At 36.9% G+C, this 110,483-nt stretch overlaps 12 protein-coding genes across 19 annotated transcripts in view; 2 read left to right on the forward strand and 10 right to left on the reverse strand.

Annotated features, from left to right (window-relative positions):
• Nucleotides 1-15,324: 15,324 nt before the first annotated feature.
• LOC140769577 (NAC domain-containing protein 21/22-like) lies at nt 15,325-19,105 on the reverse strand. Its single transcript, XM_073110320.1, has 3 exons — nt 18,517-19,105; nt 17,406-17,671; nt 15,325-15,868 (listed from the first exon to the last, which is right to left on the reverse strand). Exons 1-3 carry the CDS (start codon nt 18,683-18,685, stop codon nt 15,434-15,436), a joined length of 870 nt encoding a protein of 289 aa, XP_072966421.1. The 5' UTR covers nt 18,686-19,105; the 3' UTR covers nt 15,325-15,433.
• Nucleotides 19,106-26,494: 7,389 nt separating this feature from the next.
• Nucleotides 26,495-28,795, reverse strand: LOC140769690 (uncharacterized). The gene has a single exon (XM_073110510.1). The coding sequence runs from the start codon at nt 28,536-28,538 to the stop codon at nt 26,667-26,669; it is 1,872 nt and encodes a 623-aa protein (XP_072966611.1). The 5' UTR covers nt 28,539-28,795; the 3' UTR covers nt 26,495-26,666.
• On the reverse strand, nt 28,514-39,825 carry LOC140769691 (uncharacterized). Its single transcript, XM_073110511.1, has 11 exons — nt 39,621-39,825; nt 39,167-39,538; nt 38,718-38,828; nt 31,032-31,122; nt 30,823-30,891; nt 30,343-30,420; nt 30,026-30,097; nt 29,552-29,602; nt 29,198-29,434; nt 28,962-29,099; nt 28,514-28,875 (listed from the first exon to the last, which is right to left on the reverse strand). Exons 1-10 carry the CDS (start codon nt 39,695-39,697, stop codon nt 28,977-28,979), a joined length of 1,281 nt encoding a protein of 426 aa, XP_072966612.1. The 5' UTR covers nt 39,698-39,825; the 3' UTR covers nt 28,514-28,875; nt 28,962-28,976.
• A 1,000-nt stretch (nt 39,826-40,825) lies between these two features.
• Nucleotides 40,826-54,019, reverse strand: LOC140769700 (glutathione gamma-glutamylcysteinyltransferase 1-like). 4 transcript variants are annotated; one of them, XM_073110526.1, is made up of 8 exons: nt 53,890-54,017; nt 49,487-49,643; nt 48,674-48,912; nt 47,778-47,941; nt 43,137-43,188; nt 42,582-42,809; nt 41,977-42,486; nt 40,826-41,536 (listed from the first exon to the last, which is right to left on the reverse strand). In XM_073110526.1, exons 1-8 carry the CDS (start codon nt 53,962-53,964, stop codon nt 41,450-41,452), a joined length of 1,512 nt encoding a protein of 503 aa, XP_072966627.1. In that variant the 5' UTR covers nt 53,965-54,017; the 3' UTR covers nt 40,826-41,449. The 4 variants fall into 4 exon arrangements, with proteins under 4 accessions (XP_072966627.1, XP_072966628.1, XP_072966629.1 ...); XM_073110527.1 differs by lacking the exon at nt 53,890-54,017 and adding an exon at nt 49,778-50,313; XM_073110528.1 differs by lacking the exon at nt 49,487-49,643 and having other exon boundaries at nt 53,890-54,011.
• Nucleotides 54,020-55,704: 1,685 nt separating this feature from the next.
• LOC140771247 (uncharacterized) lies at nt 55,705-58,230 on the reverse strand. Of its 4 annotated transcripts, none has more exons than XM_073112702.1 (6): nt 57,868-58,230; nt 57,591-57,705; nt 57,165-57,245; nt 56,930-57,027; nt 56,317-56,392; nt 55,705-56,230 (listed from the first exon to the last, which is right to left on the reverse strand). In XM_073112702.1, exons 2-6 carry the CDS (start codon nt 57,679-57,681, stop codon nt 55,845-55,847), a joined length of 732 nt encoding a protein of 243 aa, XP_072968803.1. In that variant the 5' UTR covers nt 57,682-57,705; nt 57,868-58,230; the 3' UTR covers nt 55,705-55,844. The 4 variants fall into 4 exon arrangements, with proteins under 4 accessions (XP_072968803.1, XP_072968804.1, XP_072968807.1 ...); XM_073112703.1 differs by having other exon boundaries at nt 57,165-57,250; nt 57,604-57,705; nt 57,868-58,227; XM_073112706.1 differs by having other exon boundaries at nt 57,165-57,242; nt 57,604-58,228.
• Nucleotides 58,231-58,459: 229 nt separating this feature from the next.
• LOC140771246 (rab GTPase-activating protein 22-like) lies at nt 58,460-64,640 on the reverse strand. Its single transcript, XM_073112701.1, has 11 exons — nt 64,271-64,640; nt 63,607-63,702; nt 62,784-62,887; nt 62,305-62,552; nt 61,471-61,593; nt 61,292-61,380; nt 60,484-60,589; nt 59,542-59,639; nt 58,999-59,253; nt 58,835-58,918; nt 58,460-58,742 (listed from the first exon to the last, which is right to left on the reverse strand). Exons 1-11 carry the CDS (start codon nt 64,376-64,378, stop codon nt 58,728-58,730), a joined length of 1,326 nt encoding a protein of 441 aa, XP_072968802.1. The 5' UTR covers nt 64,379-64,640; the 3' UTR covers nt 58,460-58,727.
• A 3,463-nt stretch (nt 64,641-68,103) lies between these two features.
• Nucleotides 68,104-69,518, reverse strand: LOC140770621 (protein SCARECROW-like). Its single transcript, XM_073111875.1, has one exon. It carries the CDS (start codon nt 69,487-69,489, stop codon nt 68,104-68,106), a length of 1,386 nt encoding a protein of 461 aa, XP_072967976.1. The 5' UTR covers nt 69,490-69,518.
• A 2,409-nt stretch (nt 69,519-71,927) lies between these two features.
• Nucleotides 71,928-75,295, reverse strand: LOC140770308 (ABC transporter I family member 19-like). The gene is made up of 6 exons (XM_073111440.1): nt 75,084-75,295; nt 74,026-74,186; nt 73,820-73,871; nt 73,282-73,418; nt 72,469-72,555; nt 71,928-72,388 (listed from the first exon to the last, which is right to left on the reverse strand). The coding sequence occupies exons 1-6, from the start codon at nt 75,223-75,225 to the stop codon at nt 72,101-72,103; spliced, it is 867 nt and encodes a 288-aa protein (XP_072967541.1). The 5' UTR covers nt 75,226-75,295; the 3' UTR covers nt 71,928-72,100.
• Nucleotides 75,296-80,231: 4,936 nt separating this feature from the next.
• LOC140770417 (uncharacterized) lies at nt 80,232-84,116 on the forward strand. The gene is made up of 2 exons (XM_073111607.1): nt 80,232-82,014; nt 83,443-84,116. Exons 1-2 carry the CDS (start codon nt 80,446-80,448, stop codon nt 83,827-83,829), a joined length of 1,956 nt encoding a protein of 651 aa, XP_072967708.1. The 5' UTR covers nt 80,232-80,445; the 3' UTR covers nt 83,830-84,116.
• A 655-nt stretch (nt 84,117-84,771) lies between these two features.
• LOC140770337 (uncharacterized) lies at nt 84,772-88,022 on the forward strand. Its single transcript, XM_073111487.1, has 3 exons — nt 84,772-86,123; nt 86,261-86,530; nt 87,444-88,022. The coding sequence occupies exons 1-3, from the start codon at nt 84,906-84,908 to the stop codon at nt 87,750-87,752; spliced, it is 1,797 nt and encodes a 598-aa protein (XP_072967588.1). The 5' UTR covers nt 84,772-84,905; the 3' UTR covers nt 87,753-88,022.
• Nucleotides 88,023-93,777: 5,755 nt separating this feature from the next.
• LOC140771322 (phosphate transporter PHO1-2-like) lies at nt 93,778-101,211 on the reverse strand. Its single transcript, XM_073112808.1, has 15 exons — nt 100,892-101,211; nt 100,731-100,784; nt 100,419-100,662; nt 99,954-100,317; nt 99,765-99,813; nt 99,176-99,250; nt 97,973-98,102; nt 96,561-96,681; nt 95,602-95,851; nt 95,350-95,454; nt 95,193-95,237; nt 94,927-95,079; nt 94,566-94,847; nt 94,346-94,482; nt 93,778-94,269 (listed from the first exon to the last, which is right to left on the reverse strand). Exons 1-15 carry the CDS (start codon nt 101,153-101,155, stop codon nt 94,179-94,181), a joined length of 2,364 nt encoding a protein of 787 aa, XP_072968909.1. The 5' UTR covers nt 101,156-101,211; the 3' UTR covers nt 93,778-94,178.
• Nucleotides 101,212-107,821: 6,610 nt separating this feature from the next.
• Nucleotides 107,822-110,483, reverse strand: part of LOC140770873 (uncharacterized) — a 4,588-nt gene continuing 1,926 nt past the window's right edge. Inside the window, exons 4-9 of one of the 2 annotated variants that reach the window (XM_073112191.1) lie at nt 109,875-110,124; nt 109,592-109,757; nt 109,404-109,506; nt 109,021-109,149; nt 108,834-108,956; nt 107,822-108,658 (exon numbers count right to left, since the gene is read on the reverse strand). In XM_073112191.1, the coding sequence (XP_072968292.1) occupies nt 108,380-108,658; nt 108,834-108,956; nt 109,021-109,149; nt 109,404-109,506; nt 109,592-109,757; nt 109,875-110,124 (1,050 nt within the window). In that variant the 3' untranslated portion in view covers nt 107,822-108,379. Of the gene's footprint in view, nt 108,659-108,740; nt 108,957-109,020; nt 109,150-109,403; nt 109,507-109,591; nt 109,758-109,874; nt 110,125-110,483 lie in introns of both variants that reach the window. The other variant, XM_073112190.1, reaches the window with a different exon arrangement.

Genomic DNA, 110,483 nt, shown 5'->3' on the forward strand with positions numbered 1-110,483 from the left:
TGGGTGACTAATTTGTTGCTGTCTTCCATTTTGGTGTTTGTCTAGGTGCGAGAAGATATATTTCCTCGTTGCTTTAGTTGCGTTTAGTTGATACTTGGTTAGTTCTACTATATATGTTGTAACCGGTTGACTATCTATCTCAACAGGCTCTGACGAAGAAAGTTGGAGCAACATTGGATTGTATGAGAACATATTACCCATCTATCTTTCGTTTCTCCTTAGATGACAAGAGACAGAGATAGGCTTGACAAATGCTGGAGGATTGAGAGGAAAGGAACCTGTACTAGTTTACGATGTATTAATCGAATCCCCTCTTCCTCTTCATACACCATTTAGAGTGGGGTAGCTTCTTCTTTGGTGAAATTTACACCATCCCATTCAACCTGTACTAATAAATAGTAAATGGATGACCCACTAAGTAAATTATATTATCTCAAAATGCCATGCTACTATTATTTACTATTATATCTGTAATCAAAATGGCTATGTTCTTGCTGCAAATCCGGCATTCCAGGTGGAGACAACAGTGGAGGCGTTTCTCCTAACATCTCATAAAAAATTACGAGGATAATTAAGCATGCGCATAATTAGTTAATAATTTGGTTTGAGGTGACCCCACCCCATCCCCCCTCCGACCTCGAAAACGCCGTGGAGGGCGGCCCCCACGAGGCCCACCCGTCACGAGGCCTCACGTCCTCCGTGTCGGCGTGGAGGCGGGCAGGAAATCAAAACCCTCCACGTGGCCCAATCAGAGAGGCCTTGTACGACGACACGCGGGTTAATTTGCAGATATAGGCTTACGTCCCCTACACGGCGCTGCATCGGACGACGTGCTTAATGTGAGCACTAATAAGTAGTAATGCATTATCGGCTAAAATTACGATTTGAACCCTGATTTAAAACTATATCGTTGGTACATACTATCTAATTTATAAGAGGCACAGGCACAGGCACAGGCACAGGCACTGGCACTGCAAAAGGGAAATACGAGCATCTTACTTGGCATGCATTTTCCTGTAAGAAGTTGATATACTCATCATACCACGTCTGAAATCAATTGCAATGTATGTATTGATGATGGGACTGCATCATGTACATCTACATTTGAAACTATTTATTGGGCATATTGTCCGGTGAAGAGAACTAGATAGATTGGTCAAAAACTTACGCAGATCTTCTATAGCTCTGATTCCAGAGAGAGAGAGAGAGAGAGAGAGAGAGAGAGAGAGAGAGAGAGGGAGAGAGATAGTACGTCCCACTCCACCCCCAAAAAGATTTCGTCGTAATTGCAATCACCTAGCCTTTCTCTGTGCGTTCCTTTGACCTGACCTAATAGAGTCTCAGGCCTGCCCCTTCCTACGGCTAGTTACCTTTCCATTTATGTGCATGTGCTATCCTACCATGGCGATGATGACGATGATGGCTTCCCACAGTCTTATCACTGCAACGAGAGCATCACGTACACAGATCACGGCCCTCCGTTTCCCATCCGAGGGCCACCAGTCTGGAAGAAGTCAGGGCCCACAAGGCCGGTAAAACTGAAAAGGGGGGCCTAAGGGGGGGCTGAGTTGGGCCGTGGAGTGCGGAGAAAAAGGGGGGGCCCCGGGCCCAGCCACGTTGAGTTCGGAGCAGTTGGTCCACTTGCTATGCCTTCTGGGACAGAGACAGCGATGTGCCTTTGTTTTGTTTGCTCAGCTTTAGCCCTTTAAAGGCTACGAGTAGTAGGAGGGGCCAAGTGGCCCATTTAAAGAAGTTGACCAACTTCTTTAATAATTAATCTGGCATGAAATAGTTAGCAGTAGAGTATCAGATTTTACTCCCAGAATGTGACAATTTTCATCAAGTTTATCATTAAGACACAAGACAGACCCATAATCATAAGATAAATCCTATGTTTTGCTGCCTCATATCTATTTCTTCATATTATTCGACCAGCAAATCGTAGATACCATATTTAACGAGTATTAGAAACTTGGGATATCACTGCGTCTGGTGCATTACATTGCCTTAAAACAAATAAAACCCTGCTACTAGGCTGTTGGTGAAAACAACTCCTCCAGAAAACATACCTGGCTGGGCCCTGGGAGTATGCTTGGCTTCTAAATCACAGTTTGTCCAAACGTCAAAATGCGACATTCCAAAGGCTTGATATCTCACTGTCGCAATCAGAAATAGATTCAATTCTCCTTTATATGCATCTATCATTTTGTTTTCCGACTCCAATTTCAAGATGTAGACGATGACTGTGATACAGTATTAATGCCACATGCTGACAGACATGTATCTCTTACTGGCAATAAGAGAAATTCTGATATTGGTTTTTGCAACGAAGACTCTTGTTCATTTTGTACAGTGAGGTCAAATGCATTTTGAGTAAAGGATCTAGCCAACTATTTATTCGGCAGTTGGCATAGATAGACCATTAATACCTGAACCTTTGTTTTCTGAGTCCTTTTTCCCTTTTTCTCTGAGGAAAGGATACAAATAACTTCCTTTCATTATGGATGCATGTTTCTGTCAGTCGGTTGTTACAAGAACTTGATCGGTAAAAGAATCACATAACGTCATGTTGCACTGTAACTGGTGCTTGAATTCCTTCCTTGCACTTGGCTCCTTCAAATCCAACAAAGTTTGGAGATATGATTTGTTTTAAAGAAGAATAATCAACAACTGTCTATGATCATTTGCCTTCTCTTTCTTTCTAAAAGTCCAATGAGTATGAATGCCACGCAGATGCCTTCCATTACTGCAACTGTAGCTCTTGCATAACAGGTTGAGACCAATCAAACTTTGCTTCCTCTCCTGTATTCTTTTCATTCTTCAGTTGGTCACGACCAAGAAGCTTGAGTTCTTATGCTATTCAAACCGAAATATGAAATCCACCATCTGTAAATGGCACTAGACTGCAGCATCCTAAAGCATCAGCTAGACGATTCAGTTCATTGATATTACAGCTGAATATAATTAGCAATGCTATATATGCTGATGAAGATAACTGCTCAGGATGAATAAGGCAAGCAAACAGATCTAGATAAGGACGCTAATCAGCAAAATGATTCAAAATGTAGCACTTATGATGTGAGAATGTATGAGTGTTGAAATGCACAAGCGAGCAAAATTTTGAATTAAAAATCATAGTTCGTTCAATCCTTTCCTCTTAATCAAATGCATTTCTAAACGATTCTCACAACACAATGGACTCCCTGCTTGGATCAGTGAGAATAGCCCATCAGGACAGCGATGAGATTCCAAAACAAAGTGTGTATGAGCGATGGAACTATCTAATCAGCAGCAAAAATAAAATTGAATCCAGCACAAGCCTACAACTTTTTACAGTAGGAGAAATTAATTGCTCGAACAAAAACTAAACTATGGAGAGGCACATTTACATCAAAGAGTTACTATTACTATAGGACATTTTATTTAAGTCCTACCATATAGATCCTGATCCAGTGGTATTAGTTATCAAAGAATTGAATTTTCCAAGTTTGTCAAAATCATATGCAAATTTCAATGCAAAATTCTATCTGCAGACATGTAAAAGAATTCTTCCCATACAAATGAAGGGTACAGATAAATTTAGGACAGGTTAGATCAAGATAAGTTGCCAGAAATCATTTGTATGGAACCTAGCTGATCAGACATGCATGTTCAATTCCATAAATTCTGGCAACTTATCTTGATCTAACCTGTCCTAAATTTATCTGTACCCTTCATTTGTATGGGAAGAATTCTTTTACATGTCTGCAGATAGAATTTTGCATTGAAATTTGCATATGATTTTGATAAACTTGGAAAATTCAATTCTTTGATAACTAATACCACTGGATCAGGATCTATATGGTAGGACAGGTTAGATCAAGATAAGTTCCCATGCTAATCATGCTGTATCTGATCAGGATTTATGGAATTGAACATGCATGTCTGCCAGAACTAAATTCTTCCTTACAGAATTCCATAAATTTAGGACAGGTTAGATCAAGATAAGTTGCCAGACATGCATGTTCAATTCCATAAATCCTGATCAGATACAGCATGATTAGCATCTTGGATGGAACCTAGCTTCCAATCTGCTAAAGTCAAGGAACAAAATTGTCTATGCGCAACTCACAATAAAAGACATTACAAGTTAAAACATTCAGATAGATGGTTAGCCTACTGTATTACTTCTAGGCCAAATTACAACAACCATCCAATATGACTAGCATAAAAAGGAAACCTAAAAGCAGATTTTAAGATAACGAATAAAGAGAAGCTAAGAAAAGAAAAATTTACAGGAAAAGGGCACCCAAGTGCATGAGGCTCCTGTCTACATGTGCAGTCCAGGGAAGTCATCTTGAGTAGGAAAATCATGAAGTAATTCAACTTTAGAATCACATCTGTCATTTGATAAGACTTGGGCTCCTGTAACTTCATTATCAAATGCACATGCACAGAGATGAATTGGACTTGCAAACCATGTAATCCAAAACATTTAGTAGCAAAATCTTTTTGTTATAATTTTTCAAGCGACTTGGAACCATTATCAAACGCACTTGCAGAGCGATGAACTTGACTTCCAAATCATGGTCTTGTTTGTTTTGAATTTACGAATGCCCGTGAATTGGTTTAGAAATTTCTAAACTGGTTCAGTAACCAAACATCTTTTTATCTTTTTTTTATATATAATCAAGTTTACTCTTCAAAAAATCAAAACTAAAATATGAGACTAACTAATCAAATTCGAAGCTTAACCTCAAACCTATTACAAATCAGAACTAATCCGAACATAAGAAAATTATAAAAATTTAGATGGTGATAGCTCTTTAGTTATGGTTCTAAATGGCCTTTGTTTCACTTAAATCGGAGGATTAGTTGAAAAGATATAAATAAAATAGTGGAGAAAGATAAAAATAGGGCAAAACGATAAATATTAGACGTTGTGACGGTCGTCGGAGGGTTGCGGACAGCCAAGAGTGGCGGTAGACGGCTATATAGTAGGGCGGTTGTTGGAGAAATATAGTGGTTAAGGTTTGGATACTTAGAAGGTTTCTACAGTTATGATCTACTCCTATAAAGATAAAGACGATTTAACAGGTACGATAAAAACAGTAAATACGATAATAAAAAAATAACTAAACTCAATTAACTCTCAATGCTTAGATGAATAAACTAAAAAAACCTAACCCCTCTATATATAAAGGTAGGATATAATAAGTTCTACTTAGACTTAGTTTTAAAAGTTTATATGACAACAAGTTTACATAACTTAATTGAACTTGTCTTAAGGACTAGTATGACTTAATTTAACTTATCTTAAGGACTTACATAAGTATGAATCAATTAAAAGATAAATATACACAATCCATTGAACTCAATGTTCTCATGATGCGATCTGATCTTACACAATTCACATCAAAACCAAACAATTAAATAGTTCTATAGTCACATCGTAGTTCCAAAAAATTCCTGACAAAGTCGTTTGGTCATACTTTCTCATGCTAGAATTCCAGATCAAGCTACCAAATGCAATTATATGGACCACATAGTTTGATGTCTAAAGTTACTGCAACGTCCATGATTGCCAACACAATCTTGACAATATCCTGCATCGCACAGCTAAAAAGAAACAGAAAACAGAGTATCTCTTTGCAAGTTTAGTTTCATCATATGCAATCAACAACTGGATATGAGGTAAACAATCTATCTGTGGTTGCATGGAATATCAGTATGAGCCTATAAAGACAGATATTACAGACAAAAAAGTTATCACCTTCAAACCAATTAATCATTTGGATGACTCAAAAATCAAAGTTAGAACCATTGCATCAGTAAGTTAATCCTTCAAACATATACAGTGCATTACCAATTATACCAATTCCAAAAAAAATCTCCTTTGATTTACCCTACGATCTTATCCTAAACAAGGCCCCCTCGGCGATGGAAATCATACAATATATGAGAGGTCCTCAGTTTAATTTCCTGAATTACTTCTAGATCATTGCATCACAAAATCGAAAGAAGCCCAAGTCTTCTGTGGACCAAATAAATAGAAAATGTAAAACAAAACCGAAAGGCAAATATAGGGGTAAAAAACACTAAAGACATATAAACCAAGAAGTCTAGATCATGTAAGTACAGCCCAACAAAGTAAATTACCAATTGTGAAAAGATTGCTGATCCAACCAATCCCCAAGGGCCCAAACCCTAACAATATCCAGCCCAAGAAGAAGATGGCTTGGCTATTGGCCACCAACAAAAGAAAATGATATGAGAAACAGTGAAGGGGAAACAGCAAAATCCAAGCTCCCATTCCTAAAACATGAAATATGTGTACTCATGCAGAGCAGGAGGGTAGGCTATAGTTGGGTGACAGATCATGAGAGTTTTAATCTTTTATGTTAACATATTTTAGTCTATTTCTCTTCTATTTTTATAAAAGATTGAGTTGTTGTTATTGAAGGTTAATAAATAATTGAATATTTTGAGGTTATTTATATTTCTCGTTGATAGATTCCACCAGTGTTAATTTTTTTTTGCATCATTTTCAGCAGTAGCGGGATACTGATACTCTGATCCTTTCATCAATTTAGTTGTATGATCATCAATTTATATGCAGTATACCATTCATTGATTAAAACATAGCTCTGACAATACTAAAAGTGCGATATCGAACCAATCTTTATATATTTATTTCTAACTCAAATATACGATTATACATAGATTAGTACGATAAAATTCCTGTTATTTTGATCTTCTAATCTCTTTTCTCTACAAGATCTTTACAATAATGATTACTTCTGTTAAAATATATACTGAATTTCTCTTAATCCTCTACATTAAACCATTTATGGGATTAGAGATATGATGAAATCTATCACTTTATATCTAAGATGTTTTCCCTAGAGATTTTCTAGATCATTTACCACCTATGTTGAACATCCAATATGTTACTGATCTAGTTCTCGGAGCTTTTTTTTACTTTCCATAACTTGTCATATCACTTAATGAACCTACTGAACATGTTGAGCTACAACACCAAATAAATGAGCATTTAAAGAAAGGTTTATTCTTGAGAGCTTGAGCCCTTGCCATGCATTTGTATGGATAGTCGAGCTATCAATAAGATAATGGTTAAGTATTATATTTGATATTCTTAACTTAATCACATGCTCGATATAATGCTTGGAGCCATAATTTTTTCAAAATCAACTTAAAAGTGGCTATTATTAGATCAGAATTCACGCTAAGTGACGAATGAGAGATTACTTTTAAAACTAAGGATGACTTGTATAAATAGTTGGTAATGCTTTTTCCACTTTCTAAAACACCAAGGATATTTATATGAGTCATATCATAAATTCTTTGGCCATTACCAGACAAATTTTTAGTGATGTACCTTGATGACATACTAATTTATAGCCAATCAAAAGAAAAACACTTACCATTTCAAATAAATCTGTTTCAATCGTCGCACTTGCACTCTATTGGAATTTATCCCGATCAATAAAATATCAAATCAATCGTAGATTGACTTAAGTTTGTAGTTTTTGTAGACTCCCTATATTCTATCAATATTTAATCTATAGATTAAGCATAATGTTTTGATTATAGGTTGTCTCAAGAAAGGTGATTTTTAGTCGACACAAGCTACAAATAAAGCTATTGAAAAGATCAAGTGAAAAATGACAAAGGCTCTTGTAGTAGTCTTCCAAACTTTTCTAAATCCTTTGAGGTAGAATGCGATGCTTATAGAATTAGAATATGTGGCATCCTTACCCGACAACATCATCATATTGCCTATTTTAGCGAGAAGATAAATGAGACTAAATAAAAGTATTTCATTTATGACAAAGAATTCTATGTTAACTTCTGCATAAGTTCATATTATACTCTATTCGTAAAGCCTTTAAATACCTCAACTCTGAGAAAAGACCTAATGCTAGGCATGGTCACTAGATTAAAATTTTATAACAATAAAGTTTTATGCCCAAACATATAGTTAGAGTCCAGAACAAATCAGCTAATACACTTAATCAAAAGGCATTTTTTTTCATCATAAGTGTCAGTGTCATTGAACTTGACAAACTAAAGAAAATTACACTTCACGCTTTAACTTTAGAGAAACCTATCTCACTCTATTGAATAACTCGAACTTATCTATAGACAGCTATTCCATCCTGAAGTGATATTTATTTAAGGCCAACAAACTTTGTATATCTTGTAAATTTGTATATGATATTTTAATTTAAAAAATTTACATTGGCAAACTTTCATGTTATTTTGGACGAGATAAGACTATCGATGAGGTTAAACACATAATTTTATTGCCCGACCATCAAATGTGATGTAGCCAACTTAATAGGTCATTGTTGAATCTTCAATTAGACAAGCATCACAAACAAACCCAATTATATACCCTCCACTATCTATACTAAATCGTGTGTGGCAAGATATGATTATGAATTTTATATTAAGTATACCACATACCTTTCAAAAGTACGACTATATTTTTGATCATAGACTATTTTTTTTTAAATGACTCATTTTATATTATGAACTAGATATGGACCGATAAGGACGTAAAAAAAAAAAAAATAGAAACTTAGGTGATGGTAACCTAGGAAGTTAGGCTTATAATTGTTTTGGTTTTACATAAATCAAAGTCGAGATGAAAAGATATAAATAAAATAGTAAAGGAAGGTTAGAACAACAGATTGATAAATATGTGATATTACGACGATCGTTGGAGGGTGGTGGTTGACTATATAGTAGGGCAGCTATTGGAGAAAAGTGGTGGCTAGGATTTGAAAGCAATGAAAGTTATACAGTTATGATCTATTCCTAAAAAGGTAAAGATAATCTAATAGCTATGATAAAATAGTAAATAGGATAATAAAAAAAAACTAATCTCAACTAAACTTTCAATGTTTGGATGATTGTATTCCTTCAACAAAAAAGTCCAACCTCTCTCTATATAAATGTCAGGTATAATAAATCCTACTTAGACTAGTCTTAAAAGCTTATACAACTCGAACTAGGACTTATCTTATAGACTTACATAACTTAATTAAACTTGTATTATATACTTACATGACTTAATTTGATTTAATTTTTTAGGCTTACATGATTTAACTAGACTTACCTTAATAACTTACATAAACATGAATCAGTTAAAATATAAATAGACTCGACTCAACCGACTTGACTAACTTAACCCACGTAGTTGAATCGTAATATTTTATTCCTTATATTAAGACTTGCCTAAGACTATTATGTTGGATCTAGATATTCCATATATGAATTACTTTTTGAAAATTTTATGGCATATGGGGGTACAAAATTAATTTTTTTTGACAGCATACCACCGTCAAACTAATGGTTAGATAGAAGTTGTTAATCTTGGTCTTGAGAATTTTAAAGGCATCTTATGGGTGATCATATATAATAGTTGGTGGAATCATTTTACTATAGCTTAATTTACATATAATAACTCTATCAATTAAGCCTATAAGCATGAGTCTATTTGAGGTTGTCACTGATTTTAAAGTTTGTAAACTTTTAGATCTTCTCTCTATTTCATCTCATTTTAGAGTCTACAAGTTTGTAGAAAAATTTACGTATCATATGATACGATTTGGACTTCATCGATGTCGTCTCGAGCATGGATTCACTTTAGGGGTGTCTTTGTTTCTTGTTTTAATGTTTAATTCTTAAAAAAATAAGTTTTCTATATGTCGCGTTTGAATATGGGTGGAGTGCGTTCGAATGCGGTTGTGAACTCTTGCATCACGTTCGCACATCCAGGGAGTGCGAATTGTGCGTTCAAACGCGCTGTGAATACCTGCATCGTGTTCGCAAATCTAGAGAAGTGGGAAACAAGTGCGTTTGGACGCGTGTTTGAACGTTTGCACACGTTCGGACGCCTGCATCGCGTTCGCGCAAATTCAGAAAAGAGGGAAATAGGTCCGTTCGAATGCGATCGGGCGCATTCGAACACGGTCAGCAAAAATATACTATTTAAGGTTATTTTTTGAATTGTTTGGTTAGCCTCTAAAGGATGTGGATGACAACCATGGAGTCATTATTGATAAATTGAGTATTTTGCCTTGTCTCCTTCATCTTCCTTTTTCTCGTTCTTTCGATCCTCGGTAACGTCGCTTCTAACCTCCCTCGACCGGCCAATCACCCTAGTCCCTTAGGGGCGGCCCACTCCTCCCCCATATTTCAATCTATTCCATACTTGCCCTAACCCTTCCATCACCTATAACCCTTCCACCGCCACTTATTCACTGGTGCCATCCCATTAACGCCAGTCCACCACCAACCACCATCATCAAGGATCTCGTGCTTCCATCCACGGATCCTAAGACAGTTTTTCCGATGTTTATCCACTAATCAGATGATATCTCGAGATCTCAACATCCGATTCGCCTAAAACTTAATTTGTTGGAAAGCTCTTTTCCGATGCTACAATATATCAAAATCTCAAGTCAATCTGACGGCGGCATCTTTTGAAATCTATTTCTAAAGTTCCATGGCAAATTTTTTCCAGATCTGAAAATTAGGAGTAAATCGAACCTTAGCCTAAATGGGAGATCGTATCATCATATTCATTCTTCACATCAAGAGATTGGCAAGTAAATCGAAACTAATAAACTTCAATATAAAATACAAACCAATTTGCATATAAGTGCTAAGAAATTTCATGTTAGAGGCTGCATACCTCATAATCATAATTTAAATATTATTTAGTGACTAATCTTCGTACTCAACGTTCACGCCCACTCAAAACAACATATGCGATGCCCAGTAGTCCCCTCAAACCTAAAAACCTTAAATATTGGCTAATATAAATAAAGGTACCAAATATAGACTAGGGCAGAAAGAACCCACAAAGAGCATCAATCGGAAGGGCTTCACAAGAAGAAGCTCCCTAGACTAGTATAACATCGACACGAGATCACTAGCCAACCAACCCTCCGACGAGACCAAAATACAAGAACAGTGAATATGAAAAACTACCTAAACTACAAAACTGAATTAATTCAAGAAGAAAAGAAAAGACTCACCATCGATTTGAAAAAAATGTGTCAACTAGCTTTGACGGCGTTCCAACGACGACTTCGGTGAGCTGAGGAGAAAGAGGGAACAAGGCATATACGAGGAAATAAGAGGAAAGAAAAAAAAATGAGAGAATAATTTGATATGTTCTTATAAAAGGTTAATAAATTATTTGATATTCTGTGGTTGTTTATTTTTCTTGTTGGCGGATTTGGACAGTTTGTTGGTAGATTGCGCGAGTTATGTTACTTTGTTCTTCGCTAAATATTATTTCCTACATCAAGCAATGTATCAATATTTTCTTGATAGTGGATACCAATTACATAACTTTATTACTGCATATGTTAGAATACAAAATAAATATGAATTATCATTCTCAAACACTATGAGTTGTTAACCAAACAACGAATCATATTAATCAGAATTTAAATGCAGCTAACACAAATTAGATATCTGTGGAAAATAAAAGCAGATTTTTATAAGCAACATATCCTTAGTAAGTGTCACCATTGGATATCCCATTACATTAGGCATATTAGAGTTCAACTCCTGTCGTTTGGTCTAAACCATAGACATCAAACTTTATATTTATCACTTTAAATAAGTTTGCTAAATGATCAAACTACTTCTAGCTGCCATCAATTTTCAGTATATATATAGCAAATATATAATTATGTCTCTTTATATTTCTATTATTATATTTTACATAATTACCACTAAAAAATTGCCACTATTTTTTAAAATATCATAATTGCCTTCAAATTTTTTACTCTTTTATACTTCATTCTTGTTACATTCTGTGCAATATTCATAAAGTATTTCAAACAAATAGTTATTTAAAATTAACAAATGTGTACAAATAACTAAAATAGTCTCTCTCTTTTTAAGTTTAGAGTGCGAAATATTTATCATTGATTGTTTTTTCTTATGAAAAATATGTTTTTATTTTAAGTTAACTTCATTTTACCGCCCTTTGATTTGGTTTAATTGTACAAAATTCCTTATGTATTTTTAACTTAAGTACTTAACACCCATATAGTGTGGATCAAAGTGTAACATTTTTTTTTTCATCATATTTTACCAGTTTAACAATAAATTTGAAGATCCCTATTAGAAATAAATTTATGAATGATTAGATAATTTGCCCAATATATTAAAAATAATGTTAATTAAATTTATGATAATAAAAATATAATAATAATAATAATAATAATAATAATTTTTTATTATTTAAACTCTAATTAGTATTATTTTAAATATATTAAAAAGCTTATTCAATCACCTTCAATTTCTCTTTTTATTTTTTATGTTACAACATCTCTGGAAGCACTAGATAGATTTAGAATATTTTGAGCAATTTAGATAAAAGTAAAATGGCTTCGTATAATTTAAATTTTGTTTTAATAAAAATTAGATACATTTAATTGACAGTATAGTAATCTTAAAATAGTTAAATAATTTTAATGGTAATCATAGTGACAATTACATTATGTTTAAAAGTTTTGAGTGAAAATTATGTTAAAATCTCTTCAAATTATTAGTAAAAAAAATCATATCCTACGTTTACCAAAAAAAAAAACTAATATCCTTATAGTGACTGGTAGATGTATGTCTAAATATTTCCCTGCGAGTAAGATAATATTCAAATGGTTAATATGACTCAAATTATATAAGTATTTTTTAGTTCGAATCTTAGAGGCACTGATGTAATTGAGATGTCGTTAAGTTAATTCTCACTTCTCTTAAGAAAAGACATCCATATATTTCGCTATGACAATTGAGCCCAAGAACGATTCTGGGTGTGGCCCATTTCAACAATCCCAATTTTGTTTGGTTGCACGTAAACACTAATTAGTTTTTCCTCCCAATCTTGGTCTCAGTCCTAACAGACTAACACACACCACCTACTTGAGAAGACTATTCTACCTTTCTCCCGCAACCTTTTCTCATTGGCCTAAAAAGCTTGTTTGTAGATCGAGATGAAAGGAATCTGGGCCAAAGAGACGTGCTGTTCTAATCTATTTTGTCGCCCACTTTTACCATCTTTCCGCGTGGTCCAATACATTGGACTTATAACACCGGTAGTATTGTTCAACAACATTAAGCCCTTTTCACTTGTGGAATAAGAATAAATTTATTCTAATATAAGTCTTCTTATTCTAGCATAACAAGTTAACAATCACTTAGCTCTATATTAGTACAGTAATACATACTTCTGTCTTCTCTCCTCTTCGATCACTTGCTCTCTTAATTTCTCTTAATTTTATATCACATTGAGTATAATTATTATATGTTATACTAGTACACAACTAAACACTTAAATAGCTTCTACTAATATAAGTTTTGTCATGTTAGTATAAAAAATTAGAATAATTATACTAGTATTGACCTTGTTTCATAACTAAAATTAGAATAACAATGAATAGGCTAACAAAGAAAGTATAACTTGATCACCTAATTTAGATGGCTCTCGTATGGACGACCCACACCTAATTATTACTGGTATCCTAGGAGACTCCTCATAGGTTAGAATATTCTTTTCCAAAGATGAAAATTCAGAAAGATATTATTAAATTATTATAACTCTAAAATGAAGGGCTGTTGGAAAGAAGACCAAAACATCTTCAATTTTAATCTTTTGGATCAAAGTTATATATATTGTATATATTGTAGAGGTCATGAATTCATATTTTTCTAGTCCTATTTCCCATGAACTATTCTGACATTGTGTGACCACCTATGTCGTTAAATATGAAGTACACTTTGGTATTGATTTCCTAATTATTATGCAATAATATGATAAATGTAAAAGGTTATGAACTTTATGCCCTTTTGCTCTTGTTGGAGCAATGTCTCCTAAAGGTAGCATAGGATACTTACATGCAGAGGTTGCGTGTTACACATAACTTGTGTCGTTCAATCATAATGGGACCATATATATAATATATTCATACAGTAGTCCCACAAGGCCTACAGCGCATTACTGATTCAGTTTCAAACTTGACCACATTCCAAGCCACTCATCTTTATCCAGATGTAGGATAGATTTCATCTTATCACCCTCCTTTCACCACCTTTGATGTGGTAGTAATCTAAGATGTTAACGTTCGAATACCGTCATGTTAGCATTTATTTTGCAAGTTAAGTGGATTTGGTGGATCCAAAAGACAATGAGTATAAGATGATTAATTTAGACATGTCATCTTTTTAAGCATGCTCACGGATTAAAATCCAAAGTCCAAGAGATTGCATATCTAATCTTCATAACAAACAAAAAGATTAACAAAAAGATAATGTTCTTTAAGAAAGGAATCCATCAACTACTGTAGTGGCCCTGGAAAGACTGTTGCATCTTGGCATTTATCTGCCAGATGACAAGTATATACTTTAATTCTTGGAAAATAACAGAAACAATCTACTTATTGAACTTTATTCTGAAAAGTTGACGACCTTAGGTTGGAAGGATAAGTATGGTGACAAGTTTCTGATATTCTATTTTTATATCAATTATTCTCAGTTATTTTCCCTGGAAACAAGATCTTATAGTATCTTTGTCGGATCTCATAGGATGAAAAACCAACTAAAAGAATCAAAAACAATGCAGAAGATGGGTGAAAGGAATATGTCCTAAGATCGCAGTGTCCTACACCTCCACTGGATCTGCATGCATGTGTTTAAGATACTGAAGCCAGGGTAACAATGGAGTGGCCCCTTTAAAAGGACTACTGGACTAGTATTAATTAACAAAGAGTGGTCCTATAGAAGGTTAATATTGATATGCACACATTTATTTATATATTTATAGGAAGAATGCAACATTACTTGACTTAAATTATTGTATTTGTTATGATGATCAGATACGGAACGAACAAGTAACATGTGGAGAAGGGTACTAGAGCACATGCAATAAGTTCCATTGTAGCCTCAAAGGTGGCAAAGATGAATCCTGCCTCATGTATACAATTGATGCACATACTTTTCGAGAAAGTACACCACAATATGCAAATATATATATATATATATATATATATAAACATATATTACTATTCTTCTGAAATATTAATATGATGAAAGTACTAAACTCTCCAATTGATCCCAAACCCTAATGAAGTATCAGGTTGATGGTTGTAGATGTGTAGAATATATATATATATATATATATATATATATATATATATATATATATATATATCCAGAAAAAGAAGAATTAGTATATGAATTTCAACCCTCTTTACTGCTACTACTCTTGTGAAACTTTTCCAAAATAAAGTGTAATAGGTATAAATAATAACAAAACAACCTTTACCAACTAAGAATTTACATAACATGACAATTGCAATCACACCTTCTAAACACAAATTAATAGATAGGTCAGGATGAAATGCATGTATTAGAACAATAGCTGGTCTCTTTCAGCTTGCAACCTCACATCTACCAAATCTGGCATTCCTCCTCCAACCAAGTCATTGCCTTCCAAACCCAGGTCTAACAGCAAGCTAAAATCATCTACTCCACTTCTTGATCCCATTGCAGACAGGGCTGCGTTGCTCACATCCTCTGGGAAATCTTGGAAGTTATAGTGCAATGCTGCGAAATTAAGGAAGGTGTTGGAGCTGTTGCAATCCTGACGAGGGCTACCAGGGAACGATGAACCCATTAGATCAAGGAACCCATCTTGCACGGGCAGGTCAGTTAGAGGAGGTGAGGACTCCAAACGCGAAGATGAGGAATAGCCGTTGGTGTTGTTGTCCTGCTCATCTTCCAGGTTGTAACCCGTCGAATCGCATTTCTTCTTGTGAAAAACCCTACATAGCACCCAGTCCTCCTGCCAGAGCAATGAAGTCATGCAATTAGGAGGAAGTTCAGCTACTATAATGTAACTTGATAGTGATGAATAGGCTTAGGCCACTCTCTCTCTCTCTCTCTCTCTCTCTCTCTCTCTCTCTCTCTCTAAGAAGAAGAAGACAAGAAAAACTTGATAGTGATAAGATATCAATTGCTACATATATATATTAGTATGTATATATCTTAATATATCTTAGAACACTTGAATTTCACAACTATGGTTCTGAATAGGAACAGCAGTTGAATTACTAAGACTGTTAGCAATAATATATAATGATAATAACAAAAACAACAGCAGCGATAATATGTATTGATAATAATAATTGTTGTTATTATTTAGGAAAAAAAAAATATTTTGCACCTCACTTTTCATTTGTTATCATTTACAAAACTTAAATTATTTGTATGCTCCATTCGACTCTTTGTTTTCTTTTATTGCTTTTTTTAGTAGAGATTTTCTATTATTGCTCAAATTCACCATCTGTAACACAATAGAATAAAAGTCAAAATATTACATTTTCTTTTTAAATATAAAAAGGTTAAATACTAAATATACTCACTTCATGGTCTTTTAAGACTATCCTAAACTCGAAAGCACAGGTCTAAATGGTAGTATTAATTTTATAAATAATATTGATGATGATAATAATAAGTGTTAATGACACCGAATGTTGCCATCATCATCCAAGCCTTTTGCCGACAACATTAGGGGAATCGAAGCCTGATTCAGATGAGAAGGCTCCAAAAGGATTGACAAATTTTATGGCTGATTGTCAACCTAAGGACGTCCTCTAAATGCTGGTGGCAATCTTTTGCTGAAAGCAAATTCAAACAGAAGAGGACTTAACAAAAGAAAGTATAAAGAAACAAAGAAAGGTACAAAGCCATTGGTGAGTAGAATAGTCTCCTGGAATCTAGCTTGGAAGAACCCCTCTAGAATGTTACATATTGATGAGTATAATCTTGGCAACAGTGATCCGTTTTCATCAAGAAGGTAGGTTGATAATAATAATCATGTTTAATAATAATTGTCATGATATTCGTAACATCATCTTCGATTATACATGTCAAGAGAATATTACTTCAATTCAACGAGTTCCTTTTCCCTTTTCATGAAAGCAAAGCCTCTAGGCTTCTATTGAACATTTTGTGGTAGGAGTACCTACTAGAGTAATGAGTAAAAAGTGAAGCGATGAAAAAAAGTGACAGTGATGACGAAGATAATGATAAGTTCATCATGAATAACACAGGAAATAACAAGAGCACTGATGTGTGGAAACAATGTTTTTCTTTTTCTTTTTCTTTTGTGCTGTTGGATGATCGAAAAGGAAATTTCTGTTTACAAATAGTTCACCCCATAAAAGTTTTAAGCCTTGAACTAGATAGTTCCAGTACTTAATTATTACAATCATGATATAGTATGTGCCGAACTTAAAAATGTTTTCTAACACATAATTTTGATGAATTTTTTAGATCAAGATCGAAAATAAAAATAAAAGTTGGTGTAGTAGAAGTACCTTAGGGGGGGTGTGTGGATTTTCCAGTCGGAACTCATGCATCACCCAACTGGTCTTTATACCATTTGGAGCTCTTCCCCGGTAGAAGACGAGTGTCTTCCTCATTCCAACAATCATATGGCTCTTAGGGTTGTATATTGTACGGTCTTTCCCTGTAGCCTTCCAATACCCAGACTTCGTTGCCCTATTGGTGCGTAAACCTGTGGCGTATTTGCGATCTCGGAAGCTGAAGAAGTACCATTCATTTGTGCTGAGCTTGGCTACCTCTGCGACCATTCAAAGAATTCAATCAGATTTTATGGATAAAATTTTGATGAAGTATTGTAGCTGCATTAGTATATATTAATGCAACAGTAATAGTAGAAACCAACATGAAATAGGTTAGTTATAGGAAAGGATGATGTGATGTGCACCTATGACAGTGTCACTAACTGATAAGTAGAGCAAGTTGTTCTATTAAGTAGATTAAATTGCTACGCAAATTGACAAGAGATGACATATTGTAGAGCTTCAGTAGTGCACAAAGAAATATTATAGTACTGCTTCATGCTTCTGATTTCAGCAAAGCTATATGATAAGTTAACGCGGTTACGGTACTTAAATTATTCCATAGGAAAAGTAAAACAATTGCAAGAGAGAGAGAATTAATTTTCTACTATCTTCTAAAAGGCAACAAAAGATCATGATGAGTAGTACTCTAAGAAAATGTTTAGCGCAGTAAGTACTGATGACACATCCCAATCAATTAAACAAGTTAATTCCTCATGCTAATTTGCATCATTTACTTAGATACCTCTATATAAACATATAATTGTGTTAATATATTCCATGGAATATTAATATCAATAATTAGAGTAATGCTTTATTCTATAGTTGCTTATGCCTACCTACCAAAATATTAGATACACCATAAATGGACGTTGTTTCAAGTGATGATATCTGCACAAGTTTCATTCGATGGATAAAGTTATATATTACATTATTGTGTTATACTCTATCAGAACCTGCAATTAAAGTTAATAATGAAATGAAATATGAAGAAGAGGAACAAGAAAGAGTCGAACTAAGATCAGAATAACTGCAAGAAGACATGAGAAGAATATTCTTGAACCTGGCAGCTCCCATGGCTCGCGAGTGTGCAAATCCACCTCCACCATAGTACAAACTGAGACTCTTTCATTAGCCACCTTCTTGAGGAGATAGTGGCATACCAGCTCTTCGTCACTCGGATAGAATCTAAACCCTGGTGGAAGAGTAGATTCAATATCCCTCAACCCCATGTCTTCCAGATAAACAGATAAAAATCTATCTATATATATAGAGAGAGAGAGAGAGAGAGAGAGAGAGAGAGAGAGATGTATATAGAGGAGAATTAAGCTTTATTCTTTTGGTGGTGTAAGGATAGACAAGTGTATATATAGAGAGAGAGAGAGAGAGAGAGAAAAGGGAAGGAACAAGCTTGATATCCTAAAGAATTGGAGCTAGTGATGTAGGTATCTCTTGATAGCTTCCCTCGCCATTAAAAATCATAATAGATCCCTGTCATCCCGGCGAAGATGGCGTATACATCCGTCGTGATCTTGGAGAAGATGCTAGGGTAGCTCTAGCTAATCCTTGTGCAACAAGAACTTTAGAGGGAAGATCCATGCTCACAAGAAATCTCTCAGAAAGGGTAGATAGGGAGTCCCCACTTTGATGTGTATCTAAAGAAATAATTATGTCTATTTAAGGCTAATTAGATCTACGAAAAGAACAAGGGGTATAAGTGTCGCTAGGTAGATATGACGTTCTGAGATCCCTAACACACGAGTCGCGTTTAATTAAATGTGGAACGAGGTGTAATTTATCCACGAAGACACCACCATGTAATGAGCTTTATTCTGTTTCACTTTAATCGGGGGCTGCTAGATTTATAGTACCTCAGAAGAGAAAGTAAAGCAGCTAATTTGATTCTGATGCTCAATCTATGTATCAAAAAGGGTTTATCAATTTCTTTTTTATCTATAGCTTATGATTAACCTATGAATTTATAATTGATCCACAAATTGCTTTTATTTTTCATTTTTAATAATTTGGTCGCCAACCGTCGACCGGTTATAATACTGTTTCCTTCAATCTACCCTAAGATAGGAGAAATGAGATGTGGAAAACATTGGAGGGCAAATAATTTGGTAACATGTGCATGAATACTCTCTCTTGATGAGTTGGCATAGTAGAGAACAAGTGGATAATGATACGAGGAGTGTTGTCCCAGAACGAGACAATTATGCTTCAAATAATGGAGGACAAGTCTTTGGTGAATTGTCAAAAATGACACTGTTCTTGAACAAAGCTCACCTAATTTTATTTCATGGTCTTTTGGCATATGCTGTACTCGATCTATGAGAGTGAAAACCAAATCATGTATGCATATATATGAAAAGAATTTCGACGAAATGCAAAAATATGTTGTAATTCCTGCGAACCTCAACTGACGGCTCCAATCAGGCCCATAATTGAATGGATACAATTATAGTTATTATAATCTTTATACTTGCACGCATTCAACTATCCGCTCAAATTAACTGTAAATATATCAGTTTACACCACATCTCAATCTCAGTCTCAGTCCCAAACCCAATTTAACTAAGCTGCTTAGCTTTGGTGGGAATACAAATATTATTTCTCTGCTCGTAATCAGAAAACGCATGCTAATCATTACTAACGGTAGCGTATTTTAGTTATTTCCAGTAATTGTGATTAAGTTCTTTATGTGACACGGCAACCTCGGAAGGTGTCCAATCTCAATAATGGGGCTAATCAAAAGACGACAATGCCCATTTCGAAATGGATAGCAAAGTGGGCAATTACAAGGGTAATTTGGCGATCGACGACGTGAATCATTAATTAATGGCTGTCGTGTCTTAATATGTGCCCTTCCAAGACGAAGCTATACAGAAACCACACAGATTTTATCACATGAAGCTCATGAAAGCATCATCGCTAATGCTTGAAAACAGTGGGTTACCATCACCATTATTAAGTGATCGAGCTTGTAATTATCTTTCTTCTCTGCAGAGATTTTGGTTGGCTTCTTGTAGAAAGAGTGACGGCTCCATACTCTTCTTCCTTCTTTCTTTCCAGCAATCAGCATGATTCATTATTTGAGAAAGTGAAATGTGGTACCTCACAGGAATTCCAGGTCGTCAGTTTAGGCATCATTATTGTAATCATTTTGATCATTTTCTACATATTTTGAGCAACTGTTTGGTAGATAGGAAGTTTCTTGATGTTACTCCAATGATACAGACGCCATTGTGTTGTTATGCCTAAAATCAAATCCCTCTTTCATTCGTATTAAACTTTGTACCCTTCTTTTCTTTCGTTTTTAGTATATTGTTCACTATTAATTCCTCGTATTTCTCTAAAGTTATTGTTAAAAGTTATCTTTTGGGATAGGCGAACGAGTCAAATTCATGAGATGCTCTCTCTATATATACATTTATAAATAAATTATAAATAATTCTCATGTAGTTATGACTAAAATTAAACTATTCTTCTGATAAAATTAAAATATTCTTCTGAATTTTAATTTTTATTACTTTGCCCTAATATGGTTTAGACAAATGTAAACCGTTAACCTTTTCATCTAAACTAAAAAAAGAAACTAGGAATTACCATAATACTTTTATAATGTCAGTAATCTCATTGTTTGAGTAAATATAAATTTTCTACCCGAATTTTTAAGATGATTGAACTTTTTATGTTCCATGATTATATATTTAAGGGAGGTACATTATGATAATTAGATATTAACTAAGAGTTTATGTTTGTAGTCTTAGATTGGGGATGATAGAACATGTTGAAAGGTGTTTTTCATTATAAATTTGAAGAATAGGATAGGGTGAATAAATTTAATAAAAGGAGAAAGAAAATTATGATATTTTAATATATATTTTGGTGGGAACATTCTCTTCAAATTTTTAATTTTTTTTTTTGTTGTACTTTCTTGATTATCTTATATGAACAAACTAACCGTTCACATTAATCTAAACCCTGTGAGCTAGAGCAAAATGATACAATGAAAATTTAGGAGGACAGTTTGATTTAAACATATGGGCCAATTTGTAATTTACCTTTTCTATATATATTATGTACTTGGGGAGTCCTGGGGAAGGAGGGGTTATGCTTCAAGAGAGTTGAACTTAGAGCATGAAATTTATGGCACCCAATACTTTACCATTGGTAGCAATTTTAAATGAAATATTTTCCATTATGTTTCCTACAACTATAAGGATAAGTGAATAAAAGAAGTTTGCTCTTCATGGGCAAATAACTTCAAATTTTTCTAAGCAAAGAATCATAGTACCACAACAAAATAAAATAAAATAAAAATGCTGCTGATCATATGTCTTCTAGGTCTATCTCTGATTATGAACCTCATGTGACATAATACGATCCTACTTTGTGAAACGTTGATTTAAGAGACATGAAGGGACTTGTATCTGTGCTACGTGGAAATGTAGATATTTAAATAGATATATACAAGAAACATATGCTACTACTGCTACATGAAACATTACAAGGTTGTCTTGGTTTATCTCCACAAGTGAAAAACTCCTAATATAGCCTATTGTATGTCTCTCTAGTGGTATAAATCATTTCTTTTTCTAAGTCTAATAAAATTTTAGTTGGGCAGTCGAGAACACTCATGAATAGTATGCGTCGACTTTTACGTATGAGTTGCTGTCTGTGCCATATACAGACACATTATGATGGTCCAAATGGAGTTAGAATATCGTACATTAACCCCCACTGGCTTTCTTTTTTTCTTTTAGGGAAAAGTTGGTAAACATTATATTACGATTCAAAGACAGAGGTTACATCTAAAGGCAGATCAGTCGAGACAATAGTACATATTTAATAGTAGGCTAGACTGGCGAATAGATTCTCTGATGACCACTCCAAATTGAAGCTTTGTTGTATTTGGGAAAATTAAGAATCAATGTTGCTGTAATTCCATATATATTACTATGTGGTACACTCTTGCTTTCATCGCCATAACATTACAAAGTAATGGTACCACTAATAATTCCTAGCTAGATAATAATGTGATACTTACCTGATATTTTGGAATTAAAAAAAAAAAATTATAAATAACTAATAGAATGGGTCTTTTCAAATATTTTTATAGATAAAGAGTTAATATGTCATAAAAAATAAACGAGAAGATCCATGTAGTCCTAATTATCCCCAAAATCAATTGGGGGCCATTCTTTATGACAACATTCTTAAAGGGTGGTTTTGCCAGTCCAAAAATTAAAAATAAAAAAGAAATGAGTTGCCCAGACAATATAGCAAATAGCTATTTGATTGCGAAATGAGAGAATATAAAAAGAATCAGTATAAATCAAGGACTTATTATGGGATAAGGGATGGTGTTATCTTAATTTTTTATTTTGGTGTTTGGTTAAAAAATAATAATAAATATAATGATGCATTAGATAAAAACAAGGGAGAAGAATGGTGTTTGATTATAATAGCTAGTTGGAATAACAAATAAACATAATTAAATTAACATTAATTCTTACCCTTTCCTTAGTTTAATGTAGATAGATATTTATAAAGAACCTATTATATTATCTATTCATAGTTAGTTTTGAAATTCTACCTAAAAAATAATATGATTGGATTCATAATAATTTAAACAATTTATAGATACCATCACAAATAGCATCACAGATGAACATCTTATTAGCATCTCATATTAAAATATTTTCATTATAAATATGTTATAAAATACTATTAAATATATTATAGTCTTATAATATTACAATATTCAACATAGATATGATGTTCAAAATATGGCACAATACATCATGCCTCATAAATAGTACATAAATGAAAGAAATTTGAGAGGGATAAATTTGTCATTTACCAAAGCAGGTAGCTCACATCTCTCTCTCTTTCCTTATGACAATTAAAAGATGTCGTAAAAAAAAATCTAATAAAAGAATTTATCACAGTTTTTTTATGTCAGCAGTTGACACCCGTTTAGCTTCATTTTTAGGGAAGATTTTTAAAAAAATTAACCTACATTCTAGACTTTTTATGATTCAAACTTTACCTTATAATTTTTCTGTATAAAAACACCTATATTTTACCAAATATATTTTAAAATTTTAAATTATTATTTAAGATTCTTTCTATAGAATAATATGACCATTTGAAATTTTAAAAATATTAATTTTAATACAAAGGAATATACTGTTCTGTTAAGTTAATGTGTGTCAAAGTTAACTTAGAGGCTTTTTAAAATATTTTTAGTAAAAGCCAATAATATAGGGTTATTTCTTGCAAACTTCCCACTTGTTAGAATAATAAAATAAAAATAAAAGGGGTTTTATTCCAACAACACCCCATGTATGATTATATCCCATGTTGCCATACAAGAATGGAAGAAGAATAATAATAAGAGAAGTTGGCAGGAACTGTAGTGAAGTAGTGGTAGTAGTAGTATCACAGAGAAGTAGGAGAGAGAGAGTCCCCACTCCCCTCTCCTTTCTCCTTTCTCCCCTCTCCCCTCTCCCCACTGCGTAGCTTATCCCAGAAGCAGATGCGGATCGATGCATGTTCAAAGTAATATTCCAATTGAATGGTTGTCATCCATCTTCATCTCATTCGATCTCCAAAGACAAGGATGTGTCACACTGCTCCCCCTACCAACTTAGGGCCTTGGATGTTAGCACTTAGGGCCTGCTTGATGGCTTGGGAAGGTGGGAAATGGTTGTCTACAAGTATCGTTAAGGCCAGATGCTGACCAGATTCTTGAAAGTGAAGCATGGCCACGATGACACCAATAATTAGAGAAAGACAAACTAAACAGTTGGATTAACTTCTTGGGATCGATGAGGATATCTATCTATCTATCTATCTATCTATCTATCTATCTATCTATCTATCTATCTATCTATCTATCTATCTATCCCCTATTCCCCATGCATATGTGGGAGGTCACAGGGTGAGCCCACCAATGGCTGAGCTAGCTACCTGCTGCATGCCTAGGATCGATCAACGCACAGAAAACTTCAATTTTATTTTATTTTTCTTTTGCTTTGGTTCAGTAATTAATACGCTAGCAAAGAGACCACAAAGCTAGAGATGGGCAGGAGGAGGACGACAAATGACAACGAAAGGTAAATAAATAAATAAAAAGCCCGAAAGTACTTCACATCGATCGGTTTTGGGAACATTTCAAACTCGACAATGATCGATGAGGTCTCCATGTTAAATCTAATGCGTGCTTATTGTTAATGGTGAAGTATATATAGAAAGGGTTTAAATAATTTAGGCAAGGGATATATATATATATCGAATGAACCCAACATTGAGGAATCTAGAATTTGGATAAGGATTTGGTATCATTCCAGTTTCCAGTCTCAACTCTTGCACACTTCCTTGTCACGAGAAGGAGGATCGATACAGACAGGTAGTGTGCTCATCTCGCTCATGCGTCATTAATGAGTAGGATTAGGCATACACATCATAAGAAGTAAAGATAAATCGAACAGTTAAACTATCTTTGGAGCTAATTAAGACGCAAAACAAAACAATTCATTCTGAGGTCAATAAGGATATATCAACAGTTTGCAAGTATCAAAATCATCAACAGTTTCATTATAATTTTCTTACTTTCACCTAGAAAGAAAATTAATTATCTCCAAGCTAAGATAAAAGTACATAAGCCATGCATAAGCTTTTTGCATCTAGATTGTTCTTCCTATCGTTAACTATACTGTTAAGGAGGTCATGTGATCTAACAAGGACAAGCGTAATCAATTATTATTCCCCTCCACATGCATATCTTGACGATCTCAAGAAATTACAATGACTGGCCTGAAAACCCAAAACCTCAATCATTGGGAGGCAATCAATCATATACGTACGACAGAGATCAGAAGAGGGTACTAAATCTTTGGCTGAGAGAGAAAGAGAAGGATTATGTTAGGCCATGAGCACTAGCTATTGCTTGATGCAATCTTCATTATATTCTTTTCGCCATAGCATTCTCATAGTGAAAATACTTGCACTCTGCACTCAGTTACACTGGCCAACACAGTGGCAACTAATAAATGCACAAAAAGAAAGTTACCTGCAACCTGCTATTCAAGAGATTCAGATGCACGCAGCAAATACAAAGTCATCATAGTGATTAAGTCTTATTCCATTTCCCTCCTAATCCCATTGGATGGGGACCAATATTGTAATAAATGCACAAAGCATCCCTTGTCACGCCTGAACCAATAAATCACTTTATAAAGATTCTCCTTTCAAATCATTCTTAATTCCAGAGCTCACAAACTGTAATTAAGCCATTAAATAGAACAGGGAATGGTGGAGGAAAATGACCAAGTTTAGTTCCTAGTTGGTATCCTCCTAAAAGGCTGTGAGAAGGAGATGACGTCGAAAAGAGATGCAGAATGCATGGGTGGGCCTTGCAGTTGGAGAGGGCTGGCCCAATGTTTTTCCAGCCCATTTAACCAAACAATAATAATAATAATAATCTAGCTATTAGGAAGTGAGATTGGTTGTTCTTTCTCATCAAAAACCCAAATTTGGTTGATGTCAGGACGTGTCACAAAGTAAACTAAGTGCTCATGGATCAGCCAATGAATGCTGACTTGCTATCAAATACTATGTAGGTTTTGAGTAATTTTTTATTTTTTATTTTTCCACTACCCACCCGAATTTTCTTCTAATTATCTGATTTTCTTACTACTGTTCTGACATAGGATCTTTAAGTTTTTGATATAATTAAAAAATGTTAAAAGAAAAAAATGGTATAATGTTTGCTTTTCTCCATAAACTAAAACTAAAACATAATTTCTGAACCTAATATAAAGCGATAGGATAACTCCCTAGTAAGGTCAAACGGATAAAGAACAGTAGTTCACTATTATGTCCATGTCTAAGAAAAGGATTTTTGAATCTCTTATATATGGAAAAGGGTACAAAATTCCAAAACATCAGAAAGTTGCATGATATTGATATCATCCTCAAGTTTTCAGGATATATTGCCGCCAAAAAACAACTGCTAGATTGAATCTCAGTTAGACTTGATATGGTGCTTAATTAACATACTTGTATACACTGAGTGACCAAGTTCATATCAACTCTGATAAATTAGCATGGTGTTCTGTTTCATTTCATGCTATGGTGCTTCAATGAATCAACTTCTGAAACAAATAAAAAAAGAACTCAATTAATTAGACACCACGATGATCATCCGTCGTCTTCTCGGGGGATTTCTCTGTACAAGTTGAGCATGGGGAATGTTCTGTTCAAGCGTTTAATAGAATCCTCTGAGAGAACATCTCGGAAAGCAAGATCCTTAGCCAGCTCCATTGCCTCTGCTCTATGCCCAGCATAAGCAATGCCTTCAACTAGAAGAATATAAGTGGTTTCATTGGGATGACATCCTTTCTCCACCATGTCCGCAAATATATTTATCGCATTGTCCATCCTATGAGCCTTACAGAATCCAAGGAGAACCGTGTTATAGGTGATCACCGTCGGCTGGAATCCACTGCTCTCCATATCCCTCATCAACCCTAAAGCCTCATCAACCATTCCATCCCTGCACAAACATGATGTTAGCACGTTGTATGTCACCTCATCAGGGTCGATCCCCTTCTCCATCATCTGCAACACCATCTTCAGAGCCCTCGCTCGGTTCCCACTGTTCCACAACCCTCCAATGACAGCATTGTATGTGCTCACATTCGGAGTGCACCCAGTCCCGCCAAGCTTGTCGAAAACTTCCAATGCATGGTCGGCATTACCACTCTTACATAGAGCTGATAGGATTGTATTATAATTCACTATATCCGGAAGACATCCACTTGAGATCATGTAGTCCATGAACTCTATAGCCAAATCCAACCTCCCAGACTTGCAGTAAGCAGAGATCAGTGGATCATAGCAATAAGTATCAGGCTTCAAACCTCTCTTCATCATATCCTTGATCAATTCTCTACCTCTGTCTACCATCCCTTCCTGACAAAGTGAGCTGATCAGAACACTGTAAGTGACGCTGTTCGGCTTGAGCCCTCGCTGGATCATCTCGCCAACCAGCCTCTCTGCGTCCTCCCATAGCTTGCGGCCCAAGAACCCGCGAAGCAGGATGTTGTACGAGATCACGTCCGGCTCGCAGCCTCTAGAAGGCAAGCTGTTCAAGAACTCGTGGGCGGCCTCAGGCATCCCTTCTCTGCACATCCCTCTTATAATGGCATTATAAGTGTAGTTATCAGGACGAAGGCCCTTCGCCGCCATCTCATCCAAGAGCTCCATAGCCTTGCTTATCCCTCCCTCCACGATTGTAGCCTCTATGAGAATAGTGTAGGTAACCACCGAAGGCTGGCAATCGTCATCGAGCAGCCGGTCCAGCGTCTCCAAGGCCAAGTCCAATTTCCCCTTGCTGCAAAGACTACCGATGAGTATGTTGTAAGTCACGATATCCGGGCGGCAGCCGCGGCTCCTCATGCGGGCCAACACCTCCACCGCGGAGTCCATCTGGCCGAGCTTGCAGAAGCCGCCGACGAGGGCGTTGTACGCGAAGACATCGGGCTCGCCATTGACCTCAAGGATGTCCATGACCCGGGCCGCCTTCTCGGGGTTTCTGGAGGAGAAGAACCCCTTGATGAGCTTGGTGCAGAGGATGACGTCCGGCTTGTATCCTTTGCTGGCCATGTACTCCAAGAAGTAGAGGGACTCGCCGTAGTTCCCGGCCTTGCAGGAGCGGTTGAGGAGCTTCATGAAGTGGGCTTCCTTGAAGTCAAGGGACGAAGGTAGGACTGCTCCTCTGGCTACCGGAGAAGCTCGTAGAGCAAGGGGCTTCCGGGGGGCGCTTCTTGATGTTCTGGGAACTGGGTTTGGAGTTGGGCATCTGGGGATGGGGATGAAGTGGTGAGAGGTGGATGAGGAGAAGCACTGAGGGAAGAACTCGGAGAGGGAGATGGACATCTTCCTGTTACTTGGTGCCAGTGACCATTGGGCATGAGCATATGTCGAACTGGTTGGAGGAATTGAGGGCTTTGGAAAAAAATGAGAGCGAGTGGACAATAGCAAGATAAGGTAAAAGGATATGATAAGCATCTCTAGGTATTTTGACCAATAAGATGAGACAGCGTCAACCGACACACGTGGAACGACAGACAATAGTTCCACCTCTATACATTTCCAACTAGTCGTATAAACCAAAAAGAAATTTACAACTGAAATCTAATATTTCCTAGTTAAATAGAGAACATAAGTTCTTTTCAGACTAAATAATCTTAAGAAATTAGAAGCCCCAAAGCTTAAAAATGCTTCAACAAACTCTCCTTGCAGTTTTAGCAGAGTATGTGATTGACAAAAGAATCCATAATATTATAAGTCTATTGCGTGAACGATGCAGAAGTGATCCAACTGTACGACATCTCTTGCGGCTTGCCTGTAGCAGGATCGCCAAAAATCGAGTTAGAGATCTGGAAGAAAAGGAGGAAATAAATAAATAAAGAAGGAGAAGAAGAAGCATACTGTTACAACTTGCAGTTAAGCTAACAGACTTTCCCAGAGTGAAAACTTCTCGGGGCATGTCTTTACCAACATGGTCTTCAAGTCTCCCATCTCACATATTCTTTCTTGGAGCTTAGACTTAACAAGCAAGGGAGCTTGCTGCAAAAGAAACACCCGGAGAGATGAAAGAAACTTAGAAAATCGATTACAAAATGCATATTTGAAACTGTTGAGAAATTTATGTACAACTCATGCACCTTCCATATCCACAAAATATAAGAAGCTGCATGCTGAGACTGAATTCGAGTGTCCTCGAATTCGTCAGCCTTAAGGCTCAAGCAGGTGCGTAGGAGTTGCATCTCTTCGGCTAGAAAAGCATCCAGAGCAGGACCATTGTGATGGCTATCCTCCAAATGAGGAGAAAGTTCTTGCTTGACGGCTACAAAGTGCTTTATCCAGAATTGAGAAAGGAATCGTCGATGAACCCACAAGGCCTTACACAAATGTTGAAGAATAACCATTTGCACAAGGTATGTAATATCAATATTTCATTCAAGATAAAAGGGAAAATTGCATATCAAATAAAGGGTTAAGGGCTAGAAAAGACAAACCTCTCTTCCCATATAACGTAGAATAAGAATCTCATTCCACTTGAACTCCTCCTGTTTAAAACAATATATCCCATGGATTCATTTCAAAATTTGTGTACTAGCTAAAGTATGCCTTCAAAAATTTTAAATACAAAAATGATGGGTTTCATTTTGGTAAAAATAACTTAATGGGGATAGAAAGCCAATAACCCTATGAAGTACAATCTTCAGAATAAAGATCAAGCTATGGAACTGGAAAAGTAACAGCTGTCGATCAGTAAAATACATTGATATCAGTAATCATAGATTCTATGACCTAGAAGACATCTAGAGATAACAATATGGAAGAAATTAGGAATTTTAGTTTTATTAGATCATAAAGAAGAATCAAAATATTACACAGGCATGAGATCAACAAATGCATCCCTTACAAAGGGGAACTGATTTCAAATTAACCAACCAGACATGCTACAAAGGAATGCAAGAAATTTATACCTTCCACAAGGAACAAACGTCAGAGTAGTTACTAAAGGAAGCATCTGTGTTTACCATTCTCAGCAGTAAACGCTGTCAACAGGAAGAATAAAGCAGTCATAAGGAAAGGTACTTATGTACCAATTAGCAATAAATGATTTAAAATATGGAATATTAACATGATACTATAAGAGAGAGGATTTAAAAGTAAAAGGAAGATTTGCTAATAGCACCAAGTTCATTTTGGAATAACCTAGAGATTCACCAAAAGGGAATAGCAACCACAAAATTATAATCCTATTATTATTAGAGCAATTAGGTAAGATTAAAAAACTGACCCTCCTGTAGTGGAAGCAGCAATTGTCAGCAACACTCGACTCGGCCCATTTTCTTGACTTGTCCAGTTCATCGAGTACCTACGAATATATCAGTAATACATTTTCAATAGGTGTAACACCACTGGTACTAACCTGACTTCACGATTAGATAACAAGATAAACCAAAAGGATACGAAACTTTATAATGATCAGCTACAAATTTAAATAATTCTGCCCAATCAAATAGAGTGGAAATCAAAGATATTGTGCTAGATGCTCAAAACACAGGCCACATGATTAACTGATTAGATGATAAATCACTATTAAGGAATAATTAGAACTGATAAAACATTAAGGATTTAATTTCTATCATATATTTCCGTAGATTGTTCAGCAAATTTTTTCTAGCTTATTCAATTGCCCATATCACCAGCTTTCTGCTAACTGCCATTCGGAACACTTGAATGCCTATAAACATTTTATGTCAAATGTAAGCCAGACCTGTGTCCTAGTCATGTAGGGAATAAGCCACCAGCAATGGTTCCATGCTCGATAGTTCATTTTTGATTTCTGCAAAGAGATACAGGTTAGATCTGAGCGAAGAAAAAGAAAATAAAATGTTCACTCAATGAAATGTATAGCAAGTGTTAGTATGTGTAATAAGAATAATAGCCTGGTGATGTCAGTATATACACTAAATTGGTATAAACCTCTGCTATTTTCTTCACTAGTTCAGACTCTCCATTTACAATCTCATGCAATTCCTGAAACTTCTTTGCAACTATCTTGATAACCCACCTCCTGAAAATAATCAATAGTGTGTTAAATCTCTAACTCTACAACTTGCCATATATAATGTTCAAAGGAAATCAACCAAACAAGATTCTCGGTTTCCTAATTCTTATTCTTCTTATTTATTTTTTTTTCTAGTAGTCATGGTTTCTTTTTAATTCCAAACAATAGATATAAGGGAGAAAAAACTGCTAGAGAGAGTCGCTCTTATGTTCCAGCTATATTCATATATTAAACTATGTTATCCTAGGATGATATATAATTATATGTGCCACTTATATTTGACAACAACTATTAAAGATACTACCGAACATTGTGGAATTACTAAGTTAAAAAGTTTGTTGTACCCTCTAATTGGTCGATAACCAAATTGTGAGGAGAAATGAGCAATGCAACTTGAAAAGAAGCAAAGGTTTTTTCATGTCAAGTCATCAGCCTGTTTCATTAAAACTTAAAAAACCCCACCATCAACCGATAGAGGTCTACAAGGAAAAGAAACTACAAGCATCAGATATCTCCAATTACAGCCCATAGACCTAATAAATACCATCCAAGGAGTCTAAGCCAACATCCACAAGTAAGTTCAAGAGAAAAACAAAGCCACCATATAAACCGCTGCACACCAGAGGAGCTACAGCAAAATACTAACAAATACAACTCCAGAATCATACAAAAGATGTACAGCTCCAGAATCATAACAGATGCACCAATACCAAAATGAAACAAGATGTATCAACAAAATGTTTGTATAACCAGTTTCACCGAACTGCCAAGACCAGAGAACTAGTGATCTCCAAAATGACTGGATTCTCCTGCAAGGACCCTTGCAATAGCTTCCTAACCCTTTCTTCTGTCTTTTCTCCTTGAATCCATGTCTAACAAAGAAAGAGGGACGATATTCTGTAAAAAGGATCCTTCTGGGTCTTAGCTCTATTTTGAAAAATTATCCTATCACCAAACACTCCACACCATAGTGGCAACCCAAATAGTCCACCATTTCCTCACATCTTTGTTCTTAATACTACTCTACTCCAGAAATTAGTCTTTCACCTTTTTTGGGTTGCCACACATAAAAATAATTTCTCAATCAGACCAACAATTTCTTCAAATAAGAGAATTTGAGGAACAAATGAGCCATAATCTCCTCTCTATTGCAAAAAACACAGTGAGAGCTACCAGCCTGACCTTTCCTCAACAAATTATCTCTTGTCAAAATACAATTGTGGCATACAAACCACACAAAAGCTCTGTTTTTAATGGGAATTTCAACTTCCCCAGATTAGGTAAGGACTTATAAATTATTATCACCCCACAATTGTTTAGAAATCTGTTAACCTGACAGTATAAATGTCATCAGCTGAAAATCTCTATTTTGCTATATCCTTTTGCCCACTAAACTGTCAGTCACTGCTTTTAGCAAAATTAATTAGATGTTCTTCCAGAATCAATGGTTCAAAAAGCCTTCTTCCATATTGCAAATTCCAAACCTGGCATCCCACACATAAAAAATCCCAACTTCTTCATCCCACACATATCAAACAGGTTTTGAAACATAGCAGCTAGACAACAATCACCCATCCAGATGTCTTTCTAGAATTTAATTCTCTTTCCATACTGTAAAGTCTACTTAATTCTGATTTAAAAGCAATCCCTGACTGCATTACACTCCTCCAAAAAGGGAAAATTCTAGTAGAATCAACCAATAAAAGATTCCACCTTTATAGTAGTATTTTGCATCACCACAAAAGCTCACAGCTGGTTCAACAAATTCAATAGCCACCACCACCACATTCCTAATAAAGCAGTGATCATATCCTGTAAGTCCATGATTCCCATACCACCATATTCTGTTTTTCTGCAAAACTTTTTACCAATTAACCAAAGTATAACTTTTTTTCCTCACTAGTCCCCCCTTCCACAAGAAATTTCTCCTAAGTTTATCTATTCATTTCCCCACCCAAATAGGAATATAGACAGATATATATAGGGGCTGAACTCAAAAGAGTTTATCAAAGTAATTCTTCCTCCTAGGGACAACAATTTTGCCTTCTAACTAGCAAGTCACTTCTCAATCTTTTCAATCACAGGAATTCAAACATGTTTTCTAAGTTTGTTGTCATGCAGTGGAAGGCCCAAATACTTAATTGATAATTGTGCAACTTTGCAGTTCAATAGATCAGCCAGATCAGCACCTTCGTTAGGATGTTGATGTGGCTTAGGGATGGAGAAATATGCCAATATGGAACAAGATAAGGAGGTATATAAATCCACCTTCAAGGAGAAAAGATCGGGCCTCTATGAATCTATATATCTGCCTCCATAGACCATTTTTATATTAGCATTGCTAGATAAATAGAAACAATAGAAGATAACTCACCAAATTGTGGAGAAAAGAAAATCAAACCAACATAGATTGTGAAGGACAAAAAAAGGTATGGAATCCACCACAAAAGAGAGAAGAAGGGAATGAGAAGAGGGATAAATGTAAAATCCTCCACAAAATATTCTTTCTCAAATTTCCATTCATTTTTCTTCTTTTTTATGGAATTCTCATCATCTCTCTATATAAAGATAAGGAAATTATATCAGATCATAAATTGATCTTATTCAAATCTTTCATAATCTAATATATAACTAAATTAGAACTCTTTTAACTTAAAAAGCAATCAAATCCTAAGAAACTTGTCTCAAAATAAACTAATAATCAAATCTCCTAAATTTTTAGGAGTTTTAACCAAATTGGACGCTTTAAAATCAAATCTAATTTTTTAAGATAAAAATACATCCGAAAATAAAAAATAAATAAAATTTCAATTCCCATTGTATTGTTTCCTAAGTAAATCAGTGAGCTTTTATCAAAGTTTATCTTCAAACCACCTCAAAACAATAGAGGCTTTCATAAAATTATAGTTTTATCAGCATAAAATAAATTTGTTATACCTTTAAGCTTTACATCTTCTAATATACCACTAATCCATCCCATATTTTTTGCCCTCTCAATCATCCTACTTAGATCATCTGCAACTAGCATAAAGAGGTAGGGTCATAGGGGTCCGCTTGCCTCAAACCCTTCTTGTATCTGAAATAGTTGCCTAATTTCCCACTAAAGATCACTGTCGAAGAGCCCATTGATATAGATTGCATCACCTAGTCCACCCATTTATCAATAAAGCCTCTCCCTTTCAACACATCCACTAAAAAATCTTATCTCATCTTATCGTATGCTTTTTTAGATTCCAACTTAATCGGAATTCCTTCACCTTTCAGTTTCTTGATGCCAAAAATGAGTTCATGAGCACATATCTTGCCATCAAAGATAAACCTCCTCTTAATAAAAGCATTTTGGTAATCTTTAATCAGCTGCTCAATAACCTTACAAAGTCTATTAGTTTATACCTTCTTAACCATCTTGTAAATGCAATTCAATAGACTTATTGGCCTGAATTCCTCAATCTTGTCAGCTCCATTCCTTTTTGGAATTAGGCAAATCATGACATAATTTAACCTCTGCAAATTACATCTGCCATGGTAGAAATCACTGAACAGATCCCAAATTTCCTTCTTAATCAAACTCCAAAAATGGTGATAAATTTCATACTCAGACCATCTGGACCCCAGGATTTATTCTCAACCATCTCAAAAACAGCCTAGTAATTTCTTCAGTGAAAGGATACACTAACATAGTAGCTTCCCTAATGTTCATTATATAAGAATCCCAAACATCCTGTAGCATTTGCACTCTCCACTCACCAATTGAGCCAAGCAACTGTGTGTAAGTAATCAGTAATATAAGTTTTAATCCTTTGTTGATCTACCACTTGCTCGTCAGTAATCATAAGAGATAAAATAATATCCATTCTTTTCCTTCCATTTGCCATTTTATGAAAAGAGGCAATATTGAGATCTCCCTCAATTAAACAGGTTTGTTTGTCTTTAAACCTCTGCTACCACCTCATTTCCTCCTCTTTATACAGATTATGTAAATTAAAAACAACCTCTTCTCTACAAGCCAACTCTCAAGCAGATAGAACTCTATCTTCCTCAATCAAGTCCAAGTTGTTCAAATATTGGAGCCATTGTTCTTTCTGACTTATATCCATCTTTTTCAGCTTTTTTTCTGCATCCCCTAAGGCCTTTTCTCAATCTTCTAACCTTCTCAATCCAGATATCCATAGCAGTCTGTCCCTGAGTCTCTGTATTCCACTACCTTCCAATCAATTTACCATAATCTGGAACTAATAATGTTCCAATCTGAACGTTGGATTCTTTCTAACCATCTCGCTAGAATCCACAATCAACAACACATGGTCAGAATAGAATCTGGGTAAAGCTTTTACAAAAGCCAGAGGAACCCCACCCCACCACACCCCTCCAACCCCTCCCCCTCTGGTAGAGGCAAAAACCCTGTGCAAAGGAGCCAAAATTAGCTCCTCTCTCATATTTGACCAGGAGAATTACCTCTCAGTCACTTAATCTTCATAGCATCCAAATCATCAATCACTTCATTAAAAAAATTTCTTTCTTTTTCACTACACATCTTCCATTTTCTATCAGCTGTAAACCTAGCAGAATTGAAATCACCACCACCTAACAGTACATGCCTCGCCACTATTTAATCTCCAGTCTCCACTAATTTTTACCACAAAACTTGTTTATCCTCCCGGAACTGAGGTCCATACACATTTGTTGGTACCCATTTACTGCTCACAAACTTGCTCTGAACAGTAAACACAAAAAGAAATAGCATGTGTTCCCACATTACAGTCCACCAAGTCCAAGCAATCCTCATTCACACCAACAAGCAAGTTATGTGACAAAATGAAATGAAGATAGAACATACCAATTGGTAATTTTCTACCCAAAAAGAAATCCTTTAACAGTATGTCACTCAAATTACCTGCTTAGTCTCCTGTAAACAAAATAAAATCCAAACCTTCCTGCAAAATCAGTTCAGCGACCCTTCTTTTCACAGGCATACTCATGCTTCTAATATTCCAAAACATCCCTTTTATGATTCACAATTTGTCCCCTTTTTTACCTCTTTCTTTTTTAAAGAGGCAATATACTCTTCTGCTCTCTCCATCTCAAGAGCTTTTAAAATACCCATATTCTCCATCATTTCCTCTCTAGAACTCCCCAATTTATCCACACAATGGCAGCAACAGAAAGTATTCTTCATAAAAAATTTTAGGGCAGCACAAGCATTGTAGAAAAGGTTTTTTACCTGACTGTGTTAACATCTTTTCCTGTGACCTCTAAAGCCTAAGCTTTACAGGCCTCCTCCACCTTCTCTTGAATCTACTAACCCCTATAACTTTAAACTGGATAGGTTCCACATCCAAAATGCTACTCTCAGATTAAAAAGCCCACTGCTAATTTGGGTGTCCTCCCTGAGACAGAATTCTCTTTAGTTTCACTGGGGTCCTCATTCTATGTCATTCGGTCTCCAACTGTTCTCATTTTTCTCCTATGTATCCTTCTCAACCAGTATTTTCTTCTCTTTCTACACCCTTTCCAGTATAAGCACCTCTTCAACTATATCTTCCCCTTCAGTAGTTCACAAGAAAAAGTATCTGGAGAATTCACAGGTGTATCTTCCACCAGTTTGCCTTTTCCTTTAATTTTCCCAATCTGCTTAGTTTCCAACTCTAGATATCTCTCTTCTAGTTGCTCAACAAATCTGACTTCTACTCTTAGTTCTGTCACCTGCTGCTTCTGCTTCCCTTCTTCTCAGACACATTTCCATAAACACCTTTTGGAGGTTTTTTTTACTTGAGGTATTTTCCCAGCATAGTACTTCACTGTGTTCATCTTTGCCAGCAACTCCTCCTCCCAACAACCCCACTCCTTGTTACTATCTGTGCCAACCCTGTTGTGTTTCCTGTTTGAACCCACGCAAAGCCCTTTACAGTCTTTGGTTTACTGAGTCCCTTCAATATCACAAGTCACTTCAAATACCATACCTTCCACTGATAAAGAAATTTTTACAGGATTGTCAACAATATCCTTCACCATACTCCTCAGTCTAGCTGATTGTAGATTAGCCTTGTAATTTTGTCATCCACCCATATCAAAGTACCAAAACTCATCAATCTTAAAAAATTGTATGTAATTCCAGCATTGAAGAGGAATACCTAAAAATTACACCCAAATTCGTTCTCTCAGGCACACCAAACCAAAATCTTTCCTCCATAGTGAGAATAGCAACCCCCATATCGACCTTCACCCTTTCTCACCTCCTCCATCTTCTGAACAGAAGGGAAATCCACTAGAAAATCTCTATTAGAAATATCTTTCTCTCTGTTCCTGTCCCCAAGACGACAAGCTACTCATAGCCAATGCAAGTTTCTCCGTTGAAATCCGTCCTTACTTAATAAAAGCAAGCATACATTGTTTCAATATTAACTCATTTTGTCACATCTCCTCTGATGACCAGAGCATAACCCAAGTAGATCTAGCAAGACAAGGACTTTGTTCCCCCATACCGTTGGTTTCCTACTCTGCAACTACCAGCACAATGCTTGATCTTCTTGCCCTGATAACAGATTACACTGTTTCGGCAATTTGTCGCCTAAAGTCCCCCATTCACCACAGTAAAAACACCCCACAGATCTCAACTTCGCACTTGAGGAAGGAGCAAATCTAGGGTTAGCAGTGAAAGTCAAAGGGGTTTGGGAAAACCAGGATCAGATACCACTGAGCAAAACCTCCTTGAAACAAGCTTCCTCCCCTTCTTTTCCAACTCTACTCTCTTTCACCAAACACCTACATCTCGACACAATTCTTTCTCGGAGGCATCACTGGGGCAACAATACCAGGCACCACTCCCAAAGCAACTCCACTACCACCCACTCTGAATGGATTCAGACCTTGTGATCAAAATCCAATTTGCTTCGTACTTTTCACATGCTGCTGAGATCCAAATCCAAAGCTAGACACCCCGCTATGGGCTGCCGAAATCCAAATTCAGACACACAAGAAGACCCAGATCTATGAATCTGGCCAAAATCCTAGACCGGCACATGGGCTCCCAACCACTCCACCCAATCGGGAAAAATTCTTACAAGGAGATGATTATTTGCAGATTAGTTGTCAACTATCTACCATACATGTGGACACACCTTTAATCTTTAGAGAAGGAAGGTAATACATTTTCTCAGCAAAACTGTCTTTGAATTTCACACTATTTACCATATATTCTTAGTTGCAAGACTCTGTCATATCATCAAATGTCAATTAACTACCAGAGGGATAGGTCTTATATTAAAACAGAAGGTACAAGTCTTTTGACTTTCTTCAAATGATGTTTCTACTTGCTCCATTTGAAATGTACTAGATTTTTCCTTCTCGTCTCTGTTGAGACAGAAAGGACTGTTTGGCACATAGTTCTCTAGGTTCAATTTGTGGATGTCACAAATTTTGTTCCACGATATATGCTATTATTATGAATTATGCTGGAAAGAACGAGTTGTCCGGAGTAAGAAAATCAAAAGGGAAAAGTTGAATGAATAGGAACTGGAAATAAGCATGTCATATATCAGACTATTGTATGACTCTAGCTTATTGAGGATAGAAATGTTTTTTTCAGAGAGACAGAAAATTACCTGTGACTCCAGGCACATTCACTTTTTGGTGAATATGAAAGAATCAGTGCAGATAACTGGAGTTCAACCATGAAGGCTGACAATTCATGCTTCCTTGAAAGTATTTGCTTCCTGTATCACAGTAGAAGCAAAGAACTTACAAATACAATCAAATTTTGCTCCAAACAAGATAACTCAATCTACTTTCTAGTGAAACATCATCACAATGAGCAATCACATTCCATAGAACTTCTACAAATTATAATAAAAAACAATTGTTCGCTCCTTTCTTTTCTTGTAGGGACATAAACCAACAGAAAAGAAATGGTATGTCCTTTCAGTTATTGATTTACTCATCCTTCCATTGGTTTTATCTGCATTAGTAGCTCTAATTGTATTTGTCGATCAGATAAAGATGAAGACCAAACGAAGGGTACTATAGTGTGCCAGCAATCGGGAGAGAAAGCTACCTGGTATTCCAAGCACTGAGAAAGTCGTAATTTTGTATCAAAAGGGCCTTGCTGTGCCTCAACAACTCCTTCTCGATGCACTCAATTGCATCGTCAACAGCATCTACACTCCCAGATGAGTCCATACACTCCTTATACCTTCTTCTCGCATCCAAATAAGCACGCAGAGCAGCTCTGTACAGTTGGGCTAACACTTGTATTGAGATGGCCAACTTATGGTTATTATACCAGAAAGCTCCCCTGTCATAATCCAATACATCGGAACCCGAAATGCTTCTTATGGACATTTCACCAGATGACTTCTGCGCATCTAAAACTACCTCCTCATCGAGTGCAGCGAACTGGGACGGATGTACGAACCCTAATTCGTCGCTGTACATAGAAGAAATGGGAAAACTAATACAATTTTGCAATTGGGTAAGGGAAGGAAAGATGAGCGAGAGGGGGGGCTCACATGAGATTGTCGTGATCCAGTAGACGCTCAAGTTGCTGCAATAGATCCACGCCGCGATGGAGATCTTCATCTCCCATTTCCAGAACTCTTCTTCCTTGTTAGGAAAGATAGAGAGACGAACTAATCCAAGATCAGAGTGGAGACGGCGCCAACCTCGAATCCTCTCGCCGAGAGAATAAAAGGCCGGTCTTTTTTTTTTTTTAATCTTTCATGAGCCGGAACGCTTGATATGTGCTAGACAATGGCCCTCCTTAGATATAAAGACACTTAAGGCTCTATCGAGTTTTTAGCTGTCTAATCTAAGCTTCAAATCATATGCATCGCCGAACAATTACTTCGAATCAAATACCGTCGAAACCTACTCTAAGCACGTTGTTAAGCTGTTTTTCCAAACTAACCATACTGCCGATTCATCAACCGAATTGAACCAAACCACCAATCTCCAATCAATTTCTTTATAATATTATTTGGGGTTAAATTTGAACTCATGACCTCTTGGTCATAAGCAAAATACCTACTAATTCTACTAAAGTTGATTAGTAGCCGGTCCAATTATTTAGCCTGTGCCGATAAATTATGTAGCCTTAGGCCCTGTTTGGATACAATATAAATTTTTTCCCTGAAATTTTAGCAACATCTCAATAATAAGGTGGTGCATATCTCATTACTAGAGAGTCATAACACCTGTGGAGTTTTGAAACTATAGGGTGCTTGGATAAGCTTTGAAAATGATAGTAAAGTCTTTCCTCATTCACTAACTACATTTCTCCTAAAATACTTTTATAAAACCATTTTTTTTCCCCCATTCAAACCATTCTTATGACTTGGGCACCTTATTTAGTACTTTTAACCGGCTTTTGTTTTATAAAGAGTACATGAAGCTCTGGCATTGAAATAAATGAGTTGTGGCAAACGAGTTTGGGGTTTCTTGAGCTCTTGAAATAGTTCATGCCAGTCTTTTTGTGTTATAACTTCAGGAGACTACAAGATATCACCAAAGTCAGAAATGAATATTGTCTGTTCAACAAATTGTCCCTCATATTGGGAGCATTGAGCGCACGTAAACGGTGGCTTCAAAACTCACAGAAGAAAAGAAGAGCAAGGTGTAAAGAATCCTGGGAAAAGGGAACGGAAAGGAAATGAAAATTCTAGCTCACCCCATCATTATGTAAAGAAGGAAACACCAAACTGACCTTAGATTTAGATCACTGAATAATCCTCAAATTGCATCTTGTGACAACTTATGTATCACACTATGGCATAAGAAGTATCTGATAATAAATCCTAAGATGTTTTTGTGACTCCTCGTGTCTCGACCAATAGTGAGGCTACCAACATCAATAAATCCTCCATAATATCAATCAAAAGGTTCTGCTTTGCTCTTGGTGGCATGCAGCCAGTAGCTTGGTTACAATTATGGAGCAATGCAGCATTCAATACATCTCGTGGTACACACTTGAAAAGTTGAAAAGATTACAGTATTTGAATAAATACAGGTAAATTGTGCTACTGAGCTGAGATGGTGGTGATGAACCCCTAAATTTTCTGTCCAGTTGAAACATGTATTTGAAAAGAATAACCGGTGACTGGAGCAAATTTACTTGATCTCCACACAATATCATAATGGCACACCATAGTTGCTTATTGTCCCTAAAATCATAAATCTTGGAAAACATATGCAGTTTCCAACCTTCTCTCATCTGTATTTCCGGTCGGACTCTAACAGAACAGCTCAGGCTAGCAGAGAAGCTTATCTCATCCTGTAAGAACGACCACAATTCTTATAGGAATCATATGCTCCAATGACTTGCATAAGATAATAAAAATGCTTAACAAAGTGAAGCCAGCATAGGACCATGTACTTCGCTATCTCTACTTCTCTGAAGGAAATGGAGTTGTCGCCTCAAATGCAAAATCTGTCAATGCCATACCAAAATAGTTAAAATCGGCATTTGTCATAGAGGAAATTAGCGAACTCTCTTAATACAAGAATCAAGAAACTTAATTATCTTCAACAGATATGTGATACAAAATGTAAAGAAAAAACTCAAAAAGTCTTCCTACTAGAATGAAGCCTTTATAGTTTTATAGGATATCACAACCAAACCATGCACCAGACTTTCCATACTTGTGCACAATTTAATGCAGAATCAAAAGTGTAAAATTGCTTCATTTCCCCAAACCCCATTCTGGGTTATGAGCAAGAATTTGACTCGAAAAAGAGCAGGTCTTGGTGGATAAAAGTCTAGTAAATTCATATTTTCCTTTATTAATATCCTAGAAGATTTCAATATGTGATTGCTAAGGGGAAGGAGAAAGGCAATTGCAATGAAGGAATGAAACATGCAAAACCAACCTCGTGCTGAAGAACATCTGGAAGATTCTCAGTTGAAACAAGATCTTGAATTTCAGCCTTTAGCCTCTTATCTTCAATACCTGACCACGTACTAGGAGGTAAAGCCAAAAGCAGCACAGTGATAACATCATTACTCTCTGGGTGCTTCACAACACAATTACTCAGGCCTGAACTACAACAACTTGGTTTTCTTGGAGACATCGGTACAAGCATATCAACACCTTGTTCATTGCCACGGGAAACCACTTTACCAGAAATAACAGTCATATGCCCATCTCCGTTAGTCCCCAAGCATGTAACACATGTTTCTCTGCAGCAAAACCCTTCACTTACTCCACGATTCCCTGTTAAAAGTGCAGCCCCTTGGCAGCAGACAGTAGCTGCAATCTCCGGTAAAGAATCTTTATCACTTGAAAATAAAAAATCTGTGCAACATGGACTTTCAGAACACCGCAACTCTTTTACAACTTTAAATAATTCAGTCTCGTGAACTTGCTGCAATACCTCTTCCTGAAAATCAGCATATCAGTATAAGAATAATTAGAAGTGAGAAACAGGAGAAAATGAGAAGACTGTCAAACATAAAAGGAATACAAGAAAGAGACCTTCAAAGCAAGCCTTTCTTTCTCCTCTTTGCTTAAACTTGACCCATCTTCTTCCTGCCTCCTCACTTCTGCAACCCATTTGATGAAATCTCCAGCACTGGCAGGCAGATTCTTAAACAATAGGAAGAGAACTGCAGTAACACTGTTAAGGCTCGCAGACTTTACAAGATTAGGCACATCATCAAGCAAATATTTTGCCATGCCGACCCAGGTGTCATGTTTGCAGCTCTAAATAATAATCCAAACCATGGCCAATAAAAGTCAAATAACAGGTACATCTATGGACCAAATCGATATATATAACCTACAACTGCAAGTCTGGTTCACAAATTATGCATAAGATTGATATAATGCAACTGAATGGCTATTTGTTAGAAACTTAGAATGAACTTTTTGCTCAAATAATGGTGCAACAACAATAGGAACATATCAGATGACATATCTAATTACTGACAACTTGAGACTTCAAAAAATTAACATTAGATTTTGAAGAAATAAATGTCCTGAATGGATCAAATTCAAAATGCCAAAGTATATTACAATGGACATAATTACCAGTGTGTAAAGCAACGAAGGTGCTTGTGGAAGCCTCGAGATAAGCATGAACCTGTGAAGATCAAAACCTCAAGTGGTAAGTTGCAGATATGATGGAAAACTAATGTAACCAAGATATATTCAATGTGGGCGAAATATTCTGTTTTCATCTTGAACATATTGTTTTGATTGCACATGTGGCAATAACTTAGAAGTACACTCAAGTTCATGAGTATTACTTCCACCTCATAGTTTAGTCATTTTCTTCCAATGATTGCTAATTCCCTCATCATTTAACTAATCAATGTGGATTCCTAAACTAATGTAACAAAGGTACATGATGATGTGTCAGACTAACAAAAAACGTAGATAGAATTAAGTCCATCTATGTAATACAATCTATAAATTTCATAGTTATTAAAATTGGATCGACATTGACCTGGTTGGAGGTCAGGTCATTGGGTTATTGGTTCAACCGGTGGTTCACCCGATAGAATCGCTATTTTTTTCAAATATTTAGGCCTAGTTTACTTTAGTAATAAGATCAATTCTAGAATGAGTATTTTTCTCTTTGTTATTTTCAAACTGAGGTTCTTATTCTAGGAATAACTATTCTTATATTTACTTATATCTAGAATAAAGGTATAATAATTACTTTTGATGTGATATAAAATGAAGAAAAAGATGAAAAAAAGTTTTATTTCTTATAAAATTACTACGAATGCCTTTTGATTTAATATTTAGTAGATTTATGAGATAAATTTCAAGGGTACATTAGTGATTAGGTTAGTGTGGTATAAAATATAATACTGATGAATAATGTTTGTATCCTAGAATGGGATTATTATAATGTTTAGCTATTATTTTGGAATAAGAAAAAATAATTCCTAAAGTGAACGAAGGAGACTTAAATAATATATAGATAGTTCTGAATAATTCTAAGAATTAAGGATGGTCATGCCAACCAGACACTTGCCGTGTCAGTAATGGCACGGCACTTGGCACGAGGTGTTTTAGTGAAAACCCCCCATGCCGAGCCATACTGATTGGCACGCATGCCGTGACGTCTAGCATTGCTGCATGTTGGTCATTGTGCCGATATAGAGCATTTTTACAAATTTTTCTTATTTCTATCAATCATTATCAAATCAATTTTAGCCATTTTCTTAATAAATATGATATAACATATTAACATATGAAGCCCTTTTTTTTACATTTTCTTATTTTCATATATAATCATCAATTAACTACTAGTCAAGCTAAATCCTCACGATCGATTACTAGTCAAGTTAGATCATCTTCACAATCAATTGATCTCTTAGAAGTCTTTAGATAAATTGACGATGATAATACTAGAGATGATAATACTAGAGATGATGATGATAATGACGAAACTAAGTTTGGCGACGATGATGATGAAGATGATACATAAGTCTCAACTACATAACCTTCTCAAAAAGGTATTTTTATAGAGAAAAATTTCACACATGCCACTCAAGATCAAGACCACGGGGCTAGAACTAGACAACCATGAGGTAGAATTTATCGAAGACAGAATTTAAAAAAGGGATCATCTCAAGCTCAACATGATTATAATCAAATGAGAAAAAGAATTGAGTCTATAAATAGCAAGACATTGAGAGAGGTGTGCCTACATATGATATGAGTTTATCATCATTACCATCATATCAATCACACCTACTAGAGCCACATCACTCTTATTATACTCCACATACACAATATGTATATACTTATATTTTGTGTGCCTATGTCTGTACTGGTGCAACTTATTTTCGTGCATGTTCTCTATCTATATCATACCATAGAAGAATTGCAAAATTCTTATTTATATAAAAACTATATGAGACATTATAATGAGCAATGTTATCAATGGATGAGTGTTGAAGATTATCAACAGTATTTAATGGAACATTTGTGTTATTCTTGTATTGACACTATTATCAATTAATATTATGTTAAATATTATTATATGTTCAATTATATTATGAAGTATTCAATCATATTATGGAGTGTTCAACTATTAATATTAGTTTTAATGAATATATTCAATTATATTATATGTTAAATAATATTTATATTTAATCGTTGCTTTATCTTTAATAAAATACGTCATTTATAAAAAATAATTTAAAGAGAAACAATATAATGTAGATTTCAATAGATATATTTAAACTAAAAATTAAAGATTGACATGTCCAAGGCCAATGAAGCACGAACACCTCCTATCAGGAAAGGCGTCCGTGTTGGACATGAACATGCATTGGACACACGTCGGACACATGTCAGACATGGACACACATCGGACACGTGTCCGACACGGATCCAACGTATCCAAAATTAAAAAAGTAAAAAAGGATAGAAACGAGACATGACTAAGATATAGGCAAGACGCGGATGGAGTGAAAACGGGCATAACAGGTCGGGTTGAGTTAATTTTTGTTAACCCGAATATAATACTCAAAACCCAAAACTAATTCTATCCAACCCCCACCTCGAAGGAAAAATCCTCTTAGCCCTAAATCTCAAATCTCTCAACCCTAAATCTCTCTTGGCCAAAGACGACAGTGCGACAACGACAAGCGACTAAGCATGACAAGTAATTAAACATGGCGAGCGACTGAGCACTGCGAGTAACTGAGCTCGGCAAGCGCAATGAACAGCTGTGACAAACGGCGCAACGACTAGCTGTGCTTCTTTGAGACCAAAAAGCAAGGTACTTTCTCTCCCCTAGTAAGAAACTTTCCTTTCTTATCTCCGATTGTGCTTCTTTGACCGACCGGCCTCTCTCTCTGCTCTTCTTTAAAGTTTAAAGCATTTCATTTTTCCTTTATTTTTTTATACATATAGGGCTTAAATTTAAATTTTTTATTGTTAATATTAATTATAATTAGTGTGATAAACTAATAATGTGACATATTGATAGCTAAAAAATTGGGAGTTAAATTTTTAAACTGATAATGTGATACTGCAAGCAGACCTCTCTACTTTCTTTTATTTTTCCTCTATGTTGTTAAATTGTTAAATTATATCTAATATGTTAAATTGATGTATAATATTTAGTTCTTTAAATGATATTTCTTAGTTCTTATAGTTTGATGTATGTGTATTTAACACTATTAAATTGCAAACTTTTCCTTTAGATGTATCAATAATTATATATATATATAATTTTTTTCGCCATGTTTGTATTCTATATTTTCAAAATTTGTTGTTTCAGCGTGTCCATGTCCCGTACCCGTATCCATACTTCATTGCCAAAAACCCAAAAATATCTCTAAATATCCTAAAAAATTTATTAAAAATATTATAAATGCATGATAATGGCATGTAGAGACATGTCGAGAGCATGCTGACAATGGCACAACAATCGTTGCTAAAAATAACAAAAAAATATCTATAAAAGTAATATAGTTATATATATATATATATATATATATCTAAAAACATATGTTATTTATATAGATATCATCATTGTTACTTTTCAAATTAAGTCATTTAATAAAAAAGGATAAAAATACTATAAACTAAGAGAAATACTTGAAAACTGAAATAAAGATAGTTCTATCTTTTTATATTTAAATTATTCAAATTTTAATGGTAGTTTACTCCATGAGGTAATCAAATAAAAAATAAGAATTTTAAAAGGTATACATATAAAATTGTATATTATGAGCGATATGCATATAAATATGAACTTAAGAGGGGCATACAAGGATGGCCGTATCACCGGCCAGCTCAGCCGTGTCTCAAGAGAGGAAAACTACTCATCTTTATCTTTCACCACTCACTGTCAATCTCGTCATCACCACTCACTGCCGACACAATAAGTGCCAATCGGCATGCCCCGTGCCAATCGACACGCTCATCATTGCATACAAGTAAATAAGGGCCTCTTAATAGTGTGTAAAAAAAATCTAAAAAAAAATCTAAAAAAAAATGTTATAAACTAAACATTTTCAAAAAATTTGAACTAAAATAACATTCGGATATATAATAGAATAATTAAATATCAAGGACAATTTGGTAACTTTGCAAAATTAGTTAACCCAACCGGTCTACCAAAAAACAACTGAATTGCACAGGTCATTGGTTCAAGCGCCTGTTAGTCGATTTTTACTAATGCAACCACCCGATCTGGTCTGGTTCTAATAACTATAGTAAATTTGCCATCTATGAAGCAAGAAGTACCAAAACAACATCTATTTTGTGAACCTCACAAAAACTTCACCACCAGCCACTAGATTGGAGTCGAGTACCTGGCCTAGCCGAATTCTCGAAGCCCTTTTTCATAAAGTGCTTCACCTTTTATACGGAGGATAAGCATGCCAATTGTTACTTGACACAAAATACTATATGATTAAGACAGAGTCAGAAAGTCATAGATTAGAGTATTACATGTAGAAGAGAATATAAAAATGGCATCATGATAAGATAGCCAAGTCCTTGTCGTACTTAAAATATAGGATTGAAGAAATCTACAAATATGTCATCTTATTGTTCCATAGTGAGCTTGTAAGAGAATGGTATCCTTGACTTACTATAGATTTCATTCATCCTTAAAGAAAGCTATATTCTATGTCAAAAATAGAAAAAAGAAGTCTTCAACATAAATGCGTAGTGTATGAAAAAGAATATTCATACCCCCTTGGGCATCCAGTTGCTTCATCAATTGTTTCCATCGCTTCCCAAAGAAGTGTTAGAGGAACCCAATGTGGAGGGTACTTAAAACGGGCAACATCCAAAATCAGTGCCATATCTCTTCCAGCATGATAACCTCCAATAGGTGAAAAATGACCAGTTCCTGTCTGATAGTGAATAATATTGATACAACCAAATAGTACACTAGAATGACAACTATGTGATAAGAACATAACTAACTTTTATTATCAATAATGAAATAACAAGCTACAGAAACTTCTCTTGAAATAAAACAATGACCATTAGAAGTAATCATGTATTCCTTCCCTGGAAAAGAACAGTCAAGATATGAGAATGGCATCTGAAAGACTTCTTAAAGACATAATTGAAAATGTCTAATGCATGCATGAATTAGACATCCATATTAGGCTATTAGCTGAAAGGATAATACAGGTAATGCCTAAAAAAGAATTTCAAGATATAGCAAGAATTCTCTAATTAATTTTCCTATGCAGAAGAAATTGCTAACTAAAATTGGTTACTATCTGGAACCAGAAAGCAAGGAAATTATAAAATACTGTATGACTTCTTGGGAGAAAATCTCATGGCAATATCCCAAAATTTATGCAACCTAAAGTTGGTCACAGTCTAGAAACAAGAAAGTCAGGAAAGTATTAAGCACTATATGACTCCTTGCCTCTAGTTATCCTAGCAGCAAAAGTTAAATATACATTTTATAACTAAATATCTGGTCTTTCAGATAAAGTGACTTGAACTTGTAAGACATTTGCAGTATTAAAAAAAGAAAAAACCCACCTCTCAACATACTATAGGATGTCGACCAAAGAAAAGGGTATAGTTATTTACTATAATGATAACGAAGAAAGTCAGATTAGAACCTGTTTGAAAGTTTTCCTGTGATATGAAGCTATCAGATGACAATCTTCAGAGGAAGCGCATTTTATTACATGGTTACGAAAGTCATCAATATTGCTCTGATTTGTATTAAAAGATTTAACTTTAGCTCCAGCACAATGAGCCAAGCATGCAACCTTTCCTAATGTGACGCCTTCTGCCTTAATTTTCTCCAAAGGTTCACAACAGTCCAGCATAGACTCATCAAACCATCTCCAGGGACCTGAAAAGAGAAAATATTGTCAAAAGCTCAGATATGTAAGACCAGCAAATCAAAGTGATATTTCTGTTTTACTCATTTACAGGAGAATCCAGAGGATTGGAATCCATCTGCAACAGAAGAATTGAAAGTCGAACTATTTCAAATAGGATTTGCTGCTTCCAACAGGAGAGGTTCCTATTAAGTATTAACCCATTTAGAACTTTCTTACCCAGCCCCTAGTAGCTATCCCACAATTCATAGTACATCATAGAATGAGAGATGTTTAAAAAGAAGTAAGACAAAACTACACATCAATTCCACCAAATATACAAGAAACAAAAAACAGGAGAATTCATGAATGTTAAATGAGATTTTCTTATAACCATGGCATATAAAATATAGAAGGAAAAAATATTCAAAGAGTCGCAAAGATGATCAGTCAAGCAGATAATAGCTTCCACATTTCCACTTTCTTCCAAGATCCATTGCAAGAACATTCAGGAGTACAGATAAACTAGCCAATCCACAGTAAAGGAAAACAGAAAAAGACCAAACACAGAAAGATGGCTAAACTCTAGCAGATAATAAGATGGACCTTTCCACTTTCTTCCAGGATCTATTGCAAGAGCATTTAGGACTACTGATAAGCTGGCCAACCCACAGTAGGCAGGCTCTGACTGTGTTTGGAAGTAAGAAATCAGTTTGAAAAATCCTTCCATGGTTCCACCTTGAAGGGCTTCTGAGAAGAGATGCTGCAAGAGTTTAAACAGCCAAAGAATGATTTCTACAGATAGTTCATAAAATCTTTCAATATAGTCCACAAAGTACCAAATGATTTTGACACTATTCTATAACGTATCTACACTTAATGCAGGTGGCTAGGTACCATATCAAGCAAAAGTACATGCGCTATGTGAGCACATATGTTTCCACGTTACATGTAGCTAAAAGAACAGTTATATGTTACGATCCTTCCTCGGCTATAGGCTCTGATTCAAGATTAATACGATCTTGCACGGAACTTTGAGATCAGATCCCGAAATATCCCGCCGTTGGATCGCTGTGAAATTTTGATATGTTGTAGGCCCGGAAAAGAGCTTTCCAACGGATCTAGTTTCAGACGAATCGGAGATGGGGATCTCGAAATATCGTTCGTTTAGTGGACGAACGTCAGGATACTCTGTTTTGGATTCCGTGGATGAAGGCACGAAATCCTAGGTAATGGTGGATTGTGGAGGGCCGGTGTTGATGGGGTGGCACCGGTGTAAAAGTGATGGTGGAAGGGTTATGGATGATGGAAAGGTTAGGGATAGCGATGGATAAATTGGAAGAAGGGGGAGAAGAGGGCCACTCCTAAGGGACTAGGGTGATTGGCCTGTCGAGGGAGATTAGAAGTGGCGTTGCCGGGGAGATTGAGGGAACGAGAGCGAAGAAGATGAAGGAGGCAAGGCAAACTCAATTCTCAATATTCAATAATAATTTTGGTTGCCCTACACATACTTTTATAGGCTAACCAACAACTCAATCTTATCCTAAAACACAATCTTATCCTAAAACTCAATCTTATCCTAAAACTCAATCTTATCCTAAAACTCAATCTTATCCTAAGGTAAATCCAAACTCGAGACGATGTCGGTGAAGTCCGAATCGTATCAATCCACCACGCTTCCGCAACCTTGTCCTCAAGGTTTGAAATTTGGGAAGCGATCTTTGCACCTTGACTCTAGCTCCTCCATGGTATGATCTTCTGCTTTGGTTCTCCACAAATCTGAAGATATAAGAGATGTTGGTGCTGAGAAGGAGGCGAGTTCACTTGTATCTGGTTGGCGCGAAAGAGCATCAGCCGCTCTATTCTCAATCCCCTTTTTGTAGACTAATTCATAGTCATACCCAAGGAGTTTAGTAACCCACCTTTGTTGGGCTGGGGTGTGCACACGTTGCCCTACTTCATGGAGCAACGTGTGCACACCCCAGCCCAACAAAGGTGGGTTACTAAACTCCTTGGGTATGACTATGAATTAGTCTACAAAAAGGGGATTGAGAATAGAGCGGCTGATGCTCTTTCGCGCCAACCAGATACAAGTGAACTCGCCTCCTTCTCAGCACCAACATCTCTTATATCTTCAGATTTGTGGAGAACCAAAGCAGAAGATCATACCATGGAGGAGCTAGAGTCAAGGTGCAAAGATCGCTTCCCAAATTTCAAACCTTGAGGACAAGGTTGCGGAAGCGTGGTGGATTGATACGATTCGGACTTCACCGACATCGTCTCGAGTTTGGATTTACCTTAGGATAAGATTGAGTTTTAGGATAAGATTGAGTTTTAGGATAAGATTGAGTTTTAGGATAAGATTGTGTTGTTGGTTAGCCTATAAAAGTATGTGTAGGGCAACCAAAATTATTATTGAATATTGAGAATTGAGTTTGCCTTGCCTCCTTCATCTTCTTCGCTCTCGTTCCCTCAATCTCCCCGGCAACGCCGCTTCTAATCTCCCTCGACAGGCCAATCACCCTAGTCCCTTAGGAGTGGCCCTCTTCTCCCCCTTCTTCCAATTTATCCATCGCTATCCCTAACCTTTCCATCATCCATAACCCTTCCACCATCACTTTTACACCGGTGCCACCCCATCAACACCGGCCCTCCACAATTAAAATCTGCTCGCAAGGTGGTGCCATCTCCAATCGTCACATCGAACCCTTCCGTGGGTTCCGACTCGAGCCCAATCTTCCTAAGGAGCCTCTTGTCAATGAAGTTGTGGGTGGACCCGGTGTCAATCAAGATTCTCACTGTGGTCTTCTTGACTACTCCGTTCACCCGCAATGTCTTTGGCGCCGCCGTCCCCGAATAGGCGTGGAGGGAGATTTCAGCTATCACGTCCTCCACGTTTTGCTCCTCAACTTCTTCTCCTCGATGTCCAGCCACATCTGCGCTTTCAGCTGCAAGCTCATCCTCCAATCCATCGATGAGCATCACCGATCCCATCGGTTTAGCACAACGATGCCCTGGTACAAACTTCTCATCACAACGGAAGCATAAGCCCTTGGCTCTTCTTTCTTCTACTTGGGCAGGTGTGAGTGCTCGCCCCGGACCTCTAGGTGCGTACTTCACATCTTGGGATGGCTTCAAGGGTGCTCGAGGAGGTATCAATGCAGTAGCAGCTCTTGGTACTCCGCTAGTGTTTCCTGCCGCTATGTTTGGTAGAGCTTGATTGCGGCTTCCTTGGCTTGTCCAACTCTGCTTCCAGTGTATCTTCATGGCTCTATGCTTGTCTTCCATAAGCACCGCATCTTGGAAGGCCTCCTTTAAGGTTCTAGGCCTTAAAGCCCTCACATCGGCTTGTATGTCACCCCGCAGCCCGGAGATGAAGGTGCTGCGAAGTTGCTGATCCGTCCATGGTGGATGACATCGGCTACTAATCCTCTCAAATTCTTCTTGGTATGACCCAACCGTGGTCTTCTGAACCGTCTTTGAGAGGAGAGCATCAAAGTCTTCATAGCCCGATACTCCAAATCGCCGTGTGATATCGGCACAAAATTCAGCCCAAGTTTCGATGGCCTCAATGGCATTGGCTGATCGAAACCAATGAAGCGCCGCATCCTCAAGGTGGAAGCTTGCAAGCGTCACCTTGTATTCTTCCGCCGTACCTTGGTATGCAAAGAATTGCTCCGCCCTATACAACCAATCAATTGGATCGCCACCTTTGAACTTGGGGAATTCGAGACGCACGACTTGTCCACGAATGCCGTTGTCTCGTTCCGGATCATGCCCAACTCCTTGTCTAACCGGCGGAGGATGCACCATGAAGGGTTGATGATCCCTCCTTCGGTTTAGATCAACTCGCCGTGGTTCCGGATCGTATCGGCCCGCCCATGGATCTTGATCTCCAATGTGGTCTCCATGGTGATTCGCTCGTCGGATGGGTTCACCTGCAACTGGACCTGGTGTAACCATCCTTGCTTGCCTCTGCCCATAGGGTGGTGGTAGCAGCGGCTCTTGTGGTTGCAAAGGCTGAACCGGTGAGGATTGATTCAAGGGGGTGGACTCGCGTCGTGGGGTCGATGGTGCCTTCCCGTTAGACATTGCTTCCCTTGACGCCCGTAGTTCCCGCATCATCTCCATCATCATCTGGTTGTTGATGGCAATCTGCTCTGAAATAGACCCCAACATGGATAGAACGCTAGGCTCTTCCGTATTCCGATTAGATCGGATGGTTCTGCGGGTGGAAGTCCCCGCAATCGTCTCTTCCTCCTCTATTGGGAGAATCTCTTCTTCATCATCACGCCGTGCAGCCATGGATCTGGTGGTCGTCATTGGAAGCGCTTGTCCGAGGAACGGTGGCTCTGATACCAGATTGGTATCAGAGCCTATAGCCGAGGAAGGATCGTAACATTATAATCTAGGAAACGTGTAAGAGAATAAACTAAATGAAACAGGCTGTATTAGCATATAAGAAGAATAGAAAGAATAGAAAAAATAAGAGTAAGAGAAATTATAAAAATATGCCAACTCTGGTTACTTATATAAGGGCTAGTGAAAAACAGGAATAAGACAATGTCAAGCATGTCACTACCTACAAATGCATTGGAGGGTTAAAATCCTTTTGCTAGATTTTAATACAACACAATCTAACAATCTATTTCGGAAAGCCCGACAACTTTCTTCTTCTGGTGATCCGTTTGAGATCTACCATGCATGACTCATTATTGTTCTCTCCTTTCTACGACTTAAATTGTGATGCTTCATCATTTCATTCTTACAATATGTCCCTTGCATATCATATTAAGTTCACAACTCCGAAAAAATATATCATTTTAAGGCTAGAACTGGGACGCTAGTAAAACCACCAACTTTTTGAACCCTAATAGCACTTGAATAGGACTACACAATCACGTAAGTAAATAAATCGCAACCGCAAGTTGGAAACGCATCAACTAGAACAAAAGGAAGGGTGCGACTAATCAAAACGGAATATAATTGAAGGGGAATCGAAGTGATACCTTCCCTTCGGAAGAGGCGAACTCGATCGCCGGCGGAGAGGGAAGGATCCGCCGGTAAAGACCGGCGACCGCCATTCCTTTGACTTCAATACCACTCTCTCTCTCTCTCTCTCTCTCTCTCTCTCTCTCTGCTCGTTCTCCAGTCGCTTCTATATAATCGATCATACAGGAAGGGCAAATTACATTTTACTCCTTGGTTTAGAAAGATTTTAATTTACACTCTATCCTTTAACATGTAATTTAACTTAATCACTTAATGAGTCGATACCAACTAATTATTTATTAATCATCCATTAATTAATTAAAGGGATATATAAGACAATTTATATGCATGACTGGAAAATAGAGGATGTAAATCATAAACAGTTTAAAAGATCGGTGTTAAATGAAAATTTCCCTTTATTCTATCTTTATTTTTTATCTTCCATAAAAAGAGACCATCTAATTGAGATAAATAGAACGATACATTTACCCATACAAATTAAAAAATTGCTTAGTACTTTTGATTAATATGATCGGTATTTCTAATTAATTTTATTAGTATTATTTATCTTGAACTGCTAGATTAGGAGAGAGAAATTTATGATTCTTATTAAATTATTTGTCTAAATAGCTAAACTAATAATTATAGTGCCAAAACGACACAAAGCGTGTCGGATCAACACACCTCTGATATTCAATACAATGGTGTCTCTTAATCTTAGGTTTTCTCTTTTGTAAAACTCATATACTCTCAAATCCTAAAATTCAACTTATCTATTTATATGGCTGACTTGAGGTTGGAAAAAACTCGCGGGGCGTCCGAACGCCCATGGGCCCATTCCAACACCTACAAAGTATAAATCATCTTGGACTTTCGCGTTGAAACACCTCCCGTATGAAGCTTTGAATTCTTGATACGTGTCAAACTTCAACAAATAAAACCCTACCAAATGAGTTTTTTATTTGTTAAGAGAAGTTAAACCAAAGGCGCTTAAAATTTAAATCCAAAATACTCATACATTATAATCCCTTTAAAATATCTGAGCATTGCTCTAATATGCATGTATACTCTCGAATGGTTTCTGTATGGATTCTCTTGGACTTTAGAGATTTTTAAATAAATGTAAAATAATATAACTTTAATTGACGTTCTAAATTATTTTGTATATCATACTTTTATACTTATAGTAAGTCTTATTCACAATCAATAATAATAAAATTGAGATTCGTAATAGGCCAATTGTGTACAAGGTTATCTTTGTAAATCATTAGATGCATACTAGCTCATCAATCATTGACAACCCCCTACTTTTGTGGTTTTATCAGGTTATCGTGAATACACGAGTATGCATATAATGAGTGTCTCTACATATCTGTTTGCATTGAAACCATACTTAAGAAATAAGTATTTACTTCTTATTTTAGTATTATCTTTTTAGGTATTTTCTCCATGACCAAAGAGATCATGGGTTCAACTACAACCCTAAACAATATTATGAAGAAATTGTTTGATGGTTTAGTAGCTTAATAGCTTGATCAATGGCTCGGCAATGCAGTTGACTTAGAGGAATAGCTCAGTAGCGTGACGACTTAGAGCAAGTCTCGACGACGTTTAGTTCAGAGCAATTGTTCCACGATGCATATAACTTAAAGTCTAGAATAGACAGCTTACTATATTGGTTAAAAGCTTGGTAAAACCTAAGTGTCTCTATATCTAGAAAGTGTTAACCCTTTATCTAACGCATATCTAATCTTCAAGCCCATAAATAATAAATGAAAAAAAAAACTTCCTACAAACATGTAAAAACTTTGGTTTTCTAAGAATCCCCCAGATCATGCAAACAAAGCGTTGAAATTACACGAAAATTCTGCTATCAAACAAGTCCTCGATTTTCAAATTTAAAAATTTTCGAAAGAAAAAAAAAAGAAACAAAACAAAAACATAGAGAAGCTCCCAAGTTTATTCCATCGCATCAGAAGCCGTGGGCTTCTCTGGTGGGCGTCAACGGCGGCATCGAGTCCCCTCTCGGATCCTCCGTCGCCGGATCCGATAACGATGCCATTGGTCTGGATCTCGACGACCGCATCGATCCCCCTCCAACCGAGGAAGACGCCGACTCCTTCACTCTCCGTCGTCGCGACTGCTTCGCCGCCGCTGACTTCTCCGGCAACGGCGGCTCGCCGGACCCGCCAATTCCTGCGGAGCTGCGGTGGCGCCGCCCGTGCCGGGAGCTCTCCGAGGAGTCGCGCGATGGGGAGCCGATGGTGAGGCTCCCGGCCGACGCATGCCGCCGCGAGTGCCGCCGGGACCCACCGGATGACGCGTCGCGCTTCGGCGAGCCCAGCGGTGCGGGGAGATCTGCACGGTTACCATCACCCGATCATTTCCCCCGTCCGATAGAGATCTGGCGGTCCACGATAATTAATAGAGAGAAGAGAGCGAACCTGAGGAGGAATACTTGTGTTGGGCTCCGGTCTGGGTGCGTTCTCCCGCGAACGGCGGAGATCGGAACTCGTTCATCTGATTAGAATCATCATGAGATCAGAGCCGTTGATGTGAGATGTGTTAGAATAGTAATATGTCAGTTTACTGAGTAGATTTTTCTCTTCTCTAAGAAATTATTTTTTTAAATAAATAATATTTAAATAGAATAGAGATTTTGATATGACCTTTATAAATCACATTCACACTCAGTTTTTAAATTTTTTGTAATTCGACCCCTATTTTTTTAATAATTTTTATTTAATATGTTCCATAAATTTAAACGATACTAATAAAAAAAATATTTTGTTATAATATATAAAAGAATTTATAAATAAATTACTCATGACTTTTTAGAAAAGAGAAGGAAAAATAATGACGATGATACTTTAGTAATTTAGTTGATATCAGTCGATGAAAATAACGTTACGATATTAAACAAAAATTATAGAGAAAAAAAAAATTAAATTATAAAATTATTAAAAATAGGATATAAATCATAAAATAGATAAAATTCTGGGTGTGATATGGAAAATACCCGGAAAAATTAGAAGTTAATTGCAAATGCTCTCATACCCAGCTCGGTGGCTCAACGGAAGCGTTGTCCCAGCCGATGTGCGCCAGGTGTTTGACGTCGGTTGGGTGGCCGATTTGCATCTCCTGCTCCTTGGTGTCTGCGAGGTAATCATTTCATTTATTTATTTTCTTTTCCTGGTTTACTTAGATGAAAATGAAATATAAACCGCTAGATGAAGATCCGACGGTGATGAGATGGGATTGCAGTAGGGTATTATTACTTAAGTTATATTACCAAATATCTGGGAGATGTAGCGAAGGCCCTTGAGAAGGCCTTTCATCTTGCCATCCATGCTGCTTGTGCCTCTGTAGACTGCTGGGCTTCAGATTTGCAAAAGAAATATAAGTAAATCTCAAGGTTTAATATAAACTATTGGACTCCAATCTAATAGCTTGTGTTTTAATAATATTTTACTTTTTTTTAATAGATTATGATCTTTGATATATAGATTGAACAATTATAATCACTTTATCAAGAATAGCTTTAGATTATGTAGCATCAATGCATTACCCATATTTTATTTTACTCTTTTTTATGTATACAATAACAAAGGAAACTGTACATAATCATACTTTTGATGCAAGAGAAGGATTATCTATATACACAGCAGAAGCATCCATTACAAATCCACAAGATAAATGAGTGTGTATGTAATCCTACCAAGCTTCCATACCTTCAGAAGAGATCCAATTGCCACAAACTTCACAGCATTTCCTCTTGCTGTGTGCTTCTCCACAGCTCCAATGAACATGGTGTCATTTCCAGAAGTTTTTTCCTTCAGTTTCAATCCAAGAGAATAGAAAGGAGGAGATTAAAACAAAACAAAACAAAACAAAGAAAGATATGCTCTTCTTCCTTCTTGTTCTTCTAATTTCTCTGAAGAGGTGGAGAATAATTAGGAGAAAGGAAAGAAGGCAAAATAGCATATCATTTTCACCTGAATCCGGCTTGGATGGTGGAGGAGAATGGGAGGATGGAAATGGGTTTTTTTTTTCTTTTTCTTTTTCTTTTCTTTTCTTTTTTGGGTTCCTCTGGTTAAATTTAATTCTTATGTGTTAGTTGATTAAATTACATTGTTATCTTATTTAGGCTTGAGTTTGGATGGCGTGGGGTGTCCTTTTGACAGGTCTTGGCGTGAAGGGCGGGAAAGGGCGGTTGGGAAGTTGGAAGGAGTCCTTCATATATATAACCACATCTTAAACAGATGTGGATATGCTGCCATAATGCCATGTGATGTGTATGGGATAAAAAGTTTATATTAAAAATTAAAAAGAAGAAATTAAAACTGCTCCTGGGATATATGGCCTAACCAGATGAAACTCCTCATCTTCTACTTTGCTGTAATTCTCACTCTCCTCCTCGATCCCATTTTCCTCCCACATGACTCGAATCTGGCTCAACTGAAGAGTCTTCGAGTCGGCTCGACCTAGCCCAGAGCAGCCTAACTGACAGGAATGTTTCAGAAACCTTTGTTTGCTTGGGACGAGCAAAGGAAATTAGAAAGTTAGTCTAAAATTGGTGTTTCTAAAATTGTCAGTTAAATAGGAAGCAGATAGAGCATGACCAATTTTATTATAGAACAAGTACAATTACACGAGTTCTTCTGAAGCATATCATTTACAAGGTAGAATACAATTACGTTACACCTTTTTCTCTTTTGCAGCGTAAGTTACAAGCATATATGTGAGTGACTGTAAAGAATCAAACAAACAAAGAGCACACTTCAAGGAAAAAAGAAAAAGGAAAACATATAAGCAATGTAAGCCAGTTGTACTTCAGCAATACCCCGAGCCACGACTATGATACTTTTGTCTGCATGAGATCATTCCATTCATAATTTAAATCAATTTGAAGTTTTATTGAACCAAATTTTACTGAACATGAGTTATAAACAGAGGACTTACTTTCTTTAGGTATTTTCGATGAATCTTCAGAGCCTCCTTACATGCCTTTCTTGCATCCAAATTTCCCGTGATATCATTCAGTATCTGCAGCAGATTTGAAGAACGAATTAAATATAATTGTAAATTCACAGGATATAAAAGAGAGGATGGATGTGAGGGATAACCTTGACGACATCATCTAAACCTTTAGCCTCCTTTAGCAATCGCTTGTTCCTAGCCTCGAGAACACTGGCCACGAGGAAGATGGATAAAGGAGCCTGTTGATCTTTCCGACCTGCCTTTAAGTTCTTTCTCTCAAACTCCCCATACTGCTTAAGCAAATTTCTATCTCCTACTGCTTCCAGGCTATTGTTAGCAGATGAATCAGCAGACTCATAAATGGAGAAAATGTTGGGATTGTATTCCATGGACCACATAAGCTGAAAGTTTTAGGACACCAAAAATAGTTCAGTTTGTCTTTCCATCGATAACCTTTCATTAACATGATTATAAGAAAGTTGGCTATAACAAGAGCAAGGACCAGAAAAGGGCCTTATAGTCTAATAATTGGGATCGGCTACACAAATTCTTTTCTCAAACTCAGTTAACAAAAGAATAAAGGAAATAATCAGGTACAAGCAATCAAGAACTATCTAGTTGAAGAGCTTATAATTCAGTACTATAGAAGTGCAGCAAGATTTAAAAGCAACTATGAAGAGAGATGTTACCTCCCAAAGGTACAAAGAGTCCACAAATGAGTACTCTCTGCGGAAAAGGACCATTAACATGCGGAAGGCAAACAAGTACTCTCCTCCATCTAGATTTTCTGCATCAAGAATTTCTATCAGCTCTATGGGCATTTACTAGTTGAAAATAGTGTGTTTCCTAGTCTAGAAAATTGAGCACCATACTTCCATTCTTCTTCCTTTAGCTATCCTGACGCCTAATAGACATGGCAGTAGGTAAACCAGAAAATAAGTTATATTGCTTCAATATTAGTTTCTCTCTTTCTTAGAATAATGCAATAACAAAGCAGAATAAGAAGAAATTATTTTAATGATATGCAATAGGATGTGAAACAATAACAAATTACAAGTCAACTACTAGAAAACTTAATGCTGCCAAACATATTATTTTTCCCAGACATAAAAGGTCATGCTATATGTAATGTATTATTTATTATCTGTAGAGAAGGAAGCTGCAGAACTGCCTGACCCTTTGAACAGTATAAATAAGAGAAGCAGTATATATGCCTCAAATGTCTCCTCATTAAAATGCTGTTTGAAGTGCAAAAAGTTGAGTTCTCCTGAAGTTCTAGATTCTATGCATTACTTTCTCCTTGCTGTAAGAAAAGCAAGGCACTTGTTTTTTAGCTTTGCCTAATTTTTCTATTTGGCATGAATAAAGAGGGAGAAGAATGGCACTTTGACAGTATTCAGTTGATATTCCATAGTCTAGTCTTATTAGTCTTAGGTACTTTCTTGAACAAATTTGACATATATGCACAGAAAGTTCAGCATACAATGTTCTCTGAAAATCAAATAGATCCAAAGTTACTTTCTTCATGCAGATTACAACATGAACTAAATCAGAATCTTGAAGGCGCAATGATATTATAAATATATGAGTTCTGTAATCAACGACTTAGAAGAAGTGATATGAAGTCATACCTATATGCTCATGCAACTTTGGATCGACAGCTTTTATAACCGTTGATAGTGTACTCAATTGAGACCGAACTCCAATCGAATTACTGGTGCACTTGAAATTTCCTCGCTTCGCAATACAGGAAATATAGTAAGTACTCTCTACCATCACAGTAAGCAACAAATCCTACATCCTGAAGTGAGCAAGCTATTAAAAGAAAACCTACTTCTCCATTTGGTTTTTATACATAAAAATATGTATTATAAGGAAATTTCCCACTGTCAAGAACTATAGAGTGAATTTTGATGTGCTGGCGCATTATAGGAGAAAAGGGTATAATTCAATTAGAATTTAGAACACCTTGAATACTTCAAGTCACAATAGACAAGTTCTTAAATATAATAATATTAGAAATATAAAATATTTCTAATATCAAGTTGCATATTTCTTATCAAGAAGATAACATTATGAAAAAGAAACAAAACAAATATGAAATATCTTTGCTGCTAAACTATGATAAATATGAAATATGATTTGCTGCTAAGCTTTAAACCATTTTACCAAAAAAATATTAAATAAGGCAACTCAAAGCAGTATAAAATTGTCACTAAACTATATTTCAAGTATACACGGAGCTCCCCCTGGTGCTACTTATGGATGTCAACAGATATACGTGTGCTTACAACTTTACAATTATACACACACGTGCACACACAAAAGAGTAGCAAACTAGCAAATATATCGCAAGGAAAAACAAAAGATCAATTATAAAAGGAAGGAAATATAATGTGTTTTATGTGAAACAAGTTAAAAGAAGAATATGGTGCCTACCAGCCTACGCATTAGACGTTCAAAGCACCAAAAAGCGTCTGCTTCATTTTCAATAAGGACTGTCATTGGTGAACAAAGATCACTCATCCCTGCTCAAAGGTTGTACATCAGAGTGGATTATCAAAAGAATATGGAGTACCCTTTTCTTTTTTATCAGAAGTATTGAGAACTTAAGTCACCTTGACAGTAACCAATATCCCTATCTATCCATGAATACACAGCGAGCATATCCCATAGCCTTGCCTGATTCTCTTGGTTCTCATAATATACAAGTGCACGATCTGTACGCACTACATCCAGACCTATGATCAATTATACACAAGCAGCACTCATTAATGTTAAAGAAGCAGGAAGTTATGGAACGCTTTTGTTTATGAAAGAACTAGTGTAAAATTAATGATCTATTTTCTCATATTGGCAGTACATTTCAGGAAGGATATGGTGATTAAGCATTGTTTCCATTAGAAGATGATCTTTATTTTAGAATTTATGTAGATAGTGTTGATACTTTTGCATATTGCTTCAGTTGGCATGGGGATGCGGTGGTTGCTTTCTTGAGTTTTTGCATTCTATCTGAACTGGGCAACTTCTTTCAGTTTCCTGTTTCGGAAGAGATTATTTAGATTTTGATACAAGTGGATTCTGACCTCGCTTAGAAGATTAGTCAAATTTAGAAGTATTGGATCTCCAAGAATGTTTTGAGACAATAAGCAAAGTCAGAGATCAATTTTTGTAAAGACACAGTAACTGACAAACCCAAATTAGTTTGCAATCTGCTTATCAATCGTGCAAAAATGATGGCTCCTCCTGTTGAACCACAGTTGCCATAATTCAGGAATTAATCAACAATAAGAAGGGTTATGGTAGAAGCAGCCGGCACAGATATGATCCCCAGGATTGGCAAGAATCACAATGCTCTCAACTACATACACATATATACACATGCATATATGTATACGTACAATAAATAAAGTAAATAAGAGAAATTGTAGATTGCTGCATTAAAGTTTTACCAATTTGATGCAACGTAAGCTTCCACTGAGTGATTCCTTCATCCAGTGCTACATTATCTGATCGCATATCTGGCAGTATGGAACCTGCTTCATCAGATGGCATATCATCTTGAGGAGCAGCACTAGTGGTTGCTGGATACTCAATATTCTCCTCATCCTCTGCAATTAAAGGTGTTGTAATTATCCGTCCACTACCTACCGCATTCTCCATTTCTTTGCACTTCAACTTTAACTTCTCATATTCTGACCTGTTAAGATCAGAACAATCAGTTATATCTACATGTCAAAGTTACCAGCTGCATTAATGCAAAAGATATCAAATTATTAACAACAAAGCTTCATGAGGTTAACAATCTTAGGTAATGAAAACAAAGAACAAAAATGCTACGAAGAGACAGATTAAATGCTGTATACATGACATGAAGACATGTCCATAAATATGCTCAATTGGATAGCTAATCTGGTGAAAATAATTATACCTTCTGTACTGTCGTAGTTCACTTCGCTGATCAAAAGTACTTTTAGGGTCATAGCACCCAAGCAAGAACTCCCAAACTGCTCCTTTGATTGTTGGGTGTACACCCTGTCATAATGTCAAAAAAAAAAAAACAGAAATATAATTTCCTGAGAAAAAATAACAGTGTATCAATACCATCATATAATACCTTAGATCTTGATCTCGACCAACCTAAAATTCATTAAAACAATATGCCATCAAACTGGTGTGCTCAAGAATTTTTCAAAGTTTGGTTCTTTTCATGTCAGCCTGATTTTTCCCTTCCCATGTTCATCATCCCACTCATGAACAATGTTGTTCATGTTCTTTAAGCTTGTGCTATACTACTATAATGTTGATTTTAACACTTGCACCCCGAATGTGGCATGATGTGAAAAAGAATGGTCAGTGTGGTAGTTCTACTTGAAGTTTCTGGGCTGAACTTTCACAAGGGTCTAGATTACAGTGTCATGCAATAACTAGGCTCTTAAATAGCTTCCTTTTTGCCCTTATTGACTTTCTCTAACAATATGAGAATGACTTGTACTTGGGTCAGGTGCATGAATCAGTTTTCAGTTTTTCACAATACAGCTCTTGTATTCCACTCTTTTGGCATCTCCTCCCTGACTGACCTAATGAAAAGATAACATTTACAGGCATTCCCTTTTTCTGCATAAGAATTCAAGATACTGACAACACATTCCCAACATGTTGTGTACATAAGTGGGTTTAATTAACATATGTACAAGTTGAATAAGTACCATTAATTACCAAAAAAAAATGGATTGGATCTGCAAATGTCTTACCCCACGTTGTATTCGTCTAAGGACACTAGCTATGTCGAGGTAACCTTCCTTGGAAAATGAAGAATGCCATCGCTTTGCACTCAGTGTCTTGCCGGGCTGCAAGAGCAGAAAAGTAGTTACAATACAATGAAAAATTGTATAAATATCTGGTAAAGGACTAGACGTTATTAAATAGAGAGTAAGAAATATGACATAATTATATTGATTGTCATAGCTCGGCCCAAATTCTACTGAAAAGAAGCTACAATGAAACTAGGATATGCACGATGATACTGACCACGCTTAAATGAGGAATGATAAGGTAAGTAAACAAAAACTCACAATCAGCTTATTATTTCGATATGTTGGCTAAACTGTGCCTTCTTCAGATCAGAGGTTGCAGATGGAGTACACAAACAGATGGCAGTGTCATCATTGCAAATATTATTATTGGTAGCTTGTTAATGCTAACAAGATAAGATCAGAGCCTTGGCAATTGCCGATGCATACGAGTTACAAAAAGTGCTCCATTACTCTCGAATAGGTATTCCATAGGTGATAGATTACAAAAGTCTTAGATAAACAAAAATCCAAAGAAAAAAAAATCAATAAACCCTAAAAGAATGGATCTTGATGAAAAAGAAACAAAGAAGAAGAAGAAAAGAAAGCGAATCGAAATGCTAACCTTTGGCTTGAATCGAGTAACGGGGACATCATTGCGGCACTCGGGTCTGATGGCGTAGAAGGAATCCGGCTCCATCATACTCTCCGGAGTCACGACGCAGCACTGCATCGCCGACGACCAAACCCAAGATAATATCCACACGGCAGCAAATCCTTGATCGCTCGGTGGATGAACCCGAGTTCCGAGGACTCGAGAGGTTTTCGGCCACCGGGGGGCTTGGATTAGGGTTTCTCGATCGGTTTCGCCGGCGGAGACGTAGAGCTCTCCGCGAGGCGATCCACCGCAGACCGGGGGATGTTTTAACGGCTACTTTTTGGGTTTCGCCGCCGGGATAAAGACAGCTAAAACGTGGGCTTGGCGTCGGAGGACCCACGCGAAAACGTGCAAACGTTGCTTTGAATTTTATTCTATTTTTTCATTTATTTTTTTCTTTTATTTTCAGAAGTCGCACGATCCTATGGGCGATTCCCAGGTACTATTGTGCAAATGCTACGGTATTTAAAGATAAGTTATAAGCAATTAATCAATTAATTAAGTCATCAGCTTATAGATAAATAAATAATTAATTAATCACAATTATCTTTGCAAGACAAAATGAGCATCTTTCTCTCCCATATATAAATTTAACATCAAAACCAACCATTTGATTAAGTTCATAATGTGTATTATGAATTCTAGGTTATAATTGTGGCTTTCGTTGGTGATATTTATTGCAACTATTTGGTCTCTAATATGCGGAGTTGTGGGTTGCGATATTTTTTTTAATTGAGAAATGTCCATAGACTTCAAATATTTATTCAAATCACATAGTCTAGACTATAGTAAATCAAGCTTGAGAAACTAAATTGGCTAACTTACGAATCGCACCATTATTTACACAACACGTGAAATAGACCGTAATATTAAGCTAATTAAAAGTCCACTTTTTGCATAAGTCAATCAACATGATTTATTCACCCGTTTATTATTTACACCATACTAAGGGGGTCACTAAATCTTCCAAAAAGATCTCTACCACCATCCCTAGACCTTCCAGAAGGGCTAACACTTCATCTGCTAAGAAATTTGGACAATGGTCAAGATAAGTGCTCATCATCTGCTAAGAAATTTGGACAAGGGTCAAGATAAGCGCTCTTAGCTACAAAGAATTAGTTCGGATGTTTGTAAATCAAGATGTTAGCACACTAGATCTTCATTTTGAGGCTTCTCTTAGACTTGGTGACAAGTTGTAGTTAGCTCTACCATGCCCTATAGGTTGCCAATCTAAACATTATTCTTTTTTGCCATTTTTAGCACTAAATTAGGCGAGCATTTGATTCCTTTATAGACCATATCGTTCGTCGCTTTCTATATCCTCTTCATTATCTTGAAAAAGTGTGCAAGTTTGTCCATGGGTAATCGACCTGCCATGAAAGTGGTCTATTTGTTCAGGCAATTCGATCCGCTGCCTATACATAGTCCAAGCTCACTAACAAACTCAAAAGAAGATGTTCCACATGCTCTTAGGGGTTGTTTGACACATAGAGTATGAGGCATTCACATAGGGAAGACGCCTCACTATTTCTTTCCCAACAACAATTACACCACTTAAGTAACGCCAAAGAAATGTTTAAATCTTAATAAGAATTATTTACAACCCCTGATTGGTTTCCATAACTTTAACCTAGATGAACTTGAGGTTGAGCTGGACTAGTCCCTATTGGTATTGAAAGCGGTCTTTATGAAAAACTCCCCCAATGAGGTGTGAATCCAGATAAGTCTGTTTGGCTCGACGATGCTCGTGGGATTGATGAAGATACTCTTAACGACTTTAGCCACGTTGGAGGGGAGCATTGTTTGGACTTTAGCTTCATCGCATGATGCATCATTCATCAGGTCCTTCACATTGACAATGGTTGGGGGTAGTTCAAACTTAGATAGATTAAATGGAGTCTAAGAATCAGTAATAACAAATATGGATCATTTGCTGCCCACATGCCACAATACACTCTTTTGTAATTACTCTCACTTTAAGAATGGAACTCCACTTCCAAGATGCCCGAGCCTTCAGTCTTGCACTCTAGAAGGATTGGTTATAAAAATAACTCCCCTTCATAAGCATAGCTCATTCTAAACTGGGATCCTTGATTAGCCTCCATGCAAACTTTATAACCAATGCTTAGTTCACTAATTCAAGGCGTTGAATGCCAATGTCGCCAACCTCCTTCGACTTGCAAATCTTCTTCCAACTTTTCAGATAAATATGCTTTCTCTAATTAGTGAATCCCCACTAGAAGTTCTTTATGAGGCGATTAAGCTTTGCAAGGAGCTCTTTAGAGTAGATGAACAACGTCATGAAGTAGATGGGAATCGAACTCAAAATATATCTTATCAAAACTAGTCTCCCCGCATGTGAAAGCAAGTTTGCCATCCACAAATCAAGCTTTTGCTGGAGTTTTTCAGCCACAAAGGCATGGGCTTTCAATTTTAATCAAGGAACAATAAGATGATTGCCCAAGTATTTCTCCTCCTCTTAAGCAGTCTAACTCAGAAGGCTGCGATCACAATATTGTTCTTGCCTGCTCAAGACATTTGCTGAAATAAATTATTGATTTATTGAAGTTGATTGCCTGCCTAAAAATACGACAACACATGCCAATAATTACCTTTAGAGTGAAGACCTCTCTAACTGTAAATCTGCCGAAGAGGAGCTAGTCGTCGGCGAATATCAAATGAGTTAGGGGAGGGTTACTTTTTATAGCCTTGACATCTTCGCTTTTCATTTTGGTTCTTTTTTCAGCAAGTGTATTGCAATTGTTGAGACAAAAGCATCTAGTTTGGACAAAAGATACTTATATCATATTCCCAACATGTTATGTACATAAGTTTTTTTTAACATACCACGTTCTCAATAATTGCAGTTCATTCGATCGTTATTTCGACCGATCGTTTTGATCAATATCTAAAAGTGTATCTTAGTTATGTGTATAATCAATTAAAGTTATACATAAGTAATATAGTGTATTTTGGAAGACAACTTGCCATAATATATTTGCACTAATAAACTCCAATTTGACAATTTTTTTGACAAAGCATCACTCCGAAACAAAACTTTAATATAATACATCTTCTAAATGACATAAGGCATGACACAAACTAGATTATTATACCGACACACGCATATGACATAAACTAAAACCATAGAAAATGTAAAAGTGAGTTAATTCAATTTAATATAAAAAAAGTAATTACACAACTAAATTAAACTTGGAGTCAGTACAAAATAATTTCAATAGTAAATCTAAATTAGCTAAAAGTGGAACATATAATAATTCATTCAAAGGTATCTCTTTTATAACCAACCAATATGAAAACGCAACCCTCTAGATTTTAAAAGAAAACTAAAGATTGCAATTATAAAAAAAATAGAATCATAAAAAAGGATCCAAAAGACAACTTAAAGTGATGCAGAAATTATTTACTCTGAAGAAACTGTATGACAAGTCTCTTTTTGATCAACATCTCACATATAGCTTGACTCCTGAATCAGTGATTTATATAAAAAAGAATACAAATTCTTTCATGCTTAGCAATTTTCTTAACTAATTTTAATTTTATATTAAAAATTATTGTTCCGGTTAGTATTTTTTAAGTCAACGAATATTGTATTTAAATTTCAAGTTAAATTGGACATACGATAAATAAAAAAAAAGTGGGAGACTTAAAATAATGAAAAACTCGATAATTAGTTGCCATTTCATTTCTTTATAAATAGTTTATAAAGTGTTCATAAGCATACCAATATATATATATATATATATGTTATTTCTAGATGTATAAATACCATTAAACAATCATGAATTTGGCGATCTTGCCATCCACTTAGATGCGTTGTACAACCCCGTCCCCTTCCACCCAAGCCTAAGGCTCCCATCCACTTCCATCTCCACACCGTAGCCCAATCCGGGCTGGAACATGTTAACAATAAGCTGCGCCTGCGCCATAGCGTTCCCACTCATCCCCACCTGCACGAACCCTCTTCGCGCCATTGCCGCCCTCCAACTCCCGAACTTCTCCTCCCCGCTCCTCGCCGGCCCGCCGATCGCTAAGATGTTCTCGATCTCCCTTAACATGATCCCATGCTCGACTCCGTACCGACTCGAGTCGTCCACGCCCAAGCACGCACCCAACGAGTCGAACACGGCCGAGTAGTAGTGCAGCGCGGCCGCGAACCGATCCAAGAACGGCCCCCGATGCGTTACCTCTTGTTCTACCAACGTAACTACTCTCGGGGCCAAGAACTCTAACACCCTCATCGTGTTCGAATCGTCTCCGGTCGCATCATAGAGCGTGTGCCGCAGCCAGTGCACGGCGACGGCCTCGCCTCTCCTGGTCGGCGTGACCGTCGACGGGTCGGTAACATCGCCCGGTCGCTTCGCGACCGGTCGGAACTCGAACGGCAGCCGCAGACGCCTCGCGAAGCTGGAGAGCCGCCTCCCCGTGTCGTCGAGCGCGGACGCCGATGCGCCGAAACCGGTCATGGTCACGTGCGGCGGGCCGCCGGGCCGGGTGGATAGGATGTGGAAGAGCGCTGGCCACTGGAGGCCTTGCATGATGTCTAAGTCTACGATGTGGACTCGTTGTTCTTGGTGGAAGGATTCTAAGATGGCTTGGTTGGAGGTGAAGTGCGAGAACTTGACGAAGGGGGAGACGTTGTTGAAGGATTGGAAGGCAGAGAGGATGCTCTTGTGGATGACCAAAGGAGTGCAAATGCCTAGCCAGGAGTTTATAACCCTGGAAATCATTGCTTTGGTGAAGTAAGCTACTACTCTCTCAGCAGAGGAGGGTGCATAAGGTGAGGCTACTTGGGTTAGCTCAAGGAGGATTCTATTGGCATCACTGAGGTTGTCTGCTGAGATAGCCACTGCACACTCTAACAGCAGTGTGATCATGCTCATGCCATGCTCATCTGTTGTTGTGGCTAAGGTGGTGCTGGCTTTGTAGTGATCTCTTCTTTGAGACTTTCGGGGTCGGAAATCCTCCGGTGGGCCTGCAAAGTTGTCGGTCGTCGACGGTGCTCTGCCGTCATCATTGACGGAGATCAAGTTTTCGGAGAGATAGGCGCCTCCGACCGGGTAATGATCATCAAGTAGTTGCAGTGGTGTGTCGAAGTCCAAGTGATCATTGAGTTGGATCAAGCCAAGAGCAGCATGGGACTGGGAGTGATCTCCTTGCATCATGGTGTTCGATGCATGAAAGGGGAAGAGGGTACAAGTATATAGCAGCTTACTGCTCGAATACTTTGTCAATTAAATCGGGAGTTAAATAGACAGAAATAATAACTCGTACAACCTTGATTCAGTTTGGCCGGCATAGAAATAGACAACAAGTATAAAGATAAATGGGTTGAAGACAAAACACGAAGTCATCCTGGTAGTGATGGCTTCGATTAAAGACTGGGATTTCCCTCAAAGGAGGGGGAGTTGGGGGGGATTTGCCCAGTTTTACTTGGTCAATTCAACTGTTTTTACTTAATCAAGCAACAACAACGAAATTAAAAAACAAAAAAAGATAGATGTTACGGTGTTGTTTGTTAAATTATACGGTTAATTAAACAGACTCTTACACTATAGGCATTTTTTACATCTCTCTTTATGATTTTTAACAAAAAAAAAGTCAAACTGATCAGCTTATTCAAATTTTTTTCTCTCTTCTTTTCTCTAAAATTAGGGTAAAATAGCCCCTAAAGGATCTAAAATTAATCTTATGAGATTTTACATTATTGAAGGAGTTGTTGTGTGATGAAAAATAAGTGAGAAAATCTGTGAAAATGGGCAATAGTTAAGAGAATCTAAGAGATCTAAGTATAATTATCTCTAAATATTATTAAAGAGTAATGCCACAATTCTTGTCGTAGACTAAATTCAAAGTTATATCCCCAGAAATGGCACATATGATTGTATTCATCCACATTGCATGCAAAACCAAGCACGTGGAGATCAAAAGCATGGCAGCTCAAGAAGGATACCTGAAGAAACTTAGTAAACATCGCCAGTGAATGAGCCAGCCTTCCATCTGGGAGACAACCTCAAGGGTTTCTGGTATATAAAATAGGCCTCCAAGTCCTATTGGCTTTCTTGGTCATCTCTTAGGCCAAGGGTAATTGGAAACCCTAATCGTCTTAATTTACTCATTAGACTAAGTTTACGTCCCAAGTTCTGTTGGATCTTATTAATGGCCCTATGAATTGAGTATAATCAAACTTGATTTTAAGTAAGGTTCAAATTTACCTACTTTGAATTTGAACCAAGCCTGAATTGGATCAAATTTTAATGTGATATCTAATTCAAGCTCTCTGGTGTTATATATCTTGTGCATAAAGCTGTCAAAATATCTGAACCGGCTCAATACGGCTCGATAAAACTCAAAATTATATATGTATAAGTAATACTTCATATATTATTTTTCATATTATATTGTATTTTTGTTATGTTCTAAAATTTGCTTAAGTGAATTGTTATATACTATGATCTTATAAAGTTTAGTTCTATTCTAATCCTATCATATTTTTTTTCTAAATACATGAAGAGTTCTATTAGTTTATATTTTTCTAATGTTTATATTTTATAGTTGAATTAGACATTATTTTAAGCATAATATATTAATTTAAGCCTAAATTAAGCTTGATCAAGCTCGAAAGCTTGAAATTAGGTTTAAATTAACTAAGGCTTGAAATTGATTATTGATCGGCTCATTTTATTTCAAACTCCGATTGTTTAGGCTCAAACTTAACTCAAACTTAAAATTAATTTAAAATTAGCTCGAATTAAAATGATATTAATGCAAGTTTGATCAGCTAAGCTCAATTAAGCTCCGCTCAATTATGCCTCTACTTGTGATCAGAGTTAGGCTCAAATAAGCACGGCTTGATTACACCCGTACTTGTCCTAGGCTCCCCTACTTATGGTCAGAGTTAGACTCGATCAAGCTCGGCTTGATTGCACCCCTACTTGTGATCAAAGTTAGGCTCGATCAAGCTCCGCTAAATTACGCCCCTACTTGTATCTGTTATAATCTTGCAGCTTGATTACTTTGACAGCCTTAGCATCTCAGAGGCTTTTACGTAACGTCCTACGCATATAGAAGGATAATACGTCATAAAAAATTCTAATGGTTGACTAAACGTCTGTGTGACAAACCTAATATTAGCATTCAGAGCATCTAGCGATGAATATATTACTTTGTGATCAGTAAAATGTGACATCAGATCTTACTCATCAAAGTTTTAAAAAATATTTAAGTAGCAGCAGTAAAGAAACCTACAAGGCTACAAGTCGGCCTCACAAAGGGGCTTTCTTGCATATTGACATATGTAAGCCAATTAATGCGTACACGACTGCTTGACTTGGTAGCATTGTCGCGGAGTGGATTGCTTTTACTACAATGACATCTAAGAAAGAGTATATGAAAGAATGAGTTCCCTGTAGGTTGATCACTAAGCATGCAACAAATGAAAACGATGTGTTCTGGTATCAAGTTGCCATCATAAGTGAAACATCTGACAGTGAAAGATCATCTAGGATAGCCTCTAACAGAAGATGAAAAAGATTTTAGTCACACAGGCTAATAGATACTTGGCATGCCCCTGTAGTGGGCTCTCTACCATCTCAACGCTATAAACAATAAAAGGCTTTTACTCTTATTATCATTATTGGCAAATAAATGGAATACAATTTAAGACGTTTATTAGGAGTAGAGTCATACACAGAAAGAAGAAATTTATAGTTGGAACACTTAGAATATCGAGTTATGGACAACCTCGAAACAACATATAAAATAGTTACGGAGTAATCAACGATAGTAGGCCATATGTCGGGATGATCTAAATGGAGATGAGCCAAATGGGGAGGTACCAGTGGATTTGATGGAAGAGGGAACTGACTCTTTTCTTGGAAGTTTGGTCTCAGATCGGAGCCATGACTCGACGACTGAGAGCAGGTTGTTGGCACTTTTTAGCTCGTGTACGTCGGACAGTTTTGCAGACCTTTTCAACTCACCATCTTGGATATAAGCCACATCAGTGGCCCATGTCTCCAATCCGTCAAATATATGAGTGGCATACACTATGGTAGCTCCTCTCTGCAATAAAACTACAGCGGTTAGAAAATTGGAAAATCTCGGACAATAATTCAAAAATTTGCAAATGATCCAAAATTTACCTCTTCACATTCTTCCTTGAAGAACTCAAGCAGATCCATTCTTGTGACAACATCTAGATCTACTGTAATTTCGTCAAGCAATAGAACCTGCATTCCTTCCAGAGGTTCAGAAGTGCATATATAATGGAATATATTCTTCACAAGTAAAAGATTGATCACAGTCATGCTTAATTAACTAATCCTCAAAAACATATGCCAGTTACGAATTTCCATAGATTTCAAAAAATCAATAAAAGCTACAGGATATAACTTTACACCACACAGCAGAAATGCTCCCACATCCTGAACTGACACTACATTCTCCATAGACTAAAAAAACGGAATACACAATCCAAGCTCTTTATGTACAGGTATAGAAAAACTGACAGGTCGTATATCTATGGAAACTTATATATATATATATATATATTTGTTCTCTTTTGCAGCTCTCATCATGTTAAGAAGACAATACTTCTAGATAATCTGCACTAGACAAAAATAGATAATAGATGACAGAACAGGTAAGAATAATAGAAAGTTGGTAGTTCATAAATATTGACTTCTAGGTACTTTAAACCTACTCCACTTATCCACCAAGAAATTAAGAGAGGTAAAATATCTGAGCAACACCATTGCTATCAAAGCTGGATCTTAATTCTAAATCTTCCATGAATTTGGTTCCCTTGTTACCTTGTTCTTACTTTGCGTCATGTCCATGGATTAATTATAAGATTGAGAATGCAGTTTCTAAGAAATATATACTTAAAGTTGTAGGCAAAACTCTGGATCAACGATATGCTACTGACGTCTGAACCACCAGCAAAAATATTTTACCTTGTACAGATGAAGAAGACCCATGCAAATTTGGACACGACGACGCTGCCCATCAGAAACTTTATGCATACGCCAGTTCAGATCGATATCAAGCAGATCAATCAGCTTTTCTCTCCTAACTGGATCGATCCCTTCAACTGCACATAATTCAAAGCACAAGATCATTCGAGTTTCTAATCTCATGCAAGCCTTACATTTGTTTCAATTATAAGAGTTTACCTAGGAGAAATACAAAACTAAATTCTAAACCTGTTAAAGGAACGTATTATTATACAAATTCAGCATGAACTCATGAAGATTTTAACAAAGATAAACAAAGAACAAGAGCAAATCAATATTAAGAGGTGACAACCAACACATGAAGCTGAGGCAATTGACACTGAACCACCAAAATTACGGGACATATTAGAAGGCCTAAACTTCTCTCTGATAGTTCTATCAATAAAAATTAACTTATAAACATAGAAGATGTATTCTCAATATAGAGTACTACATAACAACTAGGAGCAAAACGAGCATTTTTGTGTCATTAGCATACCTCCGAAAATCATGTGCTCTGCAGAGAAGTCACCTTGCAGAGGAACATCTCCCTGACAAAAATTTAAGCATAAGACAGATTATTGCAATAATAACATATTAATATAGATTATTTATCACATATGCATCATATTCTGCCAATTAACATTTCTGTTCAGATTATACATCATACTTTGACTGAGAAATCGAGTGTTTCAGAAAACTCACAGCAGAACCAATGGTTCTACTCCAAGAACCTCCTAGGTAGGCAAGGTCACCATTACAGACAAGTTGTGTGTCATGAAAAGCAGAGCCATTAAGAACTCGCACAACATCTCTTCCTCCGACCATGTGTTTCCCAGCTAGAATCTTTAGCAACGTGGTCTTGCCTGCAGCAGACGAGTGGTACATAGTTTAGATGTGCAGCATCAATCTATTTTATGTTGCTATATCAAAATAATGAGATGCACATCATCCAGATGCCTAAAATTTCCTTTTCTCATCAAAATGTCTTTAGATTACCTTAAAACCAGGCCAGCAATTAGTTCAAATTATGCATATATCACAAGGCAAAAGCAACTTTTGAGGCAAGGCCTTGCCAGATCGCTGGTACCTTCTTTTACTTGTATGCTCATTTAGAAGGAACAAATGAAGAAAATAACTAATCCATGTTTAACACATTCTTTTGCAATTCACATTTTAAAAAAATCTTATGGAATAATGGATTCCATTCAGATAAATGCATCTGTTAGAACTCTACTGGTCTCTCTCTTAAGAAGCTCTATAATAATAAATCCTATTACATCTCCTTATCTCATTCCGCAATCAGATCTGCAATTAGGTCTCTCCCAACTAACGATGATTTCTCTACTGTAATTATGTTGCGGTGAACATCACCTATACTCCTTCACTGCTGCAACATTTCGACTTAATGCCAGACAATCATTTCTATGAAAAATGTACCACAAATTATCAAGAAAGTCTACTCTTTTAGAACTTCAACAACCATTCGAAAGTTATAGATTACATTGTGTACTTATAAATTAGAAGAAAAAGGTAAAGAGGCCAGCATACAACAGGACAATCCATAGCATAGAATCCTACAGAGCTAATGGCTCCCCAAATCTATTCGAAGCAAATTATTCAAAATTAGATATGCCAAAAGAAGCTGCGTCCACCAACTACGGAGATCCTCGGCTCGATTAACAACATAACGGTATCGATCCAACTTATTGGAAACCAAAAATAGAACGGACTAGGGTTTCAAAAGACGAGATTGGTAGTACCGGATCCATTGGCGCCGACGAGGAGGCACCGAGAGCCCGGAGCTATTTCGAGGCTGAACTTCGCGAACAGCGGCGGTTGCCCGTCGTACGCGAAGTGGAGGCCCGACACCTCGATCCCCGTCGTCTTCCATCCCTCCACCATCCTTTCTCTCTCTCTCTCTCTCTCTCTCTCTCTCTCTCTCTCTCTCTCTCGCTCGCTCTCCTCGTTGCTTTATTGCGAATAGAAGACCGACTCTGATGGAAATGATGAGGAAGCTATCGAGGTGGCTATCTGAGAGCCGAGCATTACACTCGCCGGCTTCGCGCTGCTAAGTCATTCTTTTTACAAACCAAACCCCGTGAGATCGTTTAATTTTTCTCAGGCACAAGTGATCTAATTTTCCTTAGAAAAATTCATTTTAGGTCACAATTTTTTACATATATCTCTAAACCTTTTTACTATCCATATACAATATATAAAATTAAAAATTATTCATATATATGAATTCTTTTTTAGGTTAAAAGTTTTCTTAGATCACAGCTCGAGGTAAAAAATAAATTTAAAAAAAATGTATGTATATATATATAGCGATAATTTAGGAGGCTAAGTGAAATAAATTTTTAAGTTTATAAGTTATAGAAACGCATTTGTAATAGTTATCAATATAAGTTATTTTAGTATTTAGTTGTATATTACTATAATTTATAATAATTATATTTGATGTGATATAGAGTTAAAATGATAGTTTTATTAAAAGATAATACTTTGAAAAGTAGTTATAATATATTTTATAATTGATGAATAAGGAGAAGAGAGGGAAGGTGATTGAATTAGTTGTAACTAAAGTGATGTATTTTTAAGGATAAAATAATAATTGATAAATATAAAATATTAGATGAAAAATGAGATGAGAGAAAAAGTATCGTCACAGCGGTATAGATTTAAATGGTTATTTACTTACTATACCAGTATAAAAAGAAGTTTATACTAACATAAACATATTTTTACAAATAATAATTCCTAGTGATTGAAGCACCACCCAATCATCTAGTATATCCGCTCTACGTCGACCCTACTCTGCTAGGGTTTGGCGTAGAGATTTTATTCCTCCCCTCCTAAAGGGTTCTCTCTTGCCATGCCAGCGAGGTTTCTTTTTTCCTCCCCTAGCCATGAGCTAGGAGAGGGAGGACTGCTTCTTCCTTATTTTTCCTTTTCTTTCTCCCTTACATTGTAAGAAGTCTCTTTCACTACTAGTCATAGCCACCATTTCTCCTTCCTTTTGACGTCGCCGCACACCATCCGCCACTGCCTCCCCTCCTCTCTCACTTCCACAATGTTATAGCTGCAATTGCAATCAATCTTCCACACCCTTGTCCCATAAACTCTTGCCAATGCCACTCCACTTCGCTTCCCTTATTGGGCTTGGCCTCTTGACGCTCCTCTTCGTTGCCCCTCATCGCATTTGCCATCCTCCTTCTACTCCCTCCCTTGCTGGAACTAGGTTTGGATGTCGTCCCCCCACTAGATCTGAGTTCGCTGTCTCCCCTCTTGTCATTGGATCTGTTGTCGCTGTCGCTCCTTATAGTCGCACCTCATCGCTGTTGCAGCATATCTTCTCCTCACCAAATCTATGCCTACGGAGTTTGGATGTTGTTTGGTTTTTTTTTCTTTTTTTTTTCAATTCATGTCTCGAGTGGGTGATCTTCCACTGCCTCCATAGATTCTTTTCATGACTAAGTTTTGGACTGCTAGATGGACGGAACCTGCAGTTGTTACGCTAACAATACTGAACATGAGAAGCTCTTTGCTCCCGAGAATCTTTCAGGCTATTTTTCACTTTATTATTATGTTTGTGCCCTCGGGCTTGATCCTTTGAATTAAATTATAGTGATGTTTAGTGTAAGTCAAATATGAAACTTGTGTCAAGTAGCTATTGCTTTACTTTTATTTTTTTAATTGGTATGAAGTCTTTGTAATCCTTCAAAGTAAATGAATTATCTAAACCTACGGGCTTTCCTTTTTTTAAAAAAAATATCCCAGTGATTGTAATACAAAAACTAGTAATAGAATTATAAATCAAAGTCTGACACAATCATTTTCCTTTTTTTTAGACCCCCCCAATTGACCAATTCAAACAAATTTCTCTTAAATTTGTAGGCCCCACCGTTTATTCTATTTTATGTATTATTAGTCGGTTTTAGGTAGTTAGCTAGTGGTGATTGAAGAGTCCACGTGTCCTAATTTTATATAAAATGGGGTTCACCCAACTAAATATTTTAGTCTTATTATCCGAGTCCACGTAACTATAAAGACTTTAGCCCTATAAGGTGGGGTCCATAATTTATTCAAACCAAACCACATTGAGTAGTGGAATGACTTCCAAACTAGTTTAATTATGCTCATCACTTTATCTTACATAAGAAAGTTTTATCAAATTAAATTATTATAATATTTAATTATAAATCAGTGTAATAATAATATTTGATGTGCTATGAAAGATAATAAAATTTAAAATATTTTAGCAAATGATTAAAATAGCTTATATAGTGGATAGATGAGAAGAGGTGAGGAGGGAGAGAGAATAGGAGATAATTGATTAATATGATGTCATTTCAAAGAAAGAATAGTAATTAAATTTTATTGATAAATATAATGGTGGATGGAGGATAAGGTGAGAGGAATAAGAATTAGTAAACTAGTATTGTGATAAACTATTGTTTGGATATAGAAATGATATAGATTTTATTGTACTTAAATAAACTTATGCTTATTCCACAATAAAAATAAAGATCTATAAATGAGTAGGTATATTTTTTTAACTCTCATGTCTAGTCTTTGCATATCAATAGGAAATGGCAACTCTTCAACAATCAAGAACATCATCAGCAACAATCAAATGCTTAATGAGATTTTAATATGTAATTACTAATTTACATATTTAAATAAGTTAGATTTAAATTCTTATTAAATTACTTAATGATTGGTCATAGGGGTGTAATTAGATCCAAATTATCTATTACCGAATTTGCTTCGGATCCGATTAACTCAGGATTGGATCTTAATTTTTTCTAACTCATATAATCCAACTCATTTTTTTCTAATTCATATAATCAAAAGCTCCTCGGCTTAAACTCTAAATGAGTTGAGCCGAGCTAGGGCCCTCAACTTGAATAGGCTCGATATATTATATTATATGTGAGATGATATATATATATAAATTTTATAAATTATATGTAGTATAATTGGTTAAGATTGTTTGATTTGATCAATCCAATTTGGGATTCCTAGCATACTCTATTTATTTGCTATCTTAATCTTTAGGCATTAAGTCCCATATAAAAAAATCAATAAGATGTATGTGCTATTATAACTATCCTTGGATAAGACTAACATAGTCGTTAGGTTTTCTTGATTGAGCCAGCTCTATGTCTGACCTGACCAGAGCTTGTATTGTTAAGTTCATCTTACACTAAGCTAAGACGAGTCAAGCCTAGCTTGCTCAGACTCAACTCGTTTACATCCCCTAAACACAGGAGGATAAAATATAATTTCCTCTTATTTTTTATGTAAGTGATCTAATAACTTGCTTCGCACCCAAAAAATCATCTTTCAATCACCATATGCACTAATAGTGTTTGTTTGGACCGATTTTTTTTTTACTAAATTTTAATTCTAACCGCTACGAGGAATTGAATATAATCATATTTTTTCCTATGAGGAATTTAATATGTACATATTAAATTAATAGATTTAAGTCATATTAAAAATAAAAAATAATAATTAAAAATAATATTAGAATTTATACATTAGTATTTATTTTAAGAGTGGGTACTAAAAATTATATTAGAAAAAAAAAGAATAATTTTTATACATTATTACCGAACTAGATTAGGGATTCTTAAACCAATTCTAAGAACACCCTCTAAACTCAAAGCAAATAAGAGGTTAGGGCATAAAACCACATGCATGTAGTAAAGGGCTTCTTTATTATGTAATCAGCAATAACTTAATAAATGACCTCAAAGCTAAGTGCAAGCGAAGCAGAGGGAACCAAACAGCAACTTGGCAAGTGAGTTGGGAGCACTGTCAACCCACAGAGATCTCTCTGCAAAAGAAGCTCCACCATGCTTGGCTTTGTAAGCTTTTTTTAATGCAGTAAGAGGTAGAAAAGGCTCAACTTTAACAAGCAAGGCCACATGAGCTGCGTGGAGAATAAAGTGTTAACGTTGGGCTCTCATGTGATTGAGGGAGACACAATGAGTAAAAGGGCTAAACATTAGATGGAGGTCACATGATAATAAAGTTTTGTAGTTTGCTATCATACATTATTAACCAACTCTTAACTTTTATACAAGCTAGGTAGATCATGTACATATGGAAAAATATATTCAGGCATCGTTCATTTTAAAAAGAATTTCTTTTCTTATTTATTCAAATTACATCTTATAACACATACTAATTAGAGAGAATTCAATATTTATTGGTAAGCTTTCCTTTTGCCTTCGAATGGATTTTCAGTATTGCTAAAAGAATTAAGGTCGAGCAGCACTAGTGGAGACCGAGAAGCGGATCTCAGCTAAGTATTATGGAGGAGGCAATCCAGCCAGGTCGAGAACAAAGCAGTTCAAAAAAGAAGATCTTTCCGAAGACGACTCTATGTTCCACGAACCTACTTGAACATCACAAGTGATAACCTATCGACTACTTTATATCAATTTTTTAAAAGTATTTATAGTAGTTTTATTAAAAAATTATTTTATTTTCTTTGTTTTATATCATATAAAAAATATTTATTACGCTCTTATTCAAGAATACAACTGAATATATCAACGATTGTTTTTAAGATAAAAATCTTATTTTGTGAATAACAAGCAAAAATAACTATCTACCTTACAAAGTAAATTAGAGCCTATCTTCTTATAGTTTACAGATTTTAAATTTAAATAGTAATTTGGATGGAAAATAGCAATTGTAATTTGGTCTGAATTAGGAGGTTAATTATATAAGCCTAAAATATGGCTAAATCATACGGGGGTAAAAATGTCATTTCCTTTATTTTAAGTAAAGCCATAAGTCAGTTATTAACCTACCTACCCACACTAAGAATGGCAAACTAGTGATTTATCGTAAATTATAACTGTCCCTCTTCATCTGAAATTTAGATTTAGTACGTAGAAACCTTCGACAGTTCCTCGTCTCTCTCGTGAGTCGTGTCACCTTCAATGGCGTAAAATATCGAAGGATATCGACGTCCCATCTCTTCTCCGAGTCGCAGCCATGGTTTCTCTCAGTCACCACCACCCCATCCCGAGGTTTTCTGTGCAAATTTAGAATCCCTCCCTCCCATTGTGTTAACTATTTCATCGATGAGTTCAACTCTATATGAAGGCAAGGTTTAAGCAAGTAGAAGGTAGAGAGAGAGAGAGCTCTCCCATGGAGATGGAAGACGTCTCCATCTCCATCTCCAAGTACTCCCACAGCCCGGCCCACCTCGCCGTCCTCCTCCGCGACCACGCCTCCCTCCGCTGCATTGTCTCCTCCCTTCCCCCTCTCCCAAAAGCCGGAGAGGTTACCACCGAGGAGGAATCCCTTGCCGGCGAGCTTACCGCCGACGCCGTATCTGCTCTCATTGACCGCCGTGACGTCCCCCACCGCGAGACCCCTCTCCAGCTCGCCATCCGCCTCCGCGATCCGGTCGCCGCCGAGATCCTCGTCTCAGCCGGCGCCGACTGGTCGCTGCAGAATGATCGCGGGTGGTCGGCGCTGCAAGAAGCCGTGTGCGCTCGCGAGGAGGCCATCGCCTCGACCATCGCCCGCCATTACCAGCCCTTCGCCTGGGCGAAATGGCGCCGCCGCCTTCCTCGCATCGTCGCCTCCATTGCGCGGATCAAAGACTTTTACATGGAGATCTCCTTCCTCTTCGAGAGCTCCGTCATCCCCTTCATCACCCGCATCGCCCCCTCGGACACCTACCGGATCTGGAAGCGCGGCGCCGATCTCCGAGCCGACATGACCCTCGCCGGCTTCGACGGCTTCCGGATCCAGCGCGCCGACCAGACCATCCTCTTCCTCGGCGAGGGCAAATCGATCGAAGAATCCGGCCGGGAGTTGCCGCCGGGATCGCTAATTGTCCTCAACCACAAGAAGAAGGAGATCGCCGACGCGCTCGAAGGGGCCGGGACGCAGCCGACGGAGGAGGAGGTGGCGCACGAAGTCGCCTTGATGTCGAAGACTAACATGTACCGGCCGGGGATCGACGTTACCCAAGCGGGGCTCGTTCCGCACTTGAATTGGCGGCGGCAGGAGAGGACGGAGATGGTCGGGGATTGGAATACCAAGGTGTACGACATGCTCAATGTGATGGTGAGCGTGAAGTCGAGGAGGGTTCCCGGGGCGGCGGTGGAGAAGGAGGAATTGGCGAGGAATGGCGACGAATTAGATGAGGTGTTGACGGCCGAGGAGAGGATGCAACTGGAATCGGCGCTCCGGATGGATAATCCCGAAAGTTTGGATGAATGCAATGGCAATGGCAACGGCGAAGGATTTGAGAGAGCTCAGAGTTGCGAATCCAATAGCGTTGCCAAAGAGAAGAAGAGCTGGTTTGGTTGGAACAGTAAGAGGAATTCCAAGAACGGCGAAGGACATGAAAAAGATCACAGATCTGAGCTCGGAGAGGATGATTTAGGGGATGCGAGAAAGGAAAAGGAGAAGGGTGATAAGAAGGAGAAGAAGAAGAAGAAGAAGAGCACATTGTCAGGAGAACAACAAAATAAGCATGAGAGTGAGTACAAGAAAGGATTGAAGCCAGTGTTGTGGTTGACACCAGATTTCCCTTTGAAGACAGAGGAGCTGCTTCCTTTGCTTGATGTCCTGGCAAACAAAGTCAAGGCAGTGAGGAGGCTCAGGGAGATGTTGACAACCAAGCTGCCTCATGGCACATTCCCTGTAAAGGTACCAATTTTATCTATCCTATTTGCACTTTGGCTTCCTTAATCAGTTTCATTATGCCCTTCAAGATGAGTCCTTGTTACTTATTTATTTACCTTTTATCGTGGGCTTAAGTAATGTTATTGTGCCATGCCTGGCTGTTAGCAGTCATAATTCTCTTCTGAAAATGATAGGGGGAAAAATTATTTTGTTCCTATTTTGCGGTCTTAATTAGAATGTTTGCGTTGGTTTATTAGGAGGTGTTTATATCCTTTCATTTTGATATTCTTTAGGTTTGCTAATAGTGATTGAAGAGATTTTCTTCTTTGGATGCTTGCTTTCAATGAAAATTGAAAATATCATTGTCACTAACGTTGTTTATTTGGAGTCATGACGATTTAAGAAAGGCACATTATATTTGTTTTGGAGTTGCGTAATGAATTGTTTATCCAATTCCTTGGTATGCTACTTGCATTATTTTCATCCTCTTTACTTCCCAGGATACTCCTGCATTGCTGCTTAGCTTTCGTAAATTTCTGCATACATCTGGTTGGCCTATATCTGAGGCAGCAAATGGATCAAACTTTGAAATTTTCTCTTTTTTCCAAGGGAAAATTATTAACATCACTACATCAGCAACTCGCAAAACCTTCCTGGGATATGTGATCCACCCGCAATGCGGAACAGGGTACTAGTCAGGACACCCACCCACACAGTCTCCTACTGGTCTGCGAGAAGCTCAGTTTGAGCTTGTTTTGGTCCTAAAGCAAGTCTTTTACAAGATATAGTTTTATTCTTATCTCGATCTCAGGAATGGAAGAATGAAATTTGTGAGTAGGTTCTCCTTAATAATGAAAGGAGCTGATCTTGAGCACCTATTTTAGAGCCTCATCTTGATTTGGATTTGATATGCCATGCATTGTTTGCCAGGAAGGGAATACCCGCTGGATCTCTGTGATCTATGCCAGAGATTACACGGCATAGATCAACCAAGTAATCAAATTTTTTGTTTCATTTCCTTATTTCCATTGTTACCTTGTTTCTTCCTTTGTCTGCTTACTGTCCATTTATTGGGTTAGTATAAAGATTATATAACATTGATGACTATGTTATCCCTTTCTTTTCTCTGACTAATTGGAACAATTTGGTCTTAAAATAAAATAAGATGACTGTAGACCTAGTCTAGTTCATACCCATAAACGGTCATGTCTCTTTACAGTTAGTTCTAAGCGACCTCAATCCACAAAGAAGATAGAAGCTGATTCTCATGCAACTGTGTAGTTTATTACTAACTTCAACAGTCTACTAAGTTCTTTCCTTTGTTCTTCTTCATAATGTTTATTTTATTGGCTTGTTGTGAAACAAAATCTTAAAATCAAAGTTATTCAGAACTGAAAACTTCCTTTTTACTGAGCATCTTACTGAATCATTATCTTTTTTTATCAATTTCAGATAGCTATCCCTATTGTTCCTACAATTCGGGTCCTCATCACTTTCACAAAATTCGAAGAGCTACAACCATCAGAAGAATTCGCTACTCCAGTTTCCAGTCCAACACATTTTCAGGAGATCAAAGCAAAAGAAACAGATGCATCTGTATCAGGTTCATGGTACTCGTGGGTGAGGGGAAGTCATGAAGTACAGTCTAATGACAGCGAAGATCGAAGCTGGAAAAACGATATCGATCCTTTTCATATACCTTCTGACTACACTTGGGTCGATGCCAATGAGAAGAAGCGTCGAATGAAGTCCAAGAAGGCAAAGAGCAAGCGTGGAATGAGTAAGAAGCAAACTTCCAAAATTTCAGAAGACCATCAACTGTTGGATGGCTTTGAATGATAAGTAGCAGTTTAGGTGGCCAGATGTTATTCATCATGATGTTGCTACTATTTACTGCTTTCCATCCATTTGAATTTCTTTTGAAACGGAAATCATCGTCAATCGCCTCTTATTTGTTAATTCATTTGTTTTGTTTTGTTTTGTTTGTATGCATATATACATATCAGTTGTTTCTAGTTTTCTTCTACAGAGTATATTTCCCAACCAATGTCTGCCTCCAATTTAGTCAGAAAATGGAGGCAAAAGTAATACTAGTTGGAGAAATGTCCATTTCCTATCATTCACTCCTTCTGGTTTATGAACTAAATCCTTTTATCATTTTCTGCTAATATTAACAGATTTATGCTGTCGAGCTTTGTTCTTCTCATTTTTCAAAGCATATACACATTTTTTGAATAACAATTAATTTTAGTTATATGACCAGAGATATTGGAGTTAATATCTAACATTCTTTCAGTTGTCTAATATTTTATATATTGGAGAGTATTAATTTTTTTTATCCACTCTCTTATTAGCTTATGATTTTATGATTACATAAGAAAATATAGTTGAATTCGCCCTTATGATTAGACTGAAATTTAGAAACTGTATATGAATTTTTATTTTCGCCACCTTATAATTTGACCAAAAAATATGCAAGTGAGAGTATACCATTTTATAATAACACCAATCATTGGAATTGAAATGTTTTTCTAAGTTTTTATAATAGCATGATTGTATTATTAGAAATTAACAATATTTATTTTTATATTAGATATACATATATATATTTTTATAATAAAATGAGCATAATTTACATAAATAATTCGCATAAATACCTAATTTTATTGTTAAGAAGAAGATTCCGTAAGTTTTCAAACTTCTCGGCGGCAAGCGTGGAATTTCCAAAGGAGAAGAAAATGTAAAGAAATGAATAATAAAAAATTAAAAAAAAATAAACGAAGCTAACCGGGACAAGCCAGGTGCCAACTCCATCGTAATCACTCGGTCACTCTTTCTCTCGTAGCTAATGAATTTGATCGCCTAAGAACGATAGTCGTAGCACTTACGAGAGAAGAAGGGACGACGAAGAAGAGATGCAGGACGTCTCTATCTCCGTCTCCGATTACTCCCACAGCCCTGCCCACCTCGCCGTGTTCCTCCGAGACCACACCTTCCTCCGCCGGATCGTCTCTTCCCTCCCTGCTCTCCCAAAAGCTGGCGAGGTCACCACCGAGGACGACTCCCTCGCCGGAGAGCTCACCGCCGACGCCGTCTCGGCCGTCATCGACCGCCGTGACGTCCCCCTCCGCGAGACCCCCCTCCACCTCGCCGTCCGCCTCCGCGACCCGGTGGCCGCCGAGATACTCGTCTCCGCTGGCGCAGACTGGTCGCTGCGGAATGATCGGGGCTGGTCGGCGCTTCAGGAAGCCACGTGCGGTCACGTGGACGCGATTGCGGCAATCATAGTTCGCCACTATCAGCCGCTCGCGTGGGCCAAGTGGTGCCGCCGCCTCCCCCGTATCGTCTCCTCCCTCGCCCGCATCAGAGACTTCTACATGGAGGCGTCTTTTCGCTTCGAGAGCTCCCTCCTGCCCTTCGTCACCCGCATCGCCCCCTCAGACACCTGCCGCATATGGAAGCGCGGCGCCGATATCCGAGCCGACACGAACCTCGCCGGCCTAGACGGGCTCCGCATCCAGCGATCCGACCGGACCTTCCTCTTCCTCGGCGGAGGCAAAGAAATCAAAGAATTCGGCAGGCGATTGCCGCCGGGTTCGCTCCTCGTCCTCGACCACAAGGAGAAGCAGGTCTGGGACGCGCTCGAGGGAGCCGGGGCGGAACCGACGGAGGAGGAGGTGGCTCACGAGGTTGCCTCGATGTCTCGATCCAGGCTGTTCCGGGGCAAGGTCGACGCTTCCGACGCGGAGCTGACTCCCCATTCGAATTGGCGGCGGCAGGAGACTACGGAGATGGTCGGGGGTTGGAAGACGAAGGTGTTTGATATGCATCGTGTGATGCTCGTCGTGAGGTCGAGAAGGGTCCCCGGGGCGCCTATCACCAAAGAGGATCTCTTCGGCGCGGACAATGGACTCGATGCTGAGTTTGTGAAGGATGATTCGAGGGATACGAGAAAGGGGGAGGAGGAAGTCAAGAAAGAATTGAAGCCCGTGTTGTGGTTGACTCCAGATTTCCCTTTGAAGATAGAGGAGTTGCTTCCCATGGTTGATGTCATAGCAAAGAAAGTAAAAGCTGTGTGGAGGCTGTGGGAGGTTTTGACGACCAAGCTGCCACAAGGTGAATTCTCCTTCAAGGTACCTGTTTTTGTTCTTCTAGCGCTATGATTTCGCTAAACTTCCATTATTAATGTCCTGCTTTCGATCAAGAATGCTTATTGTGCCATGTACAAACTGTTTCTATATCTTCATACTAATTTGCTTCTCTAATTAAGATTGCGAAGGATGATTCTGAGAATACGAGAATCGGGAACGAAAAGGGAAAGAAGAAGAAGAAGAAGAAGGCGTCACAAGGCAAACATAATAAGGATGAAAGTGAGTACAAGAAAGGGCTGAAGCCAGTTTTATGGTTGACATCAGATTTCCCTTTGAAGACAGATGAGCTGCTTCCTTTGCTTGATGTCCTAGCAGACAAAGTCAAGGTTGTGAGGAGGCTCAGGGATGTTTTGGCAAACAAGCTACCCCAAGGCACATTTCCTGTCAAGGTACTTAAGGATTTGTTATACTGGCACTAGATTTTCAATAATTATTTTGATTATGGGCTTATTTTCTGATCAACGTATGCCCATCTTTCTTTTGATCAAGAACCAAGTTTCCTTGCTTATTATGCCTTGTTTAACAGTGGTAGTTTTCTTATAAAATGGTTAGGCCTAATATATTTAGTTGTTAACTTTGCAGTCCTCATTGGTATATTGCTGACTTCTTGTTTCTTAGGAACTCATAGTCATCTCTACGTTAATTTGTTTTCAAAATCCTTTTGACTTTTATTCTGATCATTGCCATTTTCTTTTCTAATTAAGATCATACGTGAAATGGCACTTGGTATGAATCTCTCAGCAATGTTTGGCACAGAGATCCCTGGGTAGTACTCTGATGCATTCGGTTCGCTAAATTCACATCATAGTTCTACTTGTATCTACAAATCTCTGTGTTCGATTCTCCATGAATTTTTGATCTAATCTATACAAATTCTCCTGGACTTGTTGATTGACCATTCTCTCTTATTTTTCAGTTTTATTCTTATGTTCTATGCATCTATTCTTCTTCTTCCTTTTGCTTCCTTTTCTGTTTCTATGGACAAAAGCTATTGAATCAAGACTATTTGGTCCTAGATAATATAAATGATAGTATTAGTATCTACACAAATTGGTTTTTGATTCTGGCTGGTCTTAGATTCGCGCTATCCAAAGTTTCTCTTTGGACTTCATACATCATAAATGATTTCATTCTCCTCTGTAGTCTGTCTTGCTGAATTCAACAGTCTACAGAACTAAATTTCCCATATCTTTTAATTTCCCTTTTCTTCTTATGTTGGTTCTTGGTCTGACTTCTTTATTGGGTTGTTTTAAATCCTAAGGGATGAGAATTTAACTGAATTGTTTGTGTTATGAATTTCAGATAGCTATCCCTATAGTTCCTACAATTAGAGCCCTACTTACTATCACAAAATTCGAAGAGCGACAACCATCAAATGAATTCGCCACCGCAGTCTCCAGTCAGACACATTTCAAGGAAAGCAAACGAGACACAGATGTGTACGATACCGATCCTTTTCATATACCTTCTGACTATACTTGGGTCGACGGCGATGAGAAGAAGCGCGAAATGAAAGCCAAGAAGGCCAAAAACAAGCATGGACATAGTAGAAAGCAGTCGTCAAAGAGTTCAGAAGGCCAGCAACTCTTGGATGTTTTTACGAGCAAGTGAAAGAATGCTACATCTGAATGCATGCAGATCTTAGGTAGCGAAGAGGTTATTCATTGTTGATACTAATTTATACGAGTGATTCCATCCATTTCCCTTGTATATGTTTGAATACATCAGTTGTAAATACATAGTTTTCTTTACCCAAATACTGTTTGAAACTTCGAATGCAAACATTTATTAGAGAGTGTGCTCCACTTCTCGGAACCTGCACTCTTCTTATTGGCAAGTGAAGACGAGGTTTTGTTCTCCATGATGGTGGTGAGAATTGTACGATGGAAAGAGAAATTATGAAGGACTTAAATATTACAGAAAAGGGAGAGACGAGTCAAATCTAAGAGAAGTCAACTCCCAAGAAGATTTCTTGAGTTCTAGTTCTAAGGAATTCTTTTTTCTTAGAAAACATGGGAATCATTAAATGTTTAAGTTATCTGACACATAATACGAGTAATAATAATAATAATAATAATAACAATAACAAATAAATAATCGATATGGTTAGCGTTAGTTTGGGCACACCATATAATTGTTTTAAGAGTTATTAAATATGTGTGATTAATACAATAACAACGTGGATGGACATTCCACGAATTCGTCCGAACCAATCTGCACGGCATCAGCATGGAATCCATCAGTCCATGCTCGGGGTGAAGGTATTTTTCCGCCTTTCTCTTTCCAATGGACTTCTGGAAGCTTGGTACGCACTCACGACAAGTATATTCTTCAAACCGGACTGTTTTCGTGACCTTTTTTTTGGGGGGATTTTTATATAATTATCATTGAAATCTTTCAAATTTTAAAATTGCCATTTTAGTTCATATTTAACATAATATCCTAATAGATTATTATTATTAAAATTAATAAATATATGTGAATGACAAAATACCTCATATTTTAAGTTTAGAATGTAAAGTATTTATCTTTTTTTTTAATCTCATAATATTAAGTATATTGGATAGCTTTTAACCTATTTTAATAATTTCTGTAAGGGAGAAATAGTTTTTTATTTTTTATATCTAAGTTGTGTTTCAATCGCAATTAGTTAGAATTTACCGACGAAATGATGATATTTTCAGTGAGTATTAATTATAAAATTTCAGTGGCAATTACGTAAAAAAGCCGTTTTCCTTTTTTGAATGGAGTTTCCCGGCAATTCTCTCGCCTTAAAAAAGTATCTTTTATAGCCAGAGTCTCTCTTTGCTCTGGTCTCTAAATTGCTACTTCCATGGCGAACCGAAAACCCTTAACCCTAGAGAGACGCCGTCGAGCGCTCGAGGATGGAGGCGCTGGAGTGGTGGAGGCAGGGGCCTGGCTTCGAAGCCCTACAACGTCCTCGAGGAATCCATGCTCAAGGAGAAAGGAAGCGGCAAAGGAGAACCCAATAAACCTCTCCTTGATCCGGTAAACTTCTCATCTTGCCTTTTATCATGATCTTAAGTTTTGCCTTTTTATCTCTTTCTCGACTTCTTATTTATCTAAGACTAATCGCTATACTTGTGTGTCTTGCACATTTAGATTGATGTTTCTTAGTTGATACTTAATAGTGTGTTGTAATTTGTGGCCAAGGGAGTTTTTGGACATGAAATTGACTATCTGATCCTATAAAACACGTCAAGCATTAGTATCATGTATGCGTTAGTAGGAGGTAAAAGGCAGTCCCTTCTCATCTTGGCTAGAGCAAATAAACATCAGTTACATTAAAATTTTTGTATTCTCAAATGGAGAGAGAGGAAGAGGGAAACTTATAGTTAGAAGAGAAGGGATTGTTTTTTATATTCGTCTCATTCCACCTCGAGGAAGCTCAGCGACCCTAGGAGCACAAGAAGTTGTAAGTATGTTGTGCAAAGCATGGTGCCACTGGGGGATGAAGCTAGAATTAAGAGAACTGCATGATTGAAATGTAGAAAGGTTGATAGAAAGTTCTCAATACTTGCAAAACCTTACCCCGGATGTTAATTTTATCTTTGTTCTTCTTTTCCCGGATCTACTAAATGTTTATCAATGAGGGAGGAGAAAACAAGACTGGCCCACCAAGATGAAGCTAACCTTGGCCTGCTTAAGGCTATGGGAATGGGCTAGGTGAATGTGATAGATTACATGCTTGATGATTCAATACTGCTATGCGGACCTCTATGGTACATACAATTTATAATTTGAATTTTTGACATAGAAATGAGCCATCAAATACTAGTTGCATTTGAATTTTGTTCAATCCCATATGGCTGATGGTTATATTTGCTGTGGTTGGCAGGGAACCATGTATGCGAAGTGCAATTGGTTTCTGATACTAATAGGACCAAATTCTTAACCCTTGATCCATGGTTTGAAGTTTCATCGAGACATTTTTTCTCTTGGTCCCATCCAATTTGAAACTGTCCCCAAAATTAGCATCCAACTGACACAACCCTTGTAATGATTTTAATAGGATCTGACTTGAATCTAACTTGTACCTAACCCAATATCAATCTCATTGCTTACATTCAATTAGATCTTGTGAAAAGCATTGGAAAAATTAGATAAAGAAGGCTATTATCAAAAGAAGTCCGAAACCAACACTATGAATCTAGAACAGAAACCGTCCATAGCTGACCAAAACTTTTCGGTTTTTAGTGGAGCCTAAACTGAAATTAAAACTTTGAACCATGCTAGATAGGATATCTTCACAATTTCAAAGAAATGAATGTTAGGGAGATGAGATAACCAAGTTCTTTCTTATGCATTTGCTGTCCCCACATGATAAAAGAGTCACAGTGCAATCATTCATGCGCACATTCGAAGTTTCAGACAGCACAGGAAAATAACATCTAATTGAAGTTCGTGGTCAGATAACACGGTCATTATTTAGAGCTAAGAGCAAGAAAGAGAGACCGTTCTTCAGACATTTACATCTTAGCAAGCATAGTAGTAGTAATACTAGAGTCCTGTGGGTAGGATTTTTCAGTGGGCAACAACTAAGATCTTCATGCCAGCACTGCAATGTCCAGGGATGCTGCAAATGAAGTGGTTGGCCCCCTTCTTCAGTGTAAATTTGTCGTTGCCTGTCGTTGCTGCCTTTGAGGGGCCTGTTGTCTTACAGCTTCTGTAGTCTGCAGCACTTACTGGCACTACATTGTGCACACCAGCTTGGTAGTTGAAAGCTGTCAGATATCAAGTAATGATAGTGAGAAGAGCAACAACATTAATGATTAAGTTTCCCAAAGAAAAGTCGATCTTTTGCAATAAGTAATCTTTATCTTAATATTATTTAGATGCCTAGTATGTGCCTAAGAAACTGTTATCATGTTTACATTCAGTTGATTAGTCTTTTATTTAGAGGGACGTAAGTTTGCTCTTGGTCTGTTCTGTATGAGTCTAAATTATACTTAAGAAAGTACATTTTTGCATTAATTGGCCTATAATTTTCATAACAAAACCATCTATTGTATGAGGTTTTTTTTTGGTTGGAACTTTTAATACCAATTTCTTGAGAGTTGATATCGTGGCATCCTGCTGACATCCAGTCAAAAGAATCTCTCAGTTCTTCTAGAGTTTTCATCTTTGAGTTCTACTCTATGTGATTTCTGAAAAAGATTCCATTTTTGTGCTGATGAGGACACATGTTTGGATAATTAAGGCGTAGAAAATATGGTCACACACAGAACTATATTTGAGTGAGTGAGAGAGAGAGAGAGAGAGAGAGAGAGAGAGAGAGAGAGAGAGAGAGAGAGAGAGAGAGAGAGAGAGAGAGAGAGAGTAAACCAAGTGTATCGCCGGCAGCAAAGCTCTTCCCCTTGCTCCAGCTGTCATATGATGCTGAGAATCCCCAGCCTTGTGAATCTCCAACAATATGGGTTACGGCAAGAGTGTGGGATGGTGAACAAATGATTAGCAATAAGGCTAGTGCCATAAACTTAGCACAAGTGCCCCGTCCCATGACTTGTAATCTAAGTCTGGTAGTATTCTATCACAAGAGAGTTCTAGTGTATCTGTGGAGCTTCTTGTATCAGCTCGCACTATAAATAGAAGATTTGATTGGTAGGATTCATAATATTAAATAGTTTCTTTTACTTTATTTATTCTAGCTTATCCTATTGTGAAGATAAAGGGTCCCCTTCGAAAGTAGAAAAAATTCTAGGTAGTGACTTATATAGAGTAAGCATTGAGAAGGAAACATAAGAGGAGAAATCTGTCACATGTGCATTACTGAAAGTACTGACTAAGGATGCAAGATTTGGATGAGGAATCAGGGATGGAAGGTTAGTCTTTCATGGCTTCGTGCACTAAGGTTCCAATAATCAAAATTCAGTTCAAGGTTTGCCACCTTTAACACATAGAGGACATGAGCATGACATAAAAATAGTATTGGGTGCACCAGGATAGAAAATCTCGGGAGAGCACAAGTGAATTAATTATGTCATTAGGTAATGCTTCCATTTCTTTATCTATTCTTTTGCATATTTTGTTAGGTATCGAGGTTAAGTGTTGATGACATTCACATGAGGAGTACATTCACTAGCAATATAGAAGGCTTTAGTATTATATGCTGACACAAATATGATTGGTGGCATGATCATTTGAAGTCGGAGAGGCTGAACATGTTTATTTGCCATTGTGACATCTAAAATATAATTTAGTCTCTATGTCCAAATAAAGACTTCAGTCCAACATGAAGCTTCTTGTTTTGAGATATCGAGTGTTAGAACAAGATCTTAAACAATAATTGGTAGTTATGGTGGGAATCTACCAAGCCACTAACTGAATCTGACCTAAATCACAATATCATGTTAGGTAGATGGACTTGCTTCTTAAGTAAACTTAGTTGGCAATGATGTAGTTCCATGGTGTGAATCTATGGGAGAGCAACCACGTAATATGTCCATTAGCTAATGGTAGAAATATTTGTTTATTCTAACTTGATTCACTTCTGAGATTATTTGCCATTATAAGGTTTTGTTGGTTTATATCTTGGACATTGCACTTTAGCATGCTTAAAGATAGGAGCACCTTTTCATTGATTTAATGCAATGTGGAGGTGTAATATATTTTAATTTTGTGGGCTATCACATATTCCAGAGTTCAGGAATTTGCTTATCACTCCATTGTTTGTATGGGAAGTTGGAAATCTGGGGAAAAGAACAAGAAAGATTACAAGTTCAATACTACCTTTTTCAAGAAGAAATGTTTTTCCAAGAAAACTTATTGTAGATAGTCCATAAGTTTCAGATTTTCAAGAATAATCCTCCCTTCAAGCAGATTCTTGGACATAAGGGAAATGGAAAAGCTGGACAGTCGAATGATACTATAACAATGCCTTTGAGTGCTATAACAAATTAAGAATCGTAAGCAGATGAGCCTTTTAGAATTTAAACAAGAATGCAGCCACATCTGGTTTCCTAGCTAATCGAAGTGGATGAAGTGGAATCTTGTCCAGTTTTAGAAATTGTTGCTCTGCAAGCTGCAGAACATAGATTTATCAACTTCTGAATGTGAGAGATTTTGTACTTTGCTCAGGTTGTATCCCAATGTGTAACTAACTATCAGCATGTCCGAAACGGTTTAAGCCACTTGTTAGGGTCATTATGGATAGATCAAACTTGTATGAAATATAAAATTAATGTGCAGAATATATCTATAATGCACCATTGAGAATCAAATTTAGTTGGTTCGTGAAAATTAGCAAATTTATAAGTAGTTCTCTATCAGACTTCTTTCTTAGTAGAAGATATGGATGGTTAAGAACAAAATGGGTTGATTTCAGGTCTCTTAATTGCTGTTTGTTTATAAGTGGGTCAGTATAGATTTGAATTTCCAATGCAACCTGGCTTTCTTGATGGACACTTTGCCACCTCTAGCTATGACATAGAGTTTATTGAAGTTGCACTTTCTTTGCAATTTGACCCAAATCCTAATCTGCTTCTCTTTTAGCTGGAGCATTTTCTGGAAATTTTTTTTCATTTATTTGACCTTTCTTCTTGATCTTACACACTTACACATGGCTTATAAAGCACACTATCTTTAACAAGTTAATGGTTCACATCAGCGTGACAAGTACAATCAATACATTTTGGACAATCATTATTGAAATCTTCAATCCATCAGTCTGAATTGCATATTACAGATGATTACAGTCAATTTACTGACATTATCTATTAAGCATCAGAGATAGGTAACGACTGTTTAGATTTCTTTCCAGGATATATTCTCTAACATTTTCCTGGTCAAGTTAATTAAGTTTATTCTGCTGGACCCTATTCTTTTCAAAATAGGAAGAAACCCTGTTCTTCACTGGATAAAGGAAACTTCAATTCCTTCGAAACTGGATCCACAAATCAAGCATAAGTCTCACTCTAGCATAACAGTCAAATAGGAACAGGCAATCAACTCTTGGCCTTTGTTACCCTGTGCTTTCATTGAAGCCCTTAATTTATATACAATTAAGGCACTTTCCTCTCATCCATCTGATTCCATTTCGCGAAATGGTAGTGGCACATTCTTCACCGCCCTGAACTTCCCAGCGTTATTCAGGTGCTCATTCTCCAGCCTTCAGATCAAGTTAATAACTGCATTAGTCTTCTTGAGCAGTGTAATTCATTCAAGTAACCATGAAAGGTACCTACCTGTAGAAGTTCCAGTGTCCACGTCGAGTTATCTCTAATGAAGCTAGCAAGAAGTCGACCATGCGGTGTTCAACATGCCCTAGGTTGAGGTGCATCACACTTTCGATCCATGCAAGTCTAAGAACAAAATTTAGAGCCTGCAGAAATACAAAAGCATGTTTGTGTTGCTTAGTTTCCACTTTCTATCGTTATGTTAGAACTGCAAGATGGTTAAACTTACAATAGAGACATAGTAGATGCACTTGTTCTTTAAGATGAGCTCATCCCTGAGCCATGCATTCTTAGACCTTAGGTCGAAGAACCCCCAATCTTTAACAAAGTCCCAGTACAGCTGATAAAAGGTTGCTGCCGTCGAAGATATAATGACAGCAGCCAGCCACAGAGGTGAAGGTTCCATTGCATACTTCATTCTCACAGCAGCTGCCACCATTGCAGATACGTATTTTCCACCATTGGCGAGATGATTGATGTCGTACCCTTCCTCCATGTATCTCCTGATACACTAAGAAGCAGGTAACATTTCCTCAGATACCTAGAGAGTAATATACTGGATCTATGTAGAAACTAGTGAAGTAGCTTACCTGCATTGCCCTCCAGTAGTATGGGAGAAATGAGATGACATAGGCCAAGAGCTTGTATTGGTTACTGCGGGTACAAGTCTCGTACGAGTGAGTTTTGAATCCTCCAGCCATGAAGTAGCAGGCTGTGAACTCCATGTGCCTTAGAAGTGGGATCTAATTTACCAGGGAGAATATCTTCAGCAAGTATGTAGGGAGACAAGCCAAAAATTACTGTTGACATAAATTCTAGTCTCCTGTCTTTTTAAGTGTTCAATGTTTAGACTAACCTGGCTGGTTAATTGGTCAGCCATGAAGAAATCCACCATCAAGACCTACAAATGCATCAGTTTCTGCTTGATTAGCGTCAGTGTGTCATATATGTTTCTTTGAGATAATATATATATATATATCATAGGAAAAGAACTAGCAAGATGTGATGCTTACCTTGTAAAATGGGGAAAGTACGATATTGCGAAGGACTCGTAGTAAACAGTAGCGTGTCGATCGGTAGAATACATTAAAGGGACAAAGCAGTAAAGTCATGAAAAGCTGAACAAAATGGAACACAAATACAAGAAATAGTTAGAGCGTGCCTTTGTTGTGGCATTGCCTTAGGGCAATGACATAATAATAATTAGCAATTTTTGAATGAGAAATTGATTCTTTGATTTCTTTGTTCTTTGTTTTCTTAGATACCAGTAAAAGGGCTCCAGGTAAAGCATCGGCATGCTGTGAGGAGATATTAGTGGACCTAAGAACGAGATGGATCACCATGGCTCCGACAACAGTGGTCATGAACGAGGCACATATAAGAAAGGCATCCCTGTGCTTTAGAGCCGTGGTTGAGGAGAAATCAAATATGAAGTTGTGGTTTATTCTGGTGCTTTTCCACATGAAAAGATTGCACCCGTACAAAAATATATGGAGGCTCAGTAGCGCAACCATGCTGCACAAGTAGAAAGAAAGCACAATTGAGTGTTCGAATTCATCTCCCCATAATCACAATTTTAAGGTCTGTATCCATGCATATAACTACAGTCGCATTCATCTCCATGTTCTATTAATTAGAGATGCCAAAAAACAATGTGGGTCATTTGCATCACTCTACAGTGGGTCAGTGAGTCCTTGATTGTTTGAATTCACTACTGTTGTGAGAAAGTGGAAATAAAGTGATAGCAGATACAGATAATATATTATGTCAGAATAGTGCTGGAATTGCTCAGAATCTTCTCAGTGGCTAGTTGGGCTTAGGACACTGGAGAAAAAGGTGGGATCTATATTCTTTATGTGTTTATGTGACCATTCTCCCTGTTAGTGGGTGGCTCTGGTTTGGGTAGTGGAAGAATGATAATGGAAAATAAGGACAGGATTGTACTAATTAAACTATTATCCATGGTGGGTTCCATAAGATGCTGACAGGCATTGTCTTGTGGTCCCAAAAGTTTGCAGACTTTGCTAGGGTTCATATGAATCAAAAGTTATATATAGTGAATTGCTGGATGTTTTCAAATACAGTTGCCAACCACCATACCAAAACCAAAAAAATTGAGCAAATTTCAGAAAGCAATGGAAGGAATGAAGAGCATGTTAATAGAAATTGGAAGATGGTGGTAAAAAGGCATGGAAACAGAAGTCATTGGATTCTTTTTGAGTACCTGAAAACAGGATAAATTGTTTCCACGTAACCAGTTTCAGTTGAGGAAGAGAAGATGCCAGAGAAATGAGCCAAGATGGCGTATACGGTGAACAAAGTTACAAAGCTTCCTGTGAACAAACCTGCAACATACAAAAAAGAACACCACCTTTATTGGGTCATCAGCATAAAGGAAAAAGAAATGCAAACAAATCTTGTTATTGTAGGCCACCTCCTTTGTAAGGGACAGTTGGTCAAGTTGTATCGATTTATGATATAAATTATGAATTTACTACTTCTCTGCAGACATAAAGTTTATATTTTTACTGAATGTAGTGTTGTATGCACCTGATTTGAGCCAGTTCATAAAAAAAAGGCTAGCCTTTTTATCTAGTTTATTATTAGATCACCTCATTTGTGGTTTCTCATATTCCTCTTAGTTCAGGAAAAAGTAGATAATTCTCAAAAAAGAATTAAGTCTAGATATCCTAGAAAGTATTGCTTGAATCAGTTCAAATACATAGTGAACCAGGAACTTGGCTGAGTTCATATGTCTCATTATCTTATTCAAGCATTCGAATTAACTTATGCATGTATCACTGTGACTAATAACAAAATGACCACTAGATGAGGAAGGAGAATTAAATATTTAATTGATGAGGAGCCACCTTGGAGAATAAAATATTTATCTGAATATTATACTTTATCCATATTTCCAGAGGAGCGAATTGAGCTAGGGTTACAGTTGACTTTTTTGTGTCATTGAATCCTTCTCAGAGATGTCTCATTATTATCATTATTATTTTTTACCCTTTTGCATTTTGATCTCTCCTATGCTTATTGCATCAGAGCTACCTAGTTAGCTGACTTCAGCTCCTTTTATAAAATAATAATCAGAAAAAGAAAGTGCTCCCCTTTCCAGATTCTGGTAGGGCAAGCAGAAAGTGGGGATGCCACTCAATATTGGACTAATCCTGTTTAATCTTAGTTGAATTCATTCCTACCATCCATTCATTTTGAGATGATGCTATAAATATATATAATTTATTCTTTTGTTTGATTTCAACTAGCTTGTGTAATCTAAACACTTAACCCCCAAGTGATCCAGACTGAGTTACAATTAGTCAACCGATAATAAGAATATGAAAAGACTTTAATTCCCTTCTCCATAAAAATACGGTACGAGAAGAGTAGTTTAGTCATTTAACAACTTACTTATACGATAAAAGAAAAATATTAGGTTAAAACAAAGCTAAATCAAATGAGGTTAAGCAAAGTTTAGCCAAAAGGTCATAAAAGATGCAAATTGGATTGTACTGCTTGAATCTTTTTCTCATCATTTTTTAAATTGTGTAGACAACACGTGAATTAAGTAACTATTTTAATAGTATTAAGTCTGAATAGAATGTACCAAGTTAATAGTTATTATCTTACCCATAAAGAAGGTGATCATGTGTGAGTCCTTGGGCTGTTGAGGCCTGAGAAACTTCATTGCCTTCTTCCTGTCATTACCAGCGAAGTGCTTTGTGAAAATGGATTCCACCTCGTCTGCCAGCTTTACCACCTGCTCGAAATTAATTTTCCTCCTGCTGTTTAGCTTTTACTAGTGTGGGATTACATAAGCCTCCACCTTCTCTACTACTATATATTTATCTATCATGACAATAAAGTGAATTCAATGGAGAAAATTAGACCCCCCACCAAAGCAAACTCTATGTTTGTTATTAATTATAATTTATTACCACCTTTAGCTTCCATGGATTCTCCACTAAGTAGACAGTGCTACCTCTGATAAATAATAAGAGAAGTTTATTAATTTTTTATTATAGTTGCCTTAAGTTAAATTTGCCCTAATAATAGTTGACGAAGTAGAAAATATTTTGTTACTTTTTAAATAAAAACTAGCAAAACCTAAATACCTCTCATTTGGCTTTAAAACTAGTTCTCTAATTTTTTTTATCTTAACCTTATAAACTTATTCAAGAGGATTAAAGTCTTTTTGCATCTATAATTACTTTAGCTCATCTATATAGGAATTGGCTATTAAGAAAAATACTCTTTTTAAGGCATTTTAAGTAAAACGCTAAGGTCAAATAGTAAATATCCATATGTAGGGTGTGACTAATAATAAATAAATAAAATACAAGATGAAACGGGCGAATGATAAATATTCATATTATCGGGATAAATATTCATATTATCGGGTGCGGATAATAACAAAAGCAAAAAAGTGATACTTCTGATAAGTTTCTCTAAATACAAATGTTAGAACAATAATTTATACTTGTTACACGACATAGCACCAAAGCCAGTTTTATTGAACGTAGTTCAAACTATTAAAAGTATGCTTATATATTGTTAGCTTCTTGGTTAATAATTTAAGTTTTTGAGTCAATTAGTTATCTAACACGGTACTAAAATCTAATTTCTTAAAAGTCTGGAGTTACTTAACGCAGCTTAAACTTTTGGGTCAAATGATTATCTAACATAAATATCATCAACGTTTTATTTTACTTTAATTTAAACTATTGGATTAATTAGTTATCTATCAAAGAATAGAGATGATCACCTTTGTATATATATATATAGGTGAACATATGGTAGCATAAGAGGATTAAAAGGAATCCATACGTATACCTTGTCTGAGCTTATAAAATGTGATCTTTTCACCTTCTCTGAGAACGCAGTCGAACTTTGTTGTTGGTTGGATACCTACACATATAACATCAAAGATACGTCCAATTTCAGTTAATTCTATTGCACTACTACGTCATTTGTTATAATGCCTTTAATGCAAAAGAAGAATGTTACGGCACTAAGAAGCAATCAAAAGACTAAAAAGTAGACAACAAACAGATCTCCTACTCTCTATCTAGTCTTCTTGTCGTTTCCTATTCTCTCTAGAGAACAAAACTTGAACAACATACATATCATCCCCTAGATTTCACGTGAAAGACATACGAGTATATCCTACTGTGAATCAATTCACAGCTTCCAACTCAGCTGTCTAAAAATGGACACCAAACGGATCTCCACTAAGGGTTATGACGACAGGTGTTAGTAGTGGGTTGTTCCATAAAGGTATTCACCTTAGACATCTCCACTAACAATATATGAGAAAATAGTAGGAAAAAAAGAAAGAAATTTAAATCTTGTTCTGAAAATTATGGCCACTGATTAATTTTTGGTTTGTATTAATTAATCTAAGTTAATTATACGTGAATACCTTCTCAAATTTCTTCATTATCTTGGTAAAAGCCACCATGTTCAAAGAGCTGCAATCAAATGAGGAGCAGCGTAAGTAACGATTTGACGTCAAAATAGTAATAAAAACCACGTGCTGTGCATGAACTTAACCTACGTGATTCAATAGTAAAAAGTCTATTTATTAGTTTTCGGATCTTTGGCTACCAACCTATATTTCTTGAGCAGTCCTAGCCCTCGGTAGAGCTCAATGAAGGCTCCGCGGACCATCTTCTCCGCGCACTGGATCTTCTTTCGGTTAATATACTCGCCGCCGCCGCCCCCTGATCCTTCCTTCCGCGAGCCGTTGACGAGATCTTCCCAAATCATGGACGTGACGGCGGAGATAGTCCTTCCCGGAGTTGTCGCCGGGATGTCGATCCTCAGTGATGCCACCTTCGGCTTCGCTCCCTTCTTTGTCTTTCCCCGAGCCGATCCGATGAAATTCACTCCGTTGCGCTCTAATGCGGCTATCACCTCCTCCGCCACCGGCATGCTCTCCGATTGCGATTGCACATCCATCTCGCCAGCGCTTTCTATAATAATAATAATAATAATAATAATAATAATAGCGTAAGCTATTAAAGAACTCAAAACCTCGAACCAAAAAATTTAAAACGCTAGGTAGATGTCGCACCGGAGATCACCGAGGAGGGGGAGCTGAGGCCGGAGAGAAGGCGACCGGTGGATCCCGGGGATGGCGGCGGCCGACGTTGGTGCTGACGTCGGCGGTAATCATGGAATATTTGCTTAATCTCAATAAGAATCTGAAGCTGCTTGATTAGAGCTTCGCCGCGCTCGCAGAACTCGGCCTCCTTGGTCGTATAGAAGCTATTCACTTTCTCTAGCTCATCATCCAGTTTTTCCAAGAACTCCTTCACCTATATATATATAATCATATATTACACCATAGACGTACAAATTAACAAATACCAAATTAGTTTCCTACCTCATCGTCCCTCGATTGAACTAGTTCCATCTCGTACAAGCTCTCTTCGTCAGTCTGCAAAAGATAAGAAACCGATCAATATATATATGTACATAGAGTCAGCGACTACACCATTGCCACCTCGAAAACGATGACGAAATTAATCGATCAAGAATAAGTACCTGGGTGTGGTGGTGGTGATGGCGAGACGAGAAGCGGTTGGTGAGAGCGCGAATGGGGTCGAGAAGGGAGAACCCATAGCCATGGTGGTGAAGGTGGTGGTGGTGGTGGTCGAAGTCAGAGGAGGAGGAGGAGGAGGACAGGGACGAACGGAGAAGAGAGAGCTTAATCTTCTTGACGTGCTTCTTGAGGAGTTTGTAGCTGACGAAGGCTTCCTTCCATTCTGGGATCAGTTGAGCTTCTAGCTCACGCGAAAACTTCACCATGGTTGGATTTGCATGAGGAAGAGAGGAAAGGCAAGAGTAAGGAGGCGAGGGAGAGGAAGAAGAGCATTATATATAGAGCAGGGAGAGAGAGAGAGAGGAGATGGAACATAGAAGGAAGGGAGACAAATAAATAAATTGAAGTGGAGTTTGCTTTATTTTGAATGTGAATATATGAATAATTTTTTGAAGTATATCAGATTATCAAATACATGTTAAAGTATTATAAATAAATTCAAGTGCCTCACTCGATGTCCCTTTTTTTTCTTTATGTTGCGTATAAGCTTTTAATACTTAACTTCAATGGTATAAATGAAGTTCTCCGTGTACATGAGCTTTTCTTTTAAAAAAAACGTATTATAAAATTAACTTTCCTATGATATATATATATATATATGGATTTTAGTAATTTTCTATGCATGTATATATCTAATACAAACTTTATATTTGTGGCTATATTGACTGTATACGGTGAACAAATTTATAATAGGTTTATGATCTAAACATATTACTGTACCTCCCTTAGCTTCTTTTTTTTATTAATACCATGGCCTCTCTACTGGATTACAACGAGGAAGCTCGTATATTTTGTCCTAACAAGTGTTATTAGTGTAAATAAAAATGATTTAACCTCTCTAAACATTTAATTTTTTTTGTACCACCAGTAACTTTTAACCCCAACCAACTCTAATAATCACAATCTTGAAAGAAAGAAGGAAAGAAATATTAATTCAAACATTTCTTGTAGTACTATCTTCATGTCATACTAATACTTTCAGGTACAATATTCCAAATGTAGCAACACTTATCACCAAAACTCACGAAATTTATATAAACACGATAACTTAGTCAAACATTGTACTGAAAGTGTCCATCCAACCAAATCTTCAAAGTGAAATGTTCCAAACTTTATGAATGAAGATCTTAATAATGATTTATCTATATATATCTATCCACTAATAAAGGGAATCTCTACATTCCACTATGATATATATATATATACAGAGGAAGGAAAGAAAGAGGTTTCATAATTGGTAAAAAGAGCACTGCTTATAGCACGAGGTACACGAACTGCAAGTCTGAATTAAGGTTCCTAGTACCAATCCAAAATGGTCAAATCCCAGCTGCTATCTGTGAAAGCTAATTTATTCTTCTCATTAATTAGTTTTCTTAGCTATTACATCTAATAAGATATAAATGAGGTACTTCTTAACACATGATATCGTATACATACATATGTATAAGGTTTAGGGTTTAGGGTTATTTTAACTACTATCTACCTAGGCTAGAGAGAGAGAAAAACATTTGCTCAAGCTACTTTGATCCATCTTTAGATAATGGATGTTAAAGAATGTTATATATTATTTGTATGTTACTTAATAATTTAATTTCCTAGATCAACTGATTATCTAATATGATGTCAACGTTTTAATTCGTGTGTTTATTTTGATGTCATGGTTCAAATCTCGTTAGCTTAATTTTAGTAATGCAATACAGTGGGTAGACATGATATATATGAGAAATTCTATAATTAATGCATATTATTCTTAATACACTAATCAAATAATAGTTTCTAATCTAGGTAGATACATTGTATATACAATGCAACCTCTCCAAATACAACCAACCAAAGCACCCGAAAATGGCGACAACTTCTGAAATGGCTGAATCAGCATCACCTCGATCCCTTCTGAAATTATTCTGCACTTCGCCATACTTAATTTGAGATAAACTGGAATGGAAAGCTCTCTTGAGGAACAAAGCCCAGATGTGTGATCCACCAATACCCATATTATAATACACTGTAATCACCCTAATATTTTGGAATATAGAATAGCCACACAAAGGCTAATTAAGACTATTCTCTAGTATTTGCATACAGTGTGGATCACCAAAGACAGAAGAATACCAGAGAGTTAGTGGGACTTGCTCTCTTGAGAACAAGGGCGCCACTCAACCCTTCCTTCTTGTGCTCCTCCCACTATACTAAGGCAACTAGTTATAAGTCATGTGCCATTGGCTGCTATGACCTCTAAAACTCAAACACATATATTAAGTACTTTTGCTGATGTTAATTAACTCTTCCACCAAAGAATTCCTTCGGTTGGTTGTTGCTTTCTCATGAGTGTCCACTTTGCTTTCACAGAGATCAGAGGTTCTTGTACACATTGGAAATGGCTCATCCTTTTTACCTGGTCATCTCCTCATTGGTTTCTTTTAAGGAGAGAGTCAAAAAGGATGCTCCACTATGACTTCCTCCTTGTATCTTTTTTTTTTTTCCTTCTTTTCTTTTTCTTTTAATCGCTAATCATAAGTTAGATAAGTTAGGTCTGTACAATAGATCAATCCTTAGAATGGACCACAACCAACTCAAAAGTTCAAACTCATAACCTTCGTAGGCCATGTATCCCTAATACTTTTCTTAATTTTGCAATATGATATAAGATTAGTGATTAATTGTTTAATGATGGGAGGCCATTGGTGAATTGATCTTTGGCTGTTTGCTATGCATGCAGGCTCTGGGTTTCAAGTGGGTTTGTTCAGATTGCAATATAACTTCGGTTACTTGTGCATATCATTAGCCTTTTAATTATGGTTTTAATTATTTTTAAAGCTTATCCGTATAGAGTTCTTTACAACCATCTTTTCCACAAGTTTTTACCAGTAAACTGTAGAGGTTTTATGCCTATAAAATATAATCCTGCCTTTGTAATTGATATTTAGACATCAAGCACTTGAGATTAAAGGGGACGTAAAATTCAATTTGATTGGATGATGACGTATTTTTCTTCCTTAGTGGGAAATCTTTGGGTTTATGATCTTATTATCTTCAAATGGTCACTTAGAGCATTAATGTGGATGACTTCAGAAGGATTTGGTGCGCTTTCTCTTCTAACTTTTATTTGAAAGTTTGCTTTCTATTTGCTATATCAATCTATTATAAGTAGATGGTGCAGTGGAAGAACCACAGCTTTTGTCTTTTAAATTGGACAAGGAAATTGATTTCTCCTTGGCATATTTTTCACGGTAATTAACACAATTATTGGCTCAATTGCATAAAACCCTTCTATACTTTTAACATAAGTATAATTCTCTATGAACTGGACTAAAGTATGATTGTTATATTTAACAAATCACAAGTTGAATTTAAATATAACCATTAGAGATAAAGTTGTAAAAAATTAAATAAAAATAATATTAATTAAATTTTAGATGACAAATATATTGAAAAAGGCTAGCACCTCTTCTATTAAGGCACTCTCATTGTGATCTAAAATAAGATTGTGTTCTATTACGAACTGACCTAATCCGATCCACAACGGTTCTTAAACTTAGATCCTAGCTTGATAACCTTCCAATGGCTAGATGGATGATAGAGTTAGACCTTGATGTGAAGGGGGAGAAGTTGTTATGAAAGAGGGTGATTAGAGATTGGAAGAAGCCGATAAAGACTTAAACAGTGGAAGAATGAAGGTGAGAGAGGGCGCCAATGACTAGAGTCAAGAGAGAAGGAGATAAACTAAAGCCAATTCCAATAACAAGATGATATCCCAACTAGGGTTTCCTCTACATATATATAGAGGCTCACCCTAAAAACTTCTCAAACATAAAAACACTCCAAACAACCCTAACAATCCCTAACAAATCTCACACTTTTGCCGCGGTAACTTCGAACGTGCCTGATCGCGTTCGAACGTGAAATTTCTATTCTCTGTCGATGTGAACGTGATGCAGGCCATTTGAATGCGCTTGATTGCATTCGAATGCAAAATTTTCGTCCTCTATCAATGCGAACGTGATACAGGTGTTCGAACCACCTCGTTCGAACGCGATCCCCATGTTCGAACGCACCCTGGCAAAAATTAATTTTATTGCTTCTACTTACTCAACTAGATAAATAGGCTCATTCTCATGAACCCAATATCATGCGTGGAGCCAATATGGATCGAATTGTATCATATATGTCCTAGTAAAATAAAATTGCAAATGATAATACCACGGACATTCAATTTGTATATGACTAGCCTCCCTAGCAATGAGAAAAAAATGTCATGAAAATTTTGAAAAAGTGCAGTATATTTTGCCTTTATTATTATTATTTACACGTCATATAAATATTTATTATTCAACTCTTATATTTTACTTTTAATGCCTCAAAAATACTTCGGCATCAATTTTATTAATTATCAATTACTATATAGATCAGTTAAATTAATTATAAATACAAAATTACCTTTATATTTTGAATAAGTTTAATGGTAAGGTAAAAATAAATGGATAACTGATTCCAAAGTCAAATTGTAAATATTAATGAAAATATTCTTGATTCCATCAATTATTATAACGTTTAGGTTAACTCAGAATATTTACTAAAAAAACTATAGGAGTCAAACAATATATTCAGAAGTTAACAATAATAAAGTCAACAAGCGATCACATGGTGTTATCGATAAATTTCCCTAAAACTTACAATAACTTATAATTCCTTAATAATAACTCAATACAACGACAGATTACCATTGAGGTGCTAATTTGTCTTTGATAGCTATCTTCCTTATGACCAAGAAGATCATAAGATCAACTCCAACTCCAATATTCGATAGTTGGTGGTGATTAGAGGTGTAAATGAGCTGATCCTGAGCAAACTGGTTTTGACTCAGGCTAGAATTGGGCTTAAGCTCGGCTCAGCTCAACTCAAACCGAGCCTGAGCTCGAGCTTGAAATGAGCATATCATCAATTAGAGTCGGATTGAGCTGGACCAAGCCAAATCGAATCCAAGCTGAGCTAAAAAAGATGAAGAAGGAGGAGGTGGGGCACCGCGGTCGCTTATTGCTGCAAAAGGAGGAGGAGGCAATACTGCTACTATAGAAGAAGAAGAAGAAGAATAAGGAGGAGGAAGAGGAGGAGCACATCGGAGAACAAGGCAACACCCTTTTATACTAAGCCTATTGAGTCGAGCTTGCTCAGGCTCAGCTTGATATTAATTTTGAGCCGGTTTTAGCAGTTGGGCTCGGCTCAGCTCTGATCGAGCTGAACTAGACTCGAGCTTCAATCGAGCCAAGCCCGAGCCGTTCGTTGAGCTTGACAGCCCTAGTGGTGACTTGGTTTAATGACTTTACTCGATTGATGGCCCGACGGTGCGGTTGGCTTAGAGGAGTAGTTCAGCAGCGCGATGACTTAAAGCAATATCTTAGCGGCGTTTAGTTCAACGATACACACAGCTTAAATTCTAAATTAGACAGTTTTGTATATCGACTAAAGCTTGACAAAAGTCTTAGTACCTTTATATCTATGCAGGGTTGATTCTTTGTCCAACCCATATTTAGCTTTCAAACCCTTGAATGGTTAGAAAAGAAAATTTGTCTCTTTGCAATTTGAGGTCATCTTGCAGCAATGGACAACCAATTTTTTCCGAATGTAGCAAATAAATAAATTTTCTTTTCTGAGCAGAAAAAGAAAGAATGCGGTGAGGTCACTTTGCATGCCCCCACAGTGACATGCAAACATTCTTGTGATGGTAATATAATAGTAATAGGAATTAGGAATTGACATTGAGAAGAGTCTCATATGGTGGTGGGCTGACATTGATGGCAATCCTTTCAGACAACCTGGGCAACTTATACTGTTCGGATTAGCTGCTGACCCTGGAAGAAAGAAAGCACGGTGGCGGTGACCTTTGTCGTGTGTGTATTCCCTGGAGAACGCAAGTGTCTCAGTGCGGCATTTCGTCAAACACCTTTAGACAAACCCTCGAGTTGGAGAAAAACCACCGAACTTGATCCTAAACTTTAGCGATCGAAGAGCACCATTTGTCCTGACGTCCACATGTTGTGTATGCAGTGCCGAACAGCTCTGTGTACTATTAAGCACGCTCAATGTGTCAGATTCTGTTCATGTACATGTCAGCACGCCAATTATGTATCTTATTTCTCTTATACTCTTCGTCAAACAATAGTCACTCCATTTTCCTTATCCTTTTCTATAATATGGGCTTGTATTTAATTTTAAGGACGATTATGACCTGCCAAATCTATGTCGAGCTTTAATTTGTAACGTATTTTCCCGACATATCCTTACATATCAGCTCACAAAGCCAATTTGTTGAGCACTAATTTGTATTATTTGAGCTGCGAGGGGTTGTTAAAATAAACGAGCGGCTCTGGTTCGACTCAGAATCCGAGCCAGGTCAAAAGCCAGGTCAAAAAGTTTGAAAATAATTTTGAGTCCAGTTTAAACTGGAGCTGGAGCTGGCTCACTCAAACTCGGCTCGTTACACCCCTACTTAAGAACCTATTATTTCAGTTTTCAAACTCATAGGTATTCTAAACGTAAGCAAGAAAAAGAAGAGGAGGGGATTCCGCCATGGAAAGACACCATTACAGAGTGGGGAACAAGCGGCATTGCAGAGTATTAACTTTTAACTCATGCCCACTACTGCATGCTTTCAAGTGGATACACAAATGATCATAGATAGACAGGGACGTAACACTTGGATGACCTCATCGTTTGTGTATGTGTGTGTGTGCAAATAATATACATCTATTTCTTAGGAGGGGTTACATCATAGATCACTACGGTACAGAGGTTGTGAGTCGATCTATATAGAAAACGAATAGACTATTACAAGTATAACAATCAACTTAAACCTCATATATCTCTTTTAACAATTGGTATCAAAGCTTAAGGTTCAGTAAACCTAGACTCTTACCAAGAGTAGCTCTATCAAACATACATCATCTCGGCACTCAGAAAGTTGATATGCCATTGCTATAGGTACTATTTTGGCCAAAAACTAAAAAAAAAGAAGCTTTCCTCATCATAACCAGAAACAAGTTGCAACTATGAGTTCCAACATAATGATGGCCACTCCAACACCAACAGACGTGTTTGCATTGCTGCTATTTCTCTCTTGACCAATTGAATCCTGATTACGTTCTCAAGCATTAATCCACTGTTTCATCACTGCAAGAATATTAATTCTTTTGTTCTCTCTGAAGCACATATTAAAGATCATACTGGAAAACAACACAGTACAATCCTAATTTAGAATCTTCACCTCTCCTAATAATCATATGCACAGATGTAATGTCGATGCAGGAGATCAAGAATTAGTAAAGCAACAATCAGATTGCTCTCTCTCTCTCTCTCTATATATATATACATGGAGATTATATACTTAATTCTATGTACTTTGGATATCCAGGAAGGTTTCAAGATAACCAATGTCACCAAAAGCGATCCTTGTTGACACTTAGATACCCAGCCATTACCTTGCCTCCGGTGTTTCGCATACCGTCTATGAGATAGCACCATGTTGACCCCAAAGCTCCAACGAAGAAATCAGCTTCGGTAGCCATTAAGAAGTTGACGAGGGGATAATTTGTGCTAATCTCGCGACCAAGGCTTGCCTCGTACGTGGCCATTGTCATGTTTCCAGCTTGGCGTGTTACATTGGTGTAATAGAAGTTCCAACGAGGATATAATCTAGTTTTATCAATTACTTCCTGCAGGCAAATTGTGATATGTGATGATCTTCATAAGCACTGAGATTAAGATTGGTAAGATAAATAAAAGGAAATGGCATGCCATCATTTCTGTCGAGAGCCATATGTTTTGAAGTGTTGGAAAGCGTTCTTTGATGCGGTCTGCCAGATCCATGTAGTTTGCGAAACCAACTACCTTCATTTCACAAGCTTTGTCCCCCATTCTCACATGCATGCTAAGGAGAGGCCTCGGCATCCATGGTTTATAATCCGACCACACAAAGAGTTCGATATCAGGTTGTGATCTATTAGCAGTGACCTAAAAAAGCAGAACCTCATGGTTAAATCCACAAAAAGCATTCAATAAACTATAAGTTGCACACCTTTGGCAAATCTGCAGGAAGGTTTTCGATAACAAGTTTTGCAGATTGCAGACCAAATGCAGCATGTCGAGCCTCATTTAACAGATTGCATGTGTACTCAGTTTGAAACCTCATTAAATATCGTATAGCCTGCAAAAGGTTTCGGATTACATATGAACTTCAAAGTAACAAGTACAAAAGAATACAGGATCATTAGGAATTGAAGATAGGATACACCAAACTAGCTGAAAGACAAATTAATATGGCTAGACTGACTAAAATTAATGGTGTTATTCTAACTAACATCATTGTTTCAATAGAGAAATAATAGCAATGAAGAGGCAAAATCATAAACAAAGATGAGCAAGATCCTTCTGAGTTCTGAAGAAGGAAGGCCTAACTACCTGTGCTCGCCACCATCTCCGGTCCATCTTACGATGATGCATAAGTAAACTCCCATCTATGTCAGTCGTGGGTTGCAAATAACTCCATGGCTCACCCCATACTCTGGATATTGGGACATTGCAAGAAAGCTCAATTTCATGCCACATCGGTGTACAGAGTTATTAAAAGAAACAAACTGATAAGATACCTCGGTATTCGTCCAGCCCATAATTGCTTTGAGGTATAGTTCTCCTTCACTGTTATTATTCCATCCCTCCAAGCTTCTGGGCTACTCATAAGCTCAAAGGCACGCTCGCGGCACGCAAGAGATGTTTCAGGGAAAAAGTAGCAAGACCAGTGAGACCGTGATGAACCTGTCAAGTAATTCTTGAGGTTTCTTATTGTCGATACTTTCATTTTGATTATTTTACTGGTCAAGCTGATAATTTTCTAAAGCAAATCAAATATATCTTTTATCATAGATTTGGTACCTTGGCAGCCACCATGATCAGCCCGATTGTAATAGTTTGTAACAAGAATGCGTTTTTCATTTATTGCAATGGCGAGCAGCCCAGTCATTCCTGCAAATTGTGCCCCCATGCCAAATCCTGGTAGCTTCTCCCAATCAGCAACCAGAAATCGCAAGGTAGGATGGCTGCAGTCCTGTGGATGTTGGTGAATCCATATATCTCTCTGTACTTGCCTAGTTAAAGGATAGTTGTTCTCATCTGATCCTACTACCTGACAGTTTTCAATGTAAAAAAATAAGATAATATGGAAAAATTTCAGAATGAAAATATCAACCCAGGGCTGATCAAGGTACCAAATCTAAATACTTTTCGTGTGTTATTTAAGACCAGAGGATGGTATAATATGTTCTGTCAAATAACTGTTCACAAAAAGAGACGCATTCAATCGAAATAAAAGAATTGAGGACTGATCAAAATTTCAGCAATCATGACTTTTATAAGAGAACCGCAAAATCTTAAGAATACAGTCTCCCTGATAATTGTAATGCCCTTGAAGATCCCCCTTTCATCGGAAAAAAAAAGCATAAATTCTGATAAACAATAAAAGCTTACAGAAAATTAACATTTTTT

This window comes from Typha angustifolia, chromosome 11 (assembly GCF_048772165.1).
Source record: "Typha angustifolia cultivar Huaian chromosome 11, ASM4877216v1, whole genome shotgun sequence".
NCBI lineage: Eukaryota > Viridiplantae > Streptophyta > Magnoliopsida > Poales > Typhaceae > Typha > Typha angustifolia.

Bases quoted from the DNA above. Each gene is read 5' to 3' on its own strand.
- LOC140769577 (XM_073110320.1), bottom strand. From the start codon at position 18,685: ATGGGGTTGAGGGATATTGAATCTACTCTTCCACCAGGGTTTAGATTC. The intron at 17,672-18,516 runs GTTCAAGAATAT...GAATGGTCGCAG, and splicing joins CGAGCCATGGGAGCTGCCAG to AGGTAGCCAAGCTCAGCACA. The intron at 15,869-17,405 runs GTACTTCTACTA...TTGCTCTGGCAG, and splicing joins ATCCACACACCCCCCCTAAG to GAGGACTGGGTGCTATGTAG.
- LOC140769690 (XM_073110510.1), bottom strand. From the start codon at position 28,538: ATGCTTATCATATCCTTTTACCTTATCTTGCTATTGTCCACTCGCTCT.
- LOC140769691 (XM_073110511.1), bottom strand. From the start codon at position 39,697: ATGGGAGATGAAGATCTCCATCGCGGCGTGGATCTATTGCAGCAACTT. The intron at 39,539-39,620 runs GTGAGCCCCCCC...TTCTATGTACAG, and splicing joins CTGGATCACGACAATCTCAT to CGACGAATTAGGGTTCGTAC. The intron at 29,435-29,551 runs GTTTGTCTTTTC...CATTTGTGTAAG, and splicing joins TACGTTATATGGGAAGAGAG to GCCTTGTGGGTTCATCGACG.
- LOC140769700 (XM_073110525.1), bottom strand. From the start codon at position 53,203: ATGACGACCACCAGATCCATGGCTGCACGGCGTGATGATGAAGAAGAG.
- LOC140771247 (XM_073112702.1), bottom strand. From the start codon at position 57,681: ATGTTCATTGGAGCTGTGGAGAAGCACACAGCAAGAGGAAATGCTGTG. The intron at 56,393-56,929 runs GTATGAGAGCAT...GATTCTAATCAG, and splicing joins CCGTTGAGCCACCGAGCTGG to ATGAACGAGTTCCGATCTCC. The intron at 56,231-56,316 runs GTTCGCTCTCTT...GTAACCGTGCAG, and splicing joins ACACAAGTATTCCTCCTCAG to ATCTCCCCGCACCGCTGGGC.
- LOC140771246 (XM_073112701.1), bottom strand. From the start codon at position 64,378: ATGCAGTGCTGCGTCGTGACTCCGGAGAGTATGATGGAGCCGGATTCC. The intron at 62,888-63,606 runs GTAAGACATTTG...ACATTATGACAG, and splicing joins TTAGACGAATACAACGTGGG to GGTGTACACCCAACAATCAA. The intron at 61,594-62,304 runs GTAAAACTTTAA...AATTGATCATAG, and splicing joins GCTTACGTTGCATCAAATTG to GTCTGGATGTAGTGCGTACA.
- LOC140770621 (XM_073111875.1), bottom strand. From the start codon at position 69,489: ATGATGCAAGGAGATCACTCCCAGTCCCATGCTGCTCTTGGCTTGATC.
- LOC140770308 (XM_073111440.1), bottom strand. From the start codon at position 75,225: ATGGTGGAGGGATGGAAGACGACGGGGATCGAGGTGTCGGGCCTCCAC. The intron at 74,187-75,083 runs GTACTACCAATC...CGTCTGCTGCAG, and splicing joins CGTCGGCGCCAATGGATCCG to GCAAGACCACGTTGCTAAAG. The intron at 72,389-72,468 runs GTAAATTTTGGA...GTTTTATTGCAG, and splicing joins TCAAGGAAGAATGTGAAGAG to AGAGGAGCTACCATAGTGTA.
- LOC140770417 (XM_073111607.1), top strand. From the start codon at position 80,446: ATGAAGGCAAGGTTTAAGCAAGTAGAAGGTAGAGAGAGAGAGAGCTCT. The intron at 82,015-83,442 runs GTACCAATTTTA...TATCAATTTCAG, and splicing joins ATGGCACATTCCCTGTAAAG to ATAGCTATCCCTATTGTTCC.
- LOC140770337 (XM_073111487.1), top strand. From the start codon at position 84,906: ATGCAGGACGTCTCTATCTCCGTCTCCGATTACTCCCACAGCCCTGCC. The intron at 86,124-86,260 runs GTACCTGTTTTT...TCTCTAATTAAG, and splicing joins AAGGTGAATTCTCCTTCAAG to ATTGCGAAGGATGATTCTGA. The intron at 86,531-87,443 runs GTACTTAAGGAT...TATGAATTTCAG, and splicing joins AAGGCACATTTCCTGTCAAG to ATAGCTATCCCTATAGTTCC.
- LOC140771322 (XM_073112808.1), bottom strand. From the start codon at position 101,155: ATGGTGAAGTTTTCGCGTGAGCTAGAAGCTCAACTGATCCCAGAATGG. The intron at 99,814-99,953 runs GTTGGTAGCCAA...ATTTGATTGCAG, and splicing joins GGACTGCTCAAGAAATATAG to CTCTTTGAACATGGTGGCTT. The intron at 95,852-96,560 runs GTACTCAAAAAG...CTACTTGTGCAG, and splicing joins ACAATTTATCCTGTTTTCAG to CATGGTTGCGCTACTGAGCC.